Here is a 108631-nt window from a genome sequence, read left to right as displayed (position 1 = left end):
AGCTTTCATTACCAGAACTTGCATGACATAGAATAATGTTGGCTCCATTAACCACTCACAATAAGCTGTGAGAATTCTGTACTAGTGAGATATTATCACTGTCAATAGCATTTATTTTTCATAACACACATTTATTCAGAGAGTATACGCACTGGGACAATCAAGAAGTCCAGAAGAATTTTTTTCAGACTGGAAAAACGGGAATTTTTTTAAATTCCAGGAATTTTTCATTGTTTTAGTTTGCAGTTAAATTTTTGTGATTTTGACTGGTGAGAACCGATACTCTAACAAAGAATTTCACTTTAGCCTGCTTCTGCAGAATAATACTGTAGCAGTAAAACATAAACAAGAATATAATGCCAAAATAAAACTTATAGTTGCAAAGAAAATGTGCCATTTACAACAACAAAACACAGTGCACTCAAAAGTGTCTGCTGACAGCAAAATTTGTCAAAGGCTTTAGGACAAAGACTATGCAATATTTCTTGACAACAAACTGCTTCCATGAGATTACATTTCTAACAGGTTACACGAAAATATTGTGAATAATGGTTTGAGACGTTACTCTCAAAGTAAATTTCCTTTTACGCAGGATGAATTACGTTACCTGTGAGAATGTGAGATGATTTTTGTAAATCTTGGAGCATTTGAGTCTCATTCAAAACTTAACACTTTGGGTACCAACAACATAGAAAATTTCAGGCCTAGGAGACCAGCCACTTACGCCATTATTTAAAATTTTGCTGGGACATTTGTGTTTGATATATCTTAAAGGGTAACACATGTTAAAAAAGACAAATATTGTATGAAATGTGTTTAAAAAATTCCAGAACTTTGTCCACAAATTTTTTCTACACTTACCTTTTAGTTATTGTACATGGTCTCCTTCAAAATGCTCTCCTCCACAACTGATCCACCACTCACAACACTGTTTCCACTACTGGAAGTAATCTTGGTATGCCTCCTGCTGGATCACATGAAGTGCTGTCTGCAAATTTACTTTTATCTTGTCTATCTTTGCAAATCATTGTCCTTTCAACAGAGTTTTCCGCAGGGGCCAGGCCTGGAGAGTACAGAGGATGAGGCAGCACAGAGATTTCGCTTTTGTGCAATAGTCACACACCAACGGGGATGAATGTGCGGGTATGTTATAGTGATGCTAGAGCCATGAACTTTCAGGCCGTTTCCTTCCCACATTTTCTTGCAGGTGTTGCAACATGTCCCAATAGTACCATTCATTAACAGTTTGTTCCTATGGCACGAATTCATGATGAATTCATCCTTCAAAGTCAAACAAAATTAGCAGCATGGCTTTGACATTTGACCTGACTTGACAAGCTTTTTTTGGTCTTTAGAACCTTTTCTGATGCGTTGTGAAGATTGAACCTCGGTCTCAACAACATAACTGTAGACCCATGTCTCATCTTGGACAGTCAGTCTTTGATTGGCATACACAATTTCACTGATGTTCCTAACATGAGCATCATTGGTAGATGTCGAAGGGCATTCTAGATGAGGGTCATCTTTAATTTCTGCCTGCATCGTTTGGCATGTCTCTGTAAAGGTTTCCCTGAATTTCATGCAAAATTTAATGCAGACGTGTTTCTCCTTTAACTCTGCCAACTTGAAATTCGCAAACTGGTGACAACGTTCTACTCAATACAACACTGAACAATAACTAACAGACATATAACAATGAAACTTCTGGCAGTTGCACGTTAAAAATGGGCTCAAGGAGGGATGTCAACTGCATGTCGCTCCAACACACCACTGGCGCAAAATGTTCCAGAATTTTTTGAACAGATCTTATATGTGAACACTAAGCTTTTCTTTTAGCTATATGATATGTATATTAATTTAAACAATTTACTTTTTCTATATGTGTGTTTGTCCTACTTAATAGTGATGTTGCTATTGGCTCACTACATCACATTTCATATGCTCTATTTGCTATTATTGGCTGGTGAGATCACATGATATGAGCTATGGTCGGCTGGCAAAAGTGCATCGCAAGTTGATATCAGAACTTCAGATGCTACCATGCTGTATTTGGTGGAATTTATACCTATTCTTTCATAATATGAAAATATGCTGTGTACATGTTACCACGCATCAAAGATCTTTCCAAAAAGCATTGTTTTTTTACTGGATTTTGTTTCCTGAAGCACCTAAAAGTTCTATGGTGGGGTGTAAAACCTTTACCATTAAAAGGATTTTACTGCTCCGTTGGGTAGTATATTGTCACTTAACATGGGAAACACATAGTTTCACCCAGTGTATAGTGTATTTTAACCAGGGAAAAAGTGTATTTTTAATGGGAATATCCGGAAATTTTTCCCCCCTTGTTGGCATAGACACTCTGTTATTACAGCTATTGTGAGAGAAAGGTCAATTACAATAAATGTTTAAAGCAGTTTATGAACCTTTGATGCAATCTATATGGTATAAAAGAGAACAGGACATCTTGCCAGCTGTGTGATATAGTTGCATTTCTATATATGTGTGGCTATAATTTTGGAGAATTATATCTCCAGTTCTTCATGACCATATATCGTTTTGGTAACAACCACAATCAATACTCACCTTGCTACACAAAGAAGTAACATGCATTTTTTATTTTATTTTATTTATTTAATATGATCTGATTTGGCCATCAGGCCTCTTTTACATTCGGCCAGGGTTTCACATACACAATACCTGCTTTCTTTGATAATGATCAACAAGAACCAAATAATAGACTGTGTATGATAGATGATGTTCTGAACGAGAGTTTAGCGAAAATTTTTCTCCGTTTGAAAATCTTTGCAGACGCCTCTTTAGTACATTACATTCTGCACAGAAATTAGTCATCTTAGATTTAAAAATCTAATCAATTGCCGTGCTTCATTTCTGACTGTATCACTATTCGGCATAAGAATAATACGAATATAAACATGACATGATATGTATATTCTTCCGCGTTTGCTGTTGTCTCACTCTAGTTTCGTAGTTTATTAGGCAGACAGGATTTAAATGAGATAGCAGCAAACATGGAAGAATACATGGCAAAATGTTTATAATCGTATTATTATTATGGTGAAGAGAATACTGCATGTGATTCACAATTCATAAAAGTCCCTATTAGCAACCATCTCTTCTCACAGGTAGCAAAAAATTCAGAATGCAGAGTTGACCATACTGACAAACATCCCAAACAGTCTTGCCAGTAGGATTTTTGTAGTACATTGAAATGCTGCAAAGGTGAACAATACGGAATTTGTATTTACTTCGTTGGATGATGTATGAAAAGGCAGTGGTCGAAACTCAGGGTGGAGAAAGAAAGCTCTTCTTCCACCTTTTTTTTTAATTTATTTACTGACGCAGAGGTTTTGGTGCCAGTATTTATCTTTGTGCCTGCGAAGCGCTACATATATTCGACGACAGAAGTTAGTTGTGGCGGCACCTACCAACATTTTTCAAAACTTCCGCTTTACACTCGATTCTAAGCTGCAGGCGGTTTTTTGGATTACAAAAACTGGAAAAAAGTGTGGCTTAGATTCGAGTAAATACAGTAATTAAGTTAATACGGACAGTATTTTTACTACTGCAGCTGCTGCCACTAGTAGTGTTATTATTATTATTATTATTATTATTATTATTATTAGTAGTATCTTCTGAAGCTGGAGCTCTCTAATATAATGCGGGAGTTTATTCCAGAGTTGGGTTCCTGCCATTGAGAAGGGCCTCAAGGAAGTGGCTAAGTGATGGAGGGACAGAAACGATTTTGCTGTGATGGGAACAGGTGTTTCTGCCATGTTGTTCCCATAAGAGCACTAAGGTCGAAGAGACAGAGAGAGAGAGAGAGAGAGAGAGAGAGAGAGAGAGATGAGGAACAGTGTTCGCTGTGCTTGTCCACATTCAGCCAGGATAGCTTCGCATGCGATTGTGAAATGTGATCAAAGAGTTGAACATAGCAGATATAATGAACACGAGCATTCGTGACCAGTTCCAGGCACCATGATTTTTCCTGAGAAACCCGTAGCAGGATAACATTGCTGTGTCAGTAATTGGAAGTGTAAGAGTTTGTACAAGCTTGTTTTACAGGTCAAGAGGGAACAGCTTTTTATATTTTTGTTGGTCATGAAGAGATGCTAATGCCTTCTTGCACATTGCAACTGTGTGCTCAGTCCAATTTAGATTTTTATCCATTATTACTCATAGCATAAGAAGCTACTTGGTAGAATATTTGCACAAAGCATTATTTAATCATAGCTAACACTTGGTTTAAGAATCATCAAAGAAGGTTGTTTATCTGTAAGAAACCTGGAGACTGCAGAAGGTTTCAGACTGATTATGTAGTGATAAGACAGAGATTACAGAACCAGATTTTAAATTGTACAACATTTCCAGGGGCAGATGTGGACTCTGATCACAATTTGTTGGTTATGAAATGTAGATTAAAACTGAAGAAACTGCAAAAAAGGTGGGAACTTAAGATGGGACCTAGATAGACTGAAAAAACCTGAGGTTTTAGAGAGTTTCAGAGGGAGCATTGGGGAACAATTGACATGAACAGAGAAAGGAATACAGTAGAATGGGAATGGTTAGCTTTGAGAGATGAAATAGTGAAGGCAGCACCTGATCAAGTAGGCAAAAAGATGAGGGCTAGTAGAAATCCTTGGGTAAGTCAAGAAATACTAAATTTAATTGATGAAAGGAGAAAATATAAAAATGCAGTAAGTGAAGCAGGTGAAAGGGAATACAAATGTCTAAAAAATGAGATTGTCAGAAAGTGTGAAATGGTTAAGCAGGAATGGCTAGAGAACAAATGTAAGGATATAGAAGCATATATTACTAGGGGAAAGATAGATACCACCTACAGGAAAATTAGAGAGACCTTGGAAGAAAGAGAACCAGCTGTGGGAATATCAAGAGCTCAGATGGAAAACCAGCCCTAAGCAGAGAAGGGAAATCAGAAAGGTGGAAGGAGTATATAGAGGGTCTATACAAGGGGAATGTACTTGAGGGCAATGATGCTGTGTGAAGAATTTGGCAGAGCACTGAAAGACCTAATTCGAAACCAGGCCCTGGGAATGGAAAACATTCCATTAGACCTTATGACAGCCTTGGGAGAGCCAACCATGACAAAACTCTTCCATCTGGTGAGAAAGATGTACGAGACAGGCAAAACATCATCAGGCTTCAAGAAGAATATAATAATTCCAGTTCCAAAGAAAGCATGTGCTGACAGGTGTGAAAACTACGTCTATCAGTTTAATAAGTCATGGTTGCAAAATACTAATACAAATATTTTAAAGAAGAATGGAAAAACTGGTAGAAGACGACGTCGGGGAAGACCAGTTTGAATCCAGGAGAAATGTAGGAACATGTGAGGCAACACTGACCTTATGACTTCTGGTAGAAGATAGGTTAAGGAAAGGCAAACCAACATCTATAGCATTTGTAGAAAGCTTTTGACAATGTTGCATGGAATACTCACACCACCATATTCTAAAGGTAGCTGGGGTAAAATACAGGGAGCAAAAGGCTATTTATAATTTTTACAGAAACCAGATAGCAGTTGAGGGTAATGAAAGGGAAGCAGCAGTTGAAACTGGAGTGAGATAAGGTTGTAGCCTGTTCCTGATATTCAGTCTATATATGGAGCAAGCAGTAAAGGAAATAAAAGAAAAACTTGGAGATGGAATTAAAATCCAAGGAGAAGAAATAGAAACTTTGAGGTGTGCCAATGACATTGTAATTCTGTCAGACACAGCAGATGACTTAGAAAAGCATTTGAACAGAATGGACAGTGTCTTGAAAGGATGGTATAAGATGGAAATCTACAAAATCAGGATAACGGAATGTAATCAAATTAAATCAGGTGATGCCCAGGGAATTAGTTTTGGAAATGAGACACTTAAAAGCAGTAGATAAGTTTTGCTTTGTGGGCAGCAAAACAATTGATGATGGTCAATGTAGCAAGGATATAAAATATATACTGGCAATCAAAGAAAGGCAATTTCTGAAGAGGAGAAATTTGTTAACTTTTAATTTTAATAATCCTCCTCTAATACTGCCATCATGAACTTGACAAACTGTGCAACACACCATTCTACTCACTGAGTAATAACTAACACACATACAGCAATGAAACTGCTGGCAGTTATACATTAAACACAGGTATGTGCAGCGATGACAACCGCATTTCGCTGCAACATACCATTGGAGCGAAATAATAAATGTTCTGGAATTTTCTGAACAGACCTCATGTATGAATGTTACACCCAGTACATTTTAAAGACTGATAATAGGCTAAGGGAAATTTGTAAAAGTTATGTAACTGGTTTCAAAAAATTAGAAAATAAGATAACCTGGACAGAGTATCTGTAAATGTAAAAGCCCATAGTAAATAAGAAACCTTGCATGAAGGTCATAAACTTCTACCTGCAGTGATGCCCAAACTAGAGGTGTACAAGCGATAAAACGGTGGCCGATCATTTGTTGGGGTAAAGAATTATTGCACTGTGCATAATCCCGATCGCTGGCAGGGTGCTAAAGGAACATTAGGACACTTGAAAGTCTCCCAGACATGTAGTTAGATTGATTGATTGTTGTAGAACAAATTGATCTCAGACTAAGAAAGACTTAAACCTGCACCGGACCACCTCAGGGACATGTTCCAGAAAACAGCTTTGGTGACTGCCAAATTTGACATTCCTTCAGGTGAAAGACTATGTCACCCAATGAAGACCAACTGGAAAAGATAACCTGCATTCCACAACAATGTATTTGGAAAACGCAATAGAATATTACAACATGTGTACATTTTACAAATGTGTGTACCAGAATGAGATTTCCACTATGCAGTGGACTGGTGCTGATATAAAACTTCCTGTCAGATTAAAACTGTTTGCCGAACCGAGACTCGAACACGGGACCTTTGCCTTTCACGGGCAAGTGCTGTACCATCTGAGCTACCCAAGCACAACTCATGCCCCATCCTCACAGCTTTACTTCTGCCAGTACCTCGTCTCCTACCTTCCAAACTTTTCAGCAGCTCTCCTTCGAACCTTTGCAGAACTAGCACTCCTGAAAGAAAGGATATTGCGGAGACAGGGCTTAGCCACAGCCTGGGAGCCTGTGCTACATCTCTAATGACTCAGTGTAACAGGACATTAAACCCTGATGTTCTTTCCTTTTTCTTAAATTCCAGGAGGAATAACAATAATGTGGAAAGGATATATTGCTACTTTGCAAAAACAGATATAATGTCTTATGGGATAACAGCAATCAGTGATATTATAATGTTACTTAAAATCCATGTTGATTGCAAATTTTTTGTTCATATGACCAGTTTTGGTTCATTCAGAACCATCTTCAGATCTGATATTTCAGTTACAGGAGTAACCCGTCCAAATCCAGCAAGTTTCACATGCTGCTGAATGAAACGAAACTGATCGTATGAATAAAAAATTTGCAATCAAGATGGATTTTAAGTAACAGAGGATGCATTGTGTTGCAGGCACACACAATGAAAAAGTCTGATTTGATCCATTATAAATGGTTTTTGAAAGCCTGCGACTGTAGATACAATAGGTTTGTTTATAAATAAATACTTCTGCTACCAGTCACGATTTTCTTTATTTTACTATTTGCACGACGCGTTTCGAGAAATAATTCCCATTTTCAAGTGCGTTTTTATGATGTGTGTTAAGCCATTTCTTTTGATGTTGTCAGTGTGTGTGAGTCTGCTTCCCTTTGTTGACTTTTACTGTAATACATAAGAAACGCGATTTTTAGTTGGGTGTCAATATTTTCTGTGAGGTTAGTGGCTAAAGTTTGAGAACAATTTGTACTTACAATTTTCTAATGGTCCATTTGTGTAGAGAGTCACACACACTTAACATCACACACAACTTGTACATTTTACACATCGAAAATATCTGATATAAACAAAACAGTTGCAAAGATCTTCTTATAGGTAGTTCACAGAGATAACATTATAGGTCTTCCACAGATTATGATATGCTTTTGTACAGAGGTTAATTTATCTTTACAATTTGGCTCATGAATTACTTATATTGATTTTACATTTGTGCTTATTTCTATGTTTTACTATTTTTATTTAAGTATATTATCAAAACATCTGAAGAAATTCACTGATTCATTTTCAAGTTTTTCATTTAATATTTTATCTTCATATTTTCTATAATGTGAATATATCTCCAGTTCTTCAAGCAAATCCATTTTATGTCCTTTATCTAGTCGGTGGAGTACTTTGACATTTTGCTCTATTTTTCCAAATGGGTGTCCTGTATTATGTATGTGTGTTGCTATTGCTGATGTAGCGTGTTTGTTGTGAGTGTATGCTCTAATGTGCTCTGTGTACCTGGTGTTGATATTTCGGCCTGTTTGTCCTATGTAGAACTTGGAGCATTCCTGGCATGTTACCTTATATATTCCAGAGTCTGAATATGGATCATGATTACACTTTATATTATGTATTAGTTTTTGGTGTAGTTTATTGGATGTAGAAAACCCAATTTTTTATTCTGTGATTTTTGAAAATATTTGCAATCTTCTGTGATACATTGCCTATGTATGGAATGCTAGATATATATTTGTTTTTCTCTTTTTCTTCTGTGGTGCAGTTTGTACCTGGGTTTCTCTTCATTTTGTCTAAGATTGTGTCAACCATGGAAGCATTGTAACCATTGGCAACCGCAATCTTCTTCACTGTGTTTATTTCTTGTTGCATATTTTCTTGGTTCAATGGTATTTTTGTTGCCCTATGCAGCATTGACCTGTAAGCTGCCTGTTTATGAATATTTGGGTGACATGAGGTTGCAGGGATTGTGGTGTCAGTCATTGTGTTTTTCCTATAAATTTTGAATGTGCATGTGTTGTTGTGTCTTGTAATATTTAGGTCCAGAAAGTTGATATTTTTATTTTGCTCATGTTCCACTGTAAATTTGATTTTCTCATTTAGATTATTGAAATGATTAAGAATGTCTGTGATGTCTTTGGTATCTCCTTTCACTAACAGTAGTGTGTCATCTACATATCTCCTATAAAATTCTATTTTCTTTAGGCAGGGTTCTTGGCTGTCAAATAATTTTTGTTCTAAGTGATTTACCATAGCTGACATATACTTAAATCACTTAGAACAAAAATTATTTGACAGCCAAGAACCCTGCCTAAAGAAAATAGAATTTTATAGGAGATATGTAGATGACACACTACTGTTAGTGAAAGGAGATACCAAAGACATCACAGACATTCTTAATCATTTCAATAATCTAAATGAGAAAATCAAATTTACAGTGGAACATGAGCAAAATAAAAATATCAACTTTCTGGACCTAAATATTACAAGACACAACAACACATGCACATTCAAAATTTATAGGAAAAACACAATGACTGACACCACAATCCCTGCAACCTCATGTCACCCAAATATTCATAAACAGGCAGCTTACAGGTCAATGCTGCATAGGGCAACAAAAATACCATTGAACCAAGAAAATATGCAACAAGAAATAAACACAGTGAAGAAGATTGCGGTTGCCAATGGTTACAATGCTTCCATGGTTGACACAATCTTAGACAAAATGAAGAGAAACCCAGGTACAAACTGCACCACAGAAGAAAAAGAGAAAAACAAATATATATCTAGCATTCCATACATAGGCAATGTATCACAGAAGATTGCAAATATTTTCAAAAATCACAGAATAAAAATTGGGTTTTCTACATCCAATAAACTACACCAAAAACTAATACATAATATAAAGTGTAATCATGATCCATATTCAGACTCTGGAATATATAAGGTAACATGCCAGGAATGCTCCAAGTTCTACATAGGACAAACAGGCCGAAATATCAACACCAGGTACACAGAGCACATTAGAGCATACACTCACAACAAACACGCTACATCAGCAATAGCAACACACATACATAATACAGGACACCCATTTGGAAAAATAGAGCAAAATGTCAAAGTACTCCACCGACTAGATAAAGGACATAAAATGGATTTGCTTGAAGAACTGGAGATATATTCACATTATAGAAAATATGAAGATAAAATATTAAATGAAAAACTTGAAAATGAATCAGTGAATTTCTTCAGATGTTTTGATAATATACTTAAATAAAAATAGTAAAACATAGAAATAAGCACAAATGTAAAATCAATATAAGTAATTCATGAGCCAAATTGTAAAGATAAATTAACCTCTGTACAAAAGCATATCATAATCTGTGGAAGACCTATAATGTTATCTCTGTGAACTACCTATAAGAAGATCTTTGCAACTGTTTTGTTTATATCAGATATTTTCGATGTGTAAAATGTACAAGTTGTGTGTGATGTTAAGTGTGTGTGACTCTCTACACAAATGGACCATTAGAAAATTGTAAGTACAAATTGTTCTCAAACTTTAGCCACTAACCTCACAGAAAATATTGACACCCAACTAAAAATCGCGTTTCTTATGTATTACAGTAAAAGTCAACAAAGGGAAGCAGACTCACACACACTGACAACATCAAAAGAAATGGCTTAACACACATCATAAAAACGCACTTGAAAATGGGAATTATTTCTCGAAACGCGTCGTGCAAATAGTAAAATAAAGAAAATCGTGACTGGTAGCAGAAGTATTTATTTATAAACAAACCTATTATACAATGAAAAAGATTGCTGAAAATGTAGTTTTCAGACTAAGACCTTCATCAGACTCAGAATACACACACACATTCACACAAACACATGGCCATTGCCATCTCTGGCTACTGGCCTTAGTGCCCGTCAAAGCGGTGTTCTGCCATCAGCACCATCTACAAAATATGCTGGTCCATTCTTATGCAACACCGATGCCAAGAAACATGTGGATCAGACACCTGTTGAAGACTCAGGCGCAAGGCCTGTCCTGTGCACCTATCTGACACTTTCTATCCAAGTCTCGTCACCTGTGAAAACAGCCATATCAGATATCATCTCTGCTGTGACCTGTGTAGAGTGGTTTATGTGGACATGACCCTTTCTAAGCTGTGGCCATGAGCAGTGTTTACTCTTGCAACAGCAGAACATATTGAGGAGTACATGGTTGGCTTCAGAGAATGCTGAGCCTGTGCCATATGGATCTCCTCCCCCCCCATACCCTCTCCTCACTGCAATCATTATACCCACCCAACCCCATCTACCCCTCCTCTACATCACGGTGCATCACATGCAACTTGCTTTGACTGCACCAGGAAAGCCCTATTGCCATATTACTACTGATTCTTCCAGATGTCAGTATGCACCCTTCCAATCATCCCTCACAAATACAATTCATCCAGTAAAAACCTGTGAGTTCCTCTTCACCACGATCAATATTTACTTAAGTACTGTGTCCAGAACAGCTGTTTCCCACTTACACTTAATAAATGTACTACTCTGATGAAATGACTAAATTTTGCCTGAGTGATGTTTGTCATTGCAGATCATCAGAATACAAGCATACTGTTCACTGTGAAAAGAACAAAACTCCAGTTGTTTTATCTGCAAGCCTACTGACCAATTCTGGAAGAAATCTGAGCCTGTAGTTGTCCTCTGTCTCTTGAGTGTCGCAGAATTGTGCTTCATTCTCAAGTCTCACAAGTAGGGGCTTCAAAACGTAGTATCTATTTTTCGCATAATTTACATCTAATTTTTTGTTTGTAAATGACTACATGTATAAATTTAAAAGGCTGTCATGCCACATGCCTGAAGAAAAGTCTTAGTGCTATGAAACTGTCAAAAAGTCATGATTGAGAAGCATTTAGACAGGAATGTTGGCTGTCACAAAAACTACAGCAGCTTTTTTTTTTAATGGTCTTTGCTTGTTTTCTTCTGTTGGCTCTAGTTAAGCTCACAACAAATAATTGTTTCTGTTGAGAAGCAACATGATTTCCCCACTGGTAAACTGTGTGTGTGTGTGTGTGTGTGTGTGTGTGTTTTAAGGTGTTTCTCAACATTATTATTATTTTTCAACCCAATTCAATAATTACAAAACTGGCTGATATTCATTTCAACCTTTTGTGGGCTTTCATAGCCATCTTGCCCATACTTGATAATGCTACAGATAGAACTGACAGGGCAGTTAGTCTAAAAGAAGAACCAAAAATGTTTTTGTTCATAGGTTAGGGAAGACTTTCAGCATAGTTAAAATACATTGACAGATTTTGTTTTACAGTCGCTATTGTCCAGAGTGCGGACACTGTAAACTGGCAGCTGAGCTGGCTGTGAGGGGGGGAAAAAAAATAGAATTAACAGAGGAGAGAAGTGGTGCAGTGAAACAATCTTTGGCTCCCAATTGCAAAGCAACCAGCCTACAGTAGGGTGTTCCTTATTTTCCTACTTCAATATTGTTGAGCGCTCACCCTCCAGTATCATTTGAATGACTTTAAAACAGGTATAAATTCTGTTGTGTTAGAAGCACTGTAACTCATGCTGACTGGAGTGTGAACTCGCTTGAGGAACATAATCTTTCACATTGTTCGTATATATGGTGCTGACGTCATCATAGTACATGCATGTGCAGTGCATTTAGTTGTTTATTTGCTAGGGATTGTATCACATTAATATAAAACACCAAATAACTGTATACAATTTACTGTCAGATAGACAAGTGCTGCAAGTTTTATAACATATGGGAAGTAAAATTAACCATTAGCTGAAGTGCTAATCTTGTTGTTTCTGAGTGCATATTTTGCAAGAAAGCAAAAATTCGGACAAGAGCTATTCAGCATTATTCACATAACTTTTTAACTTATATTCAGGTGCAGAAAACTGAAAGATAATGCAAGGAAGTGTCAAGATGCGTTTAGGCACCATGAAGACAAATGTATACATAATTTGGACAATGTATTTGATATCATAAATGCCAAAAAAGCAATCAAAACTGGAAAAATATAGGACATTTTTACTTTAACAGAGAGAGCCAGGGCGTAAAGGCTACCTGCCATGAGTAGACCAAACACTTGTGGATAAAGAAGAAAAGGCGAGGCATAGAGAATCTGGAAGACAAGAAAAAGAAAAATGCACAGCATCTATTTCTACATCTTCAGCTACATTTCCATCTTCATCATCTCAAGAATCAGATAGGGCATTTTCTAATTCAGTTGAAATTGACGTTGGTGATGGTGTCCTGGTGTAACCACAAGTGCCGGAATGAAGATGAAGAATGCAAGACCAGAGAAGGTGGTGAAACGCTATTGGCCAATGGTGCACGGAATAGGACCACACCACGACAGTAGCATCCTCAAGCCGAAGTGAATATAAGCGCTGCTTCTGCCGGCCTTGGCCGCTCAGATCGGCTCAGTATACGGACTTTAGTGGAACGAATTCACGGAGCATAGCATGGCCTAGCAGAGTGTGCTACGAGAAAAGTTAGTTGTGATTCACAAATATGTGACAGACTTGCCGGAACATTGAATATATCACAGGACTCTGATTTATGTCGTATGTCGCCCATCGCTTGTGACACCTATGTACATTAAAGTTAAGTATTGTCAATCTGCTTTATAGAAATAAAATTACTAATGTTATTTGCTTGAACTGTTGTATAGCATTCCGAGAACACAGCCTCCCTTAGGCACCCTATATGAGACGAGTGGGCAAGACCAAACAGATGGTAGGTTGTAGAACATACTGCTGAGAGTATTTCATTGGAGAATGCTGCAAGGCGAAGTACCAAGGTTTTACAACTGAAATATTAGCGTCTGCCTTGGATAGATGACAGGTGAGAGTAAGAGATTCCGTGTATATTCCTCAGATGACAGCAGAGGCACATGGTCACAATACTGGAGACCTCTGTATTAATAAATCTTCTCTTCACACAGAAGAGGAGAAGAGAATATTCTGAAACAATAAAATAAGCTTTCAAGAACGATATCCTTGCAGTTCTTACTGTCCATTAGGATGGTAAACTTACCAGCATTAGCTGTCAGGAATCCGAAAGAAGAAACTCTTCCAATCATTGCTACATTGGGTGACAGTCAACAGCTCATGGGCCTTTCAAAATTACAGAACAGTTTTTGTAAAGAGCAAGTGAATGCTGTTCGGATTGCAACAAAGTATTGGGGTATTGAAGACAATATACAAATTCTCTGTAGTGACACAACTGCCTCAAACACTGGCTGTCTTAATGGGGGCATGCCTCTTACTTGAATGCTAATTGGACTGGGAGCTGCATTTCCCATGCCGTCATCACACATAAACTTATTTTTAGAAGTGTATTTGACTGTGAAGTATGTGGTGTAACAAGCACACCTAATGAAACAGTGTTTAAACATGTGAGAGAAAACTGGAAAAGAATCAATATAATTACTTCACAGACAAAATGATTGTCCATTTGGAAACTAACGAGGTAAAAATTAACATGTTGTTGATAGACACACATACATACATGAAATTCAAGCTTTCACAACAAACTGTTGCCTCATCAGGAAAGAGGGAAGGAGAGGGAAAGACGAAAGGATGTGGGTTTCAAGGGAGACGGTAAGGAGTCATTCCAATCCCGGGAGTGGAAAGACTTACCTCAGGGGGAAAAAAGGGGTATACACTCGCGCACACACACACATATCCATCCGCACATACACAGACACAAGCAGACATTTCAACAGATGTCTGCTTGTGTCTGTGTATGTGCAGATGGATATGTGTGTGTGTGTGCGAGTGTATACCCCTTTTTTCCCCCTAAGGTAAGTCTTTCCGCTCCCAGGATTGGAATGACTCCTTACCGTCTCCCTCGAAACCCACATCCTTTCGTCTTTCCCTCTCCTTCCCTCTTTCCTGATGAGGCAACAGTTTGTTGCGAAAGCTTGAATTTCATGTGTATGTTTGTGTTTGTATGTGTGTGTATCGACCTGCCAGCACTTTCGTTCGGTAAGTCACATCATCTGTGTTTTTAGATATATTTTTCCCACGTGGAATGTTTCCCTCTATTATATCAACATGTTGTTGCATTTTTATAAAATTTAATTAGATAACCCAACAGAGAAAAGTGATTACTGTGAACTCGTAGACCTCTGTCTACCATTTTTTGGGAGGAGACTTTGGAGGGGGAAATATGAAAGTATACCCTCCTGGAGCAACACATCAAGCAAAATGGATAGCAAAAGCTATTGACTGCTTAAAAATGTTTCTTCTAAAATCACAGCTTCAATCATTTATTGAAAATAAAAATACATTTAGAGATGTATCTCCTTCCATTGTAAGTGTTTGTGAAAAACTGTGGCTTCAGTGCAGTGGAGTTGTAGAAGTTCCTCATCTGGATCTGTGCTTCCTAACATATCTGAAATCAAATGAAAAGATAGATTCCCTGACTTCAAAAGCAGCAGTAAGTGTATTTAGTCATCATTTTTTGTGTTTAACAGAACAGTTCTCTCTCTCACCGCTCTGTGATGAAGAAGTAGACACGCAATCCAAAACTGGAATGGTAGCAAATCTGGACAGATAGAATTTACTGATGGAAAAGAGATATTGGCAAATTGGATGAACTTATATACGGCAAGATTAATTGTCCTAGACAAGGTACTGGTGGAAGTAAGGCTGTGAGGATAGGTCATGAGTCATGCTTTGATAGCTCAGATGATAGAGCACTTGCCCACAAAAGACAAAGATCCCGAGTTTGAGATTCGGTCCGGCACACAGTTTTAATCTGCCAGGAATTTTCAAGATTAATATTATTGAGATAACCATATATTATCAGTTTTAACTTGTTAATTTATTTCAGAGAAAACATAAACCAATTTCATGTCAATAAAGAGCAGAGATTATTTTTCTTGCCTGAATAAGAATGAGCAGCCCTTCATATTTAGACACCAAAAGAGTAGTCAAAGAGTTAAAAGTTGTTAATGACTATACTGAAAGGTGTGTTAAACTGATGCAAGATTTTCATGTATTACTGACTGTAATTGAGGAGCAAAAGGAATTTATTGTATTGTTTTCAAGAATGTTGTAGACTGTACCAGGATTGCAAGAAAGAAACACTGAAAAAAGTGTTCTCATGAATACTAAACACACCCTAAAAACCAAATAGGTACTTAGTTTGATTTTATGCAGTCTCAATAGCTTTTACATTGACTAAAAACTACCAAACTCAATATTTCTAATACAGGGAGTATACGGGACAAGGAAAAAAAATCCCCGGATTTCTCCCGGATATCCCGTTTAAAAATATGTTTTTTCCCGGACGAAAATACACTTTTTCTGTGCCAAGTGACAGTAGGTTTTCCGTAGATTTTCCCTCGGAACTGTAAAACTTATCAATCCTTTGAATGGTTAACGTTTTATACAATCGCATGGAACTTCCCGGAAAAAAAAGAAAAGACGGGGCAAAGAAGTTTTGGAGAGACTTTAAGAAAAAAAAGAGAAGTTTTGGAAAGACCTTTGATTTGCAGCAACATATACGCTGCATATTTTCGTATTACGAAAGTATAAATTGGAATTGCACCAAACACAGCGCTTAGTTTCCGGAGCATTGAAACCGAGGTTGTGATGTCCTTTTGTAAGCGAGTCATATCTCAAGCCACTAGATCTCGTCAGCCGATGACAGCAGCTGTTTAGAGCATAGAACACGTGTTATAGTCAGCCAGTAGCAAGAACACTGGATACATAGGGCGAACACGCAAGAGGAAAAGTTAACGGTTTACATTAATGCAAACAGTACCGTATATCTACAAGAAAAGCTAAGCTTTCACATATAATTAAGTCCGCAGCTCGTGGTCGTGCGGTAGCGAAGACACATCATACAAATGTGCCAGTAAATTTAAAATTATGACATAAATGTCTCGGCTCGAAATTCTTGTAAGTGGCTGGTCCTCAAACTGTTCAGTTTTGAACGCTCTGTGATTTAGATATCCTCCCACTTTCTCACACGTAACATAATTCATATTGCGTAAAAAGAAATTTACTTTGAAAGTAACGCTTTTCTGACCACCGTTTGCAATACTATCCGGAGACTGTTAGAAATGGGTTCGATTTACCAGTTGCCAGAGAGCGCCAGAAAACAGGCATTACACTGGACTCGCATTCGGGAGGACGACGGTTCAATCCCGCGTCCGGCCATCCTGATTTAGGTTTTCCGTGATTTCCCAAAATCGCTCCAGGCAAATGCCGGGATGGTTCCTTTCAAAGGGCACGGCCGACTTCCTTCCCTGCCCTTCCCTAATCCGATGAGACCGATGACCTCGCTGTCTGGTCTCCTTCCCCCCCCCCCCCCCCCCCCCCAAAAAAAGGCATTATTGTGCGTGTGCAACTGCAGTGGTGTAGGAAGCACGTATTTTCGTGTGTATAAAGCACTAAGAGAGCTTACATTACACCATATATGAAACAGTGCATCAGAGGATACTCCAAAGAGCATCGGAATTTCGTAAACCATACTAAAATGCATAATTCGGCTTGAAGTGCAAATTGGCTTTTTCCAGATTCACAATGAAGTAGGTCCCATCTGATGTTAAGCTTTTCAGTGTGGTTTTTGGGATGTAAATTTTCTTGGAGTACCAGTACTCTACGATCTCATTTTTGGTTCTTTATTATGGCATAATGCCATATATGGCAGAAGATGGTAACGTGCACTTGAAATTTAGTGAACAGCTGGAACTAGCCAATACTGTGGAATGAAAAACTTCGTTTCAAATTAAATGATTGCCTCGGCGGAAAGATTAATAAAGCCAAATTTCTTTAGCAAACTTGCAAAAATAACTTCACTGTTCTGCAAGGCGAATAATGCTTGACTGCTACTAACTTGGAAACAAAATAAAATCAGAAAACTGAAATTAATAATATATTTTTGCCCTCCGTAATTATGTGAATGTATTTTAATTCGCTTGATAGCTCCCGGCCACAGAAATTCGTTTTGTTTTCATTTGACGTAGGAGCTGTACACGAAGAGAAGCAGCGAAATCACTCAACGTAAACACAGGTCACGTGGAAGTTAACCCCCTTCCCACTACAACTCAGACAACTCTGTGCAAGCGTAAATCTGACAGCTAGGGCGAGCGAGAAAATTTTTTCTCGTTTGCATCTGGCTGCTTGCTGCTACTACCGGTACAGCTAACAGCCAAACTTCAAGTAGTGGGAGAAGGTACTGCTTATACGCGAGTCAAATGCGCATGCGCAACAGACCGCTGGCAATTGGTCAAACGAACCTAATGCGAACAGTTGTGACGTCATGCTCATAGCAAGCAGTTTATTGTTACGAAGAATTACAGTCTGCGCTCTAGGGCCTTTGACGTATTTTTGGTATTTGCACGGTTTTTTGTTGTTGTAAATTGCACATTTCCTCTGCCACTAAAGTTTTATATTTTTCCCTCTCGTTTATATTTTACTGCTGCAGTATCATTCTCCAGTAGCAGGATACAATAACATTCTTTGCTAGAGAATCAATTCTGCAGTCAAAATTACAAAAATTTAACTGATAGCTAAAACTGAAAAATTCCCGGTTTTCTCCCAGATGAAAAAATTCCCGGGTTTTTCCCGGGTCGTATACACCCTGTAATATTAAAATTTGATACGTAAAATATCTACTTGCCAATCAGCGGCAGAAGAACACACATATAAAAGGTATTGCATATGTGTGCTAGTGGTGTCACTGCTTCCGTGGAAAAGTAAACACTGCAAGGAATGTCTCTGCTGCTTCTCTGCATCGAGCACTCGTTTCCATGCACTGCTCAGATAATATTCGCCATCATGGTTAAAGTTCTTCTCACTCTTTCTTATTTCAACAGCCTCTTACTAACAGAATCCCAGTATGTGGAGGCATGGGACGAAATTTTTGTTTCATCAAACGGTATTTTATGTTTGCTAGTGAGGCTGTGCTCCACAATTCCCAATTTCTCTTGTTCTCTATTTTTAATATGGAGTGGTGTTCTGCACAGCAGTCAGAAACGGTACGAATGGTCTGACGTATGTAATTACCTTCGTTCCTCCACCATCTCGACAGTGAACCAGATGTTCGGATATGTGCTGTTTGTGTGTTCTATGAATTGTTAGAGAGCTTCTGTGCCATGTGACTGTGGACCATAAATGTATCATCAACCTAACAATAAAATAAGGGTGGCTGGAGGAGAGCCAAATTTAATGCACGTTCCTCAAAATTCTCCATAAAGAATTTAGCCAATGACGGACACAATAGAGCGCATCACCATACCGTCCGTGATTTCATAAAATTTATTACCATACAAAAAGTAGGTGGTCATCATCACATGCCAGAACAACTTTATAGTTTCAGGAGGAAAAAGATCCGCCAGGATTTTCAAAATGTCTTCTACAGCAATTTTTGTGAACAGCGATAGCACATCCACGCTGACTAAAATGTAATTTGGATCAACTCTAATCTGTTTGATTTTCTCAATGAACATCTGGAAGTTTTTGATGTGATGTTGACAATGGCCAACTATAGGAGACATCAATTTTTTAGGTATCTGGCCAGGTTGTAGGTAGGAGAATCAATTGCAATGATAATAGGTCTCATGGGAACATTATCCTTGTGGATCTTCGGTAGTGTGTACAACCTGGGAGTTCTAGGAGCGTGGACTCTGAGATTTTTTGTATCATCATCTGGCAGCTCGAAATTCTTCAGTAGGGTAGTTTTTCTTCTGTACATCAAAGTTGTGTCCCATTTAAGACATTTGTACATACTGTCCTCCAATAGTGATGTCAGTTTGCTACAATAATCACTAGTATCAAGAATGACGGTGGCATTTCCTCTGTCAGCTGGTAGAATGACAAGATCTTCGTATCTCTGAAGTAAACGGAGCCCCTCTCTCTCCTCTCTACTGATATTAGATTTGGGAGGCTTAGCTGATGCCATAAAAGGTACTGCAGTTTGCAAGCTTTTGGAGCCAGCAGCTCCTCCTCCTGGCACAAGGGTCGAAGGGGAAGGAAAAGGGATGAAGGAAACAGACTGGTCAAGTTTAGGAAAGAGGTAGAGTTCAGAAAAGTTGTCAAGAACCCTGTGTTAGAGAAGACTTACCAGGTTGGACAAGAAGGAAAGACTGATTGTTGGGGATTCCACCGCATGAGATTTTAAAACCTGAGGGCTTAAAGGTGGAAAATAGGGTAATATGCAAGACAGAGATTACTGCTATACATTGTGCATGAGTTAATAAGAGCAAAAAAGACACCAATCATTTCCTAGACCATCTGAAATTTGTGCCCGACCCACTCCTTGCTTGTCACCATTGATGCCACCTCCGTCTATGCCAACAACCCCCATGTACATGGACTGTCTGCTGTTGAACATTTCTCTAGTCAGCACCCACTTGATTCCAAACCTATGACATCTTCCCTGCTCATTTTAATCAACTTTATACTTACCAACAACTATTTCACCTTTGAGGAGCAGACATACCAACAGATCTGGGGTATAACCATGGGAACCAGGATGTCTCCTTCCTATGCCAATCTTTACATGCTTTGCTTGGAGGGGGGCTTTCCTGGGATCCATAAGCCTTCAGCCCATGGTTTGGTTTAGATACACTGATGGCATCTTTGCCATATGTACTCATGGTGAGGCTGACCTGTTAAAATTCCTGGAATCTCTAAATACATTCACCCAATTAAATTGCACATGATCCTATTCAGAATCCCATGCTTCTTTCCTTCACGTGTATCTCATCCTCAGTGAAGGTTGTGGTGTCCCATAACATTTCCATGGAAAAGGCCATGGCATACTGTTACGCTCTTCAAAGTATGGAGGTTAGCCTGATAAACGCAATAAAAGAATTATATATAGTTTTGATGGACTTTGTAAAAATAGTATACTGATAAGCCGTGTCTCCTTGAACAGAATCAAGTGAAATAAGACGCTACCCGTGCATGTGTGACCTAAGTGGTGAGCAGGCATCTCCACTTGCTGACGGAGCACACTGTTCCATGCTGCCACCAGATGGTGTTTTGGAGGAGCGACCATAGAAAACACAGCAGACCACTCCAAGAATATCAATGATAATAACGACTCGAAAGAGAATGGTTGACTTTGAGTGAAGACCCAGGTTAAAAATTATTTGCAAATTGTAATTATGTAAGTTTATGCAAGAAAATACAGTGTTTAAAGCATAATTGCTGACAAAAATAATTTGTGTAGCTAAAGAAAGCAGAAACTCTGTTCTCTTTCAGTGAAGCACTCACAATTCGGTTAAGTTTACTGGGCATGGCAGGAACTGAAGTTGGTACTGACAGGGAAGTTAAGGAGACATTGAGAACCAAAAGGAAGACAAGAACAAGGTATCCAGTGAAACAAGCAGGATGTCAAGAAAGGTCTGGTAGGGAGGTACCAGGAGGTGCAGCAAGAAGGTTGAAGGGCAATAAAAGGGTTAGGATACTTCAGTACTTGTAATGATAGTTGTGTGATGTGATGCATCTCATGGGGAGAGAGAGAGAGAGAGAGAGAGAAGGGGGGGGGGTTACCCCACAGATAGGAAATGGGAACCTATGTCAGGCTATGGTGGACCTAAAGGAGGGATGGCCTAACCACATTTTTTAGGATGGTGGGAGGAGGAGGAGGTGAAGAGTGTTCATCACATTGAGTTTGTGTATTGGGGGGGGGGGGGGGGATTATTATCCCTGGAAATACTGTAGAGTGAAGAAAACTTAATAAAGGGCAAATGTTTTATCTGAAATGAGTTTTCTCCCAGACTGAAGGAAGTACAATGTAACAGTAACAAGAGAATTACAAAACTTGCCTGTTTTTGGACTTCATGTGTTCCCTTTTTCCAACAGATTTTAATGAATAACTGTAATTAAAAAAGAAAGGAAGTAGATATGATGAACTTCCATCTTAAATAAATATGAAAATGTTAAGGAGATATTTAAACAAAACAAATGCAGAGTATTATTAATGATTAGAAAAAATGTTCAATGAGAATTTGTAATACACTGACCGGCACGAAAAATGCAACACTCAATAAATGATGTGCAATCATTGTATAATTATTATCTAATTACTCAAAATGAAGTACTTCAACCAGTTTCTTGAGACGGGATATGTTATTGGCTTTGCGAGCATACAATGAAGTGTTGATTGTTTATTGCACTAGCCTCAATTGTTGTTTCCCACGCAAACTGGAAAACACATCACTGCATGTAAGTGAATAATGTGTTTCCATTCATGTAGTGTTTATTGTTGTACCCTGAATTATTCCCCTTTTCATCACACGTGTCTGTTGGACCTTTCTGCCATTGTCGTAACAAGCTTTCTGGAGTAAACATACTTTTAAGTCCCGAACAAGCTGCGAAAGCTGTTGCTTTGGTGGAAGATGGCTGCAGCTTGTATTACATTGTGAAAGTGTTGAGGACTACACTTTCTGTGATTTCCAGAACCATACAAAGGTACAGGGAAACTGGAGGCTTTGCAAGCAGACAAGGAACAGGCCCGAGAAGAGCAACATCGGAGAGAGATGACCACTTCGTACAACTTCAAGTTCTCTGCAACCATCACACCACCACTATTGAAGCACGAAATCGACTCCACCTGGTTCGAGAGGTCAATGCTAGTGAGAGAACCATTCAAAGAAGATGGGAAAAAGCCAATCTTCAGATCATAAGAGCTGCTACAGATCTGGAACTCATCAGAGGCCATGGTACAGTTTGACTATGTTTCCCGTGGGAACATCTTGGCTAGACAGCACAACAATGGGATCCAGTGTTGTGATTTGGCTTCCTTATCTGTCAGAAAAGAGAGGGTCTGGAGAAGGCCAGGGGAAAGGTATTCCCTTTGCACATTCTCATCCAGGACGACTTTTCAAGCTGGTTCTGTGATGGAGTGAGCAGGAATCACTGCCCCTGCAAGGACAGATTCCGCCTTCGTGGAGCATGGGAGCCTTACTGCACATCGGTGTGTGAAGAAAATTCTTCTGCAGCATGTTGGGCCTTTTGCTCCATTTATTGTTAAATGACTGCACACCCACATGTTGCGAGAATCGTGCAAGAGTTCTTGGATGAAATAGGGATTCATGCTATGGGTTGAGCAGCCTGAAGCCCTGATTTGAATCCTACTGAGCATGTTTGGGACTGGCTAGGGAGAAGACCCTGTCAACACTATCCAGAGTCCCTGCAGGACCTACAAATGCCCTCCTGGAAAAATGGGATACGTTTCATCAACAGCACATTACCACATTGATCAGGAGCATGCCTGAAAGTCTGAATGCCATCATTACTGGAAGACGTGGCAATACACACTTTTGAATATGTGTACAGAGGTGTCAAGATCGTCTCCTATGTCTGTGAAGTAAAGTGTGAAGTGTGTAACATCAACAGACCTGCATTACCTTTATGAGCTTACTCAAAATTTCATAGAAGTGTGCATCTCTGGCTTAATTTCTTAAATTTGTTTATATTGATCTTTCTTTTTTGATCGTTGGACACTTGTATGGGACCATATCACAGTGTTACCTCTGGTCAGTGTAGTAGCCAAGGCTATGAAATGTATGACTGAGTGATATAAAGAAGTACATGGATTGTTAACACGATATCCTGGGGAGTATATGGTGTCCCATAATATTTCCATGAGAAAGGCCCATGGCACACACTTATGCTCTTCAAATTATGGAGGTTAGGTGTGTGAACGAAATAAAATAATTATATATAGCTTAGATGGACTTTGTAACAATAGTACACCCATGAGTGGTGTCTCTTTTTACAGAGTCAAGTGAGGTATAACACTACCAGTGTATGTGGCTCGAGTGATGTGCAGGTGTGTCCACTTGCTGATGGAGCATGCTATTCCATGTTGCCGCCAGATGAAGGTGTTTTGGAGGGGCCGCCATAGAATGTGCAGCAGACCACTCCAAGAATATCAATGATAGTAAAGACTCAGAAGAGATTAATTGATTTTGGGTGAAGGTCCAGATTAAAAATTATTTGCAAACTGTAATTGTGTAAGTTTGTGGAAGAAAATACAGTATTTAAAGCAAAGTCACTGACAAAAATAATTTGGCTGGCCGCGGTGGTCTCGCGGTTCTAGGCGCGCAGTCCGGAACCGCGCGATTGCTGCGGCCGCAGGTTTGAATCCTGCCTCGGGCATGGATGTGTGTGACGTCCTTAGGTTAGTTAGGTTTAAGTAGTTCTAAGTTCTAGGGGACTGATGACCACAGCTGTTAAGTTCCATAGTGCTCAGAGCCATTTGAACAAAAATAATTTGCATAACTAAAGACAGCAGAAACACCGCATCTTTTTCAGGGAAGCACTCACACTTAAAAAAAAAAAAAAAATACCAAGTACAGCAAGAAGTGAAGTTCATACTGACTAGTAGGTCCAGCTGCTCATAAATTAAAGATGACTGTCAATCCCGTGCTAACATACTGTACATTCAAACAGCTAAAGAGAAGGCAGTGTTGCACCTTGTGTCAAGTACGCTGAAGCACAGCAGCACAGGGAACACGATAAATGCTGCTAGGTCAGCTACACACTTCTGTTCACGTTAAACATAACAAATAACATTACTTACATTTTGACAGTTGCCATCCTTTCCATGTCAAATGTTCCTTCCCACACAGCCCAGGCATTTGAGGAAAACGTATCTGTTCAGAAGCCGACTTTTTACAGCAGTGCACCGCAATTCTCACCTCAGCCTTCACTAGACCTTCTGTTCACGTTAAACATAACAAATAACATTACTTACATTTTGACAGTTGCCATCCTTTCCATGTCAAATGTTCCTTCCCACACAGCCCAGGCATTTGAGGAAAACGTATCTGTTCAGAAGCCGACTTTTTACAGCAGTGCACCGCAATTCTCACCTCAGCCTTCACTAGACATAATTATCCCACCACCATACTTCAAAAGCAGATTTCCCAGTCCATCACATCCAATCCTGGTACTTCTGAGTCCTCCAAAAACCAGTTTAGAAGTACACCACTTGTCACTCAGTATTATCATGGTCTTTAATTTGTTAATCAGCTACTTTGACAAGGCTACAGAATCCTAAAATCATGTCCTTAGATGAGGTCCATTCTGTCCGAGAATTTTCCCACATACGTAGAAAAGCTTTTCGTTGCCCTTCAAATATCTGCAATATCCTTGTCAGACCCTACGCCCCTTCCCCTAGCTTATGGCTCCCACCCCTGTGACCCTCCCCACTGCAGGGCGTGCACTATGCACCCTCCTAGCACCACCTATACCAGCCCTGTAACTGTCAAAACTTAAGAGTACTATCAAAGGGAGAGTCACCCGTGAAATGGCATGTCACAAACCAGCTGTTACGTGAACACTGTTCAGGCCTTTACATCGGCATGACTACCACCCAGTCATCAGTAAGGATGAATGGGCATAGGCATAGAGTGTATATTGGCAACACACAGAGCATGCTCCACAATATGACAGTTGTGACCTCTGTGCCTGTTTCACAACAGGTGCCACCAGGATTCTTCCCCAGACAACAGTTTCAAAGAAGTCCGCAGCTGGGAACCGGCACTACATCATGTCCTTGGTTCATGTCACTCACGTGGTCTTAATTTCTTCAGTATCAGCATTTCTTCACAAGTAACTATTCCTTTCTTCACTCCTTCAGTTTCCTATATCTTTCTTTTTCTGACCTGTATATTTCTTCCCGTATGATAGAACATAGAATGCACTTAGCATTTTTGCTCTTATTAACACATGCACAATGTTTTAGCAGTAATCTCTGTCTTGCCTATTTCCCCATCTTCCACTGTTACACTCTCAGGTTTTCAAATCTCGTCCAGTGTGGTCCCGAACAATCAGTCTTTCCATCTCATCCTGTCTGGTAAGTCTCCCCTGACCCAGGGTTCAAGGCAATTTTTCCAAACTCTACCCCTTTTCCTAAGCCTTACCAGTGCTTTTCCTTTACCCCTCTTCCTTCCCCTTCACTCTTCTGCCAGAAAAAGGTGCCACTGACTCCAGAAGCTTGCAAACAGTAATACCATTTATATGTTCTCTTGCCACCATTTGGTTACTAGATTTTTTATGCATCCCATTACTTATATTTTGAAAAATTGATTGTTTTTGTTGACACAAATTAAAATTTGTCACTCCAATCGGCATAGGTTAAGGTCATCCTATTGAGATGAAATTTTGTTCAAGAGAAAATCTAACAAAATAGAAAACATTTAAGAGATATGCATAAAACGTTTCGAAAAAAAATTTTTTTTTTTTTGCCTAAATAAGGGACACCCCAGCCTATGAGGGACATTTGAAAAGTCCGTGCAAAGTCCAAGAGATGGCACCACCAGAACGTATTGAGGTCACGTTTAGTTAGTCGCATCTTTGGAAAGAACGAATGCCAAGTTTCAGCCATATTGGTCTATTTTATTCTTTGGCATTAGTGTGAATCAAGGAAGTCGAGCTATTTTCAAAAAATGTACGAAAAAGAATTTCGTATGGTGATTAAACATTACTTTATGAAAGGCAAAGCACCTCAGGAGACTAAAGAGAAGCTTGATAAACATTATGGTGACTTTTTTCGAGTAGCCATATGGGCACAAGTGATGCTGAACATGCTGGATGCCCTGTGGAGGTTATGACTCCAGAAATCATTGATAAAATCCCTGATATTATGATGGATGACAGAAGAGTAAAGGTGCGTGAGATGGCTAGTGCTGTGGGCATCTTGAATGAATGGATAAATAATATTTTGCATAAACATTTGGACATGAGAAAGCTACCCGGAAGATGGGTTCCACGATTGCTCACCCTTGACCAAAAATGGAATCGTGTGAAGTGTTGCAAGGATGGTTTGCAGCTGTTCAGGAAGAATCCGCAGGACTTTAAGTGTCGTTTCGTCACTGTGGATGAAACATGGATACGTAACTATACTCCTGAGACCAAACAACAATCTAAACAATGGGTTACCAAGGGAGAATCTGCACCAAAGACCATTCCTTTGGCCGGAAAGGTTATGGCGACTGTCTTTTGGGATTTGCAAGGGATAATCCTCATCGACTATCTGGAAAAGTATAAAATTATTACAGGTGCATATTATTCATCGTTATTGGAACATTTGAAAACCGAGCTGAAAGAAAAACGTCAGTGATTAGACCGCAAAAAAGTCCTTTTCCATCACGACAATGCACCAGCACACACCTCAGCTGCTGTGGTCGCAGAATTATTCGAGATAGGATTCCAACTCGTTTCGCATCCCCCGCCCCCTATTCTCCATACTTGGCTCCCTCGGACTACTATTTGTTCCCCAATTTGAAGAAATGGCTGACGGGACAAAGATTTTATTCAAACGAGGTGGTGATTGAAAGGGATCAACAAATGAACAGCGTTGGATGAAGTGTATAAGTCTAAACGGGGACTATGTCGAAAAATAAATAAGGTTTACCCCAAAAATGTAAGTAGTTTTTATTTTTGCATGCACTTTTCAAATGTCCCTCGTATACCCATGTTGTCATAGGAAATGCAGATTCCTGCTGAGGCTGTGAGGGTCGTAATCAAACTCTATGATGTGCAAGGATTAAGCTCTTCACTTTAAAAAAAATAAAATAAAATAAAAAAAAGGCAACACAAAACATAAATAGTTCGGCAATGGTTACCACACAATTTTTTGCTGAGGTTGGCAGTGTCTTAAACGAGGTAAGGTCTGATCTCTATTAGTATTTGACATGACCACAGTTCAGAATACTCACCACCTAAAAACTATCGTGTTAAAGTGAGCACACTGCACAACTTTTGCTAACAGACAAACTTATATGTTTCTTTGTTTTAAGATGCTAACTCTCACAGCTGAGTCCTACATTGCGTTATGTGGCTCATATGTTGTAGAGACCATCAAACACCCACAACTGACATGGTATAAAACATCGAGTGCACCAATACACTGCCATGCACTTTTGATTATGCAAACACATTCTTACATACAGTATCTCTTGAAACTGGGCTTCGCCACATGTGACAGTCAATGTTTTCGGTAGGTTAATACTGTGATATTTTTGAATGTGCAGTAGCGCAGGGGGAGGGGGGGGGGGGGGTGTTCGTGGTGGTGGTGCATGGCTTCTACAGAATACAGATCTTGTAGGCCTCACTAAGGCTCAATCCTTTCAGCCTGGCCACCCTATGTCACAAACCATACTTGGGGAGAGTAAAATTGAATTTTGTCATATTCAGTTGAAACCCATCTTAGATGGGTTTCATACAACCTACATCCTGCGAATATAAAAGCACCAGCATCAGCACATTGGAAGAATTTTTGTATTATAGTTTGCATGATGATAAAAGTATGTCATTACAATGTAATGGCACATTGAAGATGTATGGAAAACCCGTCTTTCTTGGTACAATTTGTTGCAGTTAAATAGCAGTTAATGAGATATCGGGTATTAATGCCTTCTGGGGATCACATAATGTAAGAGATATGAATGCATGAAGTTTTAGTAGTGTAGTGGATAGAGGCACAGACTTAAATGTCAAAGTTACTTGGTTTGCATCCTCCTTTCTTCAATTTTTTATTCACCTTTGTGTTTTCTAAAGGATTCTGGGACTTTCTTATTAATTTAATAGAAGTGAGTTCTGTGCTAGTAGATGTACATATAAGAGCTCTCTCTCTCTGGAATGAGTTTGTTTCACTGTATGAACATGCCAGAGAATATGAACCAACAACTTGAAGATTGTTTTCCATGTCACTGCCTGATTTGATCACAATTCAGTATTTATTTATTCATAAAAAATCACAATCACAATCACTGCACAAGACTCTTGATGTCACCAAAAAATCACTGTTTTATCATCCAATTTCACAAATGCCATGGACTGAACACACACAAACACATTAAACGTCTCAAGCATAGACCTAAAAACATGAGAAACATCAAGCATGGGGCAAAGTATAACACATACAGCATAAATATCGCTCCGAAATGCACCTTTTGTACAGTATAATACAGCGTGGCTCGTATCTATACACCTTGTTTTGTAGTTGATTATGAAAATAAAAAGAAGATATTTATGTAAACTTGACAGAAAGCATAAAATAGCTAAGTCCGAGTGACTAGAGCACAAATGCAAGTCTATAGAAGAGTGTAAAACTAGGGGGAAGATAGATAGTACCCACAGGAAAATTAAAGTCATTTGGAGAAAAGAGAAGCACTTGTATGAATATCAAGAACTCAGATGGAAAGGTGGAAGGAGTATATAGAGGGTCTGTATGAGGGAAATGAACTTCAAGGCAATATTACAATAATGGAAGAGAAATTAGATGCAGATTAGATGGGAGGTACAGTACTGGAGAATAATTTGACAGAACACTGAAAGAGCTAAGACAAAATGGGGCCCCTGGAATAGGTGACATGCCCCCTGAAGTGCCGATACCTTTGAGAGAGCCAGCTGCGACTAAACTATTCCATATGGTGCGCAAGATATATGACATGGGGGAAATGCCTTCAGACTTCAAGAATACTGTAATAATTCCAATTCCAAAGAATGCAGGTGCTGACAGGTGTGAATATTACCAACCTATCTCTTCAGCAAGTCATCAAAAGAATGGAAAAACTGGTATAAACTGACTTTGGGAGATGATGATGATGATGACTGGTTTGTGGGGCACTCAACTGCATGGTTATTAGAGCCAGCACCCCCTGTAAAAGAAAGCCTGTCCACATAGTGCGTGACGTCACAAGATGGCTACACATCTAGTCTCTTCTTCAACAGTTTCACGGAACAGTCATGCGGCGAGTTTCGCGCCAGTTTACTATTATAGTGAATGGTGTTCCTGCGTTAGTGTACATGATTTGGTTGTTTAGTTTCTGTGCACTAAACTGGTGATCTGTTTTTCATGCCTGTGAAAATTTCGTTGTCTGCAAAATGCCGTTTCGTTGCTCTGTGCCAAATTGTAGAGGAAATTACGATGGTGGACCAAAAGTAACTCTGTTTAAATTTCCGGAGAAGCAACGAGGAAGAAATGGTTGTCAAGTATCTGCAGAGATAACTTTACTCCTTCTACAAGTTCAAGAGTGAGTATTTGTTTTGTTTATTTCTTAAAGGAGGTTAAGTGTGCTAACAAAGAGTAGACACTTATGCAGTGTGGAAGGTCAGCGACATTTTGACGAATATATCAGATCTTAACTGCATAAGGGACGAAGAAAACAGTGTTTAGTTATCTTGTCCTGGCAATTCTACAGTTTAGCTGGTTTAGGTTATATGAATTCTGTATTCTGCAAGTTCAAGCAGTATAGCCTAAGCAGTCACACTTAAGTAGTTAAATATCTCAGTATATCTTTATACTTACTGTTTGCGCTGTTTGTTGTTAGGAATAAAAGTTGGTTTATAATTAAGTACATGAGTTTAAGAAACAGATGACGTTCGATGTATTCTGGTTCTAGTCTTTAGGTCTGTTTCGTTCTCAGGAAGTTGCCTGTTGAAAAACATGGAATGTGGTGTGCCCAGAAATTGAAAATTAAGCAAAAGTAGCATCTCAGTTGCTTGTTTTTAATAAAGTATTGATGGGAATTTGAAGTTCAATGCAAGGAATGTTACTATTAGTGAATATAGTAAGCTTTCGACTTTACAGTGCACAAATAAATATTTTGCTTTAAAACCATGTTGTTGTTGTGGTCTTCAGTCCTGAGACTGGTTTGATCTGGTTCTCCATGCTACCCTATCCTGTGCAAGCTTCATCTCCCAGTACTTACTGCAACCTACGTCCTTCTGAATCTGCTTAGTGTATTCATCTCTTGGTCTCCCTCTACGATTTTTACCCTCCAATGCTAAATTTGTGATCCCTTGACGCCTCAGAACATGTCCTACCTGTTGTGGTTGGCAGGAGAGCCAACACCATGTTACTAGAGTAGGCCGAAAGGCACGCGTTTTAGCTCACGCAGGCTAGCGTGAGGTCTAGAACAGGACAAGGAAATTAGAATTTAGAAAAACGGACGTAGCTGGTGGAATACTTAACTTTAATCCATTAATGATGAACGTCACTCTTGATGGTACATGATTCACAATATCAATGATAACTGAATATGGCGCCTTGCTAGGTTGTAGCAAATGACGTAGCTGAAGGCTATGCTAAACTATTGTCTCGGCAAATGAGAACGTAAGTAGGCAGTGAACCATCGCTAGCAAAGTCGGCTGTACAACTGGGGCGAGTGCTAGGAAGTCTGTCTAGACTAGACCTGCCGTGTGGCGGCGCTCGGTCTGCAATCACTGATAGTGGCGACACGCGGGTCCGACGTATACTAACGGACCGCGGCCGATTTAAAGGCTACCACCTAGCAAGTGTGGTGTCTGGCGGTGACACCACACTACCAACCAGTCCCTTCTTCTTGTCAAGTTGTGCCACAAACTCCTCTTCTCCCCATCTAATCTTCAGCATTCTTCTGTAGCACCACATTTCGAAAGTTTCTATTCTCTTCTTGTCCAAACTATTTATCGTCAATGTTTCACTTCCATACTTGGCTACACTCCATACAAATATTTTCAGAAATGACTTCCTGACACTTAAAACTATACTTGATGTTAAGAAATTTCTCTTCTTCAAAAACGCTTTCCTTGCCATTGCCAGTCTACATTTTATATCTTCTCTACTTCGACCATAGTGTTATTTTTCTCCCCAAATAACAAAACTCATTTACTACTTTAAGTGTCTCATTTCCTAATCTAATTCCCTCAGAATCACCCAACTTAATTCGACTACATTCCATTATCCTCATTTTGCTTTTGTTGATGTTCATCTTATATTCTCCTTTCAAGACACTATCCATTCCGTTCACTGCTCTACCAAGTCCTTTGCTGTCTCCGACAGAATTGCAATGTCATCGGCGAACCTCAAAGTTTTTATTTCTTCTCCATGGATTTTAATACCAACTCCGAAGTTTTCTTTTGTTTCCTTTACTGCTTGCTCAATATACAGATTGAATAACATCGGGGAGAGGCTACAACCCTGTCTCACTCCCTTCCCAACCACTGCTTCCCTTTCATGCCCTTCGACTCTTGTAACTGCTATCTGGTTTCTGTACAAATTGCAAGTAGCCTTTCGCTCCCTGTATTTTACCCCTGCCACCTTTAGAATTTGAAAGAGAGTATTCCAGTCAACATTGTCAAAAGCTTTCTCTAAGTCTACAAATGCTAGAAACTTAGGTTTGCCTTTCCTTAATCTTTCTTCTAAGATAAGTCATATGGTCAGTATTGCCTCACGTGTTCCAACATTTCTACAGAATCCCAACTAATCTTCCACGAGGTCGGCTTCTACCAGTTTTTCCATTCGTCTGTAAAGAATTCATGTTAGTATTTTGCAGCTGTGACTCATTAAACTGATAGGTTGGTAATTTTCACATCTGTCAACACCTGCTTTCTTTGGGATTGGAATTATTATATTCTTCTTGAAGTCTGAGGGTATTTCGCCTGTCTCATACATCTTGCTCACCAGATGGTAGAGTTTTGAATGGACTGGCTCTCCCAAGGCTTCGGTAGTTCTAATGGAATGTTGTCTACTCCCGGGGCCTTGTTTCGACTCAGGTCTTTCAGTGCTCTGTCAAACTCTTCACACAGTATCATATCTCCCATTTTGTCTTCTTCTACTACCTCCTCTTCCATTTCCATAATATTGTCCTCAAGAACATTTCCATTGTATAGACCCTCTATATACTCCTTCCACCTTTCTGCTTTCCCTTCTTTGCTTAGAACTGGATTTCCATCTTAGCTCTTGATATTCATAGAAATGGTTCTCTTTTTTCCGAAGGTCTCTTCAATTTTCCTGTAGGCAGTATCTATCTTACCCCTAGTGAGATAAGCCTCTACATCCTTACATTTGTCCTCTAGCCATCCCTGCTTAGCCATTTTGGACTTCCTGTTGATCTCATTTTTGAGACGTTTGTATTCTTTTTTGCCTGCTTCATTTACTGCATTTTTATATTTTCTCCTTTCATCAATTAAATTCAATATTTCTTCTGTTACCCAAAGATTTCTACCAGCCCTTGTCTTTTTACCTATTAGATCCTCTGCTGCCTTCACTATTTCATTCCTCAAAGCTACCCATTCTTCTTCTACTGTATTACTTTCCCCCATTCCTGTTAATTGTTCCTGTCAATTGTTCCCTTATGCTCTCCTTGAAACTCTGTACAACCTCTGGTTTAGTCAGTTTATCCAGGTCCCTCCTTAAATTCCCACCTTTTTGCAGTTTCTTCGGTTTTGATCTACAGTTCATAACCAATAGATTGTGGTCAGAGTCCACATCTGCCCCTGGAAATGTCTTACAGTTTAAAAACCTGGTTCCTAAATCTCTGTCTTACCATTATATAATCTATCTGATACCTTTTAGTATCTCCAGGGTTCTTCCATGTATACAACCTACTTTCATGATTCTTGAACCAAGTGTTAGCTATGATAAAGTTATGCTCTGTGCAAAATCTACTAGATGGCTTCCTCTTTCATTTCTTACCCCCCAATCCATACTCTGTGAAAACATGCAAAAAAGTAAGAAAAATACTTGTGTATTTTACAAATTCTTACTTTCTGGGTCTGGAATTTCAGATACATGCAAGTGGCCTAACAGCTGTCTTCCCACTAAAGTACTTGAAAGCAATTGAGTGCTCATGTTTAGCCTAATAGATAGCACATATCTGGCAATGTATTAGTTCATTATATTGTCAGTTTTTATGTAAGTTATGAACTGATATATCGACTAGAGAATAGCAGCTGAAATACAAAAGCAAAACAGTGTCTATCTCATAAAGAGCACTACCATTAAGCATTCCACAGTTCTACAGGATACACAGTCTGAGAATTACTTTGAAATATTTTGTTACTGTTTCACAGTTGCTTCTATGCACCGCACCTGTGTGAGTTTGGTGTTGTCATGCTTTCTTGTATCCGAAATGTGTGTGTGTGTGTGTGTGGGGGGGGGGGGCAATAGAGCACGAGATTAATTGAAAATCCCACCCCTCTATTGAATATATGAGCTTCACGGCTAAATTATAAAAAAAATTATCACTTTTATTGAATTATGCTACAAACATTAGCCAATGTTTGTAATTATTGATGGGGCAAGTACTTTCTTCATTTCACCATCTGTTGAAGAGCTTGTTGCCATGACATGTACTGCATGTGTTGTGATATTGTAGTGTTATTGTTTTATGGAGTTACTGTGCCATGGCCACATTTATCACTTGGGTATTCCTCTGCATTTCAGTTGGGAGTCTATTTGTATTTTAGGACTAGAAACTAACTTTATATACATAAATTGTTTTCACACTATTAATATTGTCATCACATTCATTTGTAGGCACCTTTTTCATTTTTTATTCATTTTTAATTACAGGTATGTTATGTTCACTTCCACAAGGATGATGTTATTTGGGAAACACAAATTGTGGATGAAAGGACTAGTCAGTTATTAATAGCCCCCCCTTCGAAAACCACGTTTGAGACCAGATGCAGTTCCATCACTACTCCCAAACTGTCCTTCCTACCTTTCAAAGGAAGAAAGTAGACTTGAATGGCCAGAGGAGAAAAAATCAAGGCTTGAAAATGAGCTATTAGCTGCAGCATTACAATATAGTTTAGCGTCACAGAAGGACTAGGAAAACACTTTCAGCTTCAGTTCTTTAGAAGAGTTGATGTTACGTCGTACGAAGAAAGTGGAATTGCCCAATGGGTGGAGTGTGACGGAAAAAAAACAGTGATTTTGTGTGTTTTTTGAAGATAACAAGAAAACCAGCACCATTAATTACACATTCTGTCATTATTGATAGTAATTTAAATGTTTTGTTGTTTAAGAAAGATGTGCAAATTAAGACATTAGGAAAAAGATCTTTTCCTGTAATTGTAACCAATAACCATGAAATTGTCACTGTACTGCAGGAGTTTTCAGAGAGAGATTCTGGGCACTCAGAAACTTCTGTAGATAGTATTGTAGAGATAGTGAAAGACAGTTTAGGAGTGCTGAAAGACGGTGTACAGGAGAGTGAAAAGGAGATGGTACACTTCATATATGAACAAGTTAGTGTCATAAATGTCAAGAAATTTAATCATAGGTTTAGTTCTACATTTATGATACTGTGTTGTTTGCTATTTTCAATTTCATCTCATATTTATAAATTTTTACGTGGCAGTTCATTAATGAAAATGCCACATCCAAGCACTCTGCGCAGGACCTGCAGCAAATTTAATGTGAATCCATCTCATGAAAGGCTTGGGGGAAGTATTTCTGTCCTACGCAAGACAGAAATTTCAATACTAGAACAGTCATGATGTCAATGTTGAGTGTAGATGAAATTAATCTAAATTCTTATTTGGGATATAAAGGAGGTAGCTTTTTGGGCATGTCATATAACTCAGAACATGCTGCAAATTCAGCGTTTGTATTTATGTTGCAGAGTGTCACGTCTGTGTGCAGGGATGTTGTTCACATTTTACCAGTGAAAACCATTTCATCTAATGTATGATATGATGTGCTACTGGCCATAATAAATGGCCTTAAACTAATAGGCTATAGGGTTTTTTGTGTGGTAACTGATAACAAAATCAATAGCAAAACCATGTCCATGTTTTCTGTGCATAAAGCTGTTAATATAGTTTTTAAACATCCATCTGATCCTAATCGCCCACTTTTCTTTTTAATTGATGCCATACACATTGTTAAATGCATAAGAAACGTGTGACTGAACCAAAAAAACTGATGGTAACAATATGTTTTATCCTCAGTTTCCAGTCAGAAAAGAAGTGGAAGAAAATAAGTTTTCTGTAGCTTCTTTTAAAACGCTGAAACAGATTTATGACATAGAATCCAGTTCTTTAGTAAAATATTGTCACACGTTGTCTCTCAAATCGCTTTGCCCTACACCATTAGAAAAACAGAGCATGAAACTAGTGTTGCAGATATTCAATTGACATGTTTCGGAGGGCCTTGAGGTAGCTAGTGGTAAATTTGATTCGAGACATGCACCATTAACAGTAGAACACATTCAAATAATAACAGAATGGTCTGATGTCATGAATGTGCAATAAGTGTTTAACGGGAAACACAAGCAGAATCCCTATATGGACCAGTTGGCAAATGATAGTGTTTCAATGCGATTTCTGCTAGATTTTCTAGACCGGCTCGACGTGTGGAAAGCAAAGGGTCTGTCAAGTGGGTTTCTCACAAAAGAAACATTTTTTACTGTTCAGCACACAACATATGCCATTGCAGAAATTGCTTGATATTATACTGAAGAGCTAGGTATGACCTATTTACTGACAACCAAGCTTCAAACAGATGTGCTTGAGCAGCGTGTTGGAAAGTATAGGCAGCTTGCAGGTTCCCAATACAATGTTTCAGTGACACAAGTCTAAGAAGCTTCGAATTCAAAGTTTAATGCCTTTAGTTTTATGTTCTCCTTCCTATGGCAATATCACAGTAGGGGGCTATAAAAAAATTTCTGTTTTCTGAAGTTGAAGAAATGGACACATTAGACATAGAAGCCAGTGGGATGTTCTTTCAGTGAAAGATATTGCAACATCTTTAACTTTCATTGCAGGCTACTGTGCTCATGCAGTGATTAAGAAGATGAGGTGTGAGAGTTGCCTTAATGAAATTGTGATTGAAAAGGAGTTGCCAATAAACGAACAATTTAGTTTGATACAAAGACTTGACCTGGTGGACTAAAATACCCATCAGACACTATTTTAAATATGGTTGTCTACTAAATGAAAAGCACCAGTTTGCTTTTGTTCTATAATATTACTTTTATTGTTAACCGGTTTTTGGCTTGCAAGGCCATCTTCAGACATTTACTGAGTATTATCACCAAAGAAGTTAAATGTTAGCAGACAACATTGGAAGAGAAGTAACACATCTAGACTGAAGTAGAAAGATACACAATTGGTTCTGTATCACTCTCCATGTTTCATACCTCCTGATGCAGCCTTGTCTAGTACTAATTTTATTTTATTTTATTAGTTTTGTTTATTAATAGAAACTGTTATGTAGGCATGCTATTCCTATTTTGTGCTAAAGGTTTTCCTGTCTACTCCATTGTTATTTATGTGCTGTTCAGTTTTTACTTTTTCATTGCAAAGATGTTACTGTATGTTTCTACTTCAGTCTTGATGTGTTACTTCTCTTCCAATGTTATATGCTAACATTTAACTTCTTTGGTGATAATACTCAGTAAATGTCTGAAGATGGCCTTGTAAGCTGAAAACCGGTTAACAACAAAAGTAATATTGTAGAACAAAGGCAAACTGGTGCTTTTCATTTATTATAATGTTGTTCTACCAAGAACCGACGGAAACGTCTGTTAATATGATAAAATGTGCCACAACAGCACAATTGTTGTGGTCTTCAGTCCTGAGACTGGTTTGACGCAGCTCTCCATGCTACTCTATCCTGTGCAAGCTGCTTCATCTCCCAGTACCTACTGCAACCTACATCCTTCTGAATCTGCTTAGTGTATTCATCATTTGGTCTCCCTCTACGATTTTTATCCTCCATGCTGCCCTCCAATACTAAATTCGTGATCCCTTGATGCCTCAGAACATGTCCTACCAACCGATCCCTTCTTCTGGTCAAGTTGTGCCACAAACTTCTCTTCTCCCCAATCCTATTCAATACTTCCTCATTAGTTATGTGATCTACCAATCTAATCTTCAGCATTCTTCTGTAGCACCACATTTCGAAAGCTTCTACTCTCTTCTTGTCCAAACTATTTATCGTCCATGTTTCACTTCCATACATGGCTACACTCCATACAAATACTTTCTGAAACGACTTCCTGACACTTAAAACTATACTCGATGTTAAATTTCTCTTCTTCAGAAACGCATTCCTTGCCATTGCCAGTCTACATTTTATATCCTCTCTACTTCGACCATCATCAGTTATTTTGCTCTCCAAATAGCAAAACTCCTTTACTACTTTAAGTGTCTCATTTCCTAATCTAATTCCCTCAGAATCACCCAACTTAATTCGACTACATTCCATTATCCTCGTTTTGCTTTTGTTGATGTTCATCTTATATCCTCCTTTGAAGACACTGTCCATTCCGTTCACTGCTCTACTAAGTCCTTTGCTGTCTCTGACAGAATTACAATGTCATCGGCGAACCTCAAAGTTTTTATCTCTTCTCCATGGATTTTAATACCTACTCCGAATTTTTCTTTTATTTCCTTTACTGCTTGCTCAATATACAGATTGAATAACATCGGGGAGAGGCTACAACCCTGTCTCACTCCCTTCCCAACCACTGCTTCCCTTTAATGTCCCTAGACTCTTATAACTGCTATCTGGTTTCTGTACAAATTGTAAATAGCCTTTCGCTCCCTGTATTTTATCCCTGCCACCTTTATAATTTGAAAGAGAGTATTCCAGTCAACATTGTCAAAAGCTTTCTCTAAGTCTACAAATGCTAGGAACGTAAGTTTGCCTTTCCTTAATCTTTCTTCTAAGGTAAGTCGTAAGGTCAGTATTGCCTCATGTGTTCCAGTATTTCTACGGAATCCAAACTGATCTTCCCCGAGGTCGGCTTCTACTAGTTTTTCCATTCATCTGTGGCTTATTAAACTGATTGTTCGGTAATTTTCACATCTGTCAACACCTGCTTTCTTTGGGGTTGGAATTATTATATTCTTCTTGATGTCTGAGGGTATTTCGCCTGTCTCGTACATCTTGCTCACCAGATGGTAGAGTTTAGTCAGGACTGGCTCTCCCAAGGCCGTCAGTAGTTCCAATGGAATGTTGTCTACTCCGGGGGCCTTGTTTCGACTCAGGTCCTTCAGTGCTCTGTCAAACTCTTCATGCGGTATTGTATCTCCCATTTCATCTTCATCTACATCCTCTTCCATTTCCATAATATTGTCCTCAAGTACATCGCCCTTGTATAGACCCTCTATATACTCCTACCACCTTTCTGCTTTCCCTTCTTTGCTTAGAACTGGGTTTCCATCTGAGCTCTTGATGTTCATACAAGTGGTTCTCGTATCTCCAAAGGTCTATCTAATTTTCCTGTAGGCAGAATCTATCTTACCCCTAGTGAGACAAGCCTCTACATCCTTATATTTGTGCTCTAGCCATCCCTGCTTAGCCATTTTGCACTTCTGTCGATCTCATTTTTGAGACGTTTGTATTCCTTTTTGCCTGCTTCATTTACTGCATTTTTATATTTTCTCCTTTCATCAATTAAATTCAATATTTCTTCTGTTACCCAAGGATTTCTACTAGCCCTTGTCTTTTTACCTATTAGATCCTCTGCTGCCTTCACTACTTCATCCCTCAAAGCTACCCATTCTTCTTCTACTGTATTTCTTTCCCCCATTCCTGTCAATTGTTCCCTTATGCTCTCCCTGAAACTCTGTACAACCTCTGGTTCTTTCAGTTTATCCAGGTCCCATCTCCTTAAATTCCCACCTTTTTGCAGTTTCTTCAGTTTTAATCTACACACAATTATCCGTCTTTTATAGTAGATTACTGAGACAAGAAGTAAAATCAACACAACACATTTGGTATAACAAACAGTGTTTGCAATGCAAAATTACGCCAAAATACGTCTCCATAAAGTCAAGAGGAACATCTGCTACAGCAAACAAAGCTGTTGACATCGCAAGATATACGTGGATAAAGGAAGAAATGATATCGTGTTCGTGACAGTGTGTGTACACGTCTAAAAGTGGTACATTGACAATCACATATAAGTTACACCCGTGTGAGTTTGACGTTTTCGATCGAGAAGTTCATCAAAGTGTAAGTGATCTTATTCACGACAGAACAAGAAATTATCTATGATTAGGAAGCTGAGTGTACCTCTAACGTCAAACTGTAAACAAAATTTTTCGCAACGTGTAATTAACTTATCGAACTCGGTTCTGTCTCCAAATGAACAAAAAGTGCTTGAGAAAGGTTTTAAATATGCTCCTCCCCACCCTCCATCAGAAAAACAACTGGATGTTATGAAAGTTGAAATTGAATATGCCTTAACGAAAGACACCACTGCAAAATATATAGTTGCCAATGCACTAAAGAACGAAACCAAATTCGTGTGTAACATCCCACGGTCTATTGACTTTCACACCCTCAAGTCCTTAAAACAGAAATTACAACACCAAGGTATCGTTGCCACAAAATCTGACAAAGGCAACAGTATTCTGCTTTTGAACAAATGTGATTATGTGGATAAAGTTAATGATTTCCTGAATACCACAGGCTTCTAAGTCCTTCCTAAAGACCCAAACTAAATTGTTCAAAGAGGATATTAAATATGCAATCACTTCATGCAAAAGCATATTCTCTGAACTTGAAGCAAATCTGTTAACTAATATGAACCCAGTGCCTCCTAGAATGTATGGGCTTCCTAAACTGCATAAACAAGATGTTCCTATTCATCCAGTTGTATCATCATTCACTGCTCCATCTTACAAACTAGCCAGTAAACTGGATGTCCTAATTAAGAGCAAGACTAAATTCAAACCAAAGCATGGTATTTCAAACTCTGTGGACCTAGTAAACAAGTTAAAAGGTATATCTGTCTCACACAGTGATAAATTTGTATCCTTTGATGTCAGCAGTTTGTTTTCTAACATACCAGTAGCAGAATGCATTGATATTCTGACAGAGCTGATGCACAAGTCTAATGTCAATCCTGTGGAATTGAATGACTTGAGACTAGCCACACAGACATGCCTCGCACAGAACTATTTCCAGTTCCAAGGGACTCGAAAAACAATTAGATGGCTTGGCTATGGGTTCCCCTCCTAGTCCACTGTTGGCTGAAATATTTATGGACCATTTAGAACAAAATTTTCTAAAGACAGAACCTTTGTGTGCAAACACCAAATACTGGTTCAGATATGTAGATGATGTCCTGCGTATGTGGACTGGTACTACAATACAACTCAACACATTCTTGAAAAACCTAAACAGTCAACATAAGAATATCCAGTTCACTAAGGAAATTGGCAACAAATGCACAAACTTCTTAGATTTCACCATTGACATCAGTACACAAACACATTGTTTCAAAATTTACAGAAAAACAACAACTACAGACACAGTAATACCTTCTTGCTCACAACACCCCATAGCTCACAAACATGCAGCTTTCCACTCAATGGTACACCGTCTCATACCTATCCCCATGTCCAGAGATGATTTTAAAGCAGAGTTAGATACAAGAAAATTTGTTGCCACAGCCAATGGCTACAATCCAGTTCTTATGGACCACATCTTGTGCAGGAAACAAAACCGGAAAATTATACCCCTCCTCTATGCCCCACCTGCTTCCCCATCCACTGTCTGCAAGAAATGGTGTACACTACCATTTCTAGGTCAGATTGTAGCCAAAGCACTGAAATCCTGCAAGTATAGGCTTTGCTACTATGTCAGGAAAGACAACCCAGTGTGTTTTTAATAGCAAAGACAAGATCCAGTTATTAGCCAACAGTGGGGTATATAAAATAACTTGTTCTGGTTGTGACAAATTTTACCTTGGTCAGTCAGGCAGAGACATATCAACTAGGCTGGCTCAACATGACTGCAGCTGGAGATTGCAGAATTCAGACTCTGCATTTGCTGAGCATGTACTGAGTGAGGGTCACAACTACCAGCCAGTGTAGCAAAGGCCATAAACTCAACCTGCTGGAAGCCCTGGAAGTTAAGAAACATATTGCTCACAGTCCAGATCTCATCCTAAATGACCAGACACACCTCAACACTTCCCCTCTCCTAAACTTCATATAATCATCTTTGTTGTTCATTACTTCCCACACTCTCTCTTCCTACGTATTCCCATTTTCCTGTATTCATTAAGTTGTTTTATTTGTTGAAGTTGTCTTTGTATTCCACATAGACTGTAGTTTCAATAGTTAAGGCTTTCTTTTAACTGGCACTTGTATTACTGTCCATGTTTAACACCCCTTGTAGTTGTATCATCAAATACTGTTCATATTTTACTTTGCTCATTTATTTAATGAAAACACAGCCACTGCTTTGATTATAATGTTAATGTTAAACTGCAGTACCACCACACTCTCAAACTGTAGGTTCCCTCAAACACCTCCATTTTCCTGCATTTATTAATTTCTGTTAATCTTATTGATATTGCTCAAGTTCCTTATGTATTCCGTATTTACATTGACAATTGTCTCTTCTTTTAATTGGTTGTGTATCACTCTCCATGTTTCATACCTCCTGATGCAGCCTTGTCTAGTACTAATTTTATTTCATTTTATTAGTTTTGTTTATTAATAGAAACTGTCATGTAGGCATGCTATTCCTATTTTGTGCTAAAGGTTTTCCTGTCTACTCCATTGTTATTTATGTGCTGTTCAGTTTTTACTTTTTCATTGCAAAGATGTTACTTACTGTATGTTTCTACTTCAGTCTTGATGTGTTACTTCTCTTCCAATGTTGTAAGCTAACATTTAACTTCTTTGGTAATAGTACTCAGTAAATGTCTGAAGATAGCCTTGTAAGCCGAAAACTGGTTAACAATAAAAGTAATATTGTAGAACAAAGGCAAACTGGTGCTTTTCATTTATTATAATATTGTTCTACGAAGAACTGACGGAAGATTCTGTTAATATGGTTGTCTACACTTATATTGTCTTCAGCAAATTTCTCAAAGAGCATGAAAAAGATTTTCTTGTTTGTACGAATACACATGATATTGCCTGTGCATTAACATTTGCTACTCTTCAAGAAAATGACTTTTTATTATTTGATGGGCTATGCTGCAATGGACATTCATCCCAGGCAATAATGAAAAGTGTTGTTTGGGTTGGTGTCAACATATTTTTAAATAACTACTGTAAAAAGGTTAATGGGAAAAAAAATTATCAAAAAACACTTAGCGAAAAGTATTCGAATTAAGTTGGGTGATGCTGAGGGAATTAGATTAGGAAACGAGACACTTAAAGTAGTTTTGCTATTTGGGGAGCAAAATAACTGATGACGGTCGAAGTAGAGAAGATATAAAATGTAGACTGGCAATGGTAAGGAAAGCGTTTCTGAAGAAGAGAAATTTGTTAAGATCGAGTATAGATTTAAGCATCAGGAAGTCATTTCTGAAAGTATTTATATGGAGTGTAGCCTTGTATGGAAGTGAAACATGGACGATAAATAGTCTGGACAAGAATAGAATAGAAGCTTTCGAAATGTGGTGCTACAGAAGAATGCTGAAGATTAGATGGGCAGATCACATAACTAATGAGGAGGTATTGAATAGAATTGGGGAGAAGAGGAGTTTGTGGCACAACTTGACAAGAAGAAGGGATCGGTTGGTAGGACATGTTCTGAGGCATCAAGGGATCACGAATTTAGTATTGTAGGGGAGCATGGAGGGTAAAAATCATAGAGGGAGACCAAGAGATGAATACACTAAGCAAATTGAGAAGGATGTAGGTTGCAGTAAGTAGTGGGAGATGAAGAAGCTTGCACAGGATAGAGTAGCATGGAGAGCTGCATCAAACCAGTCTCTGGACTGAAGACCACAACAACAACAGATATCAATGTAAGAGTTAGGAAGTCTCTTCTGAAGGCATTTGCCTGGAGTGTAGCATTGTACAAGAGTGAAATGTGTGTGATAAACAGTTTAGACGGGAGGAGAATAGAAACTTTTGAAATAGGGTGTTACATAAGAACACTGTAGATTTGAGGGATAGATTGCATAACTAATGAAGTAGTTCTTAAAATAATTCAGGAGAAATGAACCAAATGGCATAAATTGACTAAAAGAGGAGATCAGATGATAGAATGCATACTAAGACACAAGGAATAGTTGATCTAGTACTGGAGGGAAGTGCGAGGAGCAAAATTTGCAGATGGGGACCGCAAAACAAGTACAGCACTCAGGTTCAAATGGATGAGGGTTGTAACAGTTATTTCGAGATGAAGAGACTTGCAAAGGATACAGTGGCATGAAGAGCTGCATCAAACCAGTTTACAGACTGAAGACCACAATAACAAAATCTAAACTCATGGCTAGAGTGTAATGGTGGCAGACTGCAGTCTATGTTAATTTAGATCAATAAATGTTGCAGCCGTCCTCAGTACTGGAACCATAAGCCATGCCTAATCTAGGGATCTGATCCTTTTTTATGATTGTACATTTGTCATGTGCAACCAGGCAATAAAAATTTCTCTCCCGATCCAACATCACATACAGTAACCACTCATATGAAATGGTTCATCATGATGTTGGAAACAAATCATATTAATGTAATTTCATACTTTTAGCAAGGACTAAATCAATGTTGAAAATGCTAAAGAAAGTTTTATTATTAGTAAATGCCATTGAGAAATACAGCAGATTTAAAAGACATTTTGAGTTTTCGTGTAGTCATTGTAAAATTATCAATAAATGCAAACTTCCAGAGAGCTGTTGTTTAAGAATAATACTCTACAGAATTGACTGCCTATGTGTTTCTAGTATGTGTCTAACTGCATATAAATATGACTTTCCCTTTTCTTCACAAACATCAAGCAATATACTGTGTAATGTCACAACCATATTCAGCTACTAAACAGAAACACAATGGTTGCATTAAACTTCCTTCCACATGAGGAGCTGAGCATTACCAAAATGCAACCTAGGAAAGCAGTAACATGATTTAATCAATACTTAATGTTAAAGCTAAAACTTGGTTTTTTACTTTACAAGGTTTCACTTTGAACCATACACAATAAAAAAGAAAAATGTAATAACAACAAAGTGTTAGAAGTTAACAGCACCCCAATGCTGTGATATAAACTATCACAATTGTTTGATTTTGTAAACAGGGAAGTTAATGTTACACCTGTAACAATGTAAATATTTTTGCACCTGGATTAATACAAATGTCCTGAAGTACTGTTCTCATCAAAATTGTGCCCAGCATTTCATAGTTACTGGTGAACTAGTATCAAGCCAATGCAGTTTGAAGTTAGTTACTACCAGTAAATAATTCTGGAGAGCACAGTCTCTCAGCCTTTTATCACCAAAGTAAAATAAAGAGGAGAACTGGAGCACAAATCAGTGCATTCTGCAGAAGTTTTACACTTCCCTCTCTGCTGGTTCACCAATATAATTGATCCCAGGCTGTTAATATAACAGTCACTTGGTTGAGCAATATTATTTTTTTTTGCCATTTGTTATATGAATGGAGAGTATTACACAAAAAGGAAAATGCACTTGAAAGTTCAAATGAAGAAGAGAATATAAGTGTATTTAGATGTTCCGCAAATTATTCTGCTGGATCTGTCAGCTATCTTCTGAATGAAATTGTGCACCATTTATGGATCAAAAGTACCACAGTATATTACAGTCCCAATTAGTGACAGTTTATGTTCTTTTAGTTTGTTCCCACAACACTGATAGTATGATAATCAGCTGCTCATGACTACTTGAATGCTACAAAGAGTTGCATGCTGAAATACTGAAGTTTTTGTTTCATCTGATTTGCAGCACATCGTGTGTGTTGGGTGCATACAGAGTTTAGTATTATGTGAAGTAATGTCATAAGATAAGGAAATGGCATTATTTACCTACTGTCAGGACACTATATATACATGTTCAGTGAATTCCATATGAATGTAAAACAATATTTTGACTACTATCAACTAGTGACTTAGTTTCATTCACAGCTCCTTACAGAGCTGCTGAAAAATAGATACACACAAATTTCAAAAACTTCAACTGTTCCTGGTTTAAAAGCCAGGCAATCAATTGCACTTGCATATGGCACGTAGTAAATAATGTGTCCACACAGTCTTCACCACAGTGGCCACCATGATCTCTTTTCTGTAAGTTTTAATGCTTTTGTCCCAACAGCCTCCTCAACTGACTGGTAATTATTTATTCTGAAAAATAATAATAAATAATCATAGTAGTGAATGAGTTACAATCAAATCACATCAGTATTCAGGAAAGAAAGACATGAAATAAATGAAACATTTTACTAAAACAAACAGTATGAACTCACTGAATAACTGAATCTGAGACACAACAGACTCTTAGGTTATTTGTTATTGCATACTTCTAAATAACTGAGTGATGAATGAGACTCACACATAAATTTATAACATTCAATACTAAAATAGCTAAAGAAATGTACAAGTTCACCTAAAATTAATCCTTAGAGTGCTATGGTCTTGTTAGTACACAATACTGTACTTTTCCCAATCTGTTTAAGTGCACGGGAGTGATTTTGCCAGGGTTACAAATGTGTGTATTTGGGAAACATGGATGACACTCAATTGCTATGCCTTGTTTATACATACAGCCCCCTTTCCCCATGAAGTCCTGGTGGGCTGAAAACATGTTACTGCCTACCTTGTTTACACCCTCTCTCTGAGGAGCTATACAAAATTGAAACTGATTAGGTGGAGATTTTCATGGGCTTTTGTTGCTGTGGCTTCATGCTGATGTTTTACACTTTGGTTTTTGTTTTACTCTTCAGCACTGACTTCAGAGATGACAAACATTTCAATTATATTAAAAATTTACACACTGACAGCAGTGCATTAAGGAAGAAATTGTAGCTACAGTGAGTCACAGTCAGAGTGAATATTTATATTGACAATCACGACGAATCCTCTACAGAATCTTTAAGTAACACTCCATAGCTGTGTACACTAACAAGTCTTACATAACAGATGATTCTTTCTATAGTCGACATTTCACCAGAAATACAAAACAGAAAAAAGAAATGGTAAAACACTTGGGTAAAGAGCAGTTAACTGCAGAAACAGGCTGCTGAGCTCACTCAGATCAGTGCAAAAGATTGTGAAATGGTAAAATAGATAATATACTGAAGTTCTGGACTGGTGCATTTTAATTTCTCACACTTTCCACAGGGCAACAAATGGGTGAACTAACAAGGGGAGGTCGCCAATTGTGAAATTCAGATTCGATTCATACTGCGCATAATAAAAGCTCATGACCAGAGGTGTAATGTGGCAAAGCACCAGGATGCACTTCTCAGCCTTGTTGAGAAAATCGACAGTCAAAAGAAGCTGCTGTGGTGAAATACTCTCTACGATTAATAATTTTCTACAGCGTCGTGGCGCATCGGTAAGCGCTCGGGTTCGTAATCCGAAGGTCGCCGGATCGAATCTCGCGCCATGCAACCTTTTTTTCTTTAGTATTTGTTTTTTGTAATTCAAATGTGTGTATATATATATACACACACACACACACACACACATCTATATATATATATATATATATATAATTCCCGGCAATCTGTTGCAACAATTATGCATATAATAAGTTGTTGAAAGTCGTTTGTCGTGGAAAAACTGGCGACTTCGAACATCATTATGTTTTCCGCAAACAAAGTTGTATTTCATAAATGTTATTAATTGTCCTCATAATGTTAACCACGTATAGTTAACGGAAGATGTAGAAACGATGTTCCGAAACGAATGCGTATAGCGTAAGTCCGTTCGTATTTGAATAGAGACCTCACGAACACAAATTTGCTGCGGCAGGTATGAAATATAAACCCCGTTACTCGCTCGTTACACTTGAAGGACAGATGTTGAATATATATTTGAATTACAAAAAACTAATAATAAAAAAAAATTGCATGGCGCGAGATTCGATCCGGCGACCTTCGGATTACGAACCCGAGCGCATACCGCTGCGCCACGACGCTGTAGAACATTCTTAATCGTAGAGAGTATTTCACCACAGCGGTTTCTTTTGACTGTCGATTTTCTCGACAACGGCTGAGAAGTGCATCTTGGTCCTTTGCCACATTACACCTCTGGTCATGAGCTTTTATTATGCGCAGTATGAATCGAATCTGAATTTCACAATTGGCGGCCTCCCCTTGTAAGAGAAAAATGAACAGCAGATCTTCATACAGTTCTTAGTAAAACAACTTGTAAAAACTAATTCAATAGAATAGAAAGGGGGAAATTTTCTGATAATGAGAATCATTTACTATTTTGTAAAATAAGAATCTACATCAATTGTAATAAGAAATTCTCACTGCAAATGAAAGTGAGTCTTATTTTATGAATATGTTACCCAGTTGCGGATATCCACATCAATTTATTTACTTTTTACTGGAAGGAATTTACCCAATGTTATAAAAAGTCGCTACTGCAAAAAATGTACACTAATGTGTAGATGATGATTTTGGAGGGTGTAGGGAGACATTTTGGGGAGGGAGTGGTGGGGCATCAGTTCAGTGCAAGTCATTATGCAGGAAGAGATAAGAATTCTTAAAACTGGAAGGAAACAGTAGTGACTCAGGCTGAAATCTGCAAAGCTACATTTCCTATAATCAGAAATTATACTTATTATCTTCTCTCCCACAATGATTTGGTTTTCCCAAATCATTACTGCAGCACTGTCTTCTATTTTAGAAACATTTCGGTGATTATCAGTTTTATAATAAATTACCCCTAAATCAGAATGAAAAGGTAACATCTGAAGCTGGTGAATAGTTTTCCTTTTGGCCACTCTGATAACTCTAGATTGCTAAATGAAACTTCTGCCACAATAAAACTTATAACATACCAAAATTACCTAGAAGCCTATGTCAATCCTCATGTCAAATACAGTTGGTGATGCCACTGTCAGTTTACAAAAAGCTACTATTCCATCTCTCTCTCTCTCTCTCTCTTTTTTTTTTTTTTTGGGGGGGGGGGGGGGGGGGGGCAGTGCTCATTCTAGTGGCTATAAGGTACAGGATTCATGTCTACTGAACTAACGCAATATCCTAAAGTATTTACAAAAATTCTATACTTTTCCAAATTATTCTGCAACATATTGAAACATTAGTTGTATCCTTCAATGTAAAAGTTTTTGTTCATACAAATTAATTATACTACAGATTTCACTTTACATTAGTTATAGCAAATGCCATATGTTTCAAGTATTTTTCCAAGTTTCATTTAAGTAATGTTATATGGAAATTTGTTGTTCACTTAACAGAAAACCATTATGATGTTCTAAAAACATCCTTAATTCTTTCATACACAGTTCAATATTTTGTAAAAGCTAAGCATATTCTGTCCTTTACCAATGGTATACTTTGGAATCCCAAAATCTCTATTTTGCATTACTAATGGCATATTTTGGAATCCCCAAATTTCTATTTTGCAACTTTATAAAGTAACTTTCATCATTATTTTATTCCTTTGATTTTTGCAAGAATGAAAAAGATAAGTTTATGCTAAATTGTTAATAACACAAAAACTGGATGTCATTATAATAATAAATTTGGGCAATACAGCTTCTAGAACATACTAGAAGCTTATGTTATAATGTATGTCAAATGAATAAGTGTCAAATTGTCTTTCAGTAATCTTGTCTCTTAAAGGGACGGGTAAAAAGCTCTCTTTAGTGCTAATCAGCTGAATGAGGTATTTTTACTGTTGTGACAAGTTAAAATGTGAAATAAAACATGTGATGTGATGAAAAAGTTTCTTCATTTTGTCAACAAAATCCTGAGGCTTGACATCATCTCCAAGGAAAACAATGTGCACTGTATTAAGGACAAACAAAAAGATGAGTACCTCTTTCTTTATATTATTATTCATCGAACTTTTTGGCAAATGATTTCTCTTTCCTTGAACTTTAAAAATGGACTACATTAGCAATTTAGTGATGCTACAAGAGTACATAACTTGGATACAGAACTGCAAGAGTTGTTTTTCATGTAATTTTGGCAAGAGAATTGTTTCAACCTCCACTATAAAATGTTGTGCTGTATTCTCTCTTTTTTTTCCATCTTTAGGTACCCTACTTAAAATGCTCACTTTATACTTGATGACATATTGGTATCTCAATTATGACATACTAGTATCTCAACTATGAGATACTGGTATCTCAACTATCACTACACAGCAAAGAAGATAATTACAAACTTAACACTTAGAGCTCAGCATCTGTATGCCCTATGGGTGCTCTCACCCTGATGTTGACGGTGTCTGTATCCCATATGGGTGAGTGTCTATCGGCTACCTGAAGGTCACTTGATATGTCCCAGAAGTTGTTTCATCACACGAGATGGAGGCAGTTCATTGTTCTTTGACCAGAGGACAGCGCTTATTGGCAAACTGACAAGAGATATTTTAGATATTTTATATGGGGATCCTGGATTAGAAATTGAAAATACTGATGGGGTAGGGGGTGGGATTTGTACTCTCCAGAGTACAAGCAATGATTCAGGTACGCCTGTGCTTATGTTGGGTGTAAAGTGAGTGGTTAATTCCAGCCTTTTTGTACTGTGTTAACTATTTCATTCACATTTGTGACTTTCGAATACTGATGTAAGGATTTTTTTGCTATGCAGACAATGGTACAGAGCATCAGTCATAATTTGTGGTACCTGGCTCAGGGGAGTATTGCTAAGGAAAGACAACAAGACTACTCGGAACTAGATGATCAGCCACACTGCCTGCATTCCTGGAAGAAGTTGGAGTAAACTCATAATTTTCAGATGCTACTGAGGAGTACTTTTCAGTAGTTGCAAGGGCAACAGTCTGGATGATTGACTGATCTGGCCTTGTAACAATAACCAAAACGGCCTTGCTGTGCTGGTACTGCGAACGGCTGAAAGCAAGGGGAAACTACGGCCGTAATTTTTCCCAAGGGCATGCAGCTTTACTGTATGATTAAATGATGATGGCGTCCTCTTGGGTAAAATATTCCGGAGGTAAAATAGTCCCCCATTCGGATCTCCGGGCGGGGACTACTCAAGAGGATGTCGTTATCAGGAGAAAGAAAACTGGCGTTCTACGGATCGGAGCGTGGAATGTCAGATCCCTTAATCGGGCTGGTAGGTTAGAAAATTTAAAAAGGGAAATGGATAGGTTAAAGTTAGATATAGTGGGAATTAGTGAAGTTCGGTGGCAGGAGGAAGAAGACTTCTGGTCAGGTGACTACGGGGTTATAAAAACAAAGTCAAATAGGGGTAATGCAGGAGTAGGTTTAATAATGAATAGGAAAGTAGGAATGCGGGTTAGCTACTACAAACAGCATAGTGAACGCATTATTGTGGCCAAGATAGATACGAAGCCCAAACCTACTACAGTAGTACAAGTTTATATGCCAACTAGCTCTGCAGATGACGAAGAAATTGAAGAAATGTATGATGAAATAAAAGAAATTATTCAGATAGTGAAGGGAGACAAAAACTTAATAGTCATGGGTGACTGGAATTCGAGTGTAGGAAAAGGGAGAGAAAGAAACGTAGTAGGTGAATATGGATTGGGGCTAAGAAATGAAAGAGGAAGCCGCCTGATAGAATTTTGCACAGAGCACAACTTAATCATAGCTAACACTTGGTTTAAGAATCATGATAGAAGGTTGTATACATGGAAGAACCCTGGAGATACTAAAAGGTATCAGATAGATTATATAATGGTAAGACATTTAGGAACCAGGTTTTAAATTGTAAGACATTTCCAGGGGCAGATGTGAACTCTGACCACAATCTATTGGTTATGACCTGTAGATTAAAACTGAAGAAACTGCAAAAAGGTGGGAATTTAAGGAGATGGGACCTGGATAAACTGAAAGAACCAGAGGTTATACAGAGTTTCAGGGAGAGCATAAGGGAACAATTGAAAGGAATGGGGGAAAGAAATACAGTAGAAGAAGAATGGGTAGCTCTGAGGGATGAAGTAGTGAAGGCAACAGACGATCAAGTAGGTAAAAAGAAGAGGGTTAGTAGAAATCCTTGGGTAACAGAAGAAATATTGAATTTAATTGATGAAAGGAGAAAATATAAAAATGCAGTAAATGAAGCAGGCAAAAAGGAATACAAACGTCTCAAAAATGAGATCGACAGGAAGTGCAAAATGGCTAAGCAGGGATGGCTAGAGGACAAATGTAAGGATGTACAGGCTTATCTCACTAGGGGTAAGATAGATACTGCCTACAGGAAAATTAAAGAGACCTTTGGAGAAAAGAGAGCCACTTGTATGAATATCAAGAGCTCAGATGGAAACCCAGTTCTAAGCAAAGAAGGGAAAGCAGAAAGGTGGAAGGAGTATATAGAGGGTCTATACAAGGGCGATGCACTTGAGGACAATATTATGGAAATATGGAAATGGAAGAGGATGTAGATGAAGTTGAAATGGGAGATACAATACCGCATGAAGAGTTTGACAGAGCACTGAAGGACCTGAGTCGAAACAAGGCCCCCGGAGTAGACAACATTCCATTGGAACTACTGACGGCCTTGGGAGAGCCAGTCCTGACAAAACTCTACCATCTGGTGAGCAACATGTATGAAACAGGCAAAATACCCTCAGACTTCAAGAAGAATATAATAATTCCAATCCCAAAGAAAGCAGGTGTTGACAGACGTGAAAATTACCGAACAATCAGTTTAATAAGCCACAGATGCAAAGTACTAACTCGAATTCTTTACAGACGAATGGAAAAACTAGTAGAAGCCGACCTCGGGGAAGATCAGTTTGGATTCCGAAGAAATACTGGAACACGTGAGGCAATACTGACCTTACGACTTATCTTAGAAGAAAGATTAAGGAAAGGCAAACCTACGTTTCTAGCATTTGTAGACTTAGAGAAAGCTTTTGACAATGTTGCCTGGAATACTCTCTTTCAAATTATAAAGGTGGCAGGGGTAAAATACAGGGAGCGAAAGGCTATTTACAACTTGTACAGAAACCAGATGGCAGTTATAAGAGTCTAGGGACATTAAAGGGAAGCAGCGGTTGGGAAGGGAGTAAGACAGGGCTGTAGCCTCTCCCCGATGTTATTCAATCTCTATATTGAGCAAGCAGTAAAGGAAACAAAAGAAAAATCTGGAGTAGGTATTAAAATCCATGGAGAAGAAATAAAAACTTTGAGGTTCGCCGATGACATTGTAATTCTGTCAGAGACAGCAAAGGACTTGGAAGAGCAGTTGAACGGAATGGATGGTGTCTTGAAGGGAGGATATAAGATGAACATCAACAAAAGCAAAACGAGGATAATGGAATGTAGTCGAGTTAAGTCGGGTGATGCTGAGGGTATTAGATTAGGAAATGAGACACTTAAAGTAGTAAAGGAGTTTTGCTATTTGGGGAGCAAAATAACTGATGATGGACGAAGTAGAGAGGATATAAAATGTAGACTGGCAATGGCAAGGAAAGCGTTTCTGAAGAAGAGAAATTTGTTAACATCGAGTATAGATTTAAGTGTCAGGAAGTTATTTCTGAAAATATTTGTATGGAGTGTACCCATGTATGGAAGTGAAACATGGACGGTAAATAGTTTGGACAAGAAGAGAATAGCAGCTTTTGAAATGTGGTGCTACAGAAGATTGCTGAAGATTAGATGGGTAGATCAAATAACTAATGAGGAAGTATTGAATAGGATTGGGGAGAAGAGAAGTTTGTGGCACAACTTGACCAGAAGACGGGATCGGTTGGTAGGACATGTTCTGAGGCATCAAGGGATCACCAATTTAGTATTGGAGGGCAGCGTGGAGGGTAAAAATCATAGGGGGAGACCAAGAGATGAATACACTAAGCAGATTCAAAAGGATGCAGGCTGCAATAGGTACTGGGATATGAAGAAGCTTGCAAAGGATAGAGTAGCATGGAGATCTGCATCAAACCAGTCTCAGGACTAAAGACCACCACCACCACCACCACCACCACCACCACCACAACAACAACAACAACAACAACTCTTGCTTAAGGGTAGCTACTTTTAGACTTTCCAGAACTATTTTTGTAAATGTAGACACAATAATAACTGTGCTACTCAGCAGAGAGAGCATATATAACTGTTTTTTCACAATTTTTTCTTCTTCTTTTTCATTATAGCATCTGTTTGCATGGCATATTCTAAAATAAACCATATTCATCTACTGTAATTACTTTTCCCTTTCAAGTGAAGCAAGAATCATATTTCTATCACATTTCTGTATTTTGCAACCTGATATTTTAAAAGATCCCATTATACCACAGTTCACAGCCAAGTACCAGGAGTGAAGGGGGCAGTGTTGAAAGTTTAACATTTTCGGTGTTTCATTAGTACACCTAACTCATATGGGAACTACAGTTAATATAAAATTGATAATACATACCTGAGTAACTCATCAAGTTCTTTTTTAATTCGTGTAATACGAGGTGGACCATAGAAAATGAAAGAAGTGTACAGCTGCACAGCGGAAGCACCAGCACATATTTTGTCATACGCATCTTGGCCAGTGAAAATGCCTCCAACTCCAATGATTGGTATCTTTCCTAAAATAAAATTTATTGAAAATGTAACAGCTCAATCATGATACAAAAACTGTTTCGTTTATGATGACTCATTCACTCAATTTAGAATGTAATAAGATTCATGCTGAATGTACCAGTATATTATTATACAAATGAATGTTTTTGAGAAACACACTTCTTTTTTTCTAAATACTCCACTTGCCCAATATACACAAGCAGCTTTAAAAATCACCCATTAAGTTTTTGCCTTCCTTACTCATTCTAGTTTGCTATGTCGTGTCTAACACTGGAGTAATATTATTATTGTTATTATTGCTTAGTGAGAAATTATGTAGTTGTAACATAACATGAAAAGATGTTTTCACTCAATGAGCTGCCTTTAAAAGAAAGATGTGATGACAATCCAACTCCTTGCTCAGTGCATCATTCAAGGTGGAGGCACACTGAGAACACCACACAGTCGACTGGTGCCGTCTTTCTGGATTACAGATACAATTCAGGTTCCCTATGCAATATTTAATGGCACCAATTAGACTGTTGAAATGTAGGACAGATGGCATTTTAGAACCACATTGCTCTATAGATGTTTAGGACCCTGACCTAATATTCAGGGACAGGTCTGATTCCCTGAATGTGGTGTGACCTCTTATTTCATAAGATTCCCATAGAAACTATGTGCTCACTCTTTACTATTCTCTGCCTGAATAAAGATCATCTTTAAGATTATTCCTTTCATAGTTTAATTCAGTACAGCAACTGAACTTCAGCATATGATTTAGGAAAGTTTTCGAAATAATTTACCAGACACTTATGAAATTGAACAATGGAAACTCCAGGTAGGAATATCAACAATATAGGAAAGAGAGTACTACTTACTGTTAAGGATGACACGTCAAGTTGCAGACAGGCACGACTAAAAGAAACTCGCATATAGCATTCGGCTACAGCCTTCGTCACTAAAGACACACACACACACAAGCAAGTTAAGCAAGCACACCTCATGCACACATGATCGACAACTCAAGCCGGCCCAAGATGCTGGAGTTGGCGGTCATCTGTGTGTGAGGTGTTCTTTGCTTTCTTGTGTGTGTGACTCTCTTTACTGATGAAGGCTGCGGACGAATGCTATATGTGAGTTTCTTCATGTGAGAGTCTTTTAATCGCGCCTGCCTTCATCTTGACACGTCTTCTGCATTATAAGTAGCAATCTATCTTTTCCTACACTTATGAAATTGATATTCACTTAAATAAGTAATTAAATTATAACAAAGTACAACATAAAATTCTCTCCAGGGCTCAATTTTGTTCCTGGACAAAAAAACACTGATACCATTCACCTTCATGTTTCTAAATTCAAACACTTAAGTGCTCTGCCCTCTTTAAAATATGCCAGTACCAGTCATTTGTAGCAGTTTCATTGGAAAATGCTAACAACTAATGTAAACTGGCAAAAACCAGCAACCTATAAAATGCTAGAAGGAAACATATCTATGACCGACTAACTGCTTGTATAAAAAATCTCCATTATTACTTAACTGCAGGGAACCGGTCAATGACATGTTGTCTGAAGTCTACAAAACCTCATACCAGGCATAGTACTTCGCTAAAAAGTTTTTATTCTCTTCCAGACAAACAAATATTGTTCGGACTCAAACGATGATGATGTTTATATTATACAATCTTTTAAACAGGTTCAATTATATCACTAAAAGGTTCCTACAAGTTATCTTGAAGCAAGAATTACAGAACTATAACAGCAGCAATAAGGGTTCTAAATTCTTTCCTCATACAGAGTAGCTTAAGCTCAGTTTACTGCATTCCTGGAAGAAATATATTTCACAAGACCTATGCAGAAATGTGTATAGGGAATGACTTTTATTGGATCTGCTAGATCTGTGAGAAGCATATTAAATGATATAGTATTTAAACACAAGCATCAGAAAGACAACAGACAAGTTTTACTTGTACGCAATGACATTGTGGCCTCCAAAATTAAATTTTTGCAGGCAATAAATTTGATGCATACTTCAGGGGACATGAGACCTCTATTCCATTTGTATGAAACTTGGGTTGCTCAAAAACTTTCTCAAATTAAATGTGGCAGAATTCAAACCAAAGTGGGGGCCTTAAGGTACCTATTGTGCAAGGAGCAAGGATAATTGTTGTGCATGTGGGCTCTGCGAATACTGGTTCTCATAAAGAAAGTAAATTAGTTTACAGATACAGCAAAACAAACAAATCAGAAGATTGTCATTCTGAAATGAACATGGCTAAGTTTAAGAATTGGTTGAAGACTAGTTTTTTGAATTTATTGGAGGACAGTTCCACCATCCATATGGACATTTGGTAGTCAGGAACCGAGCTCCTGCAATCAAAACACAGAAGGTTGACACAGCCACTTAGCTATATGTGAAAAATATTGCCTTCTCAACTACAGAGACAAGAGCTGAGACGTTATGTGAGATGAGACCTATCTACAAGCAAGATCTACCGACACGTGAAAGGGGGCACCAAGTAGTACGCTTATTGCCTTACAAATGCCATTACAACCAAATTGAGCTCATTTGGTCCAAGTCACAAAAAGAATGAGCTGCAAAAAAGCATACATTTAAAATCGCAGATCCTGAGTGCTTACTTCATGAGGCCTTGGAAAATGTTACAATCGAACAATGGCAGAAATGTGTTCAGCATGCAGAAAATCTACAGAAAGAAGATTTTGAAAAAGAAGCCACCTGAGACATTGAAACGAGCCTATAATATCAACTGCAATGATGACTCAACAACCACAGATGTGGGAACAGCAAAGAAGATGAATAAGGAAAATGCAATGAGGAGGATGACACAAGTGAAGAAAACTGTGATGGGATACTCAGACATTTTACATTTTTTTCTCAGTTTAGGTCCAGTTATAAAATCATTCACAACCAAAACATTTACAGCAGATTGGATTCGATAGGGAACTGATATGCTCCGTGACTGTACAACAATTTGGAAAACAAAGTAGGTATTACTTACAGCAATCATCTGTATAGCAATTTGGTTTAATTGCAGGTCTACATTTCAGTTTCCTTATAGCTAACGTCAGTGCATTTAGAATATGGTATATACACTAATTATGCATTTTCGTTGGTGTGCTAATTTGACTGAAATTCCAGTAGTTCTACTTTTTACCATGATATGCTTTTTTGTCACTGATTTATGTACATTTCCACTTCATATAAACATATAATACCTAATGTTGTCTACAATAATTTTGTACATAGTAGACTGCAAACAAGGAATTAAATGACAAGGCTTTTAAAATGTTTTGAAATTGAAATAATGTAAACATACATTGCTTACATAACAAATGATATGACTGACATAGCTTAAACCAATATTTCACAGCAAAAATGTAATTGATTTTTATAAGTTCAGAAACTATTATGAGTAACAGAGGAACTTGTAACTCTCTGTCTGGCAACAGTGCAGTAACAGCCATCTGCCAGTACACCTGACCAGAGCTATCGGAAAATACAGCCATAAGTGTTGCTTCAATGTACAAATTATGAGAAAGCTGCCACGCTACTCCCTCCTCTACTCCTTGCCATCAAATACAGTGGCTAGAATGCAGTTTCTAGGGGTGCACGACACAAGTTTACGCACAATGCAATTTTAGCTACGCACTACTGTCAAATAAGAGTGCAGATGTAGGTGGGCAGTTGATACATCTTAGTACGGGTGATTAAAATAATTTGCAGCTTTTGTCAGTCCGTGCAGAGTAAGTGGAAGGAAGGACTGTTGTCACCACAAGCCAAAGATGATACACCAACTTTCTGTATGTGGTCTTTAACAGGCCAGTGAAGAACTGTTAAGTAATAAACAAACACCAATACCGAGCAGGGCACTTATGTCAATGAATGTTTTATAAATATTCATGAATATGGAGCACTTCAAGGGTAGGATCATCACTGTCCTCTTTCCTGGACACACAACTAGTGTTGAAGCTGACAGAAATCACTATCTCTTTGACTTGCCCTTCACAGATCAGTGGTGCTTCAACAACATTCTTGGACTGGTTTGAACACTGAGACCAGTCATGTGGGGTAATTTTCATAATAGCTTCTTTCATCACCATTTCCACATCAATGAGAGTAAACTTTTTATTGTTTCTTGCTGCATAACTTTTCATCTGGACGCATACAAGTTCAATAGAACTGAAATGAGCAAGATACGAAGGAAGCCTGATTACAGCACATCCTTTCACCATCGCCATTTCACCAACCTGCCACCCTCTCGTATCAGTGTTTTTGCTGTTCCTTCGGCTGTGCAATCCACATGCCTTTTATCAACATGTGACATAAATTAACATGTCTTGTCAAGCCACACGATGTCCTCAAAGGAAATGTTCCTCACTGCATGAAGATAACAGCATCTACAAGCCATTATCTCACTTCTCTCGATGATAAACTTCCAAAATTGGAACTTTCTTTTCCTGAAGCCAAGCTCGTAAAGGCATCTTCAAAGAGACAACATATTCTCAGTGAATAACAATGCTTCTTTGAGGCTAAAAAACGGATTGCTCATTGTTTCCAGGAGAGACTGACTTGGCGACACTTTATCTTTCTCATTTGCCTTCTTTTCTTTCTCCTTATCTTTCACTACTGAAAACTTAAATTAGTTCACCACTATTGCACTCTAGTTCAAAGTACAAATTCACAGCCTTTTCTTGAGACTTACAACCCATGATATCTTTAAAGACAGCAAACATGTTCTCAGATTACTTTTTTATGGCAAATCTTATCTTGAGACATATAATACTGTTACTAGAACAACACTAATACAACAACATTAGTTCACAGAAGCAGCTGACAAATGCAGAACACTCCAATGCTCGAAGAAGGGGAGAGAATTAAAAAGAACACTACTGTTCACGAGAGCAGAGGAGCACACAAGTAACAGTTTGGTCACTAGCACGTTTATTGATGCTTTGCATTTTACCTGCCAACTTGTTGGCAGTTTGGGTGGGGTGTGGACAGGGGACAAGTTCATCATTGAGGATACCTGGACAAGTTATTGCACAATGACTAATATCTATCACACAAATGAGTGAAAGAGATTTAGAAATCTTCATGCCCTGCAGTAACTTCTCAGTGATGAGTTTTTCAGCATGTGTTCATCACCCCATTGGCCCATGGTACGACTGCCACTATATTGTGCTGAGCTCAATGGTTCTTCGTGTTTTTGAATTTCCACTATGACTAAGCTAAGATTATTTCTTTTCTTAACAGTGCAATAAAACATTGTACATATAGCAGTAATCAAATCAGAGCAGAAAAAAAAAATGTGGGAAGTTCCTTCTTCAGTGAAAGGGATTAGAGAGAGGAGGGGGAAAGGGAGGGGAGCGGAGAGGGGGAGGGTGGGAGAGGGGGAGAGGAGGAGGTAGGGAGAGGGGGGGGAAGAGGGAGAGGGGGGGGAAGAGGGAGAGGGGGAGAGAGGGGGAGAGAGGGAGAGAGAGAGAGAGAGAGAGAGAGAGAGATTGTAAACTGCATTAAAAAAGAACAACTATCATGTTTCTTTAAAATCTAAGTTATTTGAAGATAACAGCCTTCTGGCTTCCTTCTCTTATTTACAGCAACTATCCTTTCTACAACCATCCTTGCAGGTTACTTACTTTCTTTTTATTTCAGCATGAATTCTAGTATTTTAATTCTTTCCCGTATGGCTAAGTGCTAGATTATGGTTCAATCTTGTCATATCTTGGATTTTATCTGACACTTATCACTTTTTGCTCCTCTGGCAGTGATTTGTTAATGTAAAAATACCAAGCTGCACTGTGGTTTGGAGTTCAAAGTGTAGGTCCCCCACGTATCTGAGTAAGTAAAGATTGAAGGTCACGAGGAAAACAAAGGCATGCCACCTCCAATAAACTGGCTTTTAAAAACAGGACCGTGTGGAATATTGCTCTGATAACAATAACACCAGTAGTACATTAAGGAAAAAAATGCATCTGCGGCACAATAAATTGAAGAAAGAAACAGGGAATTCAACACCAAGAAATTTAATAAGAGAAATTGATTCACTAGGCATTGTTCGGTGTATGAGTACTCATGTAATCACACCCTTTTCCGACTGAATTGAAGGAAATTACTAGTACAGGAAGAAAGCCAGCATCCTGCTTGTCTTATTGTGAAATTTGATTTGCCTCATTTTATTCTTGTGGTAACAATAGAAAACATGTGGACTAGCTCTCTCGTCACACAGAATGGCACAATTCCACACCATTCCTGCAAACAGTAATCATTTTGCAAATTTCCTATTTATAATTACCAAATACGATTTTAGAACATAATGTTTACAACAGCCGGCCGAGATGGCCGAGCGGTTCTAGGCGCTACAGTCTGGAACCGCGCGACCCACTGCGGTCACAGGTTCGAATCCTGCTTTGGGCATGGATGTGTGTGATGTCCTTAGGTTAGTTAGGTTTAAGTAGTTCTAAGTTCTAGGGGACTGATGACCTCAGAAGTTAAGTCTCATAGTGCTCAGAGCCATTTGTTCACAACACAAAGTGGCTATAAACTGGTAACATCTTTGAATACTATGTATACAACTATACAACTACTTTTTATCAATACAATTCTAACAAGACTTCATGTTTACCAATAGTGCTGAAATATGGATACCACAGGAGCTTCATCAATGATCTTCCTGTGTCACATTCTGGTGTAATACACATCATGCGGAAATGCGCAAATACTTCATACATGTACCACAAGCACTGAAGTGGAACATAAAATGCACATTTAGCAACCCTGGGACACCGTCAGGAGACGCTCTCAATAGAAGGAAGCAATAACCAAAGATATAACGAAAAAGAATTTTACACATTTAGGGTGCAATGGCACAAACTTTGATCATCATGCTATTTCTTAATTAATCAAAGTAAGTTCTTTAATTAGAGTGAGATGTCACCTGATACAGCTATTAGAATGAAGCAGCTTGTACGTAAGGTTTTTATTTATTTTTTTTGCAGCAACTGCATTGAATCACATTTATCATTTGGGAGAAAAAGCTAATAGTCTAAATTGACTAAACAAAAATGAAAAGTTTACAGAAAAAATTTCAGGCAATGATAGAGTGTGTGTGTGTGTGTGTGTGTGTGTGTGTGTGTGTGTGTGTGTGTTTTGGGGCTTATGGGCACTCAACGTCGAGGTCATCAGTGCCCTGACACACATTAAAAGGAACTAATGTGGACAGACCTAATAAAACTGAAGCACACACTCAAAGAAAGTAGGAAAAGAAGGTAAATGCTACATAATCAGGCAATGATAGTTCCCCAGAAACACAATTAGTTTAATATAGATAGAAACAAAGACTACAACAAATAGCAGAAAGTACGAGGTTAATGTGTATCAAACCCTTAAAACCTTACATATGCAGCTTCAGGAGCAAAAGAGAAATGGCACATCACTTCACTATTGGTATTCTTATGCTGAATGCCATGTGTCTGTTTCTGGAAATGGTATTCAGAATGAGTCACTTGCTTTACCTTCATCTATCTTTCTCTTTAATTCCTTTTGTGCAGTTGTTCCCACATTGCCCTATGGACCATAGGAACCTGGGAGTGCCTGTCAGCTCACCTCTGGTCTGGTGCAGCTTAGTATGACCATCTGTCATGCAGCTCTAGTGCACACATTCTACACATGTGAGTCACTTTGCCACTCCTGTCCTTGGGCTCTCAGCATGGGCAGTGCATTCATGCGTGCTATGGCCCAGCTGGCTGAAAGTCAGCTGTTTGCCCAGCTGTCCGCAGGACGGCACTTGGGCTGGAACAGCCAGATTTAGAGGAAAAGGAATGACACTGGTATTCCAACACGCCAAAGCCCAAGTTGAGTACTTAGTTCATATAATTTTCTGAGATATTTTGATCAGTTTTTTACCTAATGAAATGGTAATAAATAAAATCATGCCGTACCTCCTGTCAGTGAATACATTTCTGCAATTAGATTTGTGGATAAATCTCTCAATGGCCGACCACTCAGTCCTCCCTCCTCACATACGGAATTACTCTGGAGATTTTCAGGTCTGCCCACTGTTGTGTTTGAAATAATAAGCCCATCAATAGTGCACTGTAATGAAACAAGAGAATCACTCACAATTATTAGACCAACACATAAAAATTATTACTATTAAAAGAAATGAACTCAGTAATTTACCTTAAATAAAACAATCTGAATATCATGTTTCATAAAATTTAGTTGTGAGCACCACTGAACACAGTGAATATATTAAAAGATGTCCTACTTCTTTGCTCTGGCCTTTATGTTAACAGTTTAAAACTGTTTACCACTTATACCATGATAGCAGTAACCGGCCCCACATGTGTGTGTGTGTGTGTGGGGGGGGGGGGGGGATGGGGGGGGGGGGGAGTGGCTGCGGGGGGAGGGGGGGGGGCTGCATACACATACTCACAGATAACTCAGATAGGCTCATACTGTTATCTCATTCATAAATGTAATTGAAGTTTAAACGATATACAACATGGGAAAATAGTGACTGCTATTGCATGTGAAAAGCTGCATTCAAACTCTTATTCGCACCAAGAATAACTGAAATGCTGTAATGAATGCATACAACATGGGAAAATAGTGACTCCTATTGCATGTGAAAAGCTGCATTCAAACTCTTATTCGCACCAAGATTAACTGAAATGCTGTAATGAATGCGTAAGACTCTTCCTTAATGAGGTAATACTGAATGAAATAATTTTTGAGAATTGTTTTGATATCTCAAGTTTTCTCACCTTGCTTGACTGCAGGGGCATTTTTGGGTTTCTGGCCCAGATGACAATCCCATTTTTCACACAATATTTTGATGACTAGTGTAGGCATCTTTTTCATGTCCTTTGAGCCGTGATATAACATGTACCTGCTCTCTGGACACGAACAAAACTGTGACGTGTTATTCGTCTCTCAACCCCATTTATAGCAGAGTTTGACTGCTGCATTTGAAACTTGCTTTGGTGATCTTTGTTTCCCATTGTCTGTAATATTCTTCCTGGAAAAATGTATTCTTAGATTTTTCCAGTAATAATAAACAGAGTGGTTGGTGAGATCGCGGTAAACTGTGTGCTGACCACAAAACTTGTGTATACCGAAACATCTGTTCCTGTTTATGAGTTGTCATAACATCCATATTTTAACAGACCTCTTAATCACACTGTCCAACAGCTTGGAACCTGCAGGATGATTTATTATTGTTGTTTGTCATTTCACTATTGTATTCCAATCACTACTTGGAAAATACCAATTTCCTTGGCTGCTACAGCACCACGATAAGTGTCATGCAACGTAGATAAGATGTCGTGAGTTCCATTTCAGTCGCTGCTACATTAAAAAAAAGAGTGTCATAGGACAGTTGCTATTCACAATATACATAAATGACCTTGTGGATGACATCGTAAGTTCACTGAGGCTTTTTGCAGAAGATGCTGTGGTGTATCGAGAGGTTGTAACAATGGAAAATTGTACTGAAATGCAGGAGGATCTGCAGCGAATTGACGCATGGTGCAGGGAATGGCAATTGAATCTCAATGTAGACAAATGTAATGTGCTGTGAATACATAGAAAGATGGATCCCTTATCATTTAGCTACAAAATAGCAGGTCAGCAACTGGAAGCAGTTAATCCCATAAATTATCTGGGAGTATGCGTTAGGAGTGATTTAAAATGGAATGATCATATTAAGTTGATCGTCGGTAAAGCAGATGCCAGACAGAGTAATTGGAAGAATCCTAAGGAAATGCAATCCGAAAACAAAGGAAGCAGGTTACAGTACGCTTGTTCGCCCACTGCTTGAATACTGCTCAGCAGTGTGGCATCCGTACCAGATAGGGTTGATAGAAGAGATAGAGAAGATTCAACAGAGAGCAGCGCGCTTCGTTACAAGATCATTTAGTAATCGCGAAAGCATTACGGAAATTATAGATAAACTCCAGTGGAAGACTCTGCAAGAGAGACGCTCAGTAGCTCGGTACGGGCTTTTGTTAAAGTTTCGAGAACATACCTTCACCGAAGAGTCAAGCAGTATATTTCTCCCTCCTACGTATATCTCGCGAAGAGACCATGAGGATAAAATCAGAGAGATTAGAGTCCACACAGGAGCATACTGACAATTCTTCTTTCCAAGGAAAATACGAGACTGGAATAGAAGGGAGAACCGTTAGAGGTACTCAAGGTACCCTCCGCCACACACCGTAAGGTGGCTTGCGGAGTATGGACGTAGATGTAGATGTACAGTCAGAAGTGCTAATAATGTTCCTCACACAGTTTTCAAAAATTAGTAAGAATATGTTGCACATCTAAGTACACTGCTTGGCACAGTTATAAAACACCTTTTGGCCTTAGGACTGAGAAGATTAACTAACTGAAATCATGAAATACTGTAAATCTGATGGCAGCCTATAGTTATAGAATGTTAAAAAGATCAACAAATTATTTAGCCACAAAAACAGGCTTAAAATTCATTTCCTATCAAATCTACATCACATACCTTTGGATCTTTAAGGACATCAGCTATGTCTCTCTTTTCTTCATCTGTAAGATCTGGTGACAATTTTAAAAATACAGGTGTCCAACAATTAGTTGGTAGATCATCACGTGCTGCAACCACACCAGACAGCAGCTCCTTCAGATGGTGTTTTGACTGCAAACTACGAAGTCCTGGCGTATTCGGGCTGATATGGTAAGAAAATGCATATGAAACTATGCTGCTTCAAAACTTAACCCAACAACCAACTAACTTAACTTTTATAACACGACACTAATGAACGTAACAGTTTTGGAAATGCAAATAAAATAAGTGGAATCCTGAGAGACAGAGATGAATCTAACTTCTGGTTATTTTTAAGGAGAAAATTAGTAACAACTTCCTCTATATTTTAAATGTTTTTGGCATGGCATAAATGCTTAACATTGTTACAAGAACAACCAAAACTACAGCCTCAGTCTTAGACTATGTACTTACAGATATCAGCAATGAAAATTGTAGTGCATAAATAAAAGATCACAGGCTCCCAATTCATTACTGGCAAATAATAAAGTTGAAGGCAAGCTTGGAAAATCCCACAAAACTGCATGCTTATAATAGAATCTCTTCTAAACATAAAATACATACTGTTTCAAAGGTATTAGCAAACCAAATCTAAACAAATATGAATGCCATTCCTCTACAATGCAAGGTGGCTGTTTTAACCATTTCAATCAGGGGAAAACTGAGAACACGCAGCCACAAATATATGTGTGACAGCTTTTCTGTTTTTCAAGTCATCAGTCTTCTGACTGGTTGGGTGTGGCCTGCCACAAATTCATCTATATCTATACTCAGCAAACCACTGTGAGGTGCATGGCAGAGTGCACTTCCCACTATACCAGTTATTAGCGTTTCTTCCCATTCCATTCATGTACATGTCAACCTCTTCATCTCAGAATAGCACATGCAACCTCATCATCATGCTGATGTATTCCAATCTCTGTCTTCCTCTACAGTTTTTACCCTCTACAGTTCCCTTTACTATCAAGGAGGTTAGTCCCTGACATCTTAAGAGATGTCCTATCACCTTGCCCCTTCTTCTTGTCAGTGTTTTCCACATATTTCTTTCCTCTCTGACTCTACACAGAATCTCCTCATTCCTTACCATATCAGTCCACCTAATTTTCAACATTTGTCTGTAGCACCACATCTCAAATGCTTCGATCCTCTTTTGTTCTGGTTTCCCCACAGTTCGTGTGTCAGTACCATACGAAGCTGTGCTCTAAGCGTATATTCTCAGAAATTTCTTCCTCAAACTTAGGCCTATGTTTGACACTAATAGACTTCTCTTGGCAAGGAATGCCCTTTTGGCTACTGCTAGTTTGTTTTTGATGTCCTACTTGCTCCATCCATCATTGATTACTTTGCTGCCCAGATAGCAGAAACCAACTTCATCTACTTCGTGAATATCAAACTGATGTTAAGTTTCCCAGTGTTCGCATTTCTGCCACTTCTCATTACTTTCGTATTTCTTCGATTTACACTCAATCCATATTCTGCACTCGTTAGATGGTTCATTCCATTCAGTAGATCATGTAATTCTTCTTCACTTTCACTGCGGATGTCAATGTCACCAGCGAATCATATCACTGATATCCTTTCATCTTGAATTTTAGTTCCACTTCCGAACTTTTATTTACGTCACTGTTCTTCAATGTACAGATTCAACAGTAGGGGCGAAAGATTACTTCCGTAGCTTACATCTTTTTTAATTGTAACACTTCATTCTTGGCCTAGCACTTCGTTCTTTGTCATTCACTCATACTGTTCCCTCTTGGCTCTTGTACATGTTGTATGTTACCCGTCTCTCCTACTGCTCTCTATGATTTTTCTCAGAATTTTGTGCACCTTAAATGATTTGACACTGTTGAACACTTTTTCGGGTTGACAAATTCTACGAATGTGTCTTCATTTTTCTTTAGTCTTGCTTCCATTATCAACCACAATGTCAGAAGTGCCTTTACCTTTCTTAAAGCCAATCTAATCTTCACTTAACACTTCCTCAATTTTCTTTTCCATTCTTCTGTATATTATTCTTGCAAGCAACTTGGATGCATGAGCTCGTAAGATGACTGTGGGATAATTCTCCACTTGTCAGCTCCTTCAGTGTTCGGAACTGTGTGGACGATATTTTTCTGAAAGTCAGACTTGTACATTCTACTCACCAACTTGAATGGTCGTTCTGTTGCCACTTCTCCTCCCCCCCTCCCCCCCCTGCCCCCGCCAATAATTTTAGAAATTCTGATGTTTTGCTATCTAACCCTTCTGCCTTATTTGATCTAAAGTCTTCCAAAGCTCTTTTATATTCTGATTCTAATACTGGATCTCCTATCTCTTCTAAATTGACTCCTGTTTCTTCTTCTATCACATAAGACTAATCTTCCCCTCATAGAGGCTTTCAATGTATTCTTTCCACCTATCTGCTCTCACCTATGCATTTAACAGTGGAATTCTTAATGTTACTACCCTTGTTTTTAATGTCACCGAAGGCTGTTTTGACTTTCCTGTATGCTGAGTCTGCCTTTCTGGCAATTATTTCTTTTTTGATTTTTTCACATTTTTCATGTAGCCTTTTTGTATTAGCTTCCCAACACTTCCTATTTACTTCATTCCTCAGTGACTTGTATTTCTGTATTCCTGCATTTCCCTGAACATTTTTGTACTGTCTTCTTTCATCGACCAACTGAAGTATTCCTTCTGTTACCCATGGATTTCTCACAGTTACTTTCTTTGTACCTATATTTTTCTTTTCAACTTTCGTGACTGCCTTTTTCAGAGTTGTCTATTCCTCTTCAACTGTAACGTCTACTGAGCTATTCCTTACTGCAGTATCTACAGCCTCAGAGAATTTCAAGCGTGTCTCGTCATTCCCTAGCACTTCCGTATTCCACTTCTTTGCATACTAATACTTCTTCTCTTACACTTCAGCCTACTCTTCATCACTACCACATGGTGATCTGAGTCTACATCTGCTCCTGGGTATGCCTTACAGTCCACTATCTGATTTCGAAACATCTGGCTAACCATGATGTAATCTAACTGAAATCTTCTGGTATCTCCCGTCCTTTTCCAAGTATGCCGCCTCCTCCTCCTTCTCTAGTGATGCTCGAACAGAGTATTGGCTATTACTACACTCATGCTCATAAATTAAGGATAATTGTAGAATGTTGTGCCACACAATGTGGCGCTACACAAAACTGGCGCTAATAGCATAGGCACATAAGGAACACACACGACACAGATCCACGGTATTGGTGATAAGTAGGGAAAACCGTTCCGAAATACAAGTGCTACAAAACGCCACTGTTTCCTGCACATGTACCCCGACGTCAGTGTGGGATATGATCACCATGCACACGTTCACAGGCCGCGCAACGGGTTGGCATATTCTGGATCAGGTGGTCGAGCAGCTGCTGGGGTATAGCCTCCCATTCTTGCACCAGTGCATGTCAGAGCTCCTGAAGTGTCCTAGGGGTTTGAAGACTTGCAGCGATACATCGACCGAGAGCATCCCAGATGTGCTTGATTGGGTTTAGGTCCGGAGAACAACCAGGTCACTCCATTCGCCTGATATCTTCTGTCTCAAGGTACTCCTCCACAACGGCAGCTCGGTGCGTTATCATCCATCAAGAGGAAGGTGGGACCCACTACACTCCTGAAAAGGTGGACGTACTGGTGCAAAATGATGTCCCGGTACACCTGACCTGTTGTAGTTCCTCTGTCAAAGATATGCAGGGGTGTACATGCACCAATCATAATCCCACCCCACGCCATCAAACCACGACCTCCATACAGGTCCCTTTCAAGGACATTATGGGGTTGGTATCTGGTTCCTGGTTCACGCCAGATGAAAACCCGGCGAGAATCACTGTTCAGACTATACCTGGACTCATCCGTGAACATAAACTGGGACCACTGTTCCAATGACCACGTACTGTGTTCTTGACACCAGGCTTTATGGGCTCTCCTGTGACCAGGGGTCAATGGATGCACCTTTCAGGTCTCCAGGTGAACAAACCATGTCTGTTCAGTCATCTATAGACTGTGTGTCTGGAGACAACTGTTCCTGTGCCTGCAGTAAGGCCCCGAGCAAGGCTACCTGCAGTATTCTGTGGCCGTTGCGGGCACTGATGGTAAGATATCGGTCTTCTTGTGGTGTTGTACACTGTGGATGTTCCGTACTGTAGTGCCTGGACACGTTTCCTGTCGGCTGTAATCGTTGCCATAATCTTGAGATCACACCTAGTGTCACATGGAGGGTCCGTCCTACAACCTGCTGTGTTTGACCAGCCTCCAGTCGTCCTAGAATTCTACCCCTCCTAATGTCATCAACATGTGTTCTTTGAGCCATTTTCAACATACAGTCACCATTAGCATGTCTGAAAATGTCTGCATACTTACTTGCTGCACCATACTCTGACATGCACCAACACACCTCTGCATATATGAGCTGCTCCCAGTGCCACCGTGCGATGACCGCAGGTGAAATGCACCACATGGTCATACCCAGAGGTGATTTAAACCCACAAACTGCTCACCAGAGCATTGTTTCACCATGTATCAGCATTATCCTTAAATTATGAGCATGAGTGTAGTTGGAATTTATTACATAATTCAATTAATTTTTATCCTCTCTCATTCGTAGTACCAATCCCATATTCTCAGGTAAACCTTTCTTCTACTCCTTCCCCTACAAACTGCATTCCAGTCCCCCACAACAATTAGATTTTCATCTCCTGTTATGTATCATATTACTGTTTCAATATCTTCATATACTTTCTCTTTCTCTTCATCTTTAGCCTGCATCGTCGGCATGTATACCTCAACTATAGTTGTTGGTGTTGATTCTGATGAGAGCAGCCGTATCACCGAACCATTCACAGTAGAACTCCCTCTGCCCTACCTTCCTATTCATAATGGATCCTACTCCCATTATATCATTTTCTGCTGTTGTTGATATTACCATATTCATCTGACCAGATATCCTTGTCTTCTTTCCATTTCATTTCACTGAACCCCACTGCATCTACACTAAGCCTTTGCATTTCCATTTTCTGATTTTCTAGCTTCCCTACCATGTTCAAGCTTCGGACATTCCATGCCCTGACTCATAGAATGTCATCGTTTCAGTGGTTATTTAATTTTTTTATCACGGTCACCTCCACCTTGGCAGTTCCACCCAGAGATCTGAATGGGGGACTATTTTGGAATCTTTTGCCAATGGAGAGATCATCATGACACTGCTTCAATTACAGGCCAAATATCCAGTGGGCACACAGTATGTGTCTTTAATGCAGGCGTTTCCATTGCCTTCTGTATCATCATTCCCTAGATCATCGCTGATTCTTCTGCCTTTAAGGGCAGGAGAGTGTCCTGAACCTCTGTCCGCTCTTCCATCCTCTCTGACAAGGTTGTTGGCAGGATGAGGGTGCTTCGGCCACTAATGCTGATTATTATTCAAATTTAAGTGGAGGCAGGTTTCAAACATGGGACCAAGGACGTTTTCATTATTAATCAAAGATGGTAACAGTAGACCACAGGTATGGCTATGCTTATTATCAAATAAAAGGCTCAGGAAGCAGTTACATGCTGTATGACAAAGGCAGCACTCCCTGCAGCCAGGGAGCACCAGAGGAGAGTGTGCAGATATAGACTGATATTTCAACAGAAATGGATAAAGAAATCAGATTCCATCACAACATCCTCTGCAATGCTCACAGAACTGCTAGTGAACTTACAGACTGGGTGCCACCAAGTGACGTAACGAATCTCTGATGCAAAACTGTAAAATATGAAGGTTGGAATTTAAATAGTGGCAACTATTTATTCACAACCGATACAAAAGAGTTACATGTTTTCACCTGTTAATGTCCTTAAAAGTAGTCACCAGCGTTGTGGAGAACCTGTTGCCAGCGATGTGGAAGGCGTAGTATACCGTTAGCAGAACCTATTCTGTTGATGGTGCGAATGGAGCGGTCAACTGCCTATCGAATATCTGGAACAGTTCTGAAGCAAATGCCAAGAAATGGTTCCTTCGTCTTCAGAATCAAATCAAAGTCACAAGGACTTAAGTCTGGGGAGTACGGTGGAAGGTACAGTACTCCCCAGTCCCATCGACCCAACAGAGCAGCCAAAGCTTGCACTGTGTGCGCCCGCGCATTGTCGTGCAAAACGACGGGTGGGTTGTGCAGAAAGTGTCACCACTTCTTTCACAAAGCTGGTCGCAGGTAATGCTCCAAAAATGAACAGTAACACTGTGCACTGACGGTCTGTCGTGGAGGAACGTAATGCGTTAGGATAACACCATCACAGTTGTACACGAGAATCACCATAACTTTAGACTGCTCCATTAGCACCACAACAGAACAGGCTCTGCTATCGGTATACTACACCTTCGACATCGCTGGCAACGGGTTCTACAAAACACTGGTGACTACTTTGAAGGACAGTAACAGGTGCAAACACGTAACTCTTTTGTATTGGTTGTGAATAAATAGTTGCCACAATTTAAGTTCCAACCCTCATAGATATGTAAAAAAAGGTACAGTTGTAGTCAACCTGGAAGCTGGTTTGAACATTGAAGAGCTCCAACTTTTGAAATTACCCAACCAGTTATGTTGTAACCAGAATGAGATTTTCACTCTGCAGCGGAGTGTGCGCTGATATGAAACTTCCTGGCAGATTAAAACTGTGTGCCCGACCGAGACTCGAACTCGGGACCTTCGCCTTTCGCGGGCAAGTGCTCTACCAACTGAGCTACCGAAGCACGACTCACGCCCGGTACTCACAGCTTTACTTCTGCCAGTACCTCGTCTCCTACCTTCCAAACTTTACAGAAGCTCTCCTGCGAACCTTGCAGAACTGCAAGGTTCGCAGGAGAGCTTCTGTAAAGTTTGGAAGGTAGGAGACGAGGTACTGGCAGAAGTAAAGCTGTGAGTACCGGGCGTGAGTCGTGCTTCGGTAGCTCAGTTGGTAGAGCACTTGCCCGCGAAAGGCGAAGGTCCCGAGTTCGAGTCTCGGTCGGGCACACAGTTTTAATCTGCCAGGAAGTTTCAGTTATGTTGTAAGTTTGAGCATCTGTGTGTGAATGTGTGTATGTTTACAAGAAAAAAGAGCACAAACTTGAAAGCAAGTGTGAGTATTGTTTTCTATTAAATTATTTTTTGTTTTTTTTTAGGCGCAAAACTGCTATGGTCATTAGCGCCCGGTCCGTGACTTAGGAAACAGTAAAAAACCGAAAATCGAAACCAGCAGCAATGGGAACGAAACTAAAAAAATTGGAGAAACTAAAAGCAGAAGGAAGGCTTAAAAATCCACTACAGAAAGGGGTTGGTTGTCCCCAAAAAAAGCTTCAAATGACTGACGTTATTTCACTGGCACTAATAAACTCAAGAACGCGATCGACCGAGCGCATGTCATCTGCTAAAATTGACGATATATCAGGCGACAGCTGTAGACGGGCGCGTAACGGAGTAAAATAGGGGCACTCAATTAAAAGGTGTCTTACCGTCCACAGCTGAGAGCAGTGGGGACAGAGTGGGGGAGGATCGCCGCTTAAAAGATGTCAATGGCTAAAAAGACAGTGCCCTATCCGGAGTCGAGTTAAAATTACCTCCTCCTGACGACCCTTTCGGGAGGAAGAGGTCCAAGCACAAGGAAAAGCTTTCACGTCCCGCAATTTATTATGGGGAAGTGTCGACCAATGTGCGTGCCATAAAAGAACAACACGACGACATAAAACGCTCCGTAGATCGGTGAAGGGAATCGATTGAATAGCTGGCCGAAGAAGAGAGACTGCAGCCTTGGCCGCCATATCGGCCGCCTCATTTCCACATATAACAACGTGTCCCGGGAGCCAGAGGAACGCCACCGAGATGCCCCCCAGGTGGAGCAAGCGCAGACAGTCCTGAATCCGGTGGACCAATTGGTGGACAGGGTAAAGAGCTTGGAGACTGAGGAGAGAGCTTAGAGAATCTGAGCAGATAACATACTGTATCCGCTGATGGCGGCAGATGTAGTGGACAGCCTGGAGAACAGTGTAAAGCTCCGCAGTATACACCGAACACTGGTTGGGAAGCCGAAATTGATTTGGGGTGTCGCCAATAATATAGGCACTCCCTACACCAAACGATGGTTTTGAGCCATCAGTGTAAATAAATGTGGCTTCCGTCATTTGTGCACATAGAGCAGAAAATGCCCGACGATAAACAAGTGAAGGGGTACCATCCTTGTGAAACTGACAAAGGTCACGGAGCAGGCAGATCCGGGGACGGAGCCAAGGCGGTGCTGTACCCCAAGTTGTCAAGAAGATTTTAGGAAAGCGGAAGGAACGAGAATGGAGCAGTTGACGGAAGCGGACTCCCGGTGGTAGTAGGGAGGAGGGGCGGCCTGCATACCCTACATCAAAGGAGGTGTCGAAAAAAATGTCATGGGCTGGATTAGCAGGCATGGAAGACAGATGGCTAGCGTAATGACTCAGAAGGACTGCTCGCCGATTGGACAGTGGAGGTTCAGCAGTCTCAGCATAAAGGCTTTCCACAGGGCTGGTGTAAAAAGCTCCAGACACTAAACGTAATCCACGGTGGTGGACAGAGTCGAGACGCCGAAGAATAGACGGCCGAGCAGAGGAGTAAACTATGCTTCCATAGTCCAATTTCGAGTGCACTAAGGCGCGATAGAGGCGGAGAAGGACCACTCGGTCCGCTCCCCAGGAGTACCATTCAGGACACGGAGGGTGTTGAGGGATCGCAGACAGCGATCCGAAAGATAGGAAACGTGGGAGGACCAGCACAGTTTTCTGTCAAACATAAGACTCAAGAATTTAGCGACGTCCGAAAACGGAAGGTTGACAGGTCCTAGATGTAAGGAGGATGGAAGAAACTCCTTACGTCGCCAAAAATTAACACAAATGGTCTTACTGGGAGAAAAACAGAAGCCGGTTTCGATGCTCCAAGAGTGGAGGCGATCGAGACATCCTTGAAGACGTCGTTCAAGAAGGCTGGTCCGTTGAGAGCTGTAGTAGATCGCAAAATCGTCCACAAAGAGGGAGCCCGAGACATCAGGAAGGAGACAATCCATAATTGGATTTATGGCAATGGCAAACAGTACAACACTCAGCACGGAGCCCTGGGGTACCCCGTTTTCTTGGGAGAAAGTACGGGAGAGAGTGGTGTTCAACCACACTCTAAATGTGCGCTCCGCCATAAATTCGCGAAGAAAAAGGGGCAGCCGACCTCGAAAGCCCCAAGAGAACAGTGTGCGGAGGATGCCTGTCCTCCAACAGGTATCATATGCACTCTCCAGATCAAAAAATATTGCTACTGTTTAGCGTTTCCGGAGAAAATTGTTCATGATATAAGTGGAGAGAGCAACAAGATGGTCAACTGCAGAACGATGCTTTCGGAATCCGCATTGGGCAGGTGTTAAAAGACTGCGGGACCCCAGCCACCAAGCTAAACGGCAATTCACCATACGCTCCAAAACCTTACATACACTACTCGTGAGAGAAATGGGGCGATAGCTAGAGGGGAGGTGTTTGTGCTTTCCAGGTTTCGGAACAGGAACGACGATAGCTTCCCACCATCATCTGGGAAAAGTACTGTCAGTCCAAATTCGATTATAAAGGCGAAGGAGATAACGCAGACTATGGGTTGGTAAATGCAGCAACATTTGGACGTGAATACCACCCAGTCCTGGGGCGGAGGAGCGAGAAGAAGAGAGTGCATGTTGAAGTTCCCGCATGGAGAAAACAGTATTGTAGCTTTCGCGATTTTGAGAGGAGAAAGCAAGAGGTCGCACTTCCGCTGCACGTTTCTTTGGGAGAAACGCTGGCGGGTAATTTGAAGAGCCCGAAATCTCAGCAAAGTGCTGACCCAATGAGTTGGAAACTGCAACAAGGTCCACTAATGTATCATGCGCGACAGTGAGCCCAGAGACCGGGGAGAAACTAGGCGCGCCTGATAACCGTCGAAGCCGACTCCAAACTTCCGAGGAGGGAGTGAAGGTGTTAAATGAGCTAATAAAGAATTTCCAGCTTGCCTTCTTGCTATCGCGGATGACGCGACGGCATCGCACACGGAACTGCTTATAGCGGATACAGTTGGCCGAAGTAGGATGGTGGCGGAAAACGCGAAGAGCACGTCGCCGCTCACGTATTGCGTCACGGCACGCCTTGTTCCACCAAGGAACTGGCGGGCGCCGGGGCAATTCGGAGATGCGTGGTATTGAATGTTCCGCAGCTGTAAGAATAACGTCGCTAATATGTGTGACCTCATCGTCGACGCTGGGAAAGCGACGGTCATCGAATGTCGCTAGAGACGAAAAAAGTGTCCAATCGGCTTGGGCGAACTTCCAGCGTCGCGGGCGCATATATGGCAGTTGAGGCTGCAGTCTAAGGACACATGGAAAGTGGTCACTCGAGTGTGTATCGTCAAGGGCGAACCATTCGAAGCGCCGAGCTAGCGGAACAGTACCGACCGAAAGGTCCAAGTGAGAGAAATTTGTCGTGGAGGCAGACAAAAATGTAGGGACCCCAGTGTTGAGGCAAACTAGATCCGCTTGGTGGAAGACGTCTAGCAATAGTGAGCCATGTGGACAAGGATGTGGAGATCCCCAAAGCGGGTGGTGGGCATTGAAGTCCCCAACCAGCAAATAGGGGGGTGGAAGCTGACCAAGAAGATGAAGGAGATCAGCTCGTGCCATTGGTGTGGACGATGGAATGTATACAGTACAAAGAGAAAAGGTACATCCAGAAAGGGAAAGACAGACAGCGACAGCTTGGAAGGAAGTGTTTAAGTGGATTGGGTGATAATGGAGAGTATCATGGAGAAGAATCATGAGTCCTCCATGGGCTGGAGTGCCTTCAACAGAAGGGAGATCAAATCGGACGGACTGAAAATGGGGGAGAACAAAGCGGTCATGGGGACGCAGCTTTGTTTCCTGAAGACAGAAGATGACCGGCGAGTAGGAACGTAAGAGGATCGTCAATTCACCCCAATTGGCTCGAATGCCGTGGATATTCCAATGGATAATGGACATAGGGTGGACATAAAATGGAAGAATGTGACCAAGGTTGCCGTCAACTCAACGACTGTTCAAAGCTTGCGACCAACAGCGTGGAACGGCACTCAGCCGAAGGCAAAAGATCCTGATCCATAGGTTGTTCAGGAGCAGCTCCTGCCACCAGCGATCGGCCGGTTGATCGGCTGCCAGCAGTGCGTCTCAGCGACACAGAAGATGGCTGAGGGCGATTACCGCCAGGTGGTGCTGTAGTTGAGACACGCCTTGGCGGAGAAGGAGGTGAATTGGGTTTCTTACTAGCCTTCTTGGAAACATTATGTTTAGGTGAAGGAGGAACCGATGGTTGTGAAGTTTGGGTACGTAAAAAATTCTTCACGAGTATGCTCTTTTTTCGAAATCTTGGTGTCTGACTTTTGGGCTCGAGATTTAGCAGAACCCGATGAAGGGTGAGCCATAGAGTGGGCAGGCGAAAGTGGTGAGGTTGAACGGGCGATCTTTGCGCTGGCCGATCTGACGACCGTGGCACTAAAGGTGAGGTCGCAAGTCTGCGTGGCCACCTCCTTTGTTGGCCGAGGAGAAGCAAGGACAGTGCTGTATTTTCCTGTCTGAGGCACGGTGGGCTGTCGACTGGCGAATAATTTTCGAGCAGCAAAGGTAGACACCTTTTCCTTCACTCTGATTTCCTGGATGAGCTTTTCGTCTTTAAAAACGGGGCAATCTCGAGAGGAAGCAGCGTGGTCACCCATACAGTTGATGCAGCGAGGGGATGGAGGTGGAAAAGCACCCTCATGGGCATCCTTGCCACAAGTAACACATTTGGCCGGATTGGAACAGGACTGGCTGGTGTGATTGAACCGCTGACACTGATAGCATCGCGTAGGGTTTGGGACGTAAGGGCGAACGGAAATAATCTCATAGCCTGCTTTGATTTTCGATGGGAGTTGCACTTTGTCAAATGTCAAGAAGACTGTGTGGGTTGGAATGATGTTCGTGTCAACCCGTTTCATAACTCTATGAACAGTCGTTACGCCCTGGTCAGACAGGTAGTGCTGAATTTCTTCGTCAGACAATCCATCGAGGGAGCGTGTATAAACGACTCCACGCGAGGAATTTAAAGTGCGGTGCGGTTCAACCCGGACAGGGAAGGAGTGGAGCAGTGAAGTACGCAGCAATTTTTGTGCCTGGAGGGCACTGACTGTTTCTAACAACAAGGTGCCATTCCGTAATCTGGAACAAGACTTTACAGGACCTGCAATATCGTCGACACCTCTCTGAATAATGAAAGGGTTGACCGTGGAGAAGTCGTGACCTTTGTCAGACCGAGAAACAACAAGGAGCTGTGGCAAAGATGGAAGAACTGTCTGTGGCTGAGACTCAGTGAACTTACACTTGTGAGCAGACATAGTGGAAGGTGAGGAAACCATTGCGGAAGAATCCCCCATGATTACCGGCGTCTCCGATGGCGCGCTCCTCCCTAGTGGGGGCCCTCTCTGAGGGCACTCCCGCCTTAGGTGATTGTTCACACCTCAGGTCACACCTCTCGACAAACGGACGGAGGGACCAATCGGCACTTTCGGAAGGTATCAGCCCGGGTAATGACCTCTCCCTGGGCCTGGCCGTTACCAGGGGTACATATGTGTCCTACCTGTCTACCCGGGGCAGGGAATTACGCGTTACCCCGTCACTGGCTACGCATGGAAATGCGTGGGTCGGCCTTCAGACATGCACAGGGAGGAAAAAACAGAAAGGGAAAAACAAAGAAAGGGAAAGGAAAGAAGAGAGGCCTCAAACGCCGCAGCGGAGAAAAGGGTAAAGAGAAGAGGTAAGGAAAAGAGAAGTACAAAGGAAGGATGAAGACTTGCAACCAGAGAAAGTGAAGAATGTGCTACATTTCCGAGCGTCCGTCTCCGGACGTAGGCACAAACCATACTCCCAGAGGGGGAGAAAGGGAAGGAAAGAGCCAGAGGTGAGGGGAGGGGGGGGGGGGGGCGAAGATGGGGGATAGGGAAGGATGCGGAAAAGGAAGGTATGTAGCCCGGAAAGGAAGGAGGGCCACATTAGCTCGGGGTCCTGTGCTCGCTACGCACGTATCCACAAAAGAGTTGTGGACCCCCTGGGGGGGTTTCTGTTACATGTTTCTATGCTCCACATGTTAGTCTTCTATAGGTGGATGTGTTGCCTTTCTCTTATTTTACATACTGGAATACAATGTTCAGAATTCTGAAGGTGGTAGGGATAAAATAAGGGAGTGGAAAGTTCTCTGCTGGAAAGTTCTCTACAACTTGTACAGAAACCACACTAGTTATTAGAGTCAAAGGACATAAAATCAAAGAAGCACTTCATAAGTTTTGCTGTTTGGGCAACAAAATAATTGATAATATCTAAAATAAAGATGATGGAAAATGCAGACTGGCTACGGTGAAACTTGGATCATAAACAGTACAAACAAAAAGAATGTATAAGCTTTAGAAACGTGGCCCAACATAAGAATGCTGATGGTCAGACTGTACAACAAATGATGAGGTACGGAATCTATTTGGCAAGAAAGGAATTTGTGGCACAGCTAGATGAAAGGCAGGGATCAGTTAGTAAGATACATCCTGCCAGTTTAGTAAATGGAGGGAGGTACAGAGGATAGATATTGTACAGGGAGAGCTAGACTTACTGTGAGCTGGTTCAAATAAATATACTTTGTAGTAGTTATGCAGAGATGGAGAGTCTTCCCCAAGATAAACTAGTGATATGTGGGCAGTTGCATCAATCAATCTTTGGACGAATAGTCGAATATTCTCACCTCATCCTTGTTTCTTGACTTTACTAACCTTTCTGGGCACACATTCACAAATGTCCAGAGATTTTCACAGAGATTTGTTTTAAACTGTATACATATATTGTTCTTATTCTTACAGCAATCTGGCTTTGCAATATTTTTACAATTTCTGTGCTAGAATTGCAATTATTCCTTCTTCTGCAACCTGTTCACTCTGTCGATTTGTTTTTCCTCTTCCACATTTATTGTAACTTACAAATCATTCTTTTCTTCACAAATACTGCATACTGAACTTCAACGGGTTTCTGTTATTTAATGTTTCCTAAACAGCCCAAGTAAACAGTTAGACAGCCATCAAAATTAAAATATTTCATTACATCTGATGCAATAAGATATTGAATAAATCTGATGTTGAATTAGGGGCTGAATATAAGTTACAGTTTAAGTTTTACTGCTGGAAGTGGCTGGGTGAGCTGATCTTATGTCAGAGGAAGATAAAGGCAAACTACTCTCAGTAGCACCCTTTTGAAATGCTGCTGAATTCAAACTGACCTCTGATCTGATGACAGCCTTTTTTACTTATTAGTATCTCTTCTTTTCTCTCAAATACACTGCCTGACAAAAAAGTGAACCATCCAGAAGACATTGCCACATTTCAATGTAACTTCATACACATACACAGCATGGAACATGTATGTAATGACTAGGGTTGCAATCCCCTGAGACTGGTAAAATGGCCACTAGAGTGTGTTAGTGCTGTTCACATTGAACTTTGTTACCAGGCTCATTAGGGTACCCAGATGAACAGCGGCAGATGTTGAGTGACCATTGTGAAGGACACAGAAATACTGTGTATTCTTGTGAGGCATTTTCATCAGCAACTGGCAGAATTTGAAAGGGGCCTCGTTGTAGGTCTCTGTTTGGTCGACTGGTCAAACTGCACAATATCCATTATTTGTAGTGCATTAAGATGTGACTGTAGCCCAACGTTGAACTGCATGGACATATGAGCGCAAGCATACTTGTCAGTGATTTGGTCGACCATCAAGCACTTTGTAACCGCTTCAACACTGATGTCTGCCATCTGAGAACAAATGATGACTTGCCTATAATGTTCTGGGTCATCCCACACCATTGGTCAGAGACAAACAACAGCCACATTAATACGGTCCCATTCGTAGGCCGCCATTAACACAACACAAACGGCTTTGCTTGGAGTGTTGCCATGACTGGGAAACACTGATTGCTGATGAATGGCTTCACATTGTGTTCAGTGACGAATTGTGGTTCTGCACTATCATAACCCTCATCAGTGATTGTGGAGGCGAACTGGGGAGAGACCAATTCCTCTGTTTTGGAGATGCACAGCGTTGTCACTTCTGGAACAATCAGGAACAACTTCATGCTACAGCTGGTAGCGACTGAGGGAACACTCGTGGCGCCACATATGGTGTGGGATGTTGGAGGTGATAACAGATGTAGTAGTTGGTCATCCACAACATACCACACAGAACTGGGAGCAACGTTCATTGAATGTGCAATTGCTCGTGCAGTATGTGGCCTCTTCCAATTTGAATGTACGATGTCTTCTTGGAGCACCAAAGTCACACCTGCTGACAGGGAAAGTATCCCTTTCTCAAAGGCATTGCTTAATTGTGGCAAAAAGGGCATAAGGTGGAGTTGAATATTGTGCTTAACAATCTTGACAAGGTGATGAGTAGCTCTTCCATTAGCATGAGCCTGCTTTGCCATACAAAAGGATCATGTTAGTGTATTCTGCTTCATACAGAAGGATCATGTTAGCGTGTTCTGCAAATGTGTACCTAACCAATATGCTCTAACACTCACAGACATGTGAATGAGGCTCAAACCAGATCAGAGAGGTAGGATACACGTCAAATGACATCATCAGCCAATTCAATATAAGCACCTCCCACCATAAGCACCAGCTGCAAACCTACCTAGCAAACATTTTTGAACGCCTGTAGCATGGAAATGGTACACTTCAGGACATGGGTTCCTATTCAAAATTTCATGTACTCACTGCCCTCTACAAGTCCTAGAAGTTTGTAATGGGAAACTCTGAACTCCCTGTGTAAGATACCTTAGATGACTATCAGTTTGGCTTAAGAAACATAAGGAAACTTTCATGCGACTGATCAAGTTAGAAAGTGTTCAACTATGTATAATGGTGCACGATACTTGAAATTATTGGAGAAATATTTAACACTATGCGGGATGTTACAAAAAGGTACGGCCAAACTTTCAGGAAACATTCCTCACACACAAAGAAAGAAAATATGTTATGTGGACATGCGTCCGGAAACGCTTACTTTCCATGTTAGAGCTCATTTTATTACTTCTCTTCAAATCACATTAATCATGGAATGGAAACACACAGCAACAGAACATACCAGCGCGACTTCAAACACTTTGTTACCGGAAATGTTCAAAATGTCCTCCGTTAGCGAGGATACATGCATCCACCCTCCGTCGCATGGAATCCCTGATGAGCTGATGCAGCCCTGGAGAATGGCGTATTGTATCACAGCCGTCCACAATACGAGCACAAAGAGTCTTTACATTTGGTACCGGGGTTGCGTAGATGAGAGCTTTCAAAAGCCCCCATAAATGAAAGTCAAGAGGGTTGAGGTCAGGAGAGCTTGGGGGCCATGGAATTGGTCCGCCTCTACCAATCCATCGGTCACCGAATCTGTTGTTGAGAAGCGTACGAACACTTTGACTGAAATGTGCAGGAGCTCCATCGTGCATGAACCACATGTTGTGTTGTACTTGTAAAGACACATGTTCTAGCAGCACAGGTAGAGTATCCCGTGTGAAATCATGATAACGTGCTCCATTGAGCGTAGGTGGAAGAACATACTGACGAAACTAAATGAGCTCTAACATGGAAATTAAGCGTTTCCGGACACATGTCCACACAACATCTTTTCTTTATTTCTGTGTGAGGAATGTTTCCTGAAAGTTTGGCCGTATCTTTTTGTAACACCCTGTATAGGAAGATTGGTAATACACAGTATGTACCAGACCCATTGGAACAATAAGGAAAGATGACCAAGGGAGAAGTGCTCCGATAAAAATGAGTGTAAGGCAAGGATGCAGTCCTACTCTCCTGTTCAATATGTATGAAGAAGCAACAATGGAAGTAAAAGAGATTTTCAGCAGTGAGATTCAAATTCAAGGCTAAAGTATATCAATGACAGGATTTGCTGATGGCATTGCTATTCAGGGTGCGAGTGAGGAAGACTTCCAGGGCATGTTGAATGGAATGAACGGACTAATAAGCACATAGTATGGTGCGAGAATAAACCAAATAAAGACCAAAACTGATAGAAGAAATGACATTATTGACAAAAGTGACATAAAATACGGACCTTGAAGCAGACCAAGTAAGGGAATTCTGCTGCCTTTGAGGCAAAATAATGCTTAATGGATATAGCAAGAACGATACAAGAACAGACTGGCACATGCAAAGAGAACATTTCTTACTAAAAGAAATCCACTGGTATCAAGCACAGGTCTTAATATTAGGAAGATATTCATGACACTGCACAGCTGCAGCACAGCACCGTATGGAAGCGAAAGATCAACTGTGGGGAAACTTGAAGAGAAGAGAATGGAAGTGTTAGAGATGTAGTATTACGGCAAGGTGTTGAATATTAAGTACACTGATGAGGTAAGAAACAGGTGGTCCTTCACAGAATCGATGAGGAAAGTAGTGTGGAAAACAATGACTAGGAGAAAGGACAGGCTGATAGGGGATGTTTTCAGATGTCAGAGAATAGCTTCCATGATCCTAGAGGGGGCAGTAGACAGCAAAAACTGAAGGGCAAGACAGATATTGGAATATATCCAACTAATAACTGAGAATTTTGGATGTTTGTCCTATGCTGAGATAAAGAGCATGGCACAGGAGAGAAGTTGTTGTGGGTGCATCAAATCAGACAGCAGACTGGTGACCCACAAATGAGGGAGGGAGAGGGGGAGAGAGGGGGGGGGGGAGGGAGAGAGGGGGGGGGGAGAGAGAGAGAGAGAGAGAGAGAGAGAGAGAGAGAGAGAGAGAAACATACGGTGGGTGGTGCAACATACAGCCCACAAATATTACATGACAAGAAGTTGTATCTGTCTTCACTCTTTTTGGAACCTGCTATTTCACTCTTTTAAATATGAGCCTCTTGCATTTCTCTTGTAGCATCTCTCACTGGAGTTTGTTGAGCATTTATGTGGAAATTTTATACTAGATGTTGTAACAGCTTTTTAAATGAAACAGTTTACTCCATAAAAATTAACATGAAATACGATAATGCGTTCCATGCAGAAAAGGTACTGAATGTTTTATCTTATTCATGCCATTTATGCGAACAAAATAATAAATACAGTTTTATGTACTTTATTATTCACAATACAACACTTGATGAAATCATAACAGAACATTATTGACAAATAAATTTTTAGCGTGCATAGCCACTGCTTTTTTGAGGTGATCATTTTCAATGTATGATGCAACCAATTCACATACTTTCAGCATTTCCCTTAGAAGATTGCTGCTTTGCTGTTACTGCCTCCTCCTCTGAAGAACTCCTCTCCACGACTTCCCGCAGTGAAACATATTGCAACTCCATAAGCTCTTCAATGGTCATTCCTTGGCTGTGATCTTCCACAAGCTCAGCAATATCATTGACATCCACTTCCAGTCCCCTGCTCTTGGCCAGAGAAACAATCTCGTTGACTACAGACTCCACAGGTATGGACTCAAATGCCACTGAGTGACATTTGACAACGCATTCCGGCCAAAACTTCTTCCAAGCAGAGGTGAGAGTCTTCTTGGTAACCACTTCCCATGCCTTTTCAATCCTCTTCATGCAGGCAACGATGTTGAAGTGATATTTCCAAAACTCTCTGAGAGTGAGATTGTTAGCTTTAGTCAACCCAAAGAAATGCTCAAAGAGTGCTTTAGCGTAGAGCTTCTTAGAGTTAGAAATAATCTGTTGGTCCATGCGCTGGAGTAACAGAGTGGTGTTGGGAGGCAGAAATTGGATCTTGATGAATGAAATTCTTCAAGATGGTCTTGTAGGCCTGGAAAGTGGGCATGAGCATTGTCCATAACAAGCAAGACATGGGGTGGCAGATTCATCTCAAGCAAATATTTTTTCACCAAAGGACCAAACACTTCACTGATACAATCATAAAATAGATCATGTGTCACCCAAGCCTTGTTGCTGGACTTGCATATCACATTTAACATGCTTTTTGAAGGCTTTGGAGTTTCTGAATGATAAACAAGCAATGGTTTAGTTTTCAAATTGTCACCTGCATTGGCAAAGAATAGCAGTGTGAGACAGTCTTTCACTGGCTTGTGATCGGACAATGCATCCTCCTCTGCTGTTATAAAGGCACGCTTCGGCATCTTTTTTTAGAACAGACCTGTCCAGTCACAATAAAAAACCCACTGCGGCAGATAACCCTCAGAACCCACAAGCATCTTGAAGTTGCTGATGAAGTTGTCTGCTGCCTTTGTGTTGGAGCTGGCTGCTCCGAGGTGGCTCACAACACTGTTGATACTGGTTCTTCTCCAAAACTTCTCAAACCACCCACAGCTTCCCTTAAACACTTCTTCGGCCAGTGATGATCCTGGCACCATCTTAAAGAGGTCGGCGAAAATCATTCTTGCCTTCTCACAAATGATCTTCTTGTTAATAGTGTTGCCTTGCAATTGCTTTTCATTTACCCATATAAGGAGCAACCTTTCAACATCATCCAGAGAACAAAACTGTTGTTTGGATACTCTTCTCTCCTTAATCTTGTCCTTGTTCTCAAGGATGGTGAACATAGTTGATGTAGACCAATTGCTTGTGCATGCTAAACAGCAACACTTACACCACGTTCGCATCTTTCAATAATTTCACATTTCATTCTAATGTCATTTTCTTACTCTTATGATTTATCTTCGGGGACATTGCTATGAAGGTTATTACAAATTGAAGAAAAAAGAAACCACTGTGTGAACACAAGTTTAGAAAAATGTGTGATCACAAGCTGCACTAAGATGGTAGCAGAAAGAGCTCTAAACCCACGCTGCAGAACGTTTCTGGAAAAAATTTTTGACCTCCAGTGTCATCCATTTTATCTTGCTTAGGTCACACTGATTTCAAAGCTTGAATGAGTACATTATTTCCCAGAATTTATAACAAACTGCACCTTTCATTTTTGTTGTTGCAATAATTAACTCTTGTGGGTTTACGGCTCTTTAGATATAAAAGAAAGACAACAACAAAAATCTAAGAGAAATTTTGAACTGCCTACCTTGATACATTTACGACTAAGTAGTCTGCAACATCAGCAAATTTCCGGATTCCAGACACATAATCTTCTAAAGGGTCTTCAGAATTTTTATTTTTACCAAGATTGACTCCAATGATTCCTACATAATTGGTTTTTCGTAAATCATGTAATCGATTGTATACAATGTCATGGCCTTCACTATTGAAACCATATCTGCAAAGAAATTTTTGCAGTGTTTTTCAAAATATTTTTTACATTTTGTACCTATTATGAACACACACACACATTACATACAAAAATCATTTGTAACAGCAATCATCCAAGAGTTTCTTAGAATTTCTGTCAGTATGTATATACTATAAAACTACAATGATGAATCATGTATTATGTACTCTCACACATAGAATCATCATTTTACAATATGTCCATGTAAGATTCGTACTTGTTTGTGGTACTCAATTTTAACGTCATTAGATTGCATTACATGTAAGACATTACTAGCTCTTAAAATGTGAAAAGTACAAATGTTGAATTGACTGAAATACTCAGAGTGGGAGCAGGGAAACAAATACTTATACTTTACATCAATATTTTTACCATGCAAATACATTTGCATCTTTACAACAGAAATTAATGATATGCTGAGAGTGTATTAAAGTGAACATCTTATTTTTCAGATTTCCATCACCTTATGTAATTTCACAGAAAATTTGTAAAAATCTTCTGGTATATCAAGAGATATGCCATGATGACAGTTCGGAGAGTCTCTTCAACTCACAAGAATAACACAGAATTCAAGATGTGGTCATTGACCCTACATAGGACCTTGTGCTCTTTGCACTCATCGAGTTTTTTTTTTTTTTAATACACATTATGCAGTAAAGAAAAAGCTGTTGATATTATTTAGAAACTGTATCTACAAAGCAGAGCCCAAAAACACATTAGTAATACTACAAGAAACATAGTACAAAGTAAAACAGTAACAAAACTGGCAAGCCTAAGTTAAAACAACTGTTGTCTGTCTGAGAGAACTGTTTCACACACAACTGTGACAAATCATAATTGAATAACATACAAATTTAATATACACTGAAGAGCCAAAGAAACTGGTACATGTACCTAATATGGTGTAAGGACCCAGCGAGCACGCAACAGTACGTGACATGGACTCGACTAATGTCTGAAGTGGTGCTGGAGGTAACTGACAACATGAAGCCTGCAGGGTTGTCCATAAATCCGTAAGAGTACGAGGGGATGGATATCTCTCCTGAACAGCACGTTGCAAGGCATCCAAGGTATGCCGAATAATGTTCGTGTTTGGTGGCCAGCAGAAGTGTCTGAACTCAGAACGGTGTTCCTGGAGCTGCTCTGTAGCAATTATAGACATGTGGAATGCCGCATTCTCCTGTTGGAATTGCCAAAGTCTGTCTGAATGCACAATGGGCATGGATGGATGCAGGTGATGAAACAGGATGCTTAGGTACGTGTTGCCTGTCAGAGTTGTATCTGGACACATCAGGGGTCCCATATCAGTCCAACTGCACACACTCCACACCATTATAGAGCCTCCACAAGCTTTAACAGTCCCCTGCTGCAATGTAAGGGTACATGGATTCATGAGGTTGTCTCCATACCTCTACACAGCAATTCACTCAATATGATTTGAAACGAGACTCGTCCAACCAGGCGACATGTTTCCAGTCATCAACAGTCCAATATTGATGTTGACGGACCCAGGCAAGGCATAAAGCTTTGTGTCACGCAGTCTTCAAGGGTACACGAGTGGGCCTTCGGCTCCAAAAGCCCATATTAACAACGTTTCATTGAATGGTTCGCACACTGACACTTGTTGATGGCCAAGCACTGAAGTCTGCAGCAATTTGCAGAAGGGTTGAACTTCTGTCACATTGAATGATTCCCTTCAGTCGTCGTCGGTCCTGTTCTTGCAGGATCATTTTCCGGTTGCACCAATATCGGAGATTTAATGTTTGACCCGATTCCTGATATTCACCGTACACTCACTCATGAAATGATAGTACGGGAAAATCCCCACTTCATCGCTACCTTGGAGATACTGTGTCCTATCACTCATGTGCCGACTATAACACCACGTTCAAACTCACTTAAATCCTGATTATATCCCAATGTAGCAGCAGTAACCGATCTAACAACTGTGCCAGGCACTTGTTGTCTTATATAGGTGTTGCCGACCGCAACGCCGTATTCTGCCTGTTTACATATCTCTGTATTTGAGAATGCATGCCTATACCTATTTCTTTGGCACTTCAGTGTACATGTCTTTAATATTGACAGCCACATGTAGAAATCAATACTAAAAGTTATTCATTATTTTTTGTATCCTTATCATGAAATACAATTATTGTAGTTTCCTCTCACTGTGTTACTGTACCTGTTAATGACTGCTTCATCCTCAAGCAAACGGAATACTCTAGGTTTATCATTTCCAGGTTGAGGTACAGGAGTGACAGAACCAACTTCAACGAATCCGAAACCAATTTTATTAAGAGCTTCTACAGCTTCTCCTTGCTTATCAAATCCTGCAGCAATTCCAACAGGGTTATTCAATTTTAATGTTCCCAGTGAGGTGCTCTAGAATGAAACTAAAAAAATTTAGAAAATATGATCAAATGCTATAAATAATGAACACTACAGAAATTCTGAACTATGAAGTAAAAGTTTACACTGTCTTACCAAAGTATCTGGATCTTTATATTTGCTTCTCAAGACAAAACCATATTTTGAGACTGTTACAGCAAAATTGTGTGAAAATTCAGGATCAACTTTATGCAAGGCAGGCATCAAAAATTTCTCATAAAATATTTCATTTTCTTGGAAAATATTTAATGCTACAAACATGCCTGCAGCACCACCCGAAACTAAAAGCAGGGACTTTATTTTGTTCTGTGGAAAGAAAGAACAAAAATATACAGTTTAAATATGAAGGCCAACTATGTAATAATTTATTACATGTATGTGTATCTTACTGAAATAAGCTCTGATGCTTAATCTTTAAATAATAAAAATGAATAAGTAAAATCAAAGACATTTGGGACATGTTAATACTACGGTAACTGACTGAAGATTACTAAGGGTGTTGAAGCGTTACCAAAATGTATATTCAGTGCTCACTCTGAACCATTACGTAATGATGTTGCATGTGATGTCATATGTGGGACATGTGTTTGAAAGTTGGCATGTAGGAAGAGGGCATTCTGATGCAGGTTTTCACTCATGTACTGTTCTCTGTGGTGTATTTCAATGTCAAGGGAGTGTTATTTGTAAAAGACTGTTGTGTGTGTTAGATGTGTGATGGATCCGACAGAGAAGTTTAACAGATGTACTTCAACAGAGGAGATGCAGGACATACTGAGCATTATAACGTTTCTTCAGAAGTATTGCATATAGGCAGAATAAGTTAAGTGACAAAAATGTGGAAAGCCTAGGAAGTGGCTCCAATCAGTAGCAATGATTTTATCTGACACTGTAGGGATGATAACTTCTGGAAACTAATTTGGTACTGAACTTGGTTCAAACGTTTAATCTAGCAATATCAGTTATTTAACTTACGATTTTTGTTATTGATCATCTGCATCACTTTGTTCCAAAAGAAAAATCATTCAATTACTGATTGTTTGGGAAGGGACAGAGCAGAAGTTTTACATTTCAAAGTATTTTCTGTTTGTTACAATTAATCAAAAGGAGTACTGGTTTTATGATTATTCCAAATATTTTCGTGTTTTTTTTTTTTTTTAAGGCCTGAAATTTCTGTTATTGTGTGCATATTATGGTTGCGAGGGTGACTTCACAGTTGTTATTTTGGATTTACAGGAGTTGCATATATCCACTGTTTTGATGACATCGCTAGAAGAAACCAATAACCAGTATCGAACACTTCAGTATTCCCGCATTTCTACAATATACGAAGAATTTAAAATACTCCAACAACCCCCACAATTTGACATCAGACACCTTTCTACAATTTGACATCAGACACCTTTCTAAGTATTCATTGTGTTTAATAACGAAACTGCCCTCAATTAGATTTGAACATTAGTCAGTGAATATCTAATTAAATAATTTTCATTTGGGAGGGAAACATGGACCAGATTAGGGCATCACATTAATTCATGCACAAAATGTATCCCACAGCTATAACAATAAGGAACACTCTTTAAAGATAGGGAATGAATTAAGTTACATGCTAATGGGCAAAAACAGCCACTGCAGCCTGCTTCTGTAAAGTGTACTAAAACAAATTAGGACTAGTGTGAATTTATTTGAAATGATAATTATTAGAATTACTTCTAGACTATGTTAGACACATACAGTAGGTGAGAAGCAGCTGCCCTGAAAAAGGTTTCTGCTCCTCCTCTTAAATTACATGGTTCCCATTTTGACTAGTACAGTACTGTGAACAAAGAATTCCCAGACTTCTTGGGATGTTAATTCAGAGTAAAACTTCAAGCTTTTGACAATTACTGACTCTCAAAACTGCTGCTGTGGTTGCCTTATATACACCATAGACAGCTTCTGACAGTTGGCTAATTATATAATACTATCTTGGCCACTCATTGTACAGCAAGCAGATGAACACTAATTTAGATCTTAGTGTCCTGAGTTTTCATTATCCAGTCCAGAAGAGAGCAGTTTTAAATGCACTGATGTTGTTGTTGTTGTTGTGGTCTTCAGTCCTGAGACTGGTTTGATGCAGCTCTCCATGCTACTCTATCCTGTGCAAGCTTCTTCATCTCCCAGTACCTACTGCAACCTACATCCTTCTGAATCTGCTTAGTGTATTCATCTCTTGGTCTCCCTCTACGATTTTTACCCTCCACGCTGCCATCCAATGCTAAATTTGTGATCCCTTGATGCCTCAAAACATGTCCTACCAACCGATCCCTTCTTCTAGTCAAGTTGTGCCACAAACTTCTCTTCTCCCCAATCCTATTCAATACCTCCTCATTAGATACGTGATCTACCCACCTTATCTTCAGCATTCTTCTGTAGCACCACATTTCGAAAGCTTCTATTCTCTTCTTGTCCAAACTGGTTATCGTCCATGTTTCACTTCCATACATGGCTACACTCCATACAAATACTTTCAGAAACGACTTCCTGACACTTAAATCTATACTCGATGATAACAAATTCCTTTTCTTCAGAAACGATTTCCTTGCCATTGCCAGTCTACATTTTATATCCTCTCTGCTTCGACCATCATCAGTTATTTTACTCCCTAAATAGCAAAACTCCTTTACTACTTTAAGTGTCTCATTTCCTAATCTAATCCCCTCAGCATCACCCAATTAAATTTGACTACATTCCATTATCCTCATTTTGCTTTTGTTGATGTTCATCTTATATCCTCCTTTCAAGACACTGTCCATTCCGTTCAACTGCTCTTCCAAGTCCTTTGCTGTCTCTGACAGAATTACAATGTCATCAGCGAACCTCAAAGTTTTCATTTCTTCTCCATGGACTTTAATACCTACTCCGAACTTTTCTTTTGTTTCCTTTACTGCTTGCTCAATATACAGATTGAATAACATCGGGGAGAGGCTACAACCCTGTCTTACTCCCTTCCCAACCACTGCTTCCCTTTCATGCCCCTCGACTCTTATAACTGCCATCTGGTTTCTGTACAAATTGTAAATAGCCTTTCGCTCCCTGTATTTCACCCCTGCCACCTTCAGAATTTGAAAGAGAGTATTCCAGTTAACGTTGTCAAAAGCTTTCTCTAAGTCTACAAATGCTAGAAACGTAGGTTTGCCTTTTCTTAATCTTTCTTCTAAGATAAGTCGTAAGGTTAGTATAAAAAAACTGTTCCTGATGAGAACCACTTGTTGTTGTTGTTGGTGTTGTTGTTGTTGTGGTCTTCAGTCATGAGACTGGTTTGATGCAGCTCTCCATGCTACTCTATTCTGCACAAGTTTCTTCATCTCCCAGTACCTACTGCAACCTACATCCTTCTGAATCTGCTTAATGTATTCATCTCTTGGTCTCCTTCTACGATTTTTACCCTCCACGCTGCCCTCCAGTACTAAATTGGTGACCCCTTGATGCCTCAGAACATCTCTTACCAACCGATCACTTCTTCTAGTCAAGTTGTGCCACAAATTCCTCTTCTCCCCAATTCTATTCAATACCTCCTCATTAGTTATGCGATCTACCCATCTAATCTTCAGTATTCTTCTGTAGCACCACATTTCGAAAGCTTCTATTCTGTTCTTGTCCAAACTATTTATCGTCCATGTTTCACTTCCATACATGGCTACACTCCATACAAATACTTTCAGAAACGATTTCCTGACACTTAAATCAATACTGGATGTTAACAAATTCCTCTTCTTCAGAAACACTTTAATTGCCATTGCCAGTCTACATTTTATATCCTCTCTATTTCGACCATCATCAGTTATTTTGCTCGCCAAATAGCAAAACTCCTTTACTACTTTAAGTGTCTCGTTTCCTAATCTAATTCCCTCAGCATCACCCGACTTAATTTGACTACATTCCATTATCCTTGTTCCGGTTTTGCTGATGTTCATCTTATATCCTCCTTTCAAGACGCTGTCCATTCCGTTCAACAGCTCTTTCAAACCCTTGGCTGTCTCTGACAGAATTACAATGTCATCAGCGAACCTCAAAGTTTTTATATCTTCTCCATGGATTTTAAGAGATGGATAGAGATGATCCAAAGAAGAGCGGCGCAGTTCGTCACAGGGTTATTTGGTAAGCGTGATAGCGTTACAGAGATGTTTAATAAACTCAAGTGGCAGACTCTGCAAGAGAGGCGCTCTGCATCGCGGTGTAGATTGCTCGCCAGGTTTCGAGAGGGTGCGTTTCTGGATGAGGTATTGAATATATTGCTTCCCCCTACTTATACCTCCCAAGGAGATCACGAATGTAAAATTAGAGAGATTAGAGCGCGCACGGAGGCTTTCAGACAGTCGTTCTTCCCGAGAACCATACGCGACTGGAACAGGAAAGGGAGGTAATGACAGTGGCACGTAAAGTGCCCTCCACCACACATCGTTGGGTGGCTTGCGGAGTATAAATGTAAATGTAGATTTAATACCTACTCCAAATTTTTCTTTTGTTTCCTCTACTGCTTGCTCAATCTACAGATTGAATAGCATCAAGGAGAGGCTACAACCCTGTCTCACTCCTTTCCCAACCATTGCTTCCCTTTCATGCCCCACAACTCTTATAACTGCCATCTGGTTTCTGTACAGATTGTAAATAGCCTTTCGCTCCCTGTATATTACCCCTGCCACCTTCAGAATTTGAAAGAGAGTATTCCAGTCAACATTGTCAAAAGCTTTATCTAAGTCTACAAATGCTAGAAACGTAGGTTTACCTTTCCTTAATCTTCCTTCTTAGATAAGCCATACGGTCAGTATTGCCTCACGTGTTCAAACATTTCTACGGAATCCGACTGACAGTTCGGTAATTTTCACATCTGTCAACACCTGCTTTCTTTGGGATTGGAATTATTGTATTTTTCTTGAAGTGTAAGGGTATTTTGCTTGTCTCACACAGGTTGTTCCCTAGATGGTAGAGTTTTGTCAGGACTGGCTCTCCCAAGGCTGTCAGTAGTTCTAATGGAATGTTGTCTACTCCCAGGGCCTTGTTTCGACTCAGGTCTTTCAGTGCTCTGTCGAACTCTTCACGCAGTACCGTATCTCCTATTTCATCTTCATCTACATCCTCTTCCATTTCCATAATATTGTCCTCAAGTACATCGCCCTCGCATAGACCCTCTATATACTCCTTCCACCTTTCTGCTTTCCCTTCTTTGCTTAGAACTGGGTTTCCATCTGAGCTCTTGATATTCATGCAAGTGGTTATCTTTTCTCCAAAGGTCTCTCATATTTTCCTGTAGGCAGTATCTATCTTACCCCTCTACATCCTTACATTTGTCCTCTAGCCATCCCTGCTTAGCCATTTTGCACTTCCTGTCCATCTCATTCCGAGACCTTTGTATTCCTTTTTGCCTGCTTCATTTACTGCAGTTTTGTATTTTCTCCTTTCATCAATTAAATTCAGTATCTCTTCTGTTACCCAAGGATTTCTACTAGCCCTCATCTTTTTACCTACTTGTTCCTCTGCTGCCTTCACTATTTCATCCCTCAAAGTTAACCATTCTTCTTCTACTGCATTTCTTTCCCCCATTCCTGTCAATTGTTCCCTTATGCTCTCCCTGAAACTCTCTACAACCTCTGGTTCTTTCAGTTTATCCAGGTCCCATCTCCTTAAATTCCCACCTTTTTGCAGTTTCTTCAGTTTTAATGTACAGTTCATAACCAATAGATTGTGGTCAGAGTCCACATCTGCCCCTGGAAATGTTTTACAATTTACAACCTGGTTCCTAAATCTGTCTTACCATTACACAATCTATCTGAAACCTTCTGGTATCTCCAGGCTTCTTCCATGTATACGACCTTATTTCATGATTCTTGAACCAAGTGTTAGCTATGATTAAGTTATGCTCTGTGCAAAACTCTACCAAGCGGCTTCCTCTTTCATTTCTTAGCCCCAATCCATATTCACCTACTACGTTTCCTTCCCTTCCTTTTCCTACTGTCGAATTCCAGTCACCCATGACTATTAAATTTTCGTCTCTCTTCACTATCTGAATAATTTCTTTTATTTCATCATACATTTCGTCAATTTCTTCGTCATCTACAGAGCTAGTTGGCATATAAATTTGTACTACTGTAGTAGGTGTGGGCTTCATGTCTATCTTGGCCACAATAATGTGTTCACTATGCTGTTTGTAGTAGCTTACCCGCACTCCTATTTTTTTATTCATTATTAAACCTACTCCTGCATTACCCCTATTTGATTTTGTATTTATAACCCTGTATTCACCTGACCAAAAGTCTTGTTCCTCCTGCCACCGAACTTCACTAATTGCCACTATATCTAACTTTAACATATCCATTTCTCTTTTTAAATTTTCTAACCTACCTACCCGATTAAGGGATCTGACATTCCACGCTCCGATCCGTAGAACGCCTGTTTTCTTTCTCCTGATAATGATATCTTCTTGAGTTTTTCAACCTCTACACTTTACTGCCACACAGTTGCTGAAGTTGGATCCATGTTTATCATTCTAAATATCTGTATAATTTCTAAGAGTGACTCATTTAGGTACATTTTTAACTTTCTTTTCAATTAATTGGGATTCTCAATTTCTTGTTTATGTACGTAATATGACAATACTTTAGCCGTTTGGTTGGAAATCATCATCATGTGATGGGTCAGAATTAACGCCTGATGAAGATGATGGAGGCAGTCATCATGAGCTTACGATTTTATTCATATTTGATGTGGCAAATTAGTCACGAACCTTTTATTCCATAGCTCTGTCATGGAAGACTTCATTACCAAGTGTTACTACTTTTCAGTAACTATGATATTTCATGACAGTAGTAGTGAGGCAGGCTGCTAAATTCAAATCATTGCCCACTGAATATAAGCAAAAAAATTACCATTCAAAGTAGACAGGCACTGCAATGCCAACTTGAGACATAACTTAAATTGATATTAAATTTCTTTAGCAATTTGTGTCTCAGGTTGGCATATGCAGTGCCTGTCTACTTTGAATGGTAAATGTTTTGCTTATCTTCAAAGGGCAATGATTTGAATGTAGCAGTCTGCCTCACTACTACTGTCATGAAATATTTGAACATCATTAACCTACTAGTTCATTCATTTCAAGCCTAATAATGTTTGCTTTGATCTTGGCTTTTTTTCTTTTTTTTTAACAGTGCATGGTTTTAGCCTTCATGATGACACAACGAACAATTTTGCAACGTTTCTTGTAACACACTTTTAAATCTTGAATCAGCATGAAATAAAGAGGCTCTCTCCCCCCGGTCAATGATATTTCGAACCCACATGTTAGCCACTCTGTTTCTTGGCATCCATTGTAATTGTTCCTGATATGTTGTAAATGAAAACTGGATTCATAATACTGTACGAATATTTTACTTCTGTCTTTCTTAGTAAAGTTACGTCATTGTTTTTCCTGTCAATTCCTTTCTGAATACTGTGATTGAATTACCATTTATCACTGTATGTACTTCCCCTTTCTTAACAACTAAACTTGACTAATGGTGAAATTTCTGTTGCTGCCTTTACAGCATAGGAGGCATGCAGTGCACTATTGGAGAACTCATGTCTATTTTGCGAAACAAAGTTGAATTTAGAAATTACTATCAATCAGTACCTATTTCCAGTCTGGTTAAAAGTACATTACTGTGGCAAACAAACTGCAGCTGAACGTTTAGTAACTCTCACTGCCTTGGATCAGTATTATCTGAAGTCAATCAATGTGGGAATCTACTCACATAACGACTCATCAATTGTAAATCTAATATCACCTCTGACTGCTAGAAAAAGTTAAATTCACTTACTGGTAGAGGCACATACACCACTAGAACTGTTAATTTGGATGTTCCCAAGGCTACTAACAGCACTCGCAGAAATATTCAGTGCAGTATGCATTTAGGCTACTTCTTTGGCCTGGTACTTTATCCCACTTAGATGTACACAGTCACCACATTTCCCGTCTATAATGCCAACAGTAATGGGGCACTGTAGTCATTTCGGTTCATCTATGCAATCTGTGTAATATATTAAGCTATGTATACGATGCCAACGAATTTTTTTGAATTTTTCTTTTTCCCATTGTGAAACAAATCTATTACTCTAACATCACAGAAATCCCAATTTATCGTTATTTTCACTATAATGACGGCCAACGAAAATGGAAAGTGTAAACGCTATTGCTTGAAGTTAATTAAATAATCACTGAAAATAATGAAATACAACTATCCAAATGTTATCCCAAACCAAAATAATGTTAAGAAAAAAAATATAGGCCGCAATAATCAAGGTAATTGCAGCGAAGTAACGATGTTACTCATGACATTCGCTAATCCAGCGCATTATTCTCGTCAAATCCAATGGGTAACTTCAACCATTACAGTATATTTTTCACAATCAGCAGCTACTCACCAAAGCCATTGTCCCTCTCTGGCAGTGCAGTTTCGGATTAGTTCATAACACAAAATTTTGCACTATAAAATTATATGCCTTCTTTATAACATCAAATTTAACAGCTTTATATAAGACGACTGCATTCACGCAAGAAAATTTTTCTTTCAAAACATTGTGTACAAAATATGATTGTAAAGCATTCACAACCTCAAATTTTACTACAACAAGTAACAGCCATCACGACTAGCAAAACATACATTGCGCCCTCCAAAGTTTACTATTGAAGAAAACACGCTCATGAAACGCCAAAGAGTCAAGGTTTTCTGTTCCAGAGGCAATGCGTATTAAGCGGAGTTCACACGCGTCTAATGTGGCGCCACAGCTTTTGGCTCGCTGTAGTGGCATCGTGAGCTACCATTCACATAGGACGCCGCAAATTGCACAGCTTTCAATATGACGTACATTGAAATCATGTGGATGTTATAGTGCAGCCTTAGAACTGTGCCAAAAGTTAAATACAAGGAAGATGAAACCCAAATATTGGATCCGAAAATATTTTTTCACACGAGGATAAAACAAGGGGAAACAAACAAATTTATAAAAGAAATAACACTCAGAGATGAAAATGCCGTCTGCAATGGCAAAGATTTCAAAATCTTACTATATTCAGTGACATAGGCATTTCGAATAACTAATTTTTTTTATTTTATAAGTTGCCACATCACAGTCTGGAACTATTTCCTGAATAGGATCCACAATTTATATAATGCTTGGTGTCACAAATTACGAAGTCCGTACGACTCGCATTTTGATTAAATATATTAAGTTACTTTATTCATTCAAAAACCCTCTAAGACAGTGAGATACATCATTGGTTTGCATACACACACACTACTCCAGAACACCAAACATAGGTTGCTGTTCTTTTAGTTCTAGAAGCTGCGAGAGCGTACCTGACCACCATTCTTTTCATTTTTTTTCAGGAATACAATTAAAAAAACACTGAAATCGAATGGCGTACAGCAGCAGTTATAACACGATAACTGCGACAGAATGCTCGTGTTTTGAAATACTGCCCGCCAGGGAACAATGGTGGCACGAAAGTGGCGCAGTAAAGTACAACCAAGCTGAACTGTTTGTGGCATGACAAAAGTTGCGACTCTTAAGTTATGCTCTGTGCAAAATCTACTAGACGGCTTCCTCTTTCATTTCTTACCCCCCAATCCATACTCTGTGAAAACATGCAAAAAAAAATAAGAAAAATACTTGTGTATTTTACAGATTCTTACTTTCTGGGTCTGGAATTTCAGATACATGCAAGTGGCCTAACAGCTGTCTTCCCACTAAAGTACTTGAAAGCAATTGAGTGCTCATGTTTAGCCTAATAGGTAGCACATATCTGGCAATGTATTAGTTCATTATATTGTCAGTTTTATGTAAGTTATGAACTGATATATCGACTAGAGAATAGCAGCTGAAATACAAAAGCAAAACAGTGTCATCTCATAAATAGCACTACCATTAAGCATTCCACAGTTCTACAGGATACACAATCTGAGAATTACTTTGAAATATTTTGTTACTGTTTCACAGTTGCTTCTATGGACCGCACCTGTGTGAGTTTGGTGTTGTCATGCTTTCTTGTATCCGAGGTGTGTGTGTGTGGGGGGGGGGGCAATAGAGCACGAGATTAATTGAAAATCCCACCCCTCTATTGAATATATGAGCTTCACGGCTAAATTATAAAAAAAATTATCACTTTTATTGAACTATGCTACAAACATTAGCCAATGTTTGTAATTATTGATGGGGCAAGTACTTTCTTCATTTCACCATCTGTTGAAGAGCTTGTTGCCATGACATGTACTGCATGTGTTGTGATATTGTAGTGTTATTGTTTTATGGAGTTACTGTGCCATGGCCACATTTATCACTTGGGTATTCCTCTGCATTTCAGTTGGGAGTCTATTTGTATTTTAGGACTAGAAACTAACTTTATATACATAAATTGTTTTCACACTATTAATATTGTCATCACATTCATTTGTAGGCACCTTTTTCATTTTTTATTCATTTTTAATTACAGGTATGTTATGTTCACTTCCACAAGGATGATGTTATTTGGGAAACACAAATTGTGGATGAAAGGACTAGTCAGTTATTAATAGCCCCCCCTTCGAAAACCACGTTTGAGACCAGATGCAGTTCCATCACTACTCCCAAACTGTCCTTCCTACCTTTCAAAGGAAGAAAGTAGACGTGAATGGCCAGAGGAGAAAAAAATCAAGGCTTGAAAATGAGCTATTAGCTGCAGCATTACAATCTAGTTTAGCGTCACAGAAGGACTAGGAAAACACTTTCAGCTTCAGTTCTTTAGAAGAGTTGATGTTACGTACGAAGAAAGTGGAATTGCCCAATGGGTGGAGTGTGACGGAAAAAAACAGTGATTTTGTGTGTTTTTTGAAGATAACAAGAAAACCAGCACAATTAATTACACATTCTGTCATTATTGATAGTAATTTAAATGTTTTGTTGTTTAAGAAAGATGTGCAAATTAGGACATTAGGAAAAAGGTGTTTCCTGTAATTGTAACCAATAACCATAAAATTGTCACTGTACTGCAGGAGTTTTCAGAGAAAGATTCTGGGCACTCAGAAACTTCTGTAGATAGTATTGTAGAGATAGTGAAAGACAGTTTAGGAGTGCTGAAAGACGGTGTACAGGAGAGTGAAAAGGAGATGATACACTTCATATATGAACAAGTTAGTGTCATAAATGTCAAGAAATTTAATCATAGGTTTAGTTCTACATTTATGATACTGTGTTGTTTGCTATTTTCAATTTCATCTCATACTTAAAAATTTTTACGTGGCAGTTCATTAATGATAATGCCACATCCAAGCACTCTGCGCAGGACCTGCAGCAAATTTAATGTGAATCCATCTCATGAAAGGCTTGGGGGAAGTATTTCTGTCCTACGCAAGACAGAAATTTCAGTACTTGAACAGTGATGATGTCGATGTTGAGTGTAGATGAAATTAATTTAAATTCTTATTTGGGATATAAAGGAGGTAGCTTTTTGGGCATGTCATATAACTCAGAACATGCTGCAAATTCAGCGTTTGTATTTATGTTGCAGAGTGTCACATCTGTGTGCAGGGATGTTGTTCACATTTTACCAGTGAAAACCATTTCAACTAATGTATGATATGATGTGCTACTGGCCATAATAAATGGCCTTAAACTAATAGGCTATAGGGTTTTTCGTGTGGTAACTGACAACAAAATCAATAGCAAAACCATGTCTATGTTTTCTGTGCATAAAGCTGTTAATATAGTTTTTAAACATCCATCTGATCCTAATTGCCCACTTTTCTTTTTAATTGATGCCATACACATTGTTAAATGCATAAGAAACGTGTGACTGAACCAAAAAAACTGATGGTAACAATATGTTTTATCCTCAGTTTCCAGTCAGAAAAGAAGTGGAAGAAAATAAGTTTTCTGTAGCTTCTTTTAAAACGCTGAAACAGATTTATGACATAGATTCCAGTTCTTTAGTAAAATATTGTCACACGTTGTCTCTCAAATCGCTTTGCCCTACACCATTAGAAAAACAGAGCATGAAACTAGTGTTGCAGATATTCAGTTGACATGTTTCGGAGGGCCTTGAGGTAGCTAGTGGTAAATTTGATTCGAGACATGCACCATCAACAGTAGAACACATGCAAATAACAACAGAATGGTCTGATGTCATGAATGTGCAATAACTGTTTAACGGGAAACACAAGCAGAATCCCTATATGGACCAGTTGGCATTTGATAGTGTTTCAATGCGATTTCTGCTAGATTTTCTAGACTGGCTCGACGTGTGGAAAGCAAAGGGTCTGCCAAGTGGGTTTCTCACAAAAGAAACATTTTTTGCTGTTCAGCACACAACTGGACTTGTTATTGATTTTGTGACAGCAATGACGTCTATAACATTATTATGCTTATTTAAGGGCTGTTCGACATCCATTCTTTCATTCCTGTGTTAGTAGTTGTGAGAAGCTGTCAACTAATATGAACAATTTTCAATTAAATTTCAACATTTTTCTACAGCCTGAATCATATCACAGCATGAATTTATGGTACTATAAGTATAACAATAAAAAACAGTATTTGTTAGGTAATAAAAAAATATTTTATCATTCCAGTACATTACTGGAGATAATTCCTTAATAATCGAACAATCGCATTTGTGAAGTTCCCTCATTCTGATGTAGGATAGGACCAGTAACGTGGGGTTTTATAATCTTTATTTTGCTTCAGTATAGTGTCCATTCACCACCTATTGCTCTGCATTCGTAGGTACTACGCAGACGATGAGAAAAGCAGTGTCAAAGAAAACCACCGTCCCTACTTATGATTACAAAGTCCATATAACTCCAGTAACAAAATAAACCTGTAAATCTCTATTAATAACAGTCAAAGTGGGTGCTTCCTCCCTCCATTGAAAATGTTTGTTTGTAGATACTGATGTTTTATTCCGGTCCTTTTAATTCATTGTGTCATCAAGCCCACATTTACGTTGGTAGTATATCTACTACTACACTCCTGGAAATGGAAAAAAGAACACATTGATACCGGTGTGTCAGACCCACCATACTTGCTCCGGACACTGCGAGAGGGCTGTACAAGCAATGATCACACGCACGGCACAGCGGACACACCAGGAACCGCGGTGTTGGCCGTCGAACGGCGCTAGCTGCGCAGCATTTGTGCACCGCCGCCGTCAGTGTCAGCCAGTTTGCCGCGGCATACGGAGCTCCATCGCAGTCTTTAATACTGGTAGCATGCCGCGACAGCGTGGACGTGAACCGTATGTGCAGTTGACGGACTTTGAGCGAGGGCATATAGTGGGCATGCGGGAGGCCGGGTGGACGTACCGCCGAATTGCTCAACACGTGGGGCATGTACATCGATGTTGTCGCCAGTGGTCGGCGGAAGGTGCACGTGCCCGTCGACCTGGGACCGGACCGCAGCGACGCACGGATGCATGCCAAGACCGTAGGATCCTATGCAGTGCCGTAGGGGACCGCACCGCCACTTCCCAGCAAATTAGGGACACTGTTGCTCCTGGGGTATCGGCGAGGACCATTCGCAACCGTCTCCATGAAGCTGGGCTACGGTCCCGCACACCGTTAGGCCGTCTTCCGCTCACGCCCCAACATCGTGCAGCCCGCCTCCAGTGGTGTCGCGACAGGCGTGAATGGAGGGACGAATGGAGACGTGTCGTCTTCAGCGATGAGAGTCGCTTCTGCCTTGGTGCCAATGATGGTCGTATGCGTGTTTGGCGCCGTGCAGGTGAGCGCCACAATCAGGACTGCATACGACCGAGGCACACAGGGCCAACACCCGGCATGATGGTGTGGGGAGCGAACTCCTACACTGGCCGTACACCACTGGTGATCGTCAAGAGGACACTGAATAGTGCACGGTACATCCAAACCGTCATCGAACCCATTGTTCTACCATTCCTAGACCGGCAAGGGAACTTGCTGTTCCAACAGGACAATGCACGTCCGCATGTATCCCGTGCCACCCAACGTGCTCTAGAAGGTGTAAGTCAACTACCCTGGCCAGCAAGATCTCCGGATCTGTCCCCCATTGAGCATGTTTGGGACTGGATGAAGCGTCGTCTCACGCGGTCTGCACGTCCAGCACGAACGCTGGTCCAACTGAGGCGCCAGGTGGAAATGGCATGGCAAGCCGTTCCACAGGACTACATCCAGCATCTCTACGATCGTCTCCATGGGAGAACAGCAGCCTGCATTGCTGCGAAAGGTGGATATACACTGTACTAGTGCCGACATTGTGCATGCTCTGTTGCCTGTGTCTATGTGCCTGTGGTTCTGTCAGTGTGATCATGTGATGTATCTGACCCCAGGAATGTGTCAATAAAGTTTCCCCTTCCTGGGGCTATGAATTCACGGTGTTCTTATTTCAATTTCCAGGAGTGTAGTTCGTGCAGCTTACATCACAAGTAAAACAGCCAGAAATGTGCTAAGTCCAACCCGAAATATTACGAGATTCACACAGGCAACACACTGTTACAAAACGAGTTCACATTCGGCCCTTTTCAGTGGATTCTTCGAAAGAAGATGTTCGCCAAAATATTCTGTACATGCATACGGAACACCCCAAGCAGAATATTCACAAAGGCCGATAGTTTCACACGCGGTTTATATTTGCAACCGACATCCCAAAAACCTCTAAAAGCTTCACCGTAATGTCCGTAATTGCATCTGCTAGCAAGGCGACCTACAAAATTATAGTCTTAATACTTTCTCTAGGTTCTTGACTGGATAGTTGAGTTCAATATATTGTTGCATGTTAACAGTTTCTAAGTGTGACAAAGCGTACTAGTAATGTGAAGCACAAGTCTTATAACAACGACTAATTCAGAAAGCAAATTATTTCTCAATAAATGGTTTCACATGTGAAATGTGGTGTAATCCTTTACATTTCCCAGTATGCAGAGTTTCAACTTCAATGCAATTATCGTGTGGTATACTACGGATCCTTAAGGTCCATTGTATATCAGAAAGAATTTGTGGCTCAAGTGTTTCTTCGTATGTGACAATGAATGAGCTTTAATGAGAACTTTCTGACCAATGTATAGTTCCTTTGAATTTACTTTACTGTGTAGTTTTCTCCTTTTGTCTGCAGCAGAATTTATATTTTTAATAGCCAAATGAATTATCTCTTTGTGTCGAAGTTTATGTGTATTTGGAAAAGATACAAGCTCTCTGATTATGTCTGGTGGTTCTTCATACTTCAGTACAAGAATAGGTGGTAAAGCAGTGGAGTCATGAGGCATTTCATTCAGCACATTTTGAAATAAGTGTAAATATCTGTCCCAATATTGATGCTTTCTGTGATAATAAAGCCTGCAAAGCTTATTGATTTCTTTCATAATCCGTTCAGATGGGTTAAAATGTGGTGAGTACAATGAAATAAAAACAGGTTTACGCTTCTGAAGCATGCGTGACCAAAAAGCAGATCTGAATTGTGGTCTGTTATCTGAAATGACTTTAACAACATGTCCAACTTCAAGTAAGAAATTTTTAATAAAGGCGTTGGACACCGACCGTCCAGTGGTTTTACATAACGTTGTGAAAGAAACAAATTTTGAAGTAAGTTCAACAGCAACTAGAACGTATGAAAATACATTCGATGTTCTGACAAGTGGTCCCAAGAGATCAACAGCAGCAAATTCTTTTAATTTAGCAGGAATGATAGGAAACAACGGAGCACGATGTGAGATGTAGATGGTTTAGATTTTTGACAAAGTTTACAAATAGACAAGACTCTTCGAATTCTCTTTTCCATATTGTTAAAATAACAAGTCATCCGAAGAATATGATAACATTTTCGTGAACCAAAATGTGCATAGCTGAAATGAATGTACCAAATGAGCTTATTAACAAAATCGACAGGAATGCAAAGTACCCACAGCTTGTCATCAGCAGTGCAATGTTTGAAGAGTATGTTGTTTCTAACCAGATAATAATGCCGAATCTGTGTGTGTCTTTTCATGCCATTTACTTTTGGTGTCTTTCCAAATCGGATCTTTATCTTGTTCATGAGCAATGTCCTTTAAAGATGTGGTGGTGAAGTTTTCAAAGGCGACTTTCTCAATGTAAAGAATACTGAAATTTTTCTCGAGGTTGGCTTCTGTGTTACTTTCCTCGAGCCCAGCCAGTGCATGAGATAGTGCGTCCGCAACAATGTTCTCCTTGCCGGGAATGTAGACTATTGTGAAGTGGGATTCTTGCAGAAACAATGCCCAACGTTTTAACCTGTCATGATTTAATTTTGAAGACATAAGAAATTGTAATGCACGATGATCACTGTATACTTTTATGTGTTTACCAGAAAGAAAGAAACGGAATTTGTTAAATGCCCAAATGACAGCTAAAGCTACTAATTCAGTGATGGAATAATTTTTTTTCTCAGATTTTGTTAGCACGTGGCAAGCAAAAGCGATGGTTTTCTGAACAGCAGTGTCATTTACTACGGCTTCTTGAAATAAATGGACACCAAGACCAACTTCAGAGGAATCCGTGCTAAGGCAGAAATCTTGCGGCAGATCCGGTGAGCTAGGATTGGCGCGTTAAGTAGCACTTCTTTCAAAGAACTGAATTCCAATTGTGCCTGTTCGTCCGAGTTCCAAATAGTGTTTTTTCCAGTAAGAGAACAAGTTTTGGTGTTTCTAGAATTTACATATTCAGAGAACGACGGTAAAAGTTCACAAGACTTAGGAAACAGTGGACTTGTTTTTTTGTCAATGGAACTGGAATGGCTCTGATCGTTTCTAACTTCTCAGGATCCAGATGAATGCCTTCAGAAGAAATAATGTGTCCCAAAAATTCCAGATTCTCCAAAAATACATAACACACTCTTGAGGATGCGATGATGTTGTTCCTATAAGGCTTCTGCTATTAGAATATCGTCCACATATAAGGTGATGCGACGTTTTAAGAACTCAGGTAATACGGAATTTAGCCCACGAATAAATGCTGCTGGAGAAATGTTCAAACCAAAAGGAAGTTTCTGAAATTGATAACAAACGCCGAAACAGAGAAAAGCTGTATATTTTCTGCATTCTGGATGAAGTTCGATCTGATAGAAGCTGGATCTGAGATCAACAGAGGACAACACTTTTACACCATTAAAATTTTGAAGAAGTTCTTCCAACATTTGCGGTCTGTCTTTTTCAGGAATGATGATGGTATTTATTTGTCTCGAATCTAAGACAAGTCTGACCGATCCGTTTTTCTTCTCAACAACATGTAATGGATTATTATATGCGCTTACTGAAGGTTCAATAATGCCCTCGTCGGGCATAGATTGTATTTTCGTTCTGACATGGTCCCTATAATGTGTCAGAATTACGTATGGTCTGACGCAAAATTTAGTATGCTCACGAACATGAAACTGGTACTGAAATCCCTTGATTGTTCCTGTTTTGTGAGTAAAAACTGTGGAATGTGCTTGTAAAATGTCAAAAAGGTCCTGCCTATCAGTGTCATTACAGTTCTGAGTTGTTTGAATTTTATTCTGAATTAAGTCATTAGTATCAAATACGTCGTCGATTTCATCCATGTCAATACTTGCAAAGTAATTATTATAGTCAAGTTCCGCCGAAAGTTCTGAACTGTTGTCTAACAAGAGGTAATCCGATTACTTTCCTCATCATGGTTTGACAGCCAATCTTCAAATTTCAAAGCTATTGACTTGCCTTCTTTCTCTAAACTTATTTCATCATCATGAAAGCTTAAGATTTCTTTGTATTCATTCAAAAAGTCTACTCCCAATATAATTTCTGTTGATGATAATGGAACAATAAGAAAGTTCATAGAGAATCTGTGGTTTTGACAAAAGAATTCTAAGTTGGTTTGTTGGCAGACATCTACACTTTTGCCAAAGATTGCACCTTGTAATTTAATCTTACATAACGGAAGTATGGGGCAGTTGTTCGATTTGTTGCATGTGCTAAAAGTTGTTTCACTAATTACAGAAATTGGACTGCCAGAGTCAAGTACTGCCATAAATTTTATGTTATTTACTGCAATGTGGATTCCTGGATATACAATATTGTTCTGTTTTACATCATGTTCCTTGAGTAAGATGTCCCTAATGTCTTCCATTTTCATGTAATTAAAAGTCACGGCAGCTACGTTGTCAGCTTCGTAAGTACGTTTTGTGGCTGCCAATGGTGTGTCATTGTCTGTTGTCTCTTTGTTGTTGCACTTCGTTATTGGGACTTGGAGATCTAACTTCTACAATTTCAATCTGTCGATCCCACCAGTTCTGATTAAATTCAGGTCCGTTGTTAAGATTATGTCGTCTGTCGGTAGGTTCCATAGTTACTTTCTTGTCAGTCACGTGGTGGAGAACTTCTCCTGGAATCATAGCTGCGATGTGGGCCATTGCATCTGAAGTTATTCTGTCTCCCTTGATAATAATTATTTTGGTTCCCATATTGTCTGTTTCTCTGATTTTCTCTGTTATAGTCATTATTGCAGAGAGGTGATTTTTCTCTGTAATTATTATTACTCTGCCAAAGGTTGTCATACGTGTAGTGTCTGTTTTGGTCACAATTTATGTTGTAAGGATAGCCTTGTCATGTCCAGTTATTATTTCTGTCGTCACAGAATTGTGACGGATGTGACCTGTAATTGTTGTTTTCCTGATTACGCATCCCGCGATTGTCAGTGTCATTTTCCAATTCTTGAACAGCCCCTGAAAAGTTTCAATGTTGTCTTTACAAAGTCCCACCAAAATGACATGTCTCAAATGTTCAGGCAAATTGATTAAGTACATGCGGATGAATTCTGAGGGGCTGTATGGGTTTGACAGGTACTGATTCTTGTGCAACATGTCTTCAAAATATTTGACAAGACTGGACAATTCAGATTGTTCAAAGTGTTTCATCATTATGATGCTATGTTTTACTTGGTCTTGCGTAGCTTGAGACCAATATGCTGAGGGGAAGGCATGATAAAATTCTCCTTCACTGTGACAATAGTGAATGACGAAACACATTCTTAAAGCAGGCTCATTTTCCAAATATCCACACATAAATTCGAATCTGTGCTCTAATGACCAGTTGGGAGGAAAACAACTGAAGCCACACTTGTGATAGAATGTCGTTGCCAGAATTCTTAAATGATTTGAATTTACGTGTAGTAATGAACAGTTTATAGTCAAAATCATGGTGTCGACGAGTCGCACATCGCTCACTGTTACTTCGTTTCGGCGGTTCCATCTCAAAATTCAATGCGCCTTGCCAATTTCTTTCATAATTTCCGAAGTTTCCTGTGTTATTATTTTGTGGTTGCTCTGTATCTCTATGTCCCTCTTCCTATATTGGAGCACGAGTGTCCTCTGAAATATGTAATTCTTGTATTACTTGTGCCGATTGATCTTATACTTCCTGGATTTCTCTTTAGTGTTGTGTATTAATTTGATTCTGTAAGGTGTCGTGGTTTTTATGAACAATAGTTTGTAGTTCTTTTATGGCTGCTTCGTGATTCTGTAATGCATTTTTAAGATGCGAAAAAATAGGTTGAAAATGCTCACAAATCTGTGTTTTTACGTCATTACAGACATTTTGACATATCGATTCTATTTTAAGTAACTCAGCAGTTAAATCTTCACATGCTTGTTCAAGCATTTGCTCAGTTGTGTGTAGCTTTTGAAGCTTTTGTCCCATTTGTTGCTGTGATTGTTTTTGACTTTGTTCCATTGTCTCTAACTTTTGTCCCATTTGTTTCTGATTTTGTTGCATTTGTTTTTGATTTTGTTTCATTTCTTGCATTAATTGCAATAATAATGTATTAGTAACAGCTGAAAGCAAGGCGAAACTACAGTCGTAATTTTTCCCGAGGGCATGTAGCTTTACTGTATGGTTAAATGATGAAGGCGTCCTCTGGGTAAAATATTCTGGAGGTACAATAGTCCCCCATTCGGATCTCTGGGTGGAGACTACTCAAGAGGACATCGTTATAAGGCGAAAGAAAACTGGCGTTCTACGGATCGGAGTGTGGAATGTCAGATGCCTTAATCGGGCAGGTAGGTTAGAAAATTGAAAAGGGAAATGGATAGGTTAAAGTTAGATGTAGAGGGTATTAATGAAGTTCAGTGGCAGGAGGAACAAGACTTGTGGCCCGGTGAATACAGGGTTATAAACAAAAAATCAAATAGGGGTAATGCAGGAGCAGGTTTAATAATGATTAAAAATATAGGAGTGCAAGTTATGTACTACAAACAGCACAGTGAATGCATTATTGTGGCCAAGGTAGACACGAAGCCTACACCTACTACAGTAATACAAGTTTGTATGCCAACTAGCTCCGCAGATGATGAAGAAATTGATGAAATGTATGATGACATAAAAGAAATTATTCAGGTAGTGAAGAGAGACGAAAACTTAATAGTCATGGGTGACTGGAATTCGATAGTAGGAAAAGGGAGAGAAGGAAACTTAGTAGGTGAATGTGGATTGGGACTAAGAAATGAAAGAGGAAGCCGCCTGGTAGAATTTTGCACAGAGCATGACTTAATCATAGCTAACACTTGGTTCAAGAATCATAAAAGAAGTTTGTATACATGGAAGAAGCCTGGAGATAGTAGAAGGTATCAGATAGACTATATAATGGTAAGACAGAGATTTAGGAACGTGATTTTAAATTGTAAGACATTTCCAGGGGCAGATGTGGACTCTGACCACGATCTATTGGTTATGGATTGTAGATTAAAACTAAAGAAACTGCACAAAGGTGGGAATTAAAGGAGGGACTTGGATAAACAGACTAAACCAGAGGTTGTGCAGAGTTTCAGTGAGAGCACAAGGGAACAATTGTCACGAGTGGGGGAAAAAAACACAGTAGAAGAAGGAGGATGAAGTAGCGAAGGCAGCAGAGGATCAAGTAGGTAAAAAGACGAGGACAAGTAGAAATCCTTGGGTAACAGAAGAAATATTGAATTTAATTGATGAGAGGAGCAAATGTAAAAATTCAGTAAATGAAGCAGCCAAAAAGGAATACAAACGTCTCAAAAATGAGATCGACAGGAAGTGCAAAATGGCTATGCAATAATGGCTAGAGGACAAATGTAAGGATGCAGAGGCTTATCTCACTAGGGGTAAGATAGATATTACCTACAGAAAAATTAAAGAGACCTTTGGAGAAAAGAGAACCACATGTATGAATATCAAGAGCTAAGATGGAAAACCCAGTTCTAAGCAAATAAGGGAAAGCAGAAAGGTGGAAGGAGTATATAGAGGGTCTATACAAGGGTGATGTACTTGAGGACAATATTG

General features: G+C 39.6%; 1 protein-coding gene across 2 annotated transcripts; it reads right to left on the bottom strand.

The window, feature by feature from the left end:
- Positions 1–44140: 44140 nt before the first annotated feature.
- On the bottom strand, positions 44141–96040 carry LOC124594747 (dihydroorotate dehydrogenase (quinone), mitochondrial). Of its 2 annotated transcripts, XM_047133126.1 has the most exons (8): positions 95779–96039; positions 87442–87651; positions 87140–87339; positions 84751–84942; positions 64599–64782; positions 62023–62176; positions 53930–54089; positions 44141–45725 (listed from the first exon to the last, which is right to left on the bottom strand). In XM_047133126.1, the coding sequence occupies exons 1-8, from the start codon at positions 95785–95787 to the stop codon at positions 45638–45640; spliced, it is 1197 nt and encodes a 398-aa protein (XP_046989082.1). In that variant the 5' UTR covers positions 95788–96039; the 3' UTR covers positions 44141–45637. The 2 variants fall into 2 exon arrangements, with proteins under 2 accessions (XP_046989082.1, XP_046989083.1); XM_047133127.1 differs by lacking the exon at positions 84751–84942 and having other exon boundaries at positions 95779–96040.
- Between the last annotated feature and the right edge of the window lie 12591 nt (positions 96041–108631).

This window comes from Schistocerca americana, chromosome 2, assembly GCF_021461395.2.
Source record: "Schistocerca americana isolate TAMUIC-IGC-003095 chromosome 2, iqSchAmer2.1, whole genome shotgun sequence".
Lineage (NCBI taxonomy): Eukaryota > Metazoa > Arthropoda > Insecta > Orthoptera > Acrididae > Schistocerca > Schistocerca americana.
Note: the sequence above shows the minus strand (reverse complement) of the source record. Positions and strands in the feature narration are given on the sequence as shown.

Coding starts and splice junctions, on each gene's coding strand:
- LOC124594747 (XM_047133126.1), bottom strand. Junction 87,340..87,441: donor ATAAAGATCCAGATACTTTG/GTAAGACAGTGT, acceptor GTTTCATTCTAG/AGCACCTCACTGGGAACATT. Junction 64,783..84,750: donor TTAGTCGTAAATGTATCAAG/GTAGGCAGTTCA, acceptor TTACCATATCAG/CCCGAATACGCCAGGACTTC.